Raw genomic sequence first — 140974 nt, forward strand, 5'->3', positions numbered from 1 at the left:
TACCAATAGGTTCCCTTCTTTGAGAGGCATTGGAAAACCTCCCTGGTTGTTGTGGTTGAATCTATGTTTGAAATCCAGTGCTCAACTGAAGGACCTTACATATAATTGTATGTGTGGAGTACAGAGATGAGGTAGTCATTCAGAATCATGTTAAACACTATTAATGCATACAGAGTGCGTCCATGCAACTTATTATGTGACTTGTTACGCAACTTATTATGTGACTTGTTAAGCAAATTTTTACTCCTGAACTTATTTAGGCTTGCCATAACAAAGGTGTTGAACAGTTATTGACTCAAGACATCTCAGCTTTTCATTTTTAATTAATTTGTAAAAACGTCAAAAAACATAATTCCACCTTGACTTTAAGGTGTGTTGTGTGTAGGCCCGTAAGGCAAAATCTCAAATTCAAGCTGTACCACAAAATAATTTGAAAAAGGTCAAGGTGTGTGAATACTTTCTGAAGGCACTGTACTGTATGTGTGTGTTTTTGCTGAAAATGACACTGCATGTATATCATTTAACAGTGCCTTCCAGGGGATCTCATTCTCCTGATGCAGTAGTTTATACTGCTTGAAACAACAACATTATTGAAATATTAAAATGGCATGGCAAGAAGAAAAAACWAATTGATACAATTTAAGGCCAAGTGGCAAACAATAATTCAGGCACTAGGGATKGGGGTGTGAGCATGCAGTTCTGGGCAGATGATATGCAGTCATTGTTTGTCTGCGTCTGTAAGTTGTTGTTCATATGTRTACGTTTGTATATGGAGTGAATTATTATTATTTATCGAGAACAGAGGGAATGCTGCCGCCACAGAAGGAGAACACTGCCGTAACGCTGGCGTTACCATGGAGAGTGTGCGGTTGCCAAGGCACTTGGAGACGGAACAGGGAGGGTAATAATTTATTCCTGTCAGCGGCACCGCGGGTGGTGAGGGGTGTAAGGAGGGGGAGGTCGGCGGCATTAAGGTCCTGAGGGGCAGAGAGGAGAGGGACAATTTTATTTGTCAAAAAGGGGCACCTCTGGCTAGTTCACCCCATGCTGCTACTGTACTGCACTGGCCTCAGGGGGAGAGAGACAGAGAGCCAGCAACCTTAGTGTTGTTTATCGAAGGCGTTGCTTTGCTAGAGCTGACGTCCAGAGGAGGCCCCCGCCTCCCTCTCCTTTGTTGGGTCTGACTGATCACCTACCCAGAGGCTAAAGACTAGTCACTCTCACACAAATGTAGGAAAACATGTATACACAGCTTTGTTTTCGTGAATTTTCAGGACTTTTTGGGGAGATACAGTGGCTTGCGAAAGTTGGCATTTTTCCTATTTTGTTGTCTTACAAAACTGAACTTGAGTGTGCATAACTATTCACCCCCCCCACCAAACTCAATACTTTGTAGAGCCACCTTTTGCAGCAATTACAGCTGCAAGTCTCTTGGGGTATGTCTCTATAAGCTTGGCATATCTAGCCACAGGGATTTTTGCACATTCTTCAGGGTAAAACTCCTCCAGCTCCTTCAAGTTGGATGAGTTCCGCTGGTGTACAGCAATCTTTACGTCATAYCACAGATATTCAATTAGATTGAGGTCTGGGCTTTGACTCGGCCATTCTAAGACATTTAAATGTTTCCCCTAAACCACTCAAGTGTTGCTTTAGCAGTATGGTTAGGGTCATTGTCCTGCTGGAARRTGAACCTCCGTCCCAGTCTCAAATCTCTGGAAGACTGAAACAGGTTTCCCTCAAGAACTTCCCTGTATTTAGCACCATCCTTCATTTCTGACCAGTTTCCCAGTCCCTGCCGATGAAAAAACATCCTCACAGCATGATGCTGCCACTGCCATGCTTCACTGTGGGGATGGTGTTCTCGGGCTGATGAGAGGTGTTGGGTTTGCACCAGACATAGCGTTTTCCTTGATGGCCAAAAAACTCAATTTTAGTCTCATCTGACCAGAGTACCTTCTTCCATATGTTTGGGGAGTCTCCCACATGCCTTTTGGTGAACAACAAATGTGTTGGCTTCTTTTTTTCTTTAAGCAATTACTTTTTTTCTGACCACTCTTCCGTAAAGCCCAGCTCTGTGGAGTGTACGGCTTAAAGTGGTCCTATGGACAGATACTCCAATCTCCGCTGTTGAGCTTTGTAGCTCCTTCAGGGTTATCTTTGGTCTCTTTGTTGCCTCTCTTGATTAATGCTCTCCTTGCCTGGTCCGTGAGATTTGGTGGGCAGCCCTCTCTTGGCAGGAGGTTTGTTGTGGTGCCATATTCTTTCCATTTTTGATAATGGATTGAATGGTGCTCAGTGGGATGTTCAAAGTTTCTGATATTTTTTTACAACCCAACCCGGATCTGTACTTCTCTACAACTTTGTCCCTGACCTGTTTGGAGAGCTCCTTGATCTTCATGGTGCCGCTTGCTTGGTGATGCCGCTTGCTTGGTGGTGCCCCTTGCTTAGTAGTGTTGCAGACTCTGGGGCTTTTCAGAACAGGTGTATATATACTGAGATCATGTGACAGATCATGTGACACTTAGATTGCACACAGGTGGACNTTTCAGAACAGGTGTATATATACTGAGATCATGTGACAGATCATGTGACACTTAGATTGCACACAGGTGGACTTTATTTAACTAATTATGTGACTTCTGAAGGTAATTGGTTGCACCAGATYTTATTTAGGGGCTTCGTAGCGAAGGGGTGAATACATATGCACCTACCACTTTTCCGTATTTTTTGTTTTGGAATTTTTGGAAACAAGTWATTTTTTAAATTTCACTTCACCAATTTGGACWATTTTGTGTATGTCCATTGCATGAAATCCAAATAAAAATCCATTTAAATTACAGGTTGTAATGCAACAAAATAAGAAAAACACCAAGGGGGATGAATACATTTGCAAGACACTAAAATGTATTCCCATTCAAAATCCTATTTATCTCAACTCTAACYGTTTAATACATTTTAGGACATGGGAAAAAAGTACTGACTTTTCAAAAGTGTTTTCCTATATTGTCAGGACATTCTGGTGACTTGTCAGGACATTGTGGTCCTGATAATGTAGGAAAATACGTGTTCACACACACACTACTCAGCGCTGCTGTCATCTGCTATTGTTTATTTACATGCACCCACTTTATTCTGTCCTTACAATTAATCCCACGCTAATAATGGGGTAAATATGTTAATTGCTGTTTTGAACACTTCGTAAATTCCTGATTGATTGCTGCATCGGACAATTTTGTTGCTAATTTCTTTCTCTCTGTCCTTCTCCCTATTTTCTCTCTCTTTTTATTGCCTTGTCTTTCTTTCCCTCTTCCCGCTTTTTTCTCTCTCCCTCTCTCTTTCCCCATCTGTCTGTGTCTGTTGCCTCGTTTAGTAACTCTTTCATCCACACAGGCAATTACAGCCCTCATATTCACTGTGAGCTCTTCCCGTCAGAGAGCTTGGAAAGGTTAGCTATTAAATTCACATTAGTCTCAGTCTGTCTACCTCTCTACCTCTGCTCTCTTTGCATGAGTAAGGGACTGATTCCTTCTTTACTGTGTTCTGTTCAGCAGCAGACTGGGATGGATGGATGGAGAGAGAGCCTCTCTCCACCGCTCTCTACCTTGCTGATACGTCGGCCCCACGTTCCATCAGGTTACTCAGGACATAAAATATTCATGCTTCTTCTCTCCTCTTTCTTTTTTCCACTATTTTCCATTTATTTCATTACTTGTCGGGGGAAGGGTTGAGGGATGCTTTAGAGTCTCTTTTGAAGGCCAAGAGATTGAGTAAGAGATAGAGAGGGTTAGATCTGAACATCCATTAGCCTGCGTTTTCCACTCAGTGTAAATGTATCTCTAGTGTACCTAGCTACCTATCTATTCCCGCTACATTACAGTCTAATGCTCTCTTCTCTGCTCTCCTCTGTYTCCCCTGGCGCACCTGACCTTGCTACAAGGCCTAGGCTCACACCCAAGGCCTCCATCTCTCTCTTGCTCACTCTCTCCCCGTCTCTCTCTCTCCCCCACCCTCTCTCTCTCTCACACACACCCTCCCTCGCTCTCCCTCACCCCTCTCTCCCCCTCGCTCTGATCTTGTGTAATCGTAGTCCTTTGTGGCCCAGGCTGAAAGTCAACATTGGGGGCCAGTCATAACTGGTGAGAGTTGGTCAAGACCTACCATAGATAGATGGCTTTCTCCTCTCCTCTGCTTATCCTGCTGTTAACCGGTGCCCGCCAACCCCTGTCACCACCAATGCCAGTGTCACGGTAGCCTTTGGTCCCCTCAGACTTTTGGCTTCAGATAACATTCTATCATTAGTGTGATTATCAAGACAAAATTACTTTTAAAAGTCCTTTTTCAAAAACAAAAAAACAAGAGGACTTGACTACTCAAACCCACCACTGTGCTTGAGTAATATCTGGAACCTTCTCTCAAAGCAGGGTAACCACCCACCTGAGAAAACATTACTACTAGTGATAAAGTTTCTCTCTCTCTCTCTCTCTCTCTCTCTCTCTCTCTCTCTCTCGGCGCAAGTCGTCCTCTGCTCTCTTACGCGACCTCTGCGCTGTGCCGTGGCGGCTAATCTTATTTTGATATGCCGTGGCACGGACCTGGCTCCTCACAGAAGGAATGGGAATCTTCAGCATACCAGGGCTGTGTGTTTTGGTCTGCTCCAGAGAGATACTTTCTCTGCACACCCACGTCCTTTTCACAGCCTCTCTTTACGTTGAAAAACTCTGGTCCTCAGAAGGGAAATCTGGAAGCGGCTCAGTGAAAGTGTGATATATTTTTCTCTGCCGCAGCAGCACGGCTCAGGAGGGCGATTTGGGCGTCTTTCAAGATTGTGACTGATGCAGGAAGACCGGTGGGACTTCGCTATGCCAAAATGTACAGTTCTCACACAGTTGATTGTTTTGTATGGTGAGATCTTTGGCCTTTCTTCAAGGTATTCCACAAGGAATGCTATATGGAATGATATTGAGCTCTCCTTCATGGAATACCTTGAAGAATTCTATATGGAACCATGGAATGATATCAGGKTTTTCCCTCATCAAGCTACTCTAGTCAGAAATCAATAACTCATTAAATGCAGTCCATGTCAGAGAACTACTGTTTTGTAAAGTGTCAGGCTTTGGTGGGCCCACACAGAGCACTCTGCRCTCTCTCCCTGTACGGTAATAAACCTTTGATAATGCCCTCCCTTTAAGAAGACCTTTTTGATTGCGTTAGGTAATCAATTTTTGATTAGATCCAAGGTCTTAATGAATCCTTATGGGTAGAATGGTGGTCATTAATGAATGGTTGAGATTGAGAGGGTGGTGGTCTGTCTTGCTCTCRTGTGGGGTGTGTGTGGTTGGATAACAGAAGAGGAAAAAAAACTCATTACTTAATAATACAGTTGTCTCATTTCTCAAGTAGTTCTCCTTGATGAGAGTGGTTCTGTGTGTGTTTTATGGGGAATAGGAGGCTAGTGGCCATTGCTTCATTTTACATGTAGTCACAGAGCCCTGCCTGGACAGACTGCCTCAACTGCTCGCCTCTAGGCTTTGTTCTCTCTCTGTCTGTGTCTGTGAGGGCCAAGGGTAGAGCTCTGATGGCATGTGTGTAGGTGAAGGCAAGAACTACTTTTAAAATTACCTTTCAGAGGAGCTGGCACCGGCACTGTAGCCTACACCTCTCCCACACAAGTAAACAAACCCCCMAAAAATGGCTGTGAGTTACGTAGAGGCAATATTCTCTCTGTGGATTTTTGATGTTCTATTTCTTTCTTGCGTTTCTTTCCAGGTCATCACTAGATATCGTCCAGGAGGATGCTGCTATTGGGATGACCTTTGTGACCTCACCTTTGCCCTCCCCTGGAAAGATCAACCACCAATCAAGAACCCTGAACAACGGCCTACATGGACGTGGTTGGCTGGTTCCAGTGATGGACAGGTGACCAGCCAGCCCTCTAGCCGCCCTCTTCTACTTTGACTCCCCTCCCCCTCCCTCCCAGACGTGCAGCGTGCACCCCCGGTCGGAGACCCCCCACATCTCTGCCATGGTGACATAATCAGCAGCACAACATGTGGGAGATCCAACATCATGAGACCGTTTCATTCCTATCTCCAGTAGCTGCTGCTGAAGCTGCTGCTGCTTCTCTAGCCTGTGGATTACCGACTAGACCACTTGAAATAACAAGACGGACTTTGGATTGATTTACTTTTACTCTCCACCAAGTAGCCCTCGAGAGACTGTTTTCTGGGTGTTGCGGTTGGTCGGTCAGTGAGGTCAGTCGGTCGGGCGTTGTGCGTGACGATGCTGGGATGCGTGTCCCGCCTGCGTCGGCTGGTCCGTCTCGTCCACCACCTCCCCCTCCAGACCTCCCTGCTCCTCCTCTTCCTCTTCTGCACCGTCAGCGTCTTCGTCTCCGCCTACTTCCTGTACGGCGTCAAACGGGAGCTCGAGCCCTCAGGAGGGGGCGTGGCTGGCAGCGAGGGGGCGTCGGCCATCTACGATGACCTGCGGGCGAGCCCGTCGCGGCTGCTCCCGGTGCGGGCGGTGTCGGGGGGGCTTGCTGGGGGCGAGGGGGGCAGAGGAGGGGTGAGGACAAACCCCCTGGTGCTGGTGTTTGTAGAGAGCCAGTACTCTCAGCTGGGCCAGGAGATAGTCGCCATCCTGGAGTCTGGACGTTTCCACTACCGGACAGAGATCTCTCCAGGTAAAGGGGACATGCCCACATTAACAGATAAGGAGCGGGGGCGCTTCACGCTAGTCATCTATGAGAACATTCTGAAATATGTAAACCTGGATGCCTGGAACCGAGAGCTGCTGGACAAGTACTGTGTGGAGTATGGAGTGGGCATCATCGGCTTCTTTAAGGTTAGAAACACCCTATTGGCTATCTTTCACTCTATCTCCAGCTCTCCAGCTCTCCAGCTGTCCATCTCTCTTTATCTTTCTGTCGTCCCTAAGGAAATAGATCTCACTGTGCTGGAGAGAATGTGAAAGCAGAGGTGAGGTGAGGAGTGGTACATGTACAGTACCAGTCAAAAGTTTGGACACACCTACWCATTCAAGGGTTTTTCTTWWTTTTTTTACTATTTTCTACATWGKAGAATAATAGTGAYGAMGTCAAAACTATGAAATAACACATATGGAATTGTGTAGTAACCAAAAAAGTGTTAAACAAATCAAAATATATTTTATATTTGAGATTCTTCAAAGTAGCCACCCTTTGCCTTGATGATAGCTTTTCACACTCTTGGCTTTCTCTCAACCATTTTCATTTGGTAGTCACATGGAATGCTATCGGGGAGAGAATGAGAGTTCATCTCAATGAAATCTCATCTGAAGAGATTAGTCAGCTCCATCATCAATGTTGAACAGGAATGTGTGTTAATACCTCAGCAAGCATTAAGCGAAAGTTGCTGTAATAAAACATTTTTTTGTGAGCACATGTGTGTGGGTGAGTGTTAACTTAATTGTTTTTTTTTGTGTGTGTTTTTTAATTTAACCTTTATTTAACTAGACAATATAATAACATTGCGTTTTCTCAGATGCCCACATGAGGAAGGGGGAGAGAGAGCTAACAAGATTCTATGCCACATGATTGGAGGTTTTGCCTATTCAGTGCAATACAACAGATTTCTATCTGCAACTTTCTGAATAGAATTGACTGGAATGGAACTGAAGTTGTAACGCTGTCCCCTCTTGATGTTGTCATTGATTTCCCTCCTGTAGGCCAATGAGAACAGCCTGMTGAGTGCCCAGCTCAAAGGATTCCCCCTCTTCCTCCATTCCAACCTGGGCCTGAAGGACTGCACGGTCAATCCCAAGTCCCCCCTCCTCTTCATCACACGCTCCGGCCAGCCCCTCCCCGGCCCCCTGCCYGGGGACGACTGGACCGTCTTCCAGTCCAACCACTCCACCTACGAGCCCGTGCTCCTGACCAAGACCCAGTCCGCCGAGAGTGTCCCCTCGCTGGGTACGACRGCCACGCTGCTCCCCTCCGTTGTGCAGGACCTGGGTCTCCACGACGGCATCCAGAGGGTTCTGTTTGGGAACAACCTCAACTTCTGGCTGCACAAGCTGGTGTTTGTGGACGCGGTGGGCTTCCTGTCGGGGAAGAGGCTGTCTCTCTCCCTGGAGCGACACCTACTGGTCGATATAGATGACATATTTGTGGGGAAGGAGGGGACCAGGATGAAGGTGAAGGATGTCAAGGTGATACATACTTGGAAAATAGAAAATGTCAATTTCCAATGCTTTGGTCTCTGAGACCTTGTAATCATGTTGCATAATATGTTTGTAATGAAGCATTATTAGCTAGGCAGGTGGGCTGGTACAGGACATGAAAGGCATCGTKCCATTCCTAGTATTATATTAAACTTCTCAGTATGCTGACTCAGATGACATAATTGGTTAAAATAAACAGATAATGGCATGATTGATGGAATTGTGTTGTAAGATTTCAGTGCAGCCTTTGATGTTATTTATCCAATAGAACCCAGAGAGTGTTCTTCAATGGAAGCTTTTCTAACATCAGATACAGGKCATTGWCCCTCAGGGCAGTTGCCTTCGGTCGTTACTCTTCTCTATTTTAACAAGYGATTTGCCACAGGTCTTACACAAAGCTAGAATGACTATGTATGCTGATGATTCCACACTCTACWCGTCAGCACCCAAAGCCAKTGAGCTCATTGGAATTGTAAATAAGGAGTTACAGTCAGTATCAAAATACACAAATGGCACAAATCAACTGTACTAGTTGTTCAGGCTCTRGTCTTCTTGATTACTGTCCGGTAATATGGTCAAGTGCAGCAAAGAAAGACCTAGCGAAGCTGCAGCTGGCTCAAAACAGAGCAGCACGCCTTGMCCTTAACTGCACATACAGARCTAACATCAACAACATGCATGYCAGTCTTYCCTGGTTGAGGATTGGTGAGAGATGAACTGTTTCTCTTCTAGTTTTTATGAGAAGCATKACATGCTGACCAGACCACTCGCGCATGTTGATTTTGTCCCCTCACACAAGACGCGATCAAGAAACGCAGGTCGAACTATCAAAACGAACTCTGAGCCAACTATATTAAATTGGGGACAGGTCGATAAGCAAACATTTATAGCAATTTAGGTAGCTAGCTTGCTGTTGCTAGCTAATTTGTACCAGGATATAAACATTGGGTTGTTATTTTACCTGAAATGTACAAGGTCCTCTAATCTGACAATTAATCCACAGAAAAAAGGGTAAACCAAGTTTGTTTCTAGTAATCTCTCCTCCTTCAGGATTCTTCCTTCTTCTTTTGACTTTATATGGCGGGTGGCAACCAACTTTAAGGTGCATTACCACCACCAACTGGACTGGAGTGTGGACCTCAATTCATCTTTCAATCACCCACGTGGGTATAGGCTCCTAAAAACGAATGAGGAGATGGGAGAGGCGGGATTTGCAGCGCGTGAAGCGTCACAAATAGAACCAGACGCAGACTCGATTGAGCAGTGTGGGTGCAATAATTGAATATGTTACATTTATTTTGCAACACTCGGGCACGCGACGTGAGCGGTGTGGTCAGCATGAAAATTCCAGATTGTCTGCATAATCAAATAACATTCAGCTCCGACACTCATACATACTGCACAAGACATGCCACCAGGGGTCTCTTCACAGTCCCCATGTCCAAAACAAATTCACGGCAACGCACAGTATTATACAGAGCCATGATCGTATGGAACTCCCTTCCATCTTCAATTACTCAAGCAAACTTTCAATTTACCTTTAAAAAAAATGATTAAACAACATCTCATGGTACGGCGGGGACTGTGAGGCAACACAAACACATGCACACACACTAAGGGCGTCGGCATGCTTCAGTTCGGCTGGCGGCTAGCCACACTTTGCGAGCCAACCGGAATGAGTGTGCTCGCATACTCCCTTAAAAGACCTTCACTTGGAAAAACTAGAAAAAAGCAGCAATAGTACTGTTTGTCCATTTTGAAATGCTGTAGTTAGTATAAACTTCCTCAAAATAGTCCGAATGAATATKAATCTAAGATAACTCTGCAGAGCAGATCTTAGTCGCGCAATTTGACATCTAACTAAGCTGTTTGGTGTAGTACACTACATGACCAAAAGTATGTGGACACCTGCTCGTCGAACATCTCATTCCAAAATCATGCATTCGGGCAGGAAGCATTCTCTTAGCATCCGCCAAACCCAGATTCGTCCGTCGGACTGCCAGATGGTGAAGCGAGATTCATCATTCCAGAGAACGCGTTTACACTGCTCCAGAGTCCAATGGCGGTGAGCTTTACACCACTCCAGCCGACACTTGGCATTGAGCATGGTGATCTTAGGATTGAGGCGGGACGCTCGGCCATGGAAATGAAGCTCCAGACGAACARTTCTTGTGCTGACGTTGCTTCCAGAGGCAGTTTGGAACTCGGTAGTGATTGTTGTAACYGAGGACAGATGATTTCTATCCGCTACGCTCTTCAGCACTCAGCGGCCTCGTTCTGTGATCTTGTGTGGCCTACCACTTCGCGGCTGAGCTGTTGTTGCTCCTAGAMGTTTCCACTTCACAATAACAGCWCTTAYWGTTRACWGGGGCAGCTSTAGCAGGKCAGAAATTTGATGAACTGACTTATTGGAAAGGTGGCAACCTATGACGGTGTCACATTGAAAGTCACTGRGYTCTTCAGGCCATTCTACTGCCAATGTTTGTCTATKGAGATTGCATGGCTGTGTGCTCGATTTTATAAACCTGTTAGCAACGTGTGTGGCTGAAATAGCCGAATCCACTAATTWGAAGGGGTGTCCACATACTTTTGTATATATAGTGTATTTCTCAGTGRRRRARAAAATTGCAYGAAAATGAGTCGTCTCCCGTTGATTGACAACAAAGACTTTATTGATTAATCTGTACTGTTGACCAATCACCGACGAWGCAGCATAGACTTYGGCTCTGAACTTTGACTTGCCTCCAGAAAAGATGTGTGCCCGAACAGCTGAAAAATTGTCACCAAAGCCCAAAACGAAAGAAAAACGTCACACAATGTTGTCATAATATACAGACCAGTCAAAAGTTTGGACAAAGCCTACTCATTCAAGGGTTTTTTGTCATTTCTACATTGTAGAATAATAGTGAAGAGATCAAACCTATAAAATAACACATATGGAATCATGTAGTAACCAAAAAAGTGTTACACAAATCAGATGTATTTATATTTTAGATTCTTCAAAGTAGCCACCTTTGCCTTGATGACAGCTTTTCAGACTCTTGGCATTCTCTCAACCAGTTTCACCTGGAATGCTTTTCCAACAGTTTTGAAGGAGTTTCCACATATGCTGAGCACTTGTTGGCTGCTTTTCCTTCACTCTGCGGTCCAACTCATCCCAAACCATCTCAAATGGATTTAGGTCAGGTGATTGTGGAGGTCAGGTCATCTGATGCAGCACTTCATCACTCTCCTTCTTGGTCAAATAGCCCTTACACAGCCTGGAGGTGTGTTGGGTCGTTGTCCTGTTGAAAAACAAATGATAGTCCCACTAAGCGCAAACCAGATGGGATGGTATATCGCTGCAGAATGCTGTGGTAGCCATGCTGGTTAAGTGTGCCTTGAATTGTAAATAAATCACTGACAGTGTCACCAGCAAAGCACCATCACACCTCCTCCTCCATGCTTCACGGTGGGAACCACACATGYGGGGATCATCCRTTCASCTACTCTGCGTCTCACAAAGACACGGCAGTTGGAACCAAAAATCTCAAATTTGGACTCATCAGACCAAAGGACAGATTTCCACCGGTCTAATGTCCATTGCTCATGTTTCTTGGCCCAAGCAAGTCTCTTCTTTCTTTCTTCTTATTGGTGTCCTTTAGTAGTTGTTTCTTTGCAGCAATTTGACCATGAAGGACTGATTCACGCAGTCTCCTCTGAACAGTTGATGTTGAGTTGTGTCTGTTACTTCAACTCTGTGCAGCATTTATTTGGGCTGCAATTTCTGAGGCTGGTAACTCTAATGAACTTATCCTCTGCAGCAGAGGTAACTCTGGGTCTTCCTTTCCTGTGGCGGTCCTCATGASAGCCAGTTTCATCATAGCTCTTGATGATTTTAGCGACTGCACTTGAAGAAACATTCAAAGTTCTTGGCATTTTCCATTTTGACTCACCTTCATGTCTTAAAGTAATGATGGACTGTCGCTTCTCTTTGCTTATTTGAGCTGTTCTTGCCATAATATGGACTTATGGGGTATCTTCTCTATACCACCCCTACTTTGTCACAACACAACTGATTGGCTCAAATGCATTAAGAAGGAAAGTMATTTCACAAATTAACTATTAACAAGGCACACCTGTTAATTGACACGCATTCCAGGTGACTGACTACCTCAAGAAGCTGGTTGAGAAAATGCCAAGAGTGTGCAAGGCCGTCATCAAGGCAAAGGGTGGTGGCTGAATCTAAAATCTAAAATATATTTTTATTTGTTTAACACTTTTTGGGTTTCTACATGATTCCATATGTGTTATTTCATCGTTTTGAAGTCTTCATTATTTTTCTACAATGTAGAAAATAGTATAAATAAAGAAAAACCCTGGAATGAGTAGGTGTCCAAACTTTTGACTGGTACTGTTTACACAAACTCTTCCCGAACTGTTCCGKCTGGGAAGCATGCGCACGCCTTTACACACATAATTGTTGGGTTTTGTATTATTATTATTTTTATTTTATTTATTATTGTTTGTATATCGTTGTATGTTATATTTGTGTGACTGTCCTCGTCTCTCAGTGTTTTGTTACTTGTCATGTTTTGTGTTTTTTGTGGACCCCAGGAAGAGTAGCTGCTGCTTCTGCAAAAGCTAATGGGGATCCAAATAAACAAATAGAGTTGACAGGCTACAKYGTTACGATCGGGRSACACACACACACACACACTCTTAAGAACCATAGCCATGAATATTTCAATACATACAGAATAGCAGAACCTTTTCAGTTATCTGTATCTTTCTGTGTGTGTCCCATCAGAGTTGAGCTGCTTCCTCACATGAGCTGGGGTAGAGAAGTATATCAAGGCTTCCTTCCTCTCTTGGAATCCGAACAGTGGGGTGTAAAGAATAAATCACACAGTCTCCTGACAAGGCAGGAGAGACAGAGGGAGACTGGGGAGAAAGAGGGAGTTGTGAGTGGATTCATATATAGTACGGAGATCAAATGAAACAAACACTCAGATCAGAGGAGAGAGAGAATGGAGGAGAGAAAAGAGTACAGGAAAAAGGCAGGGTGTGTACAGGGAGTTGCATATTGACAAATTCAGCTGTGTGTGTGACTGTGTGTGTGACTGTGTGTGTGTTTACATGTGGGTGTGTTTTGACCTTCCCTTCCCTCTCCTCTCTGAGTCAGGCCCTGTTGGAGACCCAGAGAGAGCTGCGTGACCATGTACCCAACTTCACCTTCAACCTGGGCTTCTCAGGGAAGTTCTTCCATGCAGGTAAGACCGGAGAACACAGCACCCCACTCATACAGTACCCGATCTGTGTACTGAAGCTTATTACTGATAGCGTCACAGTTTATACTCCAGTACTCCTTGGTTTATCACCAGAAATCCTTGTTTTCTCTTGTCCTCCTCCCTCTGTGATCATCTTCCTCGCCTTCTATCTTACCCTTGTCCATTCCCTGACAACCTCCTTTCTTTGCCCTTTTCATTTTTCATATTCTCTCTGTGCTCCACTGTCCTCCTCCTGTCCTCCCCTTCTTCCACTATTCCTCTTCTCACCTCCTATCCTCCTCTTCTCCCTCCCCCGTCCTCCCTTCGTGTCCAGGGTCAGATGAGGAGGACCTGGGGGATGACCTGCTCCTCTCCTACGTCAATGAGTTCTGGTGGTTCCCCCACATGTGGAGCCACATGCAGCCCCAYCTCTTCCACAACCAGTCAGTGCTAGCCGAACAGATGCTTCTCAACAAGAGGTTCGCTATGGTGAGTCTCTGTCTGTCTGTCTGGAGGCTAGCGGTGGGATGCTAGCAATTAGCCCGCCTCACTATGTTGCTCCTAATTAGAAATGCTAACTTTAGCTTAACACAGCTAGCACCACTGGGATTTTAATTGTTATCCCTGCCTACCTTATATTCCTCCCTYTCTCTCTCTCTAGGAGCACGGTATCCCCACTAACATGGGCTATGCGGTAGCCCCCCACCACTCGGGTGTGTACCCAGTTCACCTGCAGCTSTACGATGCCTGGAAGAAGGTGTGGGGCATCAGGGTGACCAGCACGGAGGAGTACCCCCACCTCAAACCTGCCCGCTTCAGACGGGGATTCACACACAGCGGTATCAGCGTGAGTCACAGAACCCTTTACCGACGGTTGCACTGTCTCTCTCCCTTTTTCTCCTCTTAACTCTTTCTTGCCTCTACCTCTTCTGCGTTTGCAGATCGAAAAGGATTGAATAGATGGTAACAATATGGTGATTGGTTTATCCTCCTTTTCTACCTTTCTTCTGCCTCCGCATCTCTCCTCCACTTCTCTCTGTTCCTACCTCCATCAACATCTTTCTATCTCTTCCCCCACTTGTCTCTGTCCTCCCATGAGTGGTTGATATAACAACGGTAGGATTTTATTTATATCACCGTGGCAACAGTGGCCTTGGAATGGACAGTCTCGTTATGCCTTCCCGTTGGTCAGTCAGTGTGTTTTTGAGGATCCCTCTACAGCAGGTGGTGATACTGGACTGTAGCCACGCCAACCACTCTGACTGGCCCCCCAAACACTACCTCCTGGATACACCTTTAACAATATAACAACACCAACCACGACAATGACAGTAACACTGGCTTAATAGCACAACAACAGCAACCCGGTTACCCACCTCCATAACGTAAACACGAACCATACATCACCAAAACGCAACTTAATCTTCTTCAAAATACATTCCCCCAAAAAATCCAGTAGTCTAGTGTCTACAGTATGTGCTGTTGCCAGTAGTTTTCCTCCCCTGCGCTCTGTATCTCTCTATTTTTGTCTGTCCTTGAGATGCAGCTCTGAGTGGTCCAGTCTTCTCTGCTCTGCTCATACAATACATTAGATGATTGATATKCAGATCCCCAGACACTCTCTCTCGCTCCGTGTGTATTTGAATGAATTTCCATATAGACTCAGAGTGAATGAGGTTTGCTTTCCCCAAACGAGAAGTATAATATGAAGATTATTGAACACAAAAGTGGTGATATTGCCTGATATGTTTTGCATTGACTAGACCAGTGGGGCTGGCGTGCGTGTGTGTGCTTGTGTGTGTCATTGACTTAGAAGCGTGTGTGTGTGTGTGTGTGTGTGTTTGCAGGTCTTGCCCAGACAGACTTGTGGTCTGTTCACACACACCATATTCTATAAGGAGTACCCAGGCGGACCCAACGAGCTGGACAAACTCATCAACGGAGGAGAGCTGTTCCTCACTGTCCTACTCAACCCGGTGAGTTAACACGCACACACACGAACGCATGCACACACACACACACACACACACTCTCTTTCTTTCTCTCTATACATTCAATCGCTACTCAGACTATCAGAGTGAATTTGAGTGAACCTTTCTGTCTTTCTCTCTCCATTTTCCTTCATCCATCTCTCCTCCTCCTCCTCCTCCAGATCAGTATCTTCATGACCCACCTGTCTAACTACGGTAAYGACCGGCTGGGCCTTTACACCTTCAAAAGCCTGGTGGCCTTCGTGCAGACGTGGACCAATCTGCGGCTACAGACCCTGCCTCCCGTCCAGCTGGCCCACAGATACTATAACCTCTTCCCTAACGAAAAAGACCCACTCTGGCAGGTCAGAGAGAGAGAGAGAGAGAGGAGAGAGAGAGAGAGAAACTGGATGTGTGCATTAACTAATACTGGGATGTTGAAGGGGTGTTCCACTCAAAATACAACCTAACATGTTAACAGAGCTACATCCAAGGTAAGTAGGAATATCATGTTAGGTTGTATTTTGCATGGATCCTCCCTTGATTAATTTATTCAGGTTAGTCTCATTTAGATAGAATTTATTTAACAAGAGTCCTGGTTGGACCCTTGTCCTGTACAGCACAATCTGTTGCCAAGAATTGTGTTTGTGTTCAAAGGGCATCTCCRTTGATAGTTCCAATATGTAGCCGCATGTCCTCAGGATGTTGTATGGATGGATTTGTTCAGGGTTCATTAAGCAACTGGATACATGTAAGAATTTCTAATGATCTTCATCAACCCTGGTCCTACAGGATCCCTGCGAGGACAAAAGGCACAAGGACATCTGGTCAAAGGAGAAAACGTGTGACCGCTTCCCCAAGCTGCTTGTCATTGGGCCTCAGAAGACAGGTGAGAGAGACGGAACACAAGCACCCCCCAGTGGGCATCACCAGCAATGACTCTCGGTGCACAATCTTACTTTGCTTTATTTCACCTCGTTTCTGATTCATTTCCCTACCTCATGTAATTATTTACAATAGTTAGAGTTGAGACGTCTTTGGTCTGGTCTGTAGGAGGGAGGTTTTCGAGACTTTGGGCTGAAGAGGTGTCGTTCTTTCAGTGTTACACACTCTCAGTACAGAACAGAACAGACTAACAGGAGCTGGCCTGTCACAGATGACCGACTGACTCTCTCTCCTCCACAGTGAAAGCTGTGAAAGGAAGTTTATGAGGAACACACTCACCGACACTAATGGGAATGGGACACTAACGAGACAATTTATTAGATTATTAATTGTTATGGCTGCAGCAAGGTGCTTCAAAGTCAATTTGTCAATGCCTCAAAATAGATTCTCCCTCTCGCTTCTCTCTCTCTCTCTCTCCTTCCTCCCCTCCCCCTCTGTCTTTCTCTTTCTCTCTCCCCTTCCTCCCCCTTCTCTCTTTCTCTCTCCTTCCTCCCCACCCTCTCTCTATCTCTCTCCCTCCCTCCTCCCCACAGGTTCTACAGCCCTCTATCTGTTCCTGGGCATGCACCCTGACCTGACCAGTAACTACCCCAACAAGGAGACCTTTGAGGAGATCCAGTTCTTCAATGGACACAACTACCACAGAGGCATCGACTGGTATGACTGCCACAGAGAAAGAGCTCTGGGCCCGTGTTCATAAAGCATCTCAGAGTAGGAGTGATAATCTAAGATCAGGTCCCCACAGTCCATGTAGTGGTATTCATTATGATCTAATAGGCAAAACTGATCCTAGATCAGCACTCCTACTCTGMGACGTGTTATGCATATGGGCCGTGTTCTGTTCTAGCTGCACAGACAGAATTACAATAAGCAGGATTATTGCGAAGTGAATGACAACTTAAGAGGCGTTTACGCAGACCCAGACAATGTCTACAGACTTTCCATTGAACATGCTTTCTCGTCCAGGAGTTGGCTTAATATGTGCTTCCGTCAGTGTACAATTTAGTTGGTGTATCTGTTTTGTCTTTTGGTGAACACACAGGTACATGGAGTACTTCCCCCTGCCCTCCAACACCAGCTCAGACTACTACTTTGAGAAAAGTGCCAGCTACTTTGACTCCGAGGTGGCAGCGGAGCGGGCGGCCACCCTCCTGCCCAAGGCCAAGATCATCACCATCCTCATCAACCCAGCCGACCGCGCTTACTCCTGGTACCAGGTTGGTTATGACTCTTTAGAATGTATGAGACATAACCATTCTTCCTTATTAACATGTAATATGAGTAGTTAGGCCTATGTCATGCTCTTATTACTGAGTTATAACCACTCTTGTTACTAGGTCAGTTATACCTCATCAGGCACCATATTACTGAGGACCATATTAACACAACACCATTTCTTCTCTCTGCTTCCCCTTACAGCACCAGCGTGCCCATGATGACCCAGTGGCTCTGAAGTACTCCTTCCATGATGTCATCACGGCTACCCATGATTCCCCGGTAAAGCTGCGTGTGCTCCAGAACCGCTGTCTGGTACCAGGCTGGTACGCCATCCACATGGAGCGCTGGCTCAACCACTACCACTCCAGCCAGGTCCTGGTTCTGGACGGGCAGCAGCTGAAGACTGAGCCGGCCTCAGTCATGGACAGGATCCAGAAGTTTCTGGGCCTGGTCAACACCGTCAACTACCACAATATCCTAGCGTGAGTTTTCAAGTTCTCTCCAGCAACACATAGCAGCTAACCTACCTAACCCTTTATAAAGTTYATTCAGTAACTGATTCCAAGAGTCTCAGATGTACATTTAGGTACGTTTACRAAATGTTCTGATTTTCTTCAGGTTTGACCCCAAGAAAGGCTTCTGGTGTCAGCTGCTGGAGGGAGGGAAGACCAAGTGTCTGGGGAAGAGCAAGGGGCGTAAGTACCCTGACATGGACCCGGAGGTAAGAGTTCTCATTTGCCAATACACGTAGTTCACTGATATTTGCTTAATTAAGATACAGACTACCTCTAGGATTATTCTGCGTGTAACTGATAAGGGGTGTTCATTGATTGAATCTTGGCTGTGGGGGTAATTATCATATTATCTCTCTCTAAATCACTCCTGTTGCTCTCTCTCTTTCTCTTTCCTCCAGTCCCAGTCGTTCCTCAGGGAGCACTACAGGGATCACAACATAGAGCTGTCTAAGCTGCTGTACAGAATGGGCCAGCCCCTGCCCAGCTGGCTCCGAGAGCAACTGATCCATACCAGGTAGAAGTCCCGGGGGGGGGGGGGGGGGCAGCTCAGCGGACAGTACCACAGCTCAACCATCCCCCTGACAGAATACCATATGGAGGAGTATGATTCTATCCCCTTAGAGGATTATTTTAATCCCTTAAAGAATCCATAAGGGGTAAGGACTCACCCGTGACAAGGTTCAGAAGGGGTGTGTTTTCTGATCACCTGTCAAAGTGAAGATTAGGATACACGAGCCTCCTTCTCAGGGTGCCCTTCGTAAGAGGGAAGGACATGGAGGAAGGGAGAGCAGGGATAGTGATTTACGAGTTGGCAGTGAGTCTACAATGGCCTGCCGCCTAAGTGCTCTCCCCTCACTCCCCAAGTTGCACCTCCCCATGATGAACCACCACCCTCACTTGGTACGGTCTAGGAACAGAGACCCCCAACAGGACTGTACCACCTCTTACGGGGGTTTACCTGTGATACAAACAGGATGGGATAGAGACGGGGGTGGTCAACCCTTATCCGCTCTTCCTTTGACTATCCCTGCCTTACATGGACTCAGACCTTACTCTTGGGAGGAAGAGGAGGATGAAGAGGAAGAGTGAGACTTGGCTAGCCTGTACAGTACCAGTCGTTTAAGGCTGGGCGGAAATGAGTGTCAGCTGGTGTCAGTCAACACTCTACTCCCATATACTGAAAGACACAACCAACTGCCGTCCTAGAAATTGGAAGATGAATGAATAAAGTAGATGATGAAACAACAGGGCAGATATTACAAAAGAGTAGAGATCAATTAGCACTTGAATTAATAAAAAATGAATGGCATTAGTTGGAAATGCCTGTGGCCTCTGTCTAAAAACTAAGGGGGGTATGTTGTGTATTGACTAGTAGTCTTATTCACTAGGCCTTTGTAGACACTAGACATTAACGCATTTACCAGTGCCAGGACAGAATCAGCACCACTACATTGCATGGCCTATTGACAGTTCTTATTTTTTTAAGATTGTGACAATACATTTTTTTTTTTACCTTTTTTTTTTTTTTTAACTTTGGAGACACGTTATTGTAGAATTGACCAGAAAGACGTTTTGCTTACTCTCCGTTTCGGATGGAGTTGATTGCACAGGACAGGGGGTGCCAGGCTGCACATGTTAAAAGCACAATATGCAAAGTGGTACATCTCTTAAATAGACTCTTTTTACAAATTCACACAGGTTCTCATGAACCCCTATGAGCAAAACACGTTGAAGATAAGTATTTCTGGTGGAAAAGACGTTGAAATGACGCATTTTTTAACGTCTTGTGCTCACTGGGACAGGTTGTCTTTGTGTGAAGTTGGACATAAGCTATGTTGAAATGCACTCATGGAGACAGAAAATGAGAAAACAAAACAATATTTTTATTGAGGATGTCGTCAAAGCTGTGTATAGTTTTGTCCCTTTGTTCTATTTCATTTGTTATTAGCAGGTGTTCATAGTATTTCTACGTTGCATCAGGGAGGATATAAAAGATGCACATCCAACATAGTCAATATGAGCCTATACAGTTGAAGTCGGATGTTTACATACACCTCAGCCAAATACATTTAAACTCAGTTTTTCCTAATTCCTGACATTTAATCCGAGTAAAAATTCCCTGTCTAGGGTCAGTTTGGATCACCACTTTATTTTAAGAATGTGAAATGTCAGAATAACAGTAGAGAGAATTATTTATTTCAGCTTTTATTTCTTTCATCACATTCCCAGTGGGTCAGAAGTTTACATACACTCAATTAGTATTTGGTGGCGTTGCCTTTAAATTGTTTCACTTGGGTCGAGTGTTTCGGGTAGCCTTCCACAAGCTTCCCACAATAAGTTGGGTGAATTTCGGCCCATTTTTCCTGACAGAGCTGTTGCTGTCTCTTATACACATCTAGATGTGTATAAGAGACAGGTTCTATAGGATTGAGGTCAGGGCTTTGTGATGGCCACTCCAAAACCTTGACTTTGTTGTGCTTAAGCCATTTTGCCACAACTTTGGAAGTATGCTTGGGGTATTTGGAAGACCCATTTGCGACCAAGCTTTAACATCCTGATTGATGTCTTAAAATGTTGCTTCAATACATCCACATAATTTTCCTACCTCATAGTTTCCATCTATTTTGTGAAGTGCACCAGTCCCTCCTGCAGCAAAGCACCCCCACAACATGATGCTGCCACCCCCGTGCTTCACGGTTGGGATGGTGCTCTTTGGCTTGCAAGCCTCCCCCTTTTTCATCCAAACATAACGATGGTCATTATGGCCAAACAGTTATATATTTTTTCATCAGACCAGAGGACATTTCTCCAAAAAGTACAATCTTTGTCCCCATGTGCAGTTGCAAACTGTAGTCTGGCTATTTTATGGCGGTTTTGGAGCAGTGGCTTCTTCCTTGCTGTGCTGCCTTTCAGGTTATGTCGATATAGGACTTGTTTTATTGTGGATATAGATAGTTTTGCACCTGTTTCCTCCAGCATCTTCACAARGTCCTTTGCTGTTRTTCTGGGATTGATTTGSACATTTCGCACCAAAGTATGTTCATCTCTAGGAGACAGAACGCGTCTCCTTCCTGAGCGGTATGACGGCTGCGTGGTCCCATGGCGTTTATACTTGCGTACTATTGTTTGTACAGATGAACGTGGCACCTTCAGGCGTTTGGAAATTGCTCCCAAGGATGAACCAGACTTGAAGAGGTAAACATTTTTTTTTCTGAGGTCTTGGCTGATTTCTTTTGATTTTCCCATGATGTCAAGCAAAGAGACACTGAGTTTGAAGGTAGGCCTTGAAATAGATCCACAGGTACACCTCTAATTGACTCAAATGATGTCAATTAGCCTATCAGAAGCTTCTAAAGCCATGACATCATTTGCTGGAATTTTCCAAGCYGTTTAAAGGCACAGTCAATTTAGTGTATGTAAACTTCTGTTGTGATACAGTGAATTATAAGTTAAATAATCTGTCTGTAAACAATTGTTGGAAAAATTACTTGTGTCATGCACAAAGTAGATGTCTTAACCGACTTGCCAAAACTATAGTTTGTTTAACAAGAAATTTGTGGAGTGGTTGAAAAACGAGTTTTAATGACTAAGTGTATGTAAACTTCAGACTTCAACTGTAGGTACAGTATAGTTCCTAATTTGTTGGTCACCTGGTTTTACCACTGCAACCATAGATATCAAAAAGCTGCTCTTACTGTCTGCAATTGTTGTCAGTCGATATAACAATGCACATGCATTTCCTGACTATGTAATGTCATGTTATAGACATAAGTTATTGCATGTGATTGAGGTGACATTCTTTCAGCCCCCTCTCACAATGCAATGAGAGAGAGGTATTTAGTGGGAGAGAATCAGCCAGGTAGTATTGAAATGTCACTACAATGGGTCATATAATACAGTGCCATCTGCTGAAGTCCAAACAGATCTTATTTTTTTCTGTCTGTTCATACAATCCCCTCTCATCTATCCTCACGCAGCCAACTGTTGTACAAGCCAACTGTTGTACAGAGGTCCTTGATTTCTTTATATAAAGTATTATTGACATGATAATAACGCATAATAACTGCAATGATGGTACTAATCTCCCTGGACTGTACGATAAAGGACTTGTAATTGTCGTCGATAATTTTTACAGTGTAACTAATATTGTTGGTGCTTTTTAATTTGCAAATAAACAGCACTGTATTTTTGTCTCATTGGTCAATTTGCTCTTCTTTCCCTTCTGAGTTTTCAGACAAAGCACTCTATAATTTGGAAAGGAGAAACGGGGGAAGTACCGCTCAAAGAAAGTATGTTTTAGTATTAGAGAAGACCGAGATTAGAACAGTCTCACGAGGGCAAGTATGAGGAAATTAACAATGAGGAAACTCACTATTAGTGTCTGTTGTGTTCGCATTGTTTCATCATCTTCTAATGGTTTCAGTTTGAMGCTGTGTATAAGATCAGTACAGATATCCGTCTCCAGACTGACTGAGTCTAAACTGACTATGAGTGAATGTTTACTGTATTGAGACTTTTTTATGTCCTCGCACAATGATGTGATTTATCTTGACAGCATCGTCTTCTCATCACCGCTTCCTTAAAACGAAAATCCCCAACGTTCACTGTAGAATAAGGGGAAATCCTGATCAAGAACTAGGGAGTGACCGATGATCCGTTTACAGAAGTAGATAATAGCCTTCAAGACATCCAATGAGAATAGAACTTTATAATATGACAATGTTGTCTCTGGGGAGAAAGGTTTCAAACATCTTGCGTCCTTATCAACTTTAATATCATACTAACCTTTCCTATGACCATACTGCAGCTTCAAAAGGAGCTGCATCCCATTTCAGAATAGAAATAAGGACAAAAGCCAAATGATCTTTTTTTCTATCTATATATTATTACCTCCTGAAAATAAGAGAAGCAAAATATTGCACTGGTTCAAACCTCTATCCATAAGTATACTTTCTATTCATGATTTGATCAAATAAATCTCATATAATTACTGGGACAGTGCAGGTACAGGGCTAGATAAACACTGGGGTATCCGTTTTAAATGTTGCACCCATTCCAGAATAAATTATGATCTGTAGAGTAAAAGCGTTTCCTCGTAAACCAATCAAATGGGATGTTCATTTTAAATTTWAAATCTGAGGGTTTTTCTAACAACTATTAATGCTATGTAGAGTTKAACTACTTTCTTTTCATCAGTTCAGATTTGTCTGCCTCCATCAACAAGTGATGCAGGGCAGGTTGACCAATGACAGCTTAGAATAAACTCCTCGACAATGTAGTGGAACCTGCCCATCACTTTATTGACTCGGGACTTTCCATTTAATTCCAGGCTAGACCATCGTTCTATTCATTTCAACCGGATACTTTCTCCCGAATAGATCCCTTCCTCATTTACTACACTGTTAAATCGTTGCGTTTCKTCGGACCCAGACTAGTTTTGATTTGAGAGAACTTGGACGCGGAGAGAATGGAGGAGCAACATGATGATGCGCTCCTGGAGCGCACAGGGAGCCAGGACGTGATCCTACCAATGACAGCTACAAGAGGGTGAGACACAATTACTGCAAAATCTATAAAACATATTTAATTTGTTTAGTATTATAAATTAAAGATAGATGTTGCAGTTAAATCGGTAAACATTCATTTTGCCTATAGGGTCAGTGTTTCTTTATCTTCCAAATGAAGGTTCAAGTATGTATAAACTCAAATTATTGTATTATAATATCAAAAATGATATATAAAATAATATTAGGAAAGTCCTTAAAAAGGTGTMATATTTTATGCTAAAGGTTACAACTGGTAGGCTATGCTATTCTGAATTTACAATTTACATTATTGAAAGTATGCACAAATGATATTGAACATGCAATCACGACATTTTGATTTCATTTATTTTTCTGAATTATATTCCCAACGTGTTGATTATAGTCATTGTTGAGGGAATATTTAAAAAAAAATTGGGAGTCATTTGATTAGGGTGGGCTTCCCCATACTTTCGCTCTTTCCTAGTCAAAGCCTCTGCCTAGCAACTAGTGATGTCTCAYAAACCTGCATTAATCATTGGCTCAGGAATGAGGAACAGAAAACGGTTTAATATTTTCATTCTAAAAAGGGGGGTGGGTACTTCTTTGTTGCATAAGAACTGGTTTAGGATTAGCTTTTGACTCTGGACCAGGGCTTTGATTAGTTCGTTTTTTGGGGGGAGGTGCACTGATCTCACATAACATACCAGGGCAAACCCAAAAATGTCAGAAATGCAATTATGGACATCCTCATACCGCTTTGAAAATGACATTAAAAATGTTTGATCCAGTCCCCATGAGTCAAGGTGTAATCTCTCTATATCTCTCTTTCCCTCCCTCCTTTAGGGCTTCTAACAGCCGTCCGTTGAAGATAGCAGGGTTCACAGTGTTGGCCTGTCTTCTCTTGGCCGGCCAGGCCTTCACTGCCTACTTGGTCTTCAACCAGAGGGGCCAGATCCACGACATGGAGAAGAGCAATGACAACATGCGCAAGCAGCTGAGAAACAGACCTCCAGGTAGGGGAGGAAGGAAAGGGGAAGGAAAGGGGAGGGAGGGAGGAGATGGAGGAACAAGGAGGGAAGGAGTGGTGTTGATATAGGTAGTGTTGGTGGTCAAAGGAGAGGGAAGTGAGATATACTTATTTAGGAAGAGAGACTGGGGGGACTTGATAGAAAAGAAGAATACAGGAACTGGGTTTATTCCTCTGAAGTTCGTAGTTCTGGAGGAGCTAGCGTTCTCCCAATTTGAAGTGTGCACTCATTGGTCTCTGTCACCCCCGTTTTGCTCAAGCAGTAGCCCCTGTCCAGATGCACATGCCCATGCTCAGCATGCCGCGGCTGATAGACTTCACTGATGAGGACGTAAAGACTCCCATGACGGTATGACTCCTGTTTCCCCATTGCTTCTTCTTAAAGGCTTCTATAAACTGAGGAAAAGCGGTCACTAGGTGGCAGCAACAAGCTCCCTTCCAAYTGTCAACTTGTGTTTAACTCCAGTGAAATTGCATTGTACATCTACCCCCTTAGGACTAAGCTCCCTCTTCCTGCTCTTTTGAAATAAAAATATGAGTGTGGTGAGTATTTATTTTCAGTTTGTCTCTCCACTCTCCCATCAGAAATTGGAGGCCACTGCCATTGTTAGCCTAGAGAAGCAGGTGAAGGATCTGCTGCAGGTAAATTAATAAATAAATATTCATTTAGCCACTCTTTGCATTGAAGTCACCTCTACAAAAGACAGAAAGGTCAAATATTGACAATCGATTGATTGATCAATCATTTGATTGTCTGTTTTTATTAGAACCCCCAGCTACCTCAGTTCAACGAGACGTTCCTGGCCAACCTGCAGAGCCTGAAGAGACAGATGGAGGAGGCCGAGTGGAAGGTGAGACTGAATCTGCGTGTCCCAAATAGCACCCTATTCTCTCTTTAGTGCATTCCAGGGCCATAAGGCTCCTGTTTACCATTTGGGACTCACCCTGAGAACATACACAAACATATTTCAACGATTTCACTTATATAATCAAAACCAATAAATGATAGCAAGTTTTTTTTGCCTCATTCAGTAGTTTGACCTAATTAAGTAGATTCATGTTGAAAAATAATGTGAAAATAATAATTTATATTCCTAAAGCATAAGTTGAAAATGATACTGTTGCTGCTTCCTGTTGTCATGGATTTTACATTTATAGCCCAGTGTCAAAACATTGGTTTTAGATGTCCAAATTCATAATCAATATGCTGAAATAAGTTGTGATATGTTGAAGACAATACCGAAAAATTACTCCCTACAGACACACTATTCACACTTGTGTTCAGATAACTTGTATTCTGGTAAATTAGTACCTTTTAAACTTCTCAGGCACCAATATTTACCAGTCGGTCACTCTAGACTGGAATTGATTAGTACAAACCAAAGATAATTATCTGGTACAAGCAATTGAATTTCAAAATAAACTTTCATACTAACACAACCAATCTGAGGTAAAAAAGGATGTGTATTTCCTGTAATTCTTGTGTGGTGAAAACATTAGTTTGTTTAATGTACTAAGACGTTTTGTCTACCATAGGGAATTTAGGGTAATATAAAATATTTCGATTTAAGATGATCGTTAATGAAGGACACAGTTTTTGACATGCATGTCTTACTACTTTAACCATAGAGAGAGTTTAACCACAATTTTTAACCACAATTTAATCAGGCACTCTAGACTAGAGCTTACATAGTGACTGTGCAGCAGGCTGAATGTTTGGTCTCCTTATAATATCCCATGAATATACAGTGTATGACCCACACTTAGGCCTATCTTATTTGAACTTTAACCCCTGACTGTGTTTTCTGCAGGGTTTTGAGACTTGGGCACGTAATTGGCTGCTCTTCCAGATGGCCCAGGAGAAGCCCCCTGCACCCACCACCACACCTCAGCCTGGTGAGTTTACCACAAACCCCCGCCATCACCACCCCCCACCAACCTTCACACCACCTTACGAATGCACAACTTCCTCTGTCTTGTCTCTTTGTCTCTTAATTTCATCCACGACATGAACCAAGTATTGAATAAAAACTCACCTTTTCTCTCCTCTTTTCTTTCGTCTTTCCCTATCTTCTGTCTGTTCCTCAGCCGCCGGCCTGCAGACCAAGTGTAACCTGGAGAAGTCGTCCCAGAGCCGTAAGCTTGGTGCCTACCTCCCTCAGTGTGACGAGCAGGGCAACTACCTGCCCATGCAGTGCTGGCACGCCACTGGTTTCTGCTGGTGTGTGGACAAGAACGGCAAAGTCATCGAGGGCACCAGCATACGCGGCAGAGCCACCTGTGACAGAGGTAGGAACTAGGCAGACAGTTATACAGCGTTACTGACCTCTGCGTCCATTCAATTGCTTTTTAGTGCATTCTGCAGTCTATAACAAAGCTCATTTGCTCACTATTACACATGCCATGGTATATCTACGCAGTTGTATGTACATATAGATAGCGATGTGACTATTTTTGTCTCATGCTACTGTTTGTTCCCCGCAGTCCCCAGTCGGATGGCGGCTTTCCCCAGGATGATGCAGCTGAAGGAGTACAAGGGTGAGTGTTTCACAGACAAAACCGAAATGGAGAGAAATAAACTCAATAACAAACAGACAGAGAGAGGGATACAAATAATTAGACAACACTTTTGATTACATGTAAGTGTTGTCTGACTGTTTTGTTTTCACACTGTGTACTGTTCATCTGAATAGATTGCATGATGGTTTCGTACATGTGGTTGATTCTATTCTCTATATTTTGCAGATGAGTAAAACCACCAGGGCACCAGCTGGCCTGCTCTCTCCTCGTCTCACTGTCAGATGGGAAAATGTTTTTTCCTTCTAATGACTATTTCACTCTTCCCTCTATCATGATAAAGGTCAATTATCTGGAATACGAAACAATGAAATACTTTCTTTTGATTTATGGATACTATTTTTCTTTGGACAGTATAAATGCTGTGAACATTATTAACAGCTTTTTTCTGCTTCTGAACTCAACACAGCTATGTAAAGCGTTTAAGATATAAATATAAGATGTGTGTTACATTTTATACCATGCACAACACCCAGACTTTTCCATCCCCCAAACCCTGACCCCACTCCTGTCAACTTTGACCCCTAGTCCCCTAACCTGGCCCTCCAATCATATCCATCTGATGGGGGCTAGCCCCACCCCATTTCCCTATTCTGTCTCTCCACATAGACTGCCATAGGGGCTTATTTGATCAGCTTTTCTCTAGAGTTTCTAACATAGATGTCGTGTTTTAAACCTCTATAACCATGTCTTTGAAGCATGCTTTGACTATTATGAATGTAGGGATAGGTGAACCAATAAAAATTAATAAAGTGCTATTTCCTACTAAAATTTGTTTTTTTCTAACTCTTATTGTACATTAATCAATTTAGGACAGACTACTTAAACATACATGGTACCATCTGACTAGAGACCTTAGTTCTGGGATAACATAGATTAATTTAACATAGAATCTACCCACCACAAAATAACAACTAGTGTAAAATGAATGACCATAACAAGACTTCAGATGAAGGGTTATGATATTGGTTAGGAGTAGGCTACAGTAGGATGAAATTAACTGTTGACACATCATCGGTTTTACTTTTCTTTCCATAAATGTTAAAGTTAGGATTGGGGGAGGGTAAGCTGATCCTAGATCTGTGTGCAGAACATCTATACTAAGATGTTGGTTACTGAAGAACATTACTTTTTAAAGCACAACATTTTGGTGTAGGGTGGCATGCCTCTATGTATGATGATGGTAATACAACGTTCTCCTTGGCAGAGGGAGTATAATTCTTGGTAAATTACATACGCTACATGACCAAAAGTATGTGGACATTGCTCGTCGAACATCTCATTTCAAAATCATGGGCATTAATATGGAGTTGGTCCCTCCTTTGCTGCTGTAACAACCTCCACTCTTCTGGGAAGACTTTCCACTAGATGTTGGAACTTGCTTCCATTCAGCCAAGAGCATTAGTGAGGTTGGGCACTGATGTTGGGTGATTAGGCCTGACTCACAGTCAGCGTTCCAATTCATCCCAAAGGTGTTCGATGGGGTTGAGGTCAGGGGTCTGTGCAGGCCAGTCAAGTTCTTCCATACCAATATCGACAAACCATTTCTGTATGCACCTCGCTTTGTGCACGGGGGCATTGTCATGCTGAAACAGGAAAGGGCCATCCCCAATTTGTGGCCACAAAGTTGGATGCACAGAATCGTCTAGAATGTCATTGTATGCTGTAGTGTTAAGATTTCCCTTCAATGGAACTAAGGGGCCTAGCCCAAACCATGAAAAACAGCCCCAGACCATTATTCCTCCTCCACCAAACTTTACAGTTGGCACTATGCATTCAGGCAGGTAGCGTTCTCTGTGCATCCACTAAACCCAGATTCGTCCATCAGACTGCCAGATGGTGAAGCGTGATTCATCACTAGAGAACGCGTTTTCAATGCTCCAGAGTCACATGGCGGCAAGTTTTACACCACTCCAGCTGACGCTTGGCATTGTGCATGGTAATCTTAGGCTTGTGTGCGGCTGCTCAGCCATGGAAACCCATTTCATGAAGCTCTCGACGAACAGTTCTTGTGCTGATGTTGCTTCCAGAGGCAGTTGGAACTCTGTAGTGTTGCAACCGAGGACAGATGATTTTAACTCGCTTCAGCACTCGGCGGTCCCTGTCGGTGATCTAATTTGCATAATTGGCCATGTGCATGTAATTGTGATGGACGTGTAGGAGAGAGGAATAATGTCGTGGGAAGACAAAAAGTGAGTAAAAAACACCCTAAATATGTTTAGAACTACAAATTAAGTTTCTTCTGTCGATTCTTGTTTTTTTTATGTCACAATTCCAACCCTCCTTTATCCGGGCTTGGGACCGGCAAAGTGACCCGAAAAATACACTGGCGGAGTTACTTAGTTTTTTATTTTATTTGTTTTTTTTGTTTAGTTTTCTTAATTAGTTTGGTTTTTAACCTTATGGTACTTAGGAGCTACAACAAGTCACAGTAAACATGAAGTTTTCAACCATAACATTTTTTGTATACAATCAAATTTATTTATATAGCCCTTCTTACATCAGCTGTTATCTCAAAGTGCTGTACAGAAACCCAGCCTAAAACCCAAACAGCAAGCAATGCAGGTGTAGAGCACGGTGGCTAGGAAAACTCCCTAGAAAGGCCAAAACCTAGAAGAAACTAGAGAGGAACCAGGCTATGAGGGGTGGCCAGTCCTCTTCTGGCTGTGCCGGGTGGAGATATAACAGAACATGGTCAAGATGTTCAAATGTTCATAATGACCAGCATGGTCAAATAATAATAACCACAGTGTTGTCGAGCGTGCAGCAAGTCAGCACTCAGGAGTAAAGTCAGTTGGCTTTTCATAGCCAATCATTAAGAGTATCTCTACCGCTCCTGCTGTCTCTAGAGAGTTGAACAGCAGGTCTGGGACAGGTAGCACGTCCGGTGAACAGGTCAGGGTTCCATAGCCGCAGGCAGAACAGTTGAAACTGGAGCAGCAGCACGGACAGGTGGACTGGGACAGCAAGGAGTCATCATGCCAGGTAGTCCTGAGGCATGGTCATAGGGCTCAGGTCCTCCGAGAGAGAGAAAGAAAGAGAGATAGAGAGAAAATACTTAAATTCACACAGGACACTGGATAAGCACGGAGAGAAGTACTCCAGAATAACAAACTGACACTAGTCCCCGACACATAAACTAATGCAGCATAATACTGGAGGCTGAGACAGGAGGGGTCAGGAGACACTGTGCCCATCCGATGATCCCCGGACAGTGCCAAACAGGAAGGATATAACCCACCCACTTTGCCAAAGCACAGCCCCCACACCACTAGAGAGATTTCTTCAACCACCAACTTACCATCCTGAGACAAGGCCGAGTATAGCCACAAAGATCTCGCCACGGCACAACCAAGGGGGGCCAACCCAGACAGGAAGATCACGTCAGTGACTCAACCCATCAAGTGACGCACCCCTCCTAGGGACGGCATGAAAGAGCACCAGTAAGCCAGTGACTCAGCCCCTGTAATGTGTTAGAGGCAGAGAATCCCAGTGGAGAGAGGCGAACCGGCCAGGCAGAGACAGCAAGGGCGGTTCGTTGCTCCAGAGCCTTTCCGTTCACCTTCACAATCCTTGGCCAGACCACACTCAATCATATGACCACTGAAGAGATGAGTCTTCAGTAAAGACTTAAAAGTTGAGACCGAGTCTGCGTCTCACATGGGTAGGCAGCCCATTCCATAAAAATGGAGCTCTTATGGAGAAAAGCCCTGCCTCCAGCTGTTTGCTTAGAAATTCTAGGGACAATTAGGAGGCCTGCGTCTTGTGACCGTAGCGTACGTGTAGGTATGTACGGCAGGACCAATCGGAAAGATGGTAGGAGCAAGCCATGTAATGCTTGTAGGTTAGCAGAAAAACCTTGAAATCAGCCTTGCCTTAACAGGAAGCCAGTGTAGAGAGGCTAGCACTGGAGTAATATGATCAAATGTTTTGGGTTCTGTCAGGATTTTAGCAGCCGTATTTAGCACTAACGGAACTTTATTTAGTGCTTTATCCGGGTAGCCGAAAAAGTAGAGCATTGCAGTGGTCTAACCTAGAGTAACAAAGCATGGATTAATTTTTCTGCATCATTTTTGGACAGAAAGTTTCTGATTTTTGCAATGTTACGTAGATGGAAAAAAGCTATCCTTGAAACAGTCTTGATATGTTCGTCAAAAGAGAGATCAGGGTCCAGGGATCAGCCGGCGGTGGCTTCCCGCATGCGCGATTAATTTGCAGTCTGGATGCGGAGGGGTGAACATTTCCTGCTCTGACTGCAGCTGGGAGGGACTGCTGCGAGAGGACTGGGCCGCGTCCTTTTGGAYGGGTGTGGGGCCCACGTCAGCACCCGCTGCTCGTTGAGAAGAGTAAGAACGATACGTGCTTTCACGTCAGAGTCTCCAAAAATCTCCAATAACAACAGAAAAAGTTGCTAGATTTGTCGCTAGTCGCTTTTTGAAAATGTGTCGCTAGAGGAGTCTGAATACTCGCTAAATATGTTGGCAACACTGACACATCCTTCATATCTTATCTGCACCACTATTATCTCTGTCATTCACATATTTGATTAGTTCCCATAAATTAAAAAGAGGACATTTTCCTGCATACCTTTGACATTTGTAGATTTCAGGTGAAAGCGGACCTTTAGTAAAAATGGAAGTTTAACTATCCCTTTTTACTAAAGCAGAATATGGAATGTTAAAGAGTGGGGTTGACTTTTCAAGATATTAAAATATGTTTCAGGACTTACTGCAGACATGCAACTACAACAATCAAGAGGGTGAGTAAAGAATTTCAAAATGTTGCCTTAAATTGGTCACTTATTTCTCTCACTTCAACATAAGGGATTCATTAACTAGTGACACAGTGACAGTAATGAAGTTCAATAGCCAACTATCACCTAATACCCCCATTTTATTATTATACCCATCTGCAATACACTGTTTTTTTCAGTGATTACAGTCATAATAAAATAGATCTAAACATTCAATTCAGACTGCTGTGAGTTGGTCTTTTTCCAGAGACAACCATACTAGGCTAGAGAACAAACAACTTCTTTATTGGAAATGTCTATCTGAAGGTAACCTCTGTTTTGAACTCATATCCGCATCCTGAGTAACTGTACACCCCWTGACCAGTGAAAATGGAGTCTGGGACATAAATATTTCAGGCCAGTGTAATCAAACCCAAATGAACTCGCAACACTCTTGTTGGTTTGGCTTCAGACTGGTTTCTCTGAGGACATGAACACACCTGTAAGTACCTCGCTACTTACTGTCCAATGTATGTGTGTCATGAGACTTGTTATAAAGGGTCAATTCGTGTTATTGATCAATCTCTTTCATGATGTTGTGGTTAATGGGACGATGGTGTCCAAAGGTAACTGAGCATGAGATCCGGGACAGTATTCAGGAGATTCGAACAAAAATTATGTCACAAGGGGACCATCGAGAGGAGGATGACCATAGGCTGGCAGAACTAACCCAGAATCTAAAGGTGAGATACAGTCTCTTTCCTGTAGAGAATAGCATATCTAGCTGTATCTGAAACAACAAATAAACTATGCCTCAATCTCTGCAATGAGTATTTAGAGTTGTGTTGATTTGGCAGGGACTGCATTCCCCAAAGACCCTAACACATATTGATAACAGTGACCATAACCCTGACCACAACACGGACCACAGTGTGACCATAGAGAGAAGGAAAGACCTGCAGGACCAGCTGAGACAGGAGGTGGACGAACACATCCAAGGTAGTGTGTATGCAATGTGAGGACTGTAATAAGTACACAAGCGTGCTGTAGGGAGCTGTAGTTGTAAATATACTAGGGTGAGCTGTAGTTCTAAATATGACCACCAAAATACACTAGATGAAACCTGCATGATTAGTGTGCGAAATCCCGTTTTCCCTTGAAGTCGCTGTGATAGGATAACCACTACGCTAGTCTCAGTGGAGGCTGGTGGGAGGAGCTATAGGAGGGCGGGCTCATCGTAATGGCTGGAATGAAATGAATGGAACGGAGTCAAACGTGGTTTCCATATGTTTGATGTGTTTGATACCGTTCCATTAATTCCATTCCAACCATTACAATGAGCCTGTCCTCCTATAACTCCTCCCATCGGTCTCCACTGGCTAGTCTACATCATTCACCATCCATCTGGGGTCAAAGCACAAAAGGACCAATAAACAACCAGTTTGCCTTTATAGAAAGTAATGAAATAATAACAATTAAAACAATAAGAGTGTGGGGTAGGTTCAGGGGTGTGTTGGGTATATAGGGGTAAGGTATCAAGGGCTCTTTTTTGTGTTAAATTTAGGAGAGGTGTATGGTGGGATTGGGTAATAAGGGGTGTGGTTTAGGGGTCTTTTTTTGTTGGGGGGAGGGGGGGGGGGGGGTGGGGAAGGGGGGGGGGGGGGGGGGTTCCTCACTCTGTCCAGTGTCTGTGTAATTTTCCCCATCTTAATCTTTTCTTTTTATTGGCCAGTCTGAGATATGGCTTTTTCTTTGCCACTCTGCCTAGTAGGCCAGCATCCCGGAGTCGAATCTTCGGGATGTTTTGCGGGTACTATTTAATGAAGCTGCCAGTTGAGGACTTGTGAGGCATCTGTTTCTCAAACTAGACACTCTAATGTACTTGTCATCTTGCTCAGTTGTGCACCGGGGCCTCCAACTCCTATGTMTTTTCTGGTTATAGCCAGTTTGCACTGTTCTGTGAAGGGAGTAGTACACAGCATTGTACGAGATCTTCAGTTTCTTGGCAATTTCTCACATGGAATACCCTTCATTTCTCAGAACAAGAATAGACTGATGAGTTTCAAAAGAAAGTCTATTTCTGGCCATTTTGAGCCTGTAATCGAACCCACAAATGCTGATGCTCCAGATACTCGGGCCGACTCTTTTTCTCTGTAAATATCAATGATGTCGCTCTTGCTGCTGGTGATTTTCTGATCCACCTCTACGCAGACGACACCATTCTGTATACATCTGGCCCTTCTTTGGACACTGTGTTAACAAACCTCCAAACGAGCTTCAATGCCATACAACACTCCTTCCATGGCCTCCAACTGCTTTTAAATGCTAGTAAAACTAAATGCCTGCCCCTAACCGATTGCTGCCCGCACCCGCCCACCCGACTAGCATCACTACTCTAGACGGTTCTGACTTAGAATATGTGAACAACTACAAATACCTAGGTGTCTGGTTAGACTGTAAACTCTCCTTCCAGACTCACATTAAGCATCTCCAATCCAAAATGAAATCTAGAATCGGCTTCCTATTTCGCAACAAAGCCTCTTTCACTCATTCTGCCAAACATACCCTCGTAAAACTGACTTAGCTACCGATCCTTGACTTTGGCKATGTCATTTACAAAATAGATGTAGTCTATCACAGTGCCATCCGTTTTGTCGCCAAAGCCCCATATACTACCCACCACTGCGACCTGTATGCTCTGGTTGGCTGGCCCTCGCTACATATTCGTCGCCAAACCCACTGGCCCACTCGCCAAACCCATCTATAAGTCTTTGCTAGGTAAAGCCCCGCCTTATCTCAGCTCACTGGTCACCATAACAACACCTACCCGTAGCACGCGCTCCAGCAGGTATATTTCACTGGTCATCCCCAAAGCCAACACTTCCTTTGGCCGCCTTTCCTTCCAGTTCTCTGCTGCGAAATTCGTTTTTCAATTTAAATGGTTATACAAAATTCTTGCAATCAATAGAATGTTATATATATATATGGGGGATATAAACATCCCAGCTCTGCATATTTTACTGTGAAGAGACAGAATAATTAGATCAGGAATGGCTGACAAATTGCAACATTTACTTGGAACTCTGTAAATAGCACTGCTGGGTGATTTGAAAAGTCATAGTCAATCGATCAATAATATAATAATACTCTTAGAAAATGTGTTTCTTTTCATTTACAATCTCTAGAAACTATGACAATAGAAAGCTTCAGAACTTTTGTGAAACATCACAGTACATTAGAAAAATACTGTATATGTCAGCTATAAATCAAAACTAGATGGTCTTCAGAGATAGATGGGAGGGGTTGAGGGTAGCTGAAGGCTAGTGTTGGTTCCGTTTTTCTGTGCTCCGTTTTATTACTTAACAAAGAAGGAACACTCAACATGTGCACTTATAAATCATAACAATTTTAATCAAAATACAGCTGTAGACAGAAGTCAAAGATCAAACATCACACATACAACTGATGTCTCTCCTGAGTTCTGCCCCATAGGAAAAGTCCAAGTTGTTTTTATCATGCTTGTAGTCAACCCCCTGTGATGTCATTACCTGCTACTCCTCAGACCAAGCCCATGCAAACACAGCTATACAAACTTGCAAGAAATACAATAGTTCCAGTGTTTTCTAAGGTCTCAGCAGTAAAAGCCCACTCCCCCAAGTTGATTTATAGAGGTATGTCTGACTAGTCTCTTATCTCTTCTACTCCCCTACAGGGCTCTTTGTTTATATTTGAAATGCTTTCTCACAGACCCCCCCCCCCATATCCCATTTCTTTATAAGAGGCACAGACTTAAAGACTGTGGAACAATTCTAAATCCCTACAATGAATATATATATATATTGTTAATCTGTAGTCTAGGACCCTATAAATGTAGAGGAGGGGTCCCATAGCCCCTCCCCTTCTATCAATGCAACATTACATCAAACATTTGGTGCAGCCCCTATCGTGACCCCAATTTGACTCCATCACTAGGACTAAAAACAAACAAAAGATTACTAATATAAAATATACTGTCCTTCAAATGTATGTAATATAATAAAGGAAAATATAAGTAATAAATCTAAATGTATTTTAGATTCTTCAAAGTAGCCACCCGTTGCCTTAATTACAGCTTTGCACGCTCTTGGCATTCTCTCATAATGAACAGCCTTTGAACCTACACTATTCCAGCTTTGCTCAGGATATCTACCTGATTCATCTAATCTTCTCAGTTGATGATTGTGATCCGTTATATCGGGTGTTAGGCTTACAGAATAGAATAGTGTAGAGATCAGAGGCCTATGTCGCTATGAACAGTGAATCCCAAGAACTGTGTGTCTTTCGTTTTTCACAGAGGGGAGAGTAAGTGTGGAGAGGATGCAGGAGAGAGTGGGTACGATCCAGCAGCTAAAGGAAGCCCTGAGAGAGGAGAAACAGGAGAGCAGTGAGAAATCTGAACACTCAGAACAGGTACCAGGAATACTCTACTGTTCTGTGAGGTTGAGAAGAACAAAGTGATCTGTCCCTAATGTAAAATATCTTCCTCCTTTGACAACTTGAGGACTGGTACCAGGCAGAGTACAACAGAGCACAGGAGCGGAGGAGGAAGATCAAAGAGGATCATGGGAGAGTGATACAGGAGGAGGTGGAGAAGATGGAAAGAGAGCTGGGGCAGGASCAGGTGAGTAACACTTGAGATTGATTTAATCATGATATTCCTCACATCTTAGACACTCAAACTGTCAAATGTCCTGCCTCCATAAATCTAACCCTATGGGCAGACTGAGGGCCCCCAGAGGGAGCTGTTGGTCCTGGGCAGAGAGAGACAGGTCCTGATTCTACAGATGGAGGCCCTGCACACTGAGGCCTCGGAGGCCGAGAGAGACCTGGAGACACAGTACCACAGACACCAGCATGAGCTGCACTCTCTTAGGGAGGAGAGTCTGCAGGTAGGGCCCTTACCTGCACTGCCATTATTTGAACCAACGCTGCCTATCTTGCCCATTTGTGCCAGTGTCACACCTTTCACCACCATACTAAGCTCTGTCTCCCCACCCTCAATTCCTTATCAGGTGTTCCGGGTCTTCCGCCAGGTGAGTGAGGAGCAGAGGAGGGTGTCAGAGGGCAGGTACAGGACTCTCCTGCTGGAGGCCATACAGGATGCAGTCTACCTGTCCTCTCAGAACCAACAGCTACAGGCAGACAACAAACAGCTCCGCAAAGGTGAGTTACACACCTGGATAACACTTGTATAACATTAACTATAACATATTTTTGTCTCAGTACAGGCAGAGTAGATACTACTTTGAGAAAAACTGATTTTTAAATCACTTRCATACCTTGATTTATTGGTTTTAAACGTAGTTCATCAATAAATTAGATTCTCTCTTTCTCTTCTTCCTCCATAGCATTGGCAGAGCTAAAGGACATTCTGTGTGTGCAGGGTGACCTCAAGGGACAAAGAGTATCCCAGTAACAGTGAGAGGATGGGGAAATGTTTCTCATGGATTTATGGCATGTTATTTCTGATAGAAAATACCAAAGAAATAAAACAACCATTTGAAATATTCATCTTTAATATATAGTATTGCATAAACACTTTCTGTACTATACGTCTTGACATTGGCAGAGGTAATGATAAATGCTAATATAATGATCATACTGACAATTATAGCACCACTTAAGAAGTGTTGGGGGACAATGTAGAAATAATGGAGACGTATTACTCAAATCCACCTACCCATGATACATTGAAGAAAAGGCTTGAATGAATATGGAGGAATTTGATTGACCTGGAAATCAAAGGCAAGTGAAAAGTAGGCAGTACATTATGCATAACAGATCGTCACAGTGACGGTGTGACGAAGGGCTCTGTAAGTCTCAGCTAAAGTGCAGCTTCTATTACATAATCAACAATCAAATTAGAAACTTCAAATAACTCAAACTAAATGGACCATTTGGGACATGRGATGAAAAATACTGGATCTGAATCACTAAAATAAAAATGCATTTCAAACGGGAAAAGAACACTCCAACCAAAAAAACATTCCGACCTTAATGTCAACGTATCATCTGGTAAAAAAGTGCTGCCAGAGATTGTGGTGGGGTGGTGGAATGGGAGTCAGTTAGCAGAGTTCTGCTAACTGTAGTACAGATAGGCTGCAAGGCCAATCATAGAGGTGGGTAACAGGAAGAAGGGGGTGAGCTGCAGGCCCAGTAGGGCCCAGGAGAGCAGAGCATTGACCAGCATAGAGCAAGAGATGACAAACAGCCTGGTGATGCCGCTGCCATGCTTCAGCACTACTGACATCAGCAGCCCATTTGCTGCCTGCCCAGCCACAATGGCCCACACCACCTCTGAGTAACCCTCCAGGAAACCCTGTTCTCCCCCCATGCTTAAGAGGTGGGAGAYCAAGTTGATGGCCAATCCAAACACGTACAGGTATAGGTTCTGCAGGCTTAGGGGTAGTCGCTGGCTCTTCAGCACCTGCTCTGTGTAGACGGCCGCCAGCCCTGAGATGAAGCAGTAAACCAGCACTAGAACAAGGCCCCAGGCWGTGATGTGAAGCCTGGAACTTGCCTGGTCCTCAGTTTGCCCTGGATACTCCAGATCCAGACTGTAGTAGCTGTGACACACCCCGGCCCCCATGAGGATCCCCAGGGCCAGCCACTGGGCGGACCGCAGCCTCTTCCCCAGGCAGAAGGAGTAAAGCAGGGCCGTGGAGGCGATCTTCAGGTTGCTGAGGACCTGGAAGGAGCTGGGGTCCATGTAGATCTGCATGAGGACCACCAGGTTGTTGTTGAAGGCATAGAGTGTGGCTGGGACTGCGTAGGGGGCCACGATGGCCAGGGACAGGGGGGCATGCAGGGCAGACAGGTCCCCAGTCAGGAGCAGAGTGGCTAGGGACACCAAAAGCTTGGTTAGCTCTATCAGAAGCACACAGGAGGAGGAGCTAAAGGGAACCCGCCCATCCACCTTGGTGAGGGCTATTAGGGGTGCATGGGAGCCATAGATCAGGACCATCAGTCCTAGGAGGACACCCCACTGGACCCTCTTCCTCCACCACCTCCTGTGACGGGATGGGGACCCGGACCGCACGGCATGGATCACAATCATTCTCAATACTGCATGTTATTAACACCCTGCGAATAAAAGTACAAATACAAACACCCTCTAAATGGGCAACAAAAATATWTTTTTAAATCCCCTAAATTAGGCTAAATCTATTCAACCATAACAGAATATTCTCAAGATATGTTCATATTYTAAGCTGATAAGTTATTTGTGATGACAAAACATGAAACCACCACTGTCTTGCTGTTAACGTCCTTGATTCAAAATCAATTAGATGGCTGCTGTACTAGGCAACTTTACTAAGGCARGCAGTCAAATATCCCTGCAATGTAACCTTACACTCAAAGTACAGAACCTCATCACCTTTTACACACTTTATAATCTGAACCACAGTGATCAGCAGAGAATAGCAGATGTTCCCGGGGCACTGAATGTAGATTTACCCTTTAACCTTTAAACAAAACCCAAAACAAACCGAGGCTTTCACACTGGACCCCTCAACGGACACTTCAAAATCCAGTTAAATCCACATTTTCTTTGCGCTGTATACACAATAGAGGTTTGAGCCTCTACAGAAGTGGTGGTTGTGTCCTTAACCTTAGGCAGGTAGAAGATGAAGCCTTGGCCCGGTTCTTCCCATTACTTTGGTCCTTTTCTAAACAAACTCATATAGTCCTTCAGAGTGCTTTCAATGTTGGGCACCTGATAGTTCTGTGCAGCATAGATGCCTGTGAATGTTCCTAGTAGCACTCCTAAGATAGCTGAGGAGCGGAGCTTGGCCACCACGTACCCAGCCAGGAACCCCTTCAAAAAGGGAGATGCCAGCACAGAGCCCCCCTGGGAGAGAACAGGAAACACCAGTCAGGACAAAGTATGCACAACAAATAGAATATATGGCATGCTTTTATGACTCTCGTTTAAAAAGCAATCATTAGTCTATTCTTCTATTACTGTTTCAGGACTGACTTGAGGTTCATGGTTTGTCTGCCGTCCTGTTTCATAAGGTGACATTTCACCTAATTTCTAACATTGGATAACAACATACTGTACCTGTGGAATTCCTGCTGCAAATTCAGTCTCCACACGTTTCTGGATATCTTCCAGTTGATTCTTAAGCTGGTTGAGATCCTTCATCTGCTTGAAAGGATCCTAGAACAAATGCAAGTAAGTTACACTGACTGGCAATCAATGAACTTAGGTAACACTTCCTGAAGCGCCTGTCAATTTCTGTCACTGCCCGTCAGTTAATGCATTCTATTCAGTCCATGCATTCTATTCAGTCTATGCATGCGTATGACAGTGACCAGGGCTGTGTTCATTATTCTGATTATGTTACAAAACGTTTTGTAACAGAAACTGTTTACTACAAATGGAAAACGTTTTACAACTAAAACGAATGCTTCTATTGGACAAATTCAGGTAGGTTCCTCCCCGTTTAGTTAAACTTCTTCTTCGATGGGGTTTAACGACAGGATTTCACCGATAGGATTTCTTGCACGGCCTTGTCTGTGAAATCACGAAGACCCMAAAAACRTTCCGCTGCATTCACAATGAWTCCAATTTTCTTAAGACTTCTTCTCTGCTTGTGCTGTAGTTTATGACCATTGCAATAAATAATACAAAGGCCACCTTAACATGTAGCATTTCACTATCCCTCGATTGATGAGAAACCTTAACTGGTTGTTGTGTCTCTACTACCATAGTTTCTTCACCGCCACTCGTTCCTTCCAATCTTTTCACCGCCTCCAGATAGGAGACACGCTGGACACTCCTTACTGTTGCCACCTCATTCTCCTTCCCCATGACAGGGTCACTCCAGGAATTCGTGCAGACATCTGGCATACGATCCCATCTGCACACACTTGACCAATTATTTACATTTATGACACTGAARGGGCTTGTGCACAAAAGCTCTTACTCTGTATTTATGAAGCTTAACTTTAYATGAGAATGGAGAGACTCTTCATCAAAGAACAGTAGCATGAATGAAGTGCATTTATTTTCTCCATCCACCACAGGTCAGTTGATGTGCACCAACCACTCCATTGAGGTCTTCAGTAATATCCTMTGCCTTGATTCCTTGAGCCACCCCAGAAATAACCCCCCTTGGTAGTAGTGGTGCACGACTCCAGGATTTTGGGAGTCGACTCCGACTCCTCTGGTTGGAGTCGTAGGAGTTGACTCTTGCTCGACTCCGAAAACACGCTGAAACGGACGCCCACACGCCACCTCATCAGTGCAGAGTCCTACTACTGGAGGTTTTTAACTGTAGGCGTGAAGATATTTCGACGTCACGTCTAGACAATAATAGGCTATACTGATAACTSGTGCTTGGCTCGCAAATGTATACATAGGTCTCCCCATAATATTTAAAATTGAGGAAGTGTGATCGTAATCATTATTTCAGCGATCCAGCCATGTTAGACGTCCTTCCTAATAACACCCCCCATTATGATGATAGGAGCTGCTGAACCGTATTTGCAGCTGACTGCGTTTATGGATGAGAAAGTTGAAACTTGCCATTTTCAAAAAGTTTAGCTGSGATGCTGCTTTGCGATCGATTGCCTAAAACAGGACTCTCCAACCATGTTCGTGGAGCGCTACCATCCTGTAGGTTTTCACTCCAACCCTGATCTAGCATATCTGATTCAATAATTAGCTGGTTGATAAACTGAATCAGGTTAGCTACAACTGGGGTTGGAGCAAAAAACCTACAGGAAAGYAGCTCTCCAGGAACAAGGTTGGAGAGCCCTGACCTARGACATCAACAGCCAGCCAGGGTTTCATTAAATACGCTATAGGCAATACTTGGTATTGCACATTTAGGCCTAATTAAACTGATACATTTGGCTTTGTTCAACTTCAATTCACTGGTACTGTGAAGAATAACTTTTCCATTCTGTGGGTGAATTTACGAGGCATTGCTAGATACAGATTACCGGTTCTGWCTGTCTCTCTGCCTGCCCCAATCCTCTTTCTCTTCACTATTTAAAACGCTAGTGTGTGTTTGGTCTTCGGTCTGTTGAGTGTAGAATAGYTCAGCCTACTCATTGATAGCTCCTAATTTAGTGAATTTACGCAAGACATTGCAAGCCACGGAATTGCGAAATACAGCATTGCGATAGCCTATATAGCCTACATTTTTTGATTACCGATGCACAGTTCTGACTGTCTTCCTGGTGGCCGACATGCCTAAGCCTGTCTGTGCTCCTCCAATCTCTTTAAATGTATTTAACGAGGTAAATTGACTTAACACATTATCATTTATAGCAACGACCTTGGGAATAGTTACAGGGAAGAAGAGGGGGGGACGAATGAGCCAATTGGACGCTGGGATGATTAGGGGGCCATAATAGTATGAGGGCMGGATTGGGAATGTAGCCAGCGAACGATGCGAGAGTGTGTTCTAGAAGTAGACTACGCAAAATAGTTTCCTCCCCTGCAAAAATACTGACGTTCTGGAAGATTGACAACCAGAAATGGGAGTTGACGCGCCAAGAGTCTACTCCCCACCACAAACTTGATAGGCGCCCTGCTACGAAAATCCATACAGTAAACGTTCCACCGGTATCTTTGAGTCTTAAAACACGCTTCTTATGCTCCGCAGACACACACAAAATCTAAATAACACTACTTCTTGTGACTCACAACGATTTTCACTTCTTGTGACTGTCACCCAGATTTTCCTCGAGACGTTAAACGGATTTCCAAAGTAAGTTAGCATTGATCCAAAACCCTCACTCCGACCTAAAAACGAGTCAAGTAGTTTACAACACCGTTTTACTTCTCTTGGTTCCMTTTTTCTTTGCCACTGCAACCCATTCATTATCACTTTCTGCACGATTTGTTTCATCCAACTCACTAGCTGCAGTCTCAAACAAAACCAGTTTTTTCCGCCATCTTCTCCTTGCTTCTTAGACCGTTTCCGTAATGAATAACGTTACACGTCCCCAGACAACTTACCAACACACCGTGCCTATGTGGTTTTAAGTTAAAGCTAGTTGGTTTATGAYTGGATCATGCTACTCTTAAATAGCTCGTTTTCTGACAAGACACCTAAAAAAGATTGAAGGCTATAAACAGTACTCACCTTGTCACCCGCCATTTTTGTTTAAGTGAATGCTCTGTGATCTACTCATAKGCTTAGGATGCACCGCCACTCCAGAACGATTACTTTTGCCTGGAACACTATTTGTTTGTGGGCAAAGTTGCACTGATTGCAAGTTAGCTAGTTGTTTTACCTCTCAACCATCGAGGCTGGATATAGTTAGGGGACACTGATTCGAGATCTGTGCCTATGGAAATTTGAACATTTAGTTACTACAGAGGACTGACAGCATGCTTGGATTAAATTCAGATATTGTTCCCGTGCTATCATTTATTTTAGGGCATGTGTCATAAATGATTGTACCCCCATGCACTGTCAGGGATAGGTTGCTGTGTTATCTAGACTAGTGTAAACCGTAGTTTCTTCTATGATGTAATGGCGGTCCGCAAACCAACGTTAAAGGTACATGCCGCCACCGACTGTGCTGAAGTGTGTGGTCAATCACGGTAACAATATTTCTAAATCCTCCTATCTAGCTCAGTACTTCTGAGAAAATAAAAAAGAGCCCTACTAACTTCTAATAGACCCTACCCCATCCCCCAAATCCCTTCCAAACCCCATCCAACCTCAATAACCCCACACTTCAATCTTTCCCTCTCTTCAACATACTTACAACAATATAACAACACATGCTCCACCGTTTCATCGACCATACACTCTAGACACAAACCATTAACATGCTTGCCAACCAGATGTTGTGACGAGTTCAGTGTACAATGTCCTAARTGCAATCGAGCAAACACCACCTCTTCCTTCCTAATCTGACCTTCGACTCTTGGTCCGCCAACCTTTCTTTGGAAGGCATATARATGTCGGCCCTTGGGCTCAGTCCCATCTCTTCTGCCACACATCTATCAAAATGTCTCTGATCTTACAGTTGGCCTCACCTCTACCCAGTGGAACATTAATATCAATTATATCTCATTTCAAAAATATTTTGGCTAACTAGTCTACAATTTCATTCCAGTCCACACCCGGATGTGCTTGGACCCAGCAGAATCTCATTAATACACCCATTCTCTCAATTCTCCATAACAACATTAATACCTTCAATAGTAGGTCACTCCTATTAGATTTACCAGATGATAAACTATTCAATACAGACAGAGAATCTGAGCATACTATAATTCTAACACGTTGTACATACTCCACCTAGTGGAGGGCAACTATTATCGCCAACAGTTCAACTTGTGGCGGCAGGTAGCCTACTGGTGAGAGCGTTGGGCCAGTAACCGAAAGGTTGTTGGATTGAATCCTCGAGCTGACAAGGTTAAAAAATATATGTTGTTCTGTCCCTGAACAAAGCAGTTAACCCACTGTTACCCGGTAGGCTGTCATTGTAAATAAGAATTTGTTCTTAACTGACTTGCCAAGTTTAATGTTAAATAATAAAACTGAGTATACTGAAAGTTCATCTGTTAGTCTTCTACATATCTGCACATCAAATTCAGGAATGTAAACACCTGATCCTGTGTGCCCACTATCTGGGTCCTTGGATCCATCTGTTAAAAGCGGTAAAAAAGTATAAAAACTTCTTCCAAAGTAATTGTCAAYCAGTTTCCCTGTATCACTGACTTCTAACCAATCTTTCCTTTTCTCTACCAACGTTAGTTCAACAACATGATCTGGGAGTAACCATTGAGGAACATCCCCTATCACCAATGAAGAGCCAACTTACAACTCCCTCAAACCACTCTCAGCAAGCAACCAGCAAGCTTTCCAACTGTYCAACCAAAACCACCACCTAGTATATTCCCAATAGTCATCTAAGATAGTAGTAGTGGGATGCTCAACCTTTCCACCTAGCCCAATAAGCTAATGACCATTTTTACGTAGTATATCCCAAGGCATCTCACCTGCCTCCACTAGTAAGGCACATACAGATGTTGATTTAAATCCACTAATACATATCCTTAAAGCTATATACTGGATTCAGTCCAGCTTCTGAAGCCAAGTCTTTGCAGCTGTTMCATAAACTATACACCCGCAATCAATTGTCGTCCTGATCAGAGCTCTATAAATATCCATCAACGATTGTCTGTCAGCAYCCCATTCATAACCAGAGACCGAGCGCATAAGATTCACCACCTTCTTACACTTCRTTTCAACATTTATGATATGATCTTTCCCTGTATATYGCTCATTGAACCATAGACCCAAATATTTGAGTCAACAGTATCMCTTTTCTTATACGCATTAACATGAGCATTTCAAATCTCACACCTGCGCTGCTTAYATACTTCATCCAAAGTAACMCCACTATGTACCCAAGCAAATGTCTTCCCCAACAAGTCAGCTTTGTCTTTATCAGTTAYGGCCATTTTTTGACCCACARCCAAAACTGRAATTCGAGTGGMCTKGCTTCTTCCAGTCATCTTCTTCAACAGACAATACATCCCCCAGCTCAGTACCCCTGCCTATTGTAGAGCAGAACTGTCTCCATGCATTTCTCTTGACAGACTTAATGACCCTACGTACTAAAGCTCTCTTCCTTTGGAAAATCAACTAGATTCTCAGGAGTCATATTCCTCAAAAATCACTCAAAATCATAGAGGTCACAGAGGAAGCACATACATCAACCGGCCTCTCATAAGACAACTGTCCAACAGACTTTAAGCAATGATCACCAAACTTTTCCCAGTCTGCTTTATGAAAGCCTCATCTTCTGAATGGTGCCCTATCTGAAATAGCAACATCAAAATTCAAGGTACACCAAATCTGGAAATGATCACTTCCAACAGTAGAATCATTCATTATAATGATTCATCATTCATTATAAAAGACATTGTGAGGTCCAGGCAGGACGTAACCCCTATAAAAACATCAACTCTTGTACCACATCCATCGTTAAGACATACTAATGCTCTTATTTCCATCATATCTTCCACAATAGTACCATTAGCATCTGTATGTGTGCTCCCCCATAAACTATTACGTGCATTAAAGTCGCCGTACCATATCGCTCTAGATCCCAATTCTCTTGATATTTCATCAAACTACGCTACAGATAGTTGACGACAAGGGTAGTAAAAATTGTGTGACTTAATATTACTACCTGCACTGTAGATTTCCACCATCGCACATACATATTCAGATGGAACCGTTATATTACGATATACAAGACCTTCCCTTAAGAACGTAGCACACCCACCACCCTGTCCAGTTGATCTATCACATCTGATTAATCAATAACTAGGAATATTAAAATCAAGATGTGGTCTAAGCCATGTTTCTTTAACACATATCACATAAGGTGATATACTTCGGAAAGTATTCAGACCCCTTGACTTTTTCCACATTTTGTTACATTACAGCCTTATCCTAAAATGTATTAAATGCAACATTTTCCTCAGCAATCTACACACAATACCCCATAATGTAAAAAAGAAAACGGGTTGTTAGAAATTTTTGCAAATGTATTAAAATTTAAAAAACAGAAATACCGTATTTACATACAGTACACCTACTCATTCAAGGGTTTTTCTTTAMTTTTACTATTTTCAACAATGTAKAATAATAGTGAAGACATCAACATTATGAAATAACAATTATGGAAACATGTAGTAACCMAAAAWGTGTTAAACCTATCAAAATATATTTTTTMTTTTAGATTCTTCAAAGTARCCACCCTTTGCCTTGATGAAAGCTTTTAAAACTCCAGAAMCAGGTTCACCTGGAATGCTTTTCCAACAGTTCTGAAGGAGTTCCCACATATGCTGAGCACTTGTTGGCTGCTTTTCCTTCMCTCTGCAGTCCAACTCATCCCAAACCATCTCAATTGGTCCCTCTAAGCGCAAACCAGATGGGATGACGTATCGCTGCAGAATGCTGTGGTAGCCATGCTGGTTAAGTGTGCMTTGAATTCTAAATAAATCACTGACAGTGTCACCAGCATAGCACCCCCACACCATCACACCTCCTCCTCCATGCTTCACGGTGGGAACCATACATGCGGAGATCATCCGTTCACCTACTCTGCGTCTCACAAAGACACAGTGGTTGGAACCAAAAATAGAACATTTGGACTMATCAGACCAAAGGACAGATTTCCACCYRTCTAATGTCCATWGCTCATGTTTCTTGGCCCAAGCAAATCTCTTCTTCTTTTTGGTTTCTTTTCAGAAATTTGACCATGGAGGCCTGATTCACACAGTCTCCTCTGAACAGTTGATGTTGAGATGAACTCTTGAACTCTGTGAAGCATTTATTTGGGCTGCAATTTCTGAGGCTGGTAACTCTAAAGAACTTATCCTTTGCAACAGAGGTAACTATAGGTCTTCATTTCCTGTGGCGGTGCTCATGAGAGCCAGTTTCATCATAGCCCTTGATGGCTTTTGCGACTGCACTTGAAGAAACTTTCAAAGTTCTTGACATTTTCCGGATTGACTGCTCTTCATGTCTTAGTAATGATGGACTGTCGTTTCACTTTGCTTATTTGAGCTGTTCTTGCCATAATATGGACTTGTTCTTTTACCAAATAGGGCTATCTTCTGAATACCACCCCTACCTTTTCACAACACAACTGATTGGCTCAAACATATTAAGGAAATAAATTCCACAAATGAACTTTTAAGGCACACCTGTTAATTGAAAAGCATTCTATGACTACCTCATGAAGCTGGTTGAGAGAATGCCAAGAGTGTGCAAAGCTGTCATCAAGGCAAARGGTGGCTAGTTTGAAGAATCTCAAATATAAAATATATTTTGATTTGTTTAACACTTTTTTGATTACTACATGATTCCATATGTGTTATTTCATAGTTTTGATRTCTTTACTATTATTCTACAAAGTAGAAAATAGTAAAAAATAAAGAAATGCCCTTGAATGAGTAGGTGTGTCAAAACTTTGGACTGGTACTGTAAGTATTCAGACCCTTTGCTATGAGACTCGAAGTTGAGCTCAGGTGCATTCAGTTTCCATTGATCATCCTTGAGATGTTTCTACAACTTGATTGGTAAATTCAACTGATTGCACATGATTTGGAAAGGCACACATCTGTATATATATAAGGTGCCACATTTGACAGTGCATGTCAGAGCAAAAACCAAGCCACGAGGTCGAAGTAATTGTCCTTGGAGCTCCGAGATATGGAACGCCGTTTGGGTCTTTGCGTGTCAAAAAATATACTTTGACGTGGTTAAGGAAAGGTCTCTATCATGTGTCTCTGGTGTTTTGTCTCATATTTCTGTAGCATGGCAGGACCGCTGGCTGCTGACTGATACACTGATCCAGACAGCCTATTTCCAGCTGAATGTGACCAATAGCATTTGATTTGAAGGTGTGTCTCAACCCCCAGTGTCTGGCCCTACACAGCTTCACCGACCTCCACCCAGGCCTGTTCAACATTGGCAACAGGTTGTTGGTGAGTGTGGATCTATTCTTTAAAATCTGGAGCCAGCTCGGACTGGGCCAGCATCTTAACCAGGCAGTCAGGACAAATCCTGGACYACATCCACAACCACCCTGGTAAGACTCGCTTGGAGCAAATGACAGTTCAGATGGTTTTGAGCTATTACTTTTGTTCATGTTCACCCATCTCTAACTTCATCTATTCTCTCTCTTTTCCTTCTCCTCTCTTCATCCAACCCTCTCTCTCRCTCTTATTTTTACTCATCCTCCATTCCTCTTTCCTCCTCTCACCCCTCCGTCTGCTTTTCTCCCCCCTCTCTCCAACTCCTCCTCCCTCCGTCGATCAGTCAAATCTCTGAGACCCGAGGAGTTGGCCAATGTCCAGGAGCTGCTGGTTAGTGGCTACTGGGCCTTTGAGTGTCTGACGGTGAGGGACTACAATGACATGATCTGTGGTGTGTGTGTGTGGCATCGCCCCCAAGATGGAGATGTACCAGCGGTAATACACACACAACGTGCTGGAGGTCAGGAATGTGGAGGTGAGAGCAGATGGAGACTGGGAGGGCAGGGAGAGACTGCAAAGAGACTTGCATATTTCTGTGTATTTTTGTGTATTTTAGCATGCATTTATTAATATCTTTCAAGCTGTGTCTGTAGGCATTGTGTTGTATTTATGTGGATACCTGTGTGTCTCCCTCTTCCCTCCCTCCTGTAGTTTACGTGGCCAGACTTCGGGGCTCCAGATGAGGTGCATGTGGATGACTTCTGACTGACAATGGAGAGTGAGGCCATTGAGCAGGCAGCGTTCCCCTGCAGCGTCGCCATCACACGGGTTGACGCATCTATCATCGACCCTCCTTCATCCCCCCACTGAGGAGGGGCTCCACCGTCATCAACACAGAGAAGGACAWGGCCCTTCTACTCACACAACACAGGTAAGTAGTCACTACAGCTCTCTGGCTGTTGATTTTTGATTCATTATCATTCAGTGTTTATCCATAAAGTAACTAAAATGTTCATTCACATCAAGTAGAAAAAACACTGTTTCACAATATCAGGACAAAAATAATGCCCACTACATACGGATTACATGTTATGTGGGTTCCGGCTGACCCGTCAGTTGTGGTGCGTCTGATCCACGAGGGCCAGCTCAGACGATACCGGTTGGACGAGCACAGTGCAAAGGAGCTCAAAGCCATACGGGACTGCTGTGGAGAGATGGYTGCAACCAGAGAGCAACAAGGTAGGGACCCTGTGTGGGTGTAAGTGATGTCTCTATGTATGTTTATTTCTGTTTTGATTGTGTTTGTTTGTGTGTGTTTAAGAGATTGATAATTGTCTCTTTTATCTCTGACAGGATGAGTTGCTGGTCTCTCTCATCTCCCTGTATATACGTTTTCAGAACGGTCTCTTCGCGACACCCTCCACACCTCACCGCAGGCGAGCTGTCCAAGATCTGCCTCCATCAGTTAGCCGCATACAACTCACCAGTCAATCCATCCAGTAGAATATCAATCAGTCAATCAGTCATCCACCATAATCCATTCAACTATTGCTCGGTTAATCAACCTGTCAACCATTCAGTCTGTCAGTCTATGAAAAAGGCTAGCTAGCCAGCCATGCCTCAACAACATTTACTAAATCTATTGACATGACAAACAGACAAATTGTATTGGGAGGCCTTCAATGTAAGGTGCAAAAAAGAGATGCTTGAGTGTTTTCAAAGAAGCAGAGGTGTTGCTGCTAAACCAGACTCATAGTCTGTAACTTATTTTCTCGTTAGTCCAGCAGAGAATTGGCTGGCTTGAAATGAATCTAAATAAGGGCAATTTGGGTTTTTTTTGCGAGAGAAGAGGACCCTATGAAGAGTCTAAACTTGAACGTTACTAGTTACCGCTCTCTGCTTTAATTTGACTGAAGGACTGTTCACATAGTTTTAGAATAGAGCATATTGTTCATGTTGACTAACTTCAATATGGGAGTGCTTAATGTTCTGTCTAGACRTCTGTTATGATTTAATAACTGTGTGTATTTAATGACCTCTCGTGCTTTCTCATTATCAGTGAGACTGTTTTAATGTTTTATCCTCTGTTTTGAACGGACTTTTTTTCAAAGATTCAAGTTGACAACATTGAACATGAAAGGACTACAGGAGACTGTGCCTAAACTYCAGTTGGAGGAGTGGCTCCAAATGTCAGGACTGTTCTATCTCAGCTGCTCGAACGGAATTTCAAGAGAACAATCAGTGGATTTTATTAATGCCCCGCAATGAGTAGGATTCTGTGTTTTCACATGCGAAAGGCATTACTTTTGATTAAAAAAACGCTTTATCTGCCTTCACAATGAAAAATAGTTTTATCACTCAAACATATTTTATGGAAAAGAGATGTATGTTTCTGAACGATGCCCCATGCTGCATCGTTGACAATATGAGCGTGTGGCACGGACCTCCATTTAATTTGAGCAGGGCACGCCTCCCTCACTGACCTCGCCCGGTCACTTGACGTGCCATTGCCCGGTTCAACCCGGGGCAGCTTAAATKATTACATTTCCTGAGTGGTTTTGCTCAAGACTTTCTAAATAAAGTGAAAAGTATTTATTTATGTTGAATCAAGTTTCTGTGGTTTTGTTTTTTCGGTGATTCTTACTTCCTATTTAGGTGGTCTGGTATTGCTCAACCCCCCATGACAACATGGAATGAAACTTCAGAAGAATGCAGAGAAGAGAAGACATTATTGTATCCAAAATGGGGACTGAGTTTAAAAATCACAGAAATGTAGCATTTTGTTCCCTGTTGTGGTCCTAGTTGTTCTTTCTTAAGATGTACAATAGAGTATCTAGGCAGAAGTATTTCGTTTTTGAAGTCGAGGGTAAATGKAAAATTACATATTTCCAGGGAAAGCCAGAAAAATATATTTATTCAAGTTTCAGAGTTTTCGACACATTGTCTGTGAAAGTAGTTACTGTCCTTGCAGAAACCATATTGTGATTTGGTTAGCAAAAACTAAAAGGTTAACCCACAAAGGATGTGTCCTTTGCCTTCAAGCAGTAAAATAACATTTACATTACACTGAATATACCAAACATTAGGAGCACCTTCCTAACACTGAGTTGCATCCCCACCTCTACAAGGTGTCGAAAGCGTTCCACAGGKATGCTGGCCCATGTTGACTCCAATGCTTCCTACAGTTGTGTCAAGTTGGCTGGATGTCCTTTGGGTGGTGGACCATTCTTGATACACACGGGAAACTGTTGAGTGTGAAACTCGGCAGCATTGCAATTATTGACACAAACCGGTGCACCTGGCACCTACTAACATACCCCGTTCAAAGGCACTAACATTTTTGTCTTGCACATTCACCCTCTGAATGGCACACATACACAATCCATGTTTCAATTGTCTCAATAGTTAAAAATCCTTCTTTAACYTTCCTCCCCATTCATCTATACTGATTTGAATTGGATTTAACAAGTGACATCAATAAGGGATCATAGCTTTCACCTGTTCAGTTTGTCATTGGAAAGAGCAGGTGTTCTYACTGTTTTGTTACTCAGTGTATATCATACATACAGTTAAAGGGACATTTCAAAATGTTTCYACTTCATATGCATCATCTCCAGCACCACCACAACATCACCATATGTGAAAATTGTGTGTTTCTATATTTTGTAGTAAAAAAKATAGTGGAAGATAAGGCTGGAGTTACACAAAGCAACTTTCACAACATTTTCGCTACAGTTGCAGGTTGCAAGTGACATCTCAAGCAACTTTGCTGTTACATGAAGCTACTCAAACGTGATTAAAATTGCATGCAACAGCCAATCAAATTGAAGCTGCTTGTTTGAGAATTCTAAACTCTCCCCATGTCTTCTGCTGCATTACATTGTGGTTTCACAAATGAGTTGTTTATCCAACCATTTGGTTATTGTGACAGCAAGGATATAGAAGATATGCATTATGTACAATTTAGCTTGTTAGCTAGCCAAAATGACATTGCAAACACCAACACAGCTAGCTAGCTAGCACAGTTCACGGTGGACATTCTTTGTTCGAAATATAATTTATTGACTGCTAAACCATGTACAATCATTTGTATACATCTCCTGTTGTGCTARTCTCCGTTCTGTCAACCTTGACCACTGATGGTGCTGCACAGCACTGACAGCTGTGTTGACATGACAACTGGGTCAGAATTCCTAACCTTCGAATGGATAATGTGACAAAAGTGTTTGTTTTGATTGGCTGTTGCTTGCAACCAAGTTGCAGAYGAGTTGCTTATTATTTCACGAAGCAATGAAGAAGCAACTAAAATTGCGTGCAAGTTGCATCGTGTAACGGCAGCCTGTGTTTGCAATGACATCATCAAGCAATTAGAAGACAATGCCTACTCAGAAATGCTTAAAATCACATTATGCACACCAATGATGTCATTGGAAATACTTATCTTTATCTTTTTTACAACAAAAAAACATAGAAATGAGCCATTTTCACATGTTGATGTTGGGGTGGTGCTGGAGGTGATGTGCTTCTACACCTGCATTGCTTGCTGTTTGGGGTTTTAGGCTGGGTTTCTGTACAGCACTTCGAGATATTAGCTGATGTACGAAGGGCTATATAAAATAAACTTGATTTGATTTGATTTGATGAAAATGCAATTGATTTTTTTTTTTACATTTCCCTTTAACAAAAAGCTCATACTTTTCTCTCCTTTCAGCTCAGTATTCAGAATAGCTGCTGACAATCTGAGTAAATGTCTTACAACAATTCTGATTTACAGCTGACATATGGCTTTTCACTCTTTTCACTCTGACAGTAGGCAGTATTAGCTGAATTCTACATTCAAGACAAYGAATCAACATTTTTACAGCATAATTGACCCCCCAAAAATGATGAACTGACGAATGAATGAACATCAGAAATATTGAGTGTTACAGAAATAAAGAATCGATTGAATCAGTCAAAAACAAAGCCTTTGTGTTGTCCATACTGTGGTCCACAGATTTCCTTATACAGTTGTATCTGCCTTYCATTCCCTACTGTAGCATATAGGCTATATGTCGATGTGACAATCRCATGTTGCCATCGACTGGCTGAGTCTGAAGTCTGAAGTAATATTGCTTAACGCACAACTAAAATCTTGCGTCTTTTAGTCAGCTGCGTGATTCTGTCCACGGGCGAGTAACTCAGAAGATATTGTGACTGTCATACGAAACAACTACGGCTAGAGATGAAAAAAAAACAATACACATGCTTTCATTGATGTAAATAGCGTCTCAAAATCCATTTCAATGCTTCATGCAGCATGTTTAGGCTGAAGGACAATACATGGAATGTGGTCCCCAGTTAGATTGTATCTCATGTTATTACGTCCAGCATCAAACTAAGCCATCATACAAATATAGAACATGCTCAAATATGCTGTCGCAGAAATTAGTTTGCTACTGTCTTGCTGCTGCATAGCATGTTGAAAAAAGGTAGTCCCTACAATGTGAAAGTGAACCCGCTGACAAATGTYAATTCAAACACCACCAGCATTCGTTCCCATTTCCCACAAATAATAGATAAACCCTCACCATAGTGGCTACAGAAGAACATAATGTACATTWAAAGGACAAATAGCCTGCAAAAAGCTGTGAGCAACACAATCTGTTCTGTCAGGGTAGATGCATCTTTGGTGCATGGATTGAAAATATCCTCTCCAAAACATACAACAAAGAAGAGTAATTCATGTAAAATAAGGCATTATATATCTTAATTACACAACTAAGGCACTATCTGTGATTAGATTCATTCTCACCTTTGTTTTTTCAAAACTTGTCATGGGATATAACAAGTCACATGACATGACTCTCTCAGCTTCCTGTCTGTATGCAGTGTAAAACAGGGCGTAAAAATTGCTTTTCATTGCTTGAACAAAATATCACAATTCCATTTCTCTGGCTCTGTGCTCCCAGAATGATTCTACAGTGAGCAGGAGAAGATAGAAAGTGGAYGAATTTCAGATCAGAATGTGGATAGTTTGATGATGTCGGAGGTGTCAGACATAGAAATAGAATTATGCTTTCAGCAGAACTGATAGTTATTGGTCTTCACCAGTGGTTGCTCCTCCTCKTCGTGCTCACACGGCTGGTCACAGGAGCCRTCACAACACTTAGGCTCATCATTATCATCACACAGCTCCAACTCCTCAACCATCATGTCCTGCTGCTGCTGGAACAGGAGAGTAGAACACTGAAAATAACAGGTTTCAAAACAAATACTCATTCATGAGTTACAGTAYTGCTGTCTTCAAACGATGCTTAAGTCTGGTCAATCCAGTCTGACRATGAAATATGTTTTATGTTGTCCATAGGGTAGATGCTGTTTCATTCTGATAAGAGATATACAGCTTATCTACCATGGTAAACATCCATCGCCCTGTCTGTGTTACCTGGTCTGGACGTTCTGGCTGCTCACCCAGTAATCTCTCAATCAGCTGGCTGATCTTGCTGAAGGTCGGTCGCTCTGTTGGCGCTAGATTCCAGCACATTTTCATGATTGTATACCTAGTGGGACATAAATACATTATTACTTTATTCTTCTTTATTCTTACTCTAATTATKATMCATCCTGATGCCTAGTCACTTTACCYTACATAAGTAAATATCTACCTCAAATACCCTTGCACATTGATCTGGTACTGCTACTCTCTGTATATACAGTAGCTTGATTCTTGTGTATGTTATTCCTCTTGTGTTATTTTTTACTCTGCATCGTTGGGAAGGGCTCGTAAGAAAGCATGTCATGGTAAAGTCTACAACTGTTGTATTCAGCGCATGTGACAAATATAATTTGATTTGTTTTGAAGTATCATGTATTAAAAATACAATATTTTGTATCATTCCTCATCGTTCTACAAGGCCCTCAAGCATCATGGAGAAGATTGTCTCAATGTAGAGCTCTGTGGTCTTTCGAACCCCGCCATGTCCATATCAAATTAACTGGACAGTATACTTTTCAGTTGCAATACTTCTGCCTTGTGTTACTTAGAACCCTTTTTGGACAATCTTTGGGGATGATAAGCATGGTTGATTGTGACGCATAGAGATGCACCCCTCCTAAACGCCACTACAGTCCCTCTAGTCTTCTCCTTGCCTGRTCTGTGAAATGGCACTGTTCCGGGCTCCAGACTGCTGATCATGTGGCTAACACGCAGAACCATGCCTGACCAAGGACTGACTCATCCTACACACAAAGGGGCCCAGATGAATAATTCCTGACTCAGTCTCAGTCCCCCTCTGTCGCTCTGTCTCCGGACCCACAATACAGTTATTCCGGGTAGTGTGGCAACCACAGCGAATCGACACACACAGATGTATGGGGATATTGGAAAATACACTCTTTATTTCTCGTTTCTGTGGGGTGTTTGATTGTGGAGGAGAGCTTTGTTACTTTTTCAATGTAGGGCTCAGAACTACAGCCAAGTAATCTGGTATCAGCCATGCTTAATGCTTTCATGGCACAATAAATGTGCTTTTATTACAAATGCTGAAAAGGGGGTGTGACTGGAACATAGGGGGTCTTTGTTCAGTCTTGCAGAATAGTATAAAAGGATATTGTAATATACATGAATGTGTATCCCAATGAAGCCCAATTGGCCTGGGGACACGGTTATTTAATTAAACATTAAAAGCCCTGAATCTGTAACTTACATCTCTGGAGGTGCGAAGTCTGGTCGAGACATCTGATAACCACACTTTATCATGTTGTAGAATTTAGTATCCACCAGGACACTGGGGTAGGGGCTCCTTCCTAAAGAAATTGAACAAAGACACACRAATTAAACAACTAAACAAGAACGACTGAATGATTTCACCAGAGATATCAAAATCTATTATGTTGAGAAATCTATGTTTATGCCAGCTCACCGAGAGAGAAGATCTCCCATAGCAGGATCCCATAGGACCAGACGTCACTCTGGACAGTGTAGAGACAGTCAAAGATACTCTCTGGAGCCATCCACTTCACTGGCAGACGCGCCTATAGACACATGGTGCGAGGAAGCGCATATCGAACTCACGTGAATGTTTTTTTTATTGACATGGAACATGTTACTGAGGTTGTTGTTGTTTGCTCACATTGCCCTTCACCACATAGTTGGAGTCATTCATGATGTCACGTGCCAGGCCGAAGTCACAGATCTTAGCCACACGGCGGTCTGTCAGGAGAACGTTCCGGGCTGCAACGTCCCGGTGAATACACTGAAACRAAGAGACAGACAGAGAGAGAGAGAGAATCAGTTACAGTAGCTTACGACAACATCACAAAGTGCATCTCTAATTTCTATCAGGTGATATTTTTTTTTTTTTACTATAGTATGCTGAATTTTCACCAAACATAATCTCAAACTGTGAAATATAGTTATGCAAGCCTTGTTTCGCAACCTTTGTTGTGMAACTCTGTGTTGATGTGACTCACGTTCCTGGCTGCAAGGAAGTCCAGGCCCTGAGCCACCTGGTAGGAGAATCTCAGCAGGTCCTCCATGTCCAACGGCCACGAGTCCGGCCCACCATCCTCCCACACAGAGTCTGCTAGAATAGAATTTTATGTTCATAGAAATGTCCAACCGAGACAAACAACAATAAACTGGTGAACCAAAACAATGAATGGTGCTAGATAAAAGAAAAGAGAGTTAGACGGATCAATTACCCAGAGAAGAGTTGACAGGCTGGGGACCAGGCCTCATTTCCAGGTAGCTGTCAGAACACACACTGGATATCCCACTATCACTGGTAGAAGGAGTGGAGAAAGGGATGAGGGGAGGAGAGCAGGGTGAGGGTCGGGAGGAGGTAAATCACACAAAGTAGTTACTTCACAAGACTGCTACTGTGTATGCTGAATAAAGGTGAGTCAGAGTACACCTTCTTTTTCATGAGCTTGGTGCATGCCAACATTATTCATACCTTCTGATGAACTGTTTCCCCTCACAGAGGTTCTTGTAGTCACTGGTCTCTTCTGGTACCTCTGGTATGTTCATGACAAAGTTCAGGAAGGTCTCCTGCTTGTGTCGCAGGAAGTTCAGAAGGTCGCCATGACTACAGTACTCAGTGATCACCAGTACAGGTCCTGAGATAAGAAACATTTATATGTTCAATAAATGGAGAAAACTTTCAAACTTCCACATGACATTTGACTCAAATACATTTACAAAAAAAATACAGATACTGTAATTCTCTGAATGTCTCTGCACTTCTTCAGATAGGAAGCTGTGTTTTATAGTGTTCAGTCTCACCCGCCTGAGTGCAGGCTCCCAGGAGGTTGACAATGTTCTTGTGCYGTCCCAGGTGACTCAGAATCTTCAGTTCTGACATCAAAGCCTCTCTCTCATCTGAGTGGGCCCTGGCTGCAGAAAAAGACAGATAGATCGACAGACAGATAGATAGATAAATAAACAGAGAGAAAGAGAAACCCAATCATATGACACTTCCGTACCGCTGTGATCACAGACGGTTTCTCAGACTTTGATCAATTCTACTCCTGACCTTAAAAAGCTTGTTCTATTCAATGGATTCTGACCTTTGAGCATYTTTACAGCCACTCGCATCGCGTTGTCGTCCTCCCCCAGACCATAGGCTGTGGCCTCYACCACCTTCCCAAAGGCCCCGGCTCCTAGGATCTTTCCTGCAAGTCACACATCCAACACATCACTTTCTAGTCTGTCTGTATGTCAATACCCATTCTTTCTGTAAATAAATACACTTTACATTTACATTTACAGTTGTACATGTAATTGAGATTCTACTCATTCACCATACAGTATGGAATATCTAACCCAGGGATGGGCAACTGGCAAATTCACCAAAAATTTAAATAGTAATTCAGGCGAGGTCTCAAATTACTGTTGACAGTTAGAATAATAGAATACACAAGGTGCGATGTCGAAATTTGGTTGTGCATCAGCAGTCAATTAGCCCATGTCAGCAATGTCTTTTTTAGCGTGGTAAGTTAGTCTAGCGGCCAGCTATCTAAACTTGTAGTAAGCATGGTCGAATTACCAACGGGATGGGGCCCATTGATCATCAGTTATCATATTAAAAACTGCAAACATGTGCTTCCACCTTATGTCAAAATGAGCAGAATTGCATGAAATGATTTGTACAATTTCAAAAACGTCTCTCCGCTCCATGGCATAATGTTTAGAATTGCAGCCAACTTGCTTTAAAACGGCAAAGTTTTSACTACGCCACATGGAAAAACGTGCAGAATTTCAGGAAATTAACTTTAACCCCCTTGTGGGAGTCGTAGTTTTGCTCTACTACCCCGACAAGCTTCTTGGGACTCTTCTGTAGTCGGTACAGCCGATCTGCCAACTTCTGTCTGTAGTGTCCGAACAGTTTGGGTTACACACTAATATGATCCCTCTGTGGAAAGGTAAGTCTCTCACAAACACGTACATGTCCATTGTTTTGCCTTAGGATGCCCACAAGCCTCACAAGACTCCTCTGAAGGTCCCCCATTACCAGTTAAAAAAAATAATGGAAGCACTGTATTCAGTATATGGAGATAGTTTGTGCCAAAAATAAGTGGTCAAATACATGTCAGAAAAATATTTCTTATATCTCTCAGATATAGAACAGACACTTCAGAACAAACTTCCTTTTTGGAGGACCATCTGTTGTTCCATGTAGTGAATCTGTTATTCAATGTGTTTGTATGGCTGAACAGTARTAAGGCCAAATTACATTTTTCATCAAACTTCCAAGAACCAAACCACTGCAGTAGCCTATCTAAGAAAAGGCCACACACCTAGCTTGAGCTTGTCCCTGGGAAACTCCCACTTCTCATTGTACGGCATCTGAGTTGGGTCGATAAAGGTGTAGTTGTTTCCTTCACTGGCCTGGATGATCTTCCACCGGATCTCATATCTCGGTTTCTTCAGAGGGAAGGAAATGGTCATTAGTCAACCATTTGAATAACTAAGGGTTCTCCATGGTTTCTTTGACTAAAGGTAACAGTGATTTCAAACGACATATATTTTTAATACWCTATTCATGAATATATCCGTTTCTTACCTAGTTTATTTTAGRTGAGATCGCATACTGGTCTATTAGTATATGTTCTATATTGCAGAGGGTGTTTTGTGTCCTACCTGTTTGTACTTGTAGAGCAGGACCATGAGTAGCAGGAGGAGAAAGGCCAGAACACCAGCTGCTCCCAACAGAGTGGAGGTGAACATTATATCTATCCAATCAGAGAGAAGAGTCAGGGTGTCTGGTGATGACACAMTTAGAACCTTCTGTGTGTGATGGCTTTGTTATGGGTTTATGTGGAACCAAGGAAGAGTAGCTGCAGCTAAAGTAACGGCTATTGTGAATCTGAATAAATAAAAGAACAGACAGTTCATGTACCGTTCATGTACTTGACTATGATGACACAGGAAAAAGGAGTATGAACTAAGGATAAGACAGTAAGCCTGAGGATAACCATGGATGACCGTGCTCTGGCTCTTACTGGAAACTTCCATGGCGAAGGTGTCTTTACCGACTCCGACCAGGTTGAAGGCGACACACTCCACGGTCATCCTATGGCTGGACGGTTCCACTGTCAGGACGCTCTGGACCTCGACCACTCCATACTCCTCCCTCTGGACCTCGACTGTTTGGGCCAAGAGAGGAGCAGGCATCTGGAGACCTGTTGCGTTCTCATTGCACCTGTTCCATAGGAAGACACAGATAGGATAGAGTTCCCCATTTAGTTATGATACCTAATACGTCATTATCATTAAAGAATATATACATACTACACTTATTAAGTCTATCTTTTACAATGGCAATATCATGCTACTGTGCCCTCTCTAACACCTACGTGGTTCGRATTCCAGAGCACTGGTACCAGAGGATTATGGGAGCAGGGTAACCGAACGACGTGCACGTGAGGGTGGTGATGTTCTCCCATCTCACCACGGCAACCGGCCTCTCTGCCAATCAAGAGAGAGCAGAGGAAGTCAGTGGCATGGTMAAATAATAAATCTCACACACACTCAAAATAGAGACAAATATGTTCAATAGATGCTGTGCTGAAAAAAACTGTATTCTTCAGAGAGTATGGTTGTTGTATGAACTGACACTGTGTATTAGTATGTCTGTACTCATACTTTACTTACGATAAGTTTGGATTTGGAATGTAATGGATGCGTTGGCCATGGAACTCTTGGCATAGAAGGTGTACTGGCCCTGCTCCTGTGCAATCATCCTCTTGAGCAGCAGGGTAGCGGAATAYCTGAGTGAAAAACAGACCGGATCTACAGTCGTGGCCAAAAGTTTTGAGAATGACACAAATAGTAATTTTCACAAAGTCTGCTGCCTCAGTTCGTATGATGGCAATTTGCATATATCTCTCTCAAATGTTTATCGCAAAGTGGATCTAGAGATTAGTCTACACCATTACCATGTATAATAGTTACCACATGTTTGGACCATGGAACATACATGAATAAGACACTTGATAGTGCCTCCGCTACATGGTCCCATTACTTTCGGATAAGGAGCATTTCAGCCCTGCCACAAAAGGACCAGCTGACATCATGTCAGTGATTCTCTCGTTAACACAGGTGTGAATGTTGACGAGGACAAGGCTGGAGATCACTCTGTCATGCTGATTGAGTTCGAATAACGGACTGGAAGCTTCAAAAGGAGGGTGGTGCTTGGAATCATTGTTCTTCCTCTGTCAACCATGGTTACTGGAAGGAAACACGTGCCATCATCATTGCTTTGCACAAAAAGGGCTTCACAAAAAGGGCTTCACTGCCAGTAAGATTGCACCAAAGTCAACCATTTATCAGATCATCAAGAACTTCAAGGAGAGCGGTTCAATTGTTGTGAAGAAGGCTTCAGGACGCCCAAGAAAGTCCAGCAAGCGCCAGGACGTCTCCTAAAGTTGATTCAGCTGCGGATCGGGTCATCACCAGTACAGAGCTTGCTCAGAATGGCAGCAGCAGGTGTGAGTGCATCTGCACGCACAATGAGGCAAAGAACTTTGGCCACGATGGCCTGGTGTCAAGAAGGGCAGCAAAGAAGCCACTTCTCTCTAGGAAAAACATCAGGGACAGACTGATATTCTGCAAAAGGTACGGGGATTGGACTGCTGAGGACTGGGGTAAAGTCAGYTTCTCAAATGAATCCCCTTTCCGTTTGTTTGGGGYATCCGGAAAAAAGCTTGTCCGGAGAAGACAAGGTGAGCGCTACCATCAGTCCTGTGTCATGCCAACAGTAAAGCATCCTGAGACCATTCATGTGTGAGGTTGCTTCTCAGCCAAGGGAGTGGGCTCACTCACAATTATGCCTAAGAACACAGCCATGAAAAAATAATGGTACCAACACATCCTCCGAGAGCAAMTTCTCCCAACCATCCAGGAACAGTTTGGTGACGAACAATGCCTTTTTTCCAGCATTATGGAGCACCTTGCCATAAGGCAAAAGTGATAACTAAGTGGCTCGGGSAACAAAACATCGATATTTTGGGTCCATGGCCAGGAAACTCCCCAGACCTTAATCCCATTGAGAACTTGTGGTCAATCCTCAAGAGGCTTGATATTATACTTCAGTATTCCATAGTAACATCTGACAAAAATATCTAAAGACACTGAAGTAGCAAACTTTGTGAAAATTAATTCTCAAAACTTTTGGCCACGACTGTACACTCTTAGAAAAAAAGGTACTATTTAGAACCTAAAAGGGTTCTTCGGCTGTCCCCATAAGAGAACCCTATGAAGAACCCTTTTTGGTTCCAGGAAGAATTAGTTTGGTTCCATGTGGAATAATTTTGGGTTCCACAGAGAGATCTACATGGAACACAAAAGGGTTCTACCTGGAACCAAAAAGGGTTCTCCTATGGGGAGAGCTGAATAACCCTTTTGGAACCCTTTTTTCTAAGAGTGTATTGTAGAATCACTGGAAATGTTTAACTGGGACAAAAGTGGAATGAATGCAGATGGTGTTGTGTGGTTTGGTGACTAATACATGCTAGTTCTCCCTAGACAGTTACTGCTATGTGTCATAGCGGAGGTAAAACTTTAGCTTCTTCCTTCCCTTAACTCTAGTTTCATAGTACAGAACTCTTCGGACCGGTGGTGGTGACCTCTGAGTTTGTGCCAGACAAACAAATAAATGGAAACATCAGCTAATTTCAAATCTTCTGCAGTTTCCCCRTTCTGAATTTCAGTACGTTCAGAAGGTTTTCCACAATTTKTTACGGTACAGCCTTATTCAACAATGTATTAAATAACAAATGTACTCATCAATTTACACACAATACCCCATAATGACAAAGCAGAAACAGGAAAAAAWAGTTTTTGCAAATGYATTAAAAATAAAAAACTGAAAAACCTTATTTACATAAGTATTCAGACCCTTTGCTATGGGACTYGAAATTGAGCTCAGGTGCATCCAGTTTCCATTGATCATTCTTCAYATGTTTCTACAACTTGATTGGACTCCACCTGTGGTAAATTTAATTGATTGGACATAATATGGAAAGGCAAACACCTGTCTATATAAGGTGCCACAGTTGACAGTGCACGCCAGAGCAAAAACCAAGCCATGAGGTTGAAGGCATTGTCCGGTAGAGCTCCGAGAAAGGATTGTGTCGAGGCACAGATCTGGGAAAGGGTACCAAAGCATTTCTGCAGAATTGAAGGTCCCGAAGAACACAGTGAATTCTATCATTCTTAAATGGAAGAAATTTGKAACCACCAAGACTSTTCCAAGAGCTGGCCGCCCAGCCAAACTGAGCAATCCGGGGAGAAGGGCCTTTGTCAGGGAGGTGRCCAAGAACCCAATGGTCACTCTGACAGAGCTCCAGAGCTCCTCTGTGGAGATGGCAGAACCTTCCAGAAGGACAACCATCTCTGCAGCACTCCACCAATCAGGCCTTTATGGTAGAGTGGCAAGACAGAAGCCACTCGTCAGTAAAAGGCATATGACAGCCAGCTTGGAGGACTCTCAGACCATGAGAAACAAGATCCTCTGGTCTGATGAAACCAAGATTGAACTCTTTGGCCTGAATGCCATGCGTCACGTTTGGAGGAAACCTGGCACTATCCCTACCGTAAAGCATGGTGGTGGCAGCATCATGCTGTGGGGATGTTTTTTAGTGGCAGGGACTGGGAGACTAGTCTGGATCGAGGGAAAGATGAACGGAGCTAAGTACAGAGAGATTTTTATGAAATTCTGCTCCAGAGCTCTCAGGCCTCAGACTGGGGCGAAGGTTCACCTTGCAACAGGACAATGACTCTAAGCACACAGCCAAGACAACGCAGGAGTGGCTTCGGAACAAGTCTCTCGGACTTGAACCCGATCGAACATCTCTGGAGGGACCTGAAAAAAGCTGTGCGGCTACTCATCTAACCTGACAGAGTTTCAGAGGATCTGCAGAGAAGAATGGGAGAAACTCCCCAAATACAGRTGTGCCAAGCTTGTAACGTCATACCCAAGAAGACTCGAGGCTATAATTGCTGCCAAAGGTGCTTCAACAAAGTACTGAGTAAAGGGTCTGAATATGTACTATGTACATGATTATTATAATATATATTTTTTGCAAACATTTCTAGAAACCTGTTTTTTGCTTTGTCATTATCGGGTATTGGGGGAAAAAAAATATTTAATTAATATAAGAATAAGGCTGTAACGTAACAAAATGTGGAAAAAGTAAAGGGTCTGAATACTTTCCGAATGCACTGCATAATTATGATCAAGTGAGCCTTTGATCCGGGAACATTTTAAAATACAGTTTTCTGTTGCTGCCCTTTAGTCCCAAAGCCCCAAACACCTTCCCAAAACAGCTAGAGGAGGATCMCTCCTCACTCAGTCAGTTCTCTTCATCTTGTTGTTGTATGAGTACCACCCACCTGTTGTTATAGCGTGTAAAGGTTTGTTCCTGCGTGGAGGAGGCTGCAGGGGTGTCCCAGTGCTGGCCTATGATCTGAGGGTATGCCTCGATCAGGACACTGAGTTTCAGGTCTTCCCCCTCGTTCACGTCAATGGACAGGCCCTGGTGAGCCAGCTTGGAGGACAGCTGGGGAGAAAGACGGATGTAGGCCTTCTCTGGACAGAGACACAGAGAGACATGGGAGTGGTTATCTTCAAGGTCAGMCAGAAGTGTTTTCATAAGGCACTGAAACAGAGAGGGACTTCCTAAACTTGTCCACCCCAAAAAAGCTTCTGTTGCAAAACGTTTTGATACAGTCTGCGTTGATTCTAACGATCCAGTTCTGTGACTGGAATATGTTCTAATATCCCCATGTTATCCAATAACTTACCTACAACCATCAGGGAGGTGGTAGATTTGTTGACTCCAGCCTCGTTGGTGCCGATGCAGGTAATGTTGCCTGTGTCTGACTGGTCCACTACAGGGATGGTCAGGATGCTTTCAATGTCCAGACGGTTACTGTCAACTGATTGGACTTTCTGCTCTATTGTAAATCTCTGTAAGAAGAGACAGGAAAATAACATAATGTCATTGCCAAGACATATTGTCATGCATTTTATTTTGGCCAACAGTGGAACAAATAGGTTGTTTCAGATACTCTGAAAGTGCTTGCCTTTTTGGAGCTGTAATTCCACGTGACATTATAGTTGAAGTTGGGGTTGTGTGTGGTGCAGCGGATGCTCAGCTTCTCGCCCACGATATGAACATACTCATCCTTTTCCAGGAATACATAAGGTGGGAAACGCAGCCCTGGACACAGAGGGAACCAGGAACACAGCATGTATAAGAAAAGCACAAGCTCCTTTGCCAATTCGAATACTTGTTCGTGAATTTGAATATATAGCAATTTTACAGGACAATATGGTACATGGGCCTGATCAAGCATGTGACTTTAAGTAAAGTATCCCTCCACAACACTCAACCTTACTTACTTTGGATGATGTTGAGGTTGAAMGTCTTGGAAGTCCTCTCCACCCCGTGGAGTTTGGCGCTGCACACATAGTCAGCATTGTAGCTGGGGTGGAGGTTGCGGATGAGAATGCCTCTGCGGGGGTCTGCTGTGTAGTTCATCCCTGGGGGCACGGAGGTACAGTTGTCCATGCGGAGCCCCAAGTCTGTGGCCTCTGGGTCGGTCAGCAGGCAGGGGAGCAGGTGGTCCTCCCCCTCCTTCCTCACCACACGCAGGGASGTGCTGCTGGTCCAAAACAGGCTTTCTGGGTCTGGTGGAGAAGGGGGGATGTGTTAKAATGAGGGATACTGGCCAACACACCGTCTCTACAGGTATGGTAAACAAACAGTAACTCACTCCTCTTCTGAGCTTACCTTTAACATATACGTGCACCGTAGAGAACAAGTCCCGGCCCTTGACGTTCACACTGGTATATTCACACTTATATGTCCCAGTGTGTTCTGCAGAGGGACGGTCCACCCTGAAGGTTCTGACTCTCCCGTTGCCCTTGGAGATTAAGCTCTTGTGTTTGGACAACCGGGTCAGCCAGTTGACTGGCCCATCCCCCTCACACCTCAAGACCAATGGGGTGCCAGGGTTCAGTACTACTTCAGGCCCAACCACGACCTCTGAGTTTAGCTTGATCACAGGACGCCGCCATTCTGCTGAGGTTAACATAGAGATGAGATCATAAATCGACGCGTTCAAAACARCTGGGAACTCGGAAATCTCYRACTTCAGTGCGTTCAAGACTAATGGGAACTCAGAAAAAGCTTCAACTTGGAAAATTTGTTTTGAACAGACATCAAACTCGGCATTCCGAACCGGAAACTCTGGCATCTTTATAGACGTCTGACCAGAATATCACTGATGTCATGATTTGACAAAGTTTTTTTCAGATTACCCAGTTTTCTTGAAAGCACCATATTGGTTAGGATGGAGTTCTTCACATAGGGGGTGCTTATAGTTGTCCTGTTTCACACAGGTACAAGTGTCAGGTGTAAAATGGAAATGTGTTTTTTGCATATCCTCCTCCCACTGAGAATGGGGTCACAGCCAGGGTTCAGCCATTATTGACAGTGACCCTGGACAAACACGTTTTTCACCTAGTCGACTCAGGGATTCGAACTACTGYAGCAACCTTTCAGCCCACTGCTCTTAACAACTTTGCTACCTGCCACCCTGTGCATGACCAGGAAACTCTGATTCCTAAACATGSTTATATAATTGGTTTTATTTCAGTCAACTCTGTCAAGACAAGATTTAAACCTCAAATCACTTTTTTTTATTTTTTTTTATCTCTTCTTGGTCACTCTGTGTTTAGGATTAAGAGTCATCTTGGACACCACACATTCAGGAAACAAATTACAGAACTGTCCAGTCTGGCTCTAAAGGAGAGATCCTATTCTCTCTCTCACTTCCGCTTTTCTTCTCTATATCGATGTCATGCTACCGAGGACGGGAGTGAATGGAGACACATAGTCCCTTACTAGTCCCTCAGGAACCCACAGACATTTCATAATATAGTTGTAGCCCTGAACTAGTTCAGCTGATTTACCTAGTCAAGGGTTGCGTTCCCCTGCTCAGATGTTGCATGCATCAACTAATGGTTGTATGTTGCGTCATCGACAGTACGGTCGGGCACCAGATTGCTATAATATATTATATGGTTAGCTGATACATAAAATACATATCCAGGCATGTRAGATCTGGCATGCGGCAGAAACACCTGGGCAGAGGAACACGCCGAAGGGCTTGATGATTAGTTGACAAGTTGAGTCAGGTGTGCTAGTTCTGGAATATATCAAATACATGTTAAATACAGTTAAATAAGGGTTAAAYAAAAATACATGGAACRGCTGGGGGTCCCTGAAGAGCTGTTTGAGAACCACCCTCCTAGACTGTGGTAATGCCCTGGCCCTTTTACACCCACAAACACCAACACAAAAACAAACAAAGAAATCTTTGAATTCCTTATTTTCTTCCGAAACAGAAGGGTCAGAGGTAGACAGAGGGAGCTGTATGGGGTGGTAAAACCATGTATATGTCCTTTGGGTGTGACAAAGCTAACTGCTGGTGATGCGCTGATACAGGGACAAACAATGCCTTCTTTGAGACACTCCAGCAAATCACAGGGGCCAAGGGAGTTTGAAGAACTTTAACATAAATCTACAGTAGGATATGGCTTCAAATAACATGCTTTTCTTACCCTCCTTTAACTCTCTAACACCTTATTTGGTAAAAAGTTAATTTGGGCTCTATTGGGCTCTCTTGTTGTGGATTTATTTCAGCATTCACTATCCTGTATCTGGTAAAGCATGGATCAGAAAACAACATCTGAAAATCACAATAGRTTTTGTCTCAATTCATTCTTACATGTAAAGTATGTCTTGTTTTTGATTTATCTCAAAGCAGAACTGAGTTTTGWTGTTCAGCAGATTTTCTTACTTACCACAGTCCACAGCTCAACCTCAGAGGGTCAAAGTGCTCATGGTTTTGGGCTATTCAGTATTGATTGGGTCTAGACTTCCTGATAACATTACACACCACCTTCCTATGGACTCCAAGTATACTAGCTGCCTATCAAATGGCTGTCGAGCAATGGAACAAGAACAGCAGCAGATGTACAGGACAATACGGTCCTACCAATGTAGGCTCATAAAAATGTAAATAATGAAACATAAAAAACGCTATAATTTTCAGATAAAATTATACTAAATATATTCACGTCACCAAATCATTGATTAAAACACACTGTTTTGCAATGAAGGTCTACAGTGGCCTCAAGAGCACTCGGTAGGGTAGCACCATGGTGTAGCCGGAGGAAAGCTAGTTTCCGTCCTCCTCTGGGTACATTGAGTTCAATACAAAACCTAGGAGGATCATGGTTCTCAACCCCTTCCATAGACTTACACAGTAATTATGACAAATTCCGGAGGACGTCCTCCAACCTATCAGAGCTCTTACAGCATGAACTGACATTTTGTCCACCCAATCCAATAATCAGATAATTAATCTAGTACTGAAAGCATAAGCTACAGCTAGCTTGCACTGCAGTGCATAAATGTGATTGGTAGCTGACTCAAAGAAAGAGAAAGACAATAGTTTAACAGCTTTGAACAAATACCTTTCTTCAAAAATGAAGAAGAAGCAAGAGAGAGGGAGAGAGAGCTAGCTAAATTTCATTTTTCAYTTTCACTTTCCTACTCTAACCAGTGGCGACCCATCATTCAGGGCTGGTGAGGCAGAGCCCACCTGTTTAGCCCTGTATGCATGTTATTTTGGCATTAAAACATGTCACATATCAGTTTGCAAACATTGTTTAAAAAAAWTCATTGAGTTGATAAAGCCGCATACATTTTTTGCTTTCTTGAATAAGGCAGCTCCAAAATGCAGGTGTTTCAGCCTAGCTCAGTGCTTTCTGTGGTGGTGGGGAAGCCAGCGGAAAATAYGGAGCRTARGGGTTGGTAATGTTCTCTAGCTGCGCYGTGATTGGCTCAGTGTTCTGTCACTCATGGGGACACYACGTCRCCGCAAAATYTACGGGGAGATTTTGAAAATTCAAGCCCCTTGAGTGCTGCCATAGATTTACATTAGAAGTGCCCATCTGAGAGGACTCAAGGTCATTGGCCACAGATAAAATTATGTAAAATCATGTTATATCTACCATAGCTTTGATTGGACKGATCATGTTAACATAGCAAGCTGAACAAGCAGTCATCATCATGAATCAAGTCAAAAGTCTACTGGCAAATCCTTTTCAATCCTTGTCATATGAAGAGAAATTATAGATAAAACGTATCGGTGCTCATCGGCCATTGGACATAAACATTACACTAGTAGTGGAAAAAGTACCCAATTGTCATATTTGAGTAAAAGTAAAAATATCTTAATAGAAAATGACTCAAGTTAAAGTGAAAGTCACCCAGTAAAAAACTGTTTGAGTAAAAGTCTGAAAGTATTTGGTTTTACATATACTTAAGTATCAGGTATTTGGGAAGCAGGTAGCCTAGTGGTTAGAGCATTGGGCCAGTAACCGAAAGGTTGCTCGGATCGAATCTCTGAGCTGACAAGGTACAACTCTATTGTTTTGCCCCTGAACAAGGCAGTGTTCCCTGGTAGGCTGTCATTGTAAATAAGAATTTGTTCTTAACTGACTTGCCTCGATATTTTTTGACAACTTCTACTTTTACTCCACTACATTCCTAAATAATATACTTTTTACTTCATACATTTTCCTTSACACCCAAAAGTACTAGTTACATTTCGAATGCTTAGCAGGACAGAAAGATTGCCATATTCACACACKTTTTAAGAGAACATCACTGGTCATCTCTGCCTCTGATCCGGCAGACTCACTAATAACAAATGCTTAGTTTGTAAATTATGTCTGAGTGTTGGAGTGTGCCTGTGGCTATCCGTAAAATAATAAAACAAGAAAATCGTGCTGTCTGGTTTGAAATGATTTATACTTTTACTTTTGATACTTAAGTATATCTGAGCAATTACATTTACTTTTGATAATTAAGTATATTTAAAACGAAAATACTTTTAGACTTTTACTCAAGTAGTATTTTACTGGGTGACTTTCACTTTTACGTGAGTCATTTTCTATGAAGSTATATTTATTTTACTGAAGTMTGACAGTTGGGTACTTTTTCCACCGCTGCATATAAATTGCATTTTAGTCTGGTAATATATATGTAAAAGTATGGWGGACAGAAGAGCTGCAGTGAATACAATGTCAACAACACAACACATGAATCCCAATACGATGCAGTATAGTTGAAAACGGGTGTTGAGTCGTACCTTGAGCTGCAGCGGGCAGGATCCCCAGCAGAAAGGTCAGGTACAGCTCCATCCTGGATCTGCTCCAGATCTGTGTGTGTCTGTATGTCTAGGAGTGTTGTTACTGTGTCTTGGTCAAGGAGAAAAATGTGGAATCATTACGCTGGATCTCTGCTGTCACTCACTCACTGTCATACACTTCTTCTTTTCTAAAGAGGATATTTGGAAATCAAACTTTCAGGATTTGCAACCTTGAAATCAAGGCAATATAAGCCAGACCTTACTGAAAGCCTTTTCAAATGWCATTCACATGCTATTAATAAAAGTGACTGTGTAACATCGCTAAGATTGGAAACAATAAACTCTACTGAACCTGTAGATGTCTTCAGCTCAGTGGTATGCCTCTGATCCCACAGAGCTCTGTGGATTCACCATTCAGGAGCGAGTAAAGTCCCTCCAACCCTGTCTCTCTTCTRTCTCTATCTCCCTTAGTCTGACCAGAAGCCAGTAAAAGAGAGAGAGGCATAAACAGACAGATAGAGGTGTCACGCTCCCCACTAATGACCATGTGTCTCTCTGTTTAGCTAGAAAACAGGCCGGCCCTCCCAGTCCTAATGCCATGGTGCTGAGACTAATCTGCTGTGATGATGGGTCACACTGCTGCTCTGCTGCCTAGCCCCAGCCCAAGCCTGCTWAGCCTCATYCCCATTCCCAGCCTGCCKAGCCTCAGCCCCAGGCCTCAATGTTCCTCAGCTCCAAACAGAGTAGAGGGCTGGGGCTTCTGGGAGGACAGTARAATWCCTAATTGATGGYCCTCGGATTCAGGGCATGGAGTGGGGGGAAGGAGGGGATGGTGAGAGGGCGCAAGGGAGTATGTTGGGTGAGAGGGGTCGGTAGGGGGGTGTAGAGAGAGAACCCATGATGGACACGGTAGATGATCAGCTTTGTTTTGAGTTTGTTTGTGCTGAGGGCTGAAAAGAGAGGCTTTGATTGAACTAAATCTAGCTGRGCTTGGGAAAGTTCATTTGGATTTTTTGGGGMTATCTCTCTTATGGTCAATTAATCTCGGGACATTTATTATCTCTTCGACATTGAATGGATAAAGCCGAGGCATTAAAATAAAAGACAGTGTAGAAACAGATGTTGGTGTTGAAAATTAGAGAGCTTWAAAACATAATTTATTATTTTCCGTTATGGGAAAATAGTAGAACGCTGCAAGTCATTGAACTAATATAAAATGCAGAACACATTTCTTGTGTTATATTTTCATTATAAACTTTTATTTTCACCTAATCACTTTCAATTAACATACAAAATACTGCATATAAAAATACATTTGTAAACATACAGAAAAGCTTTGGTACCATTACGTGTGTGTGGTGAATATTCTAYATGATGTAGTGTGTGTGTTCTGCATTCCTGCGTGTTCTGCATTCGGTGTTCCTACATCATGTGACAAATGTATACAAATAAGCATATTTATATTTCACTGGTAGTGTATCTAACCATAGGTCAACCTCTGTGAGTGAACTCTAAGCAWGTTACAAGAAAATAAGTAACTTCTCTCAGGTATCATTTCATTGTTTCAATAATATAGATTAAAATCTCGATACCCACATTTCTAAAAAGATCTCCTACCAAACAAAAGCTTATTTTAACATTAGGCCTACTATTTGTATTTTTCATAGAACKTCATACAATACAAAAGCACTTCAAAGATATTAGATCAGTCATGGTCACAGTACACAACAACGTACTAATCTTGTACCAGGTGTGCTAAGGCAGTGATATGCTCAGATCACTTCTCATTCAGTCAGTACCTCCGTGTAAAAACATACAATTTCTTCATACCTCTCAGACATCATTCAATCTCTTATGTACTGAACCTAAATCCCTTTCTTGGAAATGTTCATGTTTTCCTAAACATTGTAAAGTGCAAAATGTATACAGAATTGTTTAAACAAAATGCTATATAAAATGTAAAAAGAAATCTCTATAAAACTTAAAACAACATTTGACACATAACCTTTACTGAATGTACAATATTCTGCTTAATTAAGGCCAAATGTATGAATMTTTTCTCTAAGTTGATTATATTCCCCCGAAATAACTTGACATAGAAAGTACACATTTGTAAAAACAAAGAACATATACCTCAGTGCAACTAGAATGTCATATCCCATTGATATTGAGAAGTATAGATGCCATAAAATGATGTGTTTCTGATTGTTTTTACTAACTAAAGTAGCCTACCCGTCTAAAAAGGTGAACTTTTTCACACAAGCAAAATGTAACAGTACATGCTCCACTTTTAGTGATAAAAAAACTGAAAGGGTTTTAGAAGCCTAATGTTTTCATCTTTATAATATAAAAATACAACACATGTAAAAGGAAAWATGACAAGACAAATCCCCATAGAAACACTGCAATAGTGACCATACTACAAGTGTATTTTAAGATCATGAATTTCCTGATGTACATTTTTATTCTTATGTGATACTGGTATTTTGTCATCTTCATTATTAAGTGAAGACTTTGAAAAGGATCCCTCTCTTCAATATGGAGTATTTTGCATTGATTAGATGAATTAAAATCATCATCAATCAACAATCATYATTGATTAAATATATGTCACTCTCTCATTGTAATTATTGATTTTCAATTGATTTTCAGCACAGAATTATTTTGAAAGTACCAGTTGTGAAATATTTGCTTAAGCAGTGGGAATTGTTTATGTTGTTCGGGTTAGCTTCTCACTGAAATCGCAACATGTTRTCTTAATCCACTAAAGCAGGGATGGCCAACTGGCGGAAGGAAATTCACTAGTGCCGGCTCTGGCTGCATTTGTAGGTAGGGATGTGTGTACGCAGACCCGCGAGCCACTGCGGACCCTCATGATAAGTTTAAAAAAATATGTGGCCCCAACCCCCATCAAAGTTCCCCATCCCCGCACTGAAGCTATTCAGGAATGTTGCTATACATTCACCAAGTTTCTTAAAGGTCTAYAGGAAGCTGTCTTCCACTTCCGGTGTTCCAGAAGATTCCAGTGGAATCAGAGCCTGGTTGGCATGGAGATCCTCSTCTTCTGGAATGGTGTCTGCCTCTGCTGTCTCCTGGGAGATGGAATCAGCCTCGTCATCCTCCAGAGCCAGAGAGCTACAGGGAATAACAACACACATGTTCCTTTACAAACCAACRTGGGATTTTACGATTTTACGTCCCATTTCAGGTGAAAACTATACAGCATTGCGCCACAAATCAAAACAATGTAAAACCTAAACTATCATATTTCTGCCAGCTTSGCTTGTCTAAGGTTTCAGTTTAAATGTCTTACAAAATCCTCAAAATGTAACACTGAGTGTACCAAGCATTATGAGCACCTGCTCTTTCCATGACAGACTGACCAGGTGAATCCAGGTGAAAGCTATGATCCCTTATTGATGTCGCCTGTTAAATCTACTTCAATCAGTGTAGATGAAGGGGAGGAGACAGGTTAAAGAAGGATTTTGAAGCCTTGAGCCATTAAGAGGGTGAATGGGCAAGACAGTGTCTTTGAATGGAGTATGGTAGTAGGTGCCAGGCGCACCGGTTTGTGTCAAGAACTGCAACRCTGCTGGATTTTTCACCCTCAACAGTTTCCTGTGTGTATCAAGAATGGTCCACCACCCAAAGGACATCCAGCCAACTTGACACAACTGTAGGAAGYAATGGAGTCAACATGGGCCAGCATCCATGTGGGATGCTTTCGACACCTTGTASAGTTCATGCCYCGACGAATTGAGGCTGTTCTAAGGAAAAATAGGGGGGTGCATKGTGCATCTCAATATTAGGAAGGTGWTCTTAATGTTTAGTACACTCAGTGTATACATGGTAAGATAAGACCGATTTTATCAAAATCCCACATATGGCTCTGTGTGTTGGTGTTGTAACTATACAAGSTCCTCTAGAGTAAATATGCCTTATCTTTCCTGCATGCTCAGCATTTGGCATACATTTGCAGTCAGTCAGTCAGTGTTTGTAGTCAGGAAGTATGTTAGACAGCCATACCTCGCGGGGCTTTCCATTGGCATGCYGTTGGCCTCGGAGAAGACTTCCTCCTGAGGCTTGGGGTCTGGAATGGGAATGATGTAGTCATTGTAGGAGGTCGTCACTTCCTCTCTATCTGCCTCCGATCTAAAGTCTCCAGTTAGAGGGCAGGGGTTGAGGTCCTGGAGGGTGTCAGGGGTGGTGGAGGGGGTGATGGCTGGGGTGGGGAAGGGGGAGGAGAGCCTGGGTTTGGTTCGGACCACGGCCGGGTGGTCACTCTTGAAGAACTCGTCGTTGACTTGGCAGTATCTCTGTACCAAAAATTATAGTCAATTAGATACATCTCAGTGATCAATGTCAGATCTGTCCATAGTCAATACACACTTAAAGGAAAACTTCACCCAAAAACTATATTTTGGTATTTGTTTCATTAGTCCATTCTTGACATAGTCCCAAAATGTTTTACTTGTCAGCAATCAGGTTTTTAAGATATGTTAACTTAAAAAATACAGAAATCATCCCTGTATGATGCATTTTGCATTTAGCAAAAAATTTGATCGTTTTCAGAGATGGATGTGGAAATACTGTTCCTACTGGTCCTCAGATGCATTGTGTAAAGGGAAAAACCCCTATATTAATAGGATACCTTTTTATAGCTGTCAGTGAGCATGTTCCCCATGGTGTGCACCAGAAAGGAGAACTCTGGCCTCTTCTCATGCTTCTCATCCCAGCACTTCTGCATGACTTCATAACTGGAGGACAGAATTACTTCCTTAGTTGAACATTTTAATTGAACATGTCACAAAAAAAAAGAAAACTGACAGAAGACATGATTAGAGAGAGGTGTTTGAGAGTGATGGTAGAGACTTACACTTCGTCTGTGGCGTGGTTAGGTTTGGCCATGCGATAGCCTCTCTTTAAGGCACTGTAGAACAGCTCATTCATAGGAAGGTCAGGGTAAGGGGTTCCTCCTGTTAAAAGATCAACCATTCAAGTATTTAAAGGCTGATCTGTTTAAGTCATGCTGAATCAGGAGTGGCCAAAAGTTCTCAAATCTCGAATGAAACAAGAATCATGCCGGATTTTGGTTTCCCACGAAAAAYATTGTTCACGCTGTTTCACGCTAAATGAACCACTTCTCAATAGGTACTCTTCTGATCACAGCAGTTCCAAAAGCATTTGTAAAAATCCCTAAATGAATTGATAATAAACCCAGACTGTAGCTAATAACAACAAAACCTCATCTGACCCTAAATAGACGCAGGATTAGACAAGCTGATCGTCTTGTCCTCTTAAGACAACTTTATTGCCTGTCTGTTTAAACACGGTATTGACAGCCTTTTGAAACCTCTATACTAACATACATTAAATAAACAAGGTCATCAAACCGCTCATGCTACTACTGATCTTTCTGAACGAATTCCAGTTAATGGGTTGTTTCGATTTAATCAAACAGTAATCTCTTCGATCTATCAGTTAATAATGAATGTTTTCCACTTCCCGTCCACGTACCAAGGGTGAAGATCTCCCAGAGCAAGATGCCGTAGGACCACACGTCACTCAGGGTGGTGTACAGGTTATGGAAGATACTCTCTGGGGCCATCCACTTCAGGGGCAGAAATGTCTGAGAGGGCCAGAATTAGAGAGAACGTTAGAATCAGCCAGGTACTTAGAGGTAGGTTACAGCAGCAGTTATGGCTTACAATTTAAGTCGGTTGAAAGTTGTAATTTATGTTGTTTAAATGGTGTTTTACTGTTATCTTTCAAACTTTGTCTTATTTTATGTGTATGTGTATGTGTATGAGTGACYCTTAGTGAGCCTGCCACTCACGCTGCCTTTGGAGATGTAGTTGGAATCGTGCATGATGTCTCTGGCTAGGCCAAAGTCACAGATCTTCACCAGTTTCCCCTCACAGATCAACACGTTCCTGGCGGCCAGGTCACGATGGACACACTGGGGAGGAGAAGGTTTTAAATCTGCAGTTGCTACATTTATTTTTGGATTTATAAATGTCTGATATATATTATGTACCCGTTGATTCTTGAAGCGTAGGACGTATATATGCCTCATGAGCTTTACTGTAATACCCAACAACAACATTGATGAAATGCTTACCACAATAACGGACAGTATCAAGTTCTGTACACACCGTGTGATCCCCATGAGAACCACCAGGTTATTTCCGAATGACAAACCATGGATTAATGGCGAGATCAAAAACGCATTACGGATGAAGATTGCGTTCTCCCATCGGGATATGCAGTCCCAGCGCCAACTGAACAGCTCCCTCAAACATGCCATCCAACGAGCCACACTAAGGTACAAGGACAAGGTGGAGGTGGAAAACAGCAACATGATTGCTAAGCAGGTCTTTCAAAAAGTCAGGAAGTTGGCAGTCTACTCTGACAAACCATCTCCACCGGCCCATGATGACCCACTCGCCTTGTCCAACAACCTCAACAACTTCTTCTCATGTAGAAAAAAGAGGAGGATGGGAAGTGCTGCTAAGGTACACAATAGTAGATTTTGGTAGACAGAAGGTGCTCTTTGGTAAAAGGGGTAAATTGGTCATCAAAAAGCAAGGASRACCAAGGCACTCTTCATATAATTAATTAAAATGCCTTGATTTGTATGGCATGTTCAATAGAAACAAAGTTTCGGCTGCATGGCCTTCGTCAGGGAGTACAAAGAAACTTCTTCTCATGTTTTGATACCCACGTTTTGATACCCACTATGATTCAGAAGCTGTGAGAACCTGCTARATGCCCTCCACTTTACTGATTCCCATGCCCCACTCTTCAGTGAGGTGGAGGTGRCGGTATACCAGCGGAAAGCTACAGTAAGTGCAAGGCCGGGCGGGATAAAGTGTTGAGTCCTAAAAGCCGGAGCTGCTGAGCTCAGCGCCATCCATAGCCTTTCACCTATCGCTATCCACTGGCACAATCCCCACCCKWTGGAAAACATCTACCATCGTGCCCATTCCTAAAAAGTCTACCTCGACTGAGTTCAACCGGCATGTTGCTCTCAAGTCACTGATCATGAAATTCTTGGAAAGACTGGTTCTTAACATCCTACTGCTACCCACCGTTCACTCCTCCCTTGATCCCTACCAGTTTGTTWCAAAGCAGGGAGAGGAAYGGATGACACGGTGGTCTGCAGCCTTCACAGGCTCCTGGAACACCTGGAGGGTATGGGGAATTACACACACATCCTGTTYGTGGGTTTCAGCTACGCCTTCAACACCATCCAACGACACACTATGATCCAGAAGCTCAGTAACCTAGACATGTCTCCCACCATCATTCGCTGGATCCACAACTGTTTCAGTGGCAGACCTCAGGCCGTCAGAATAGATAACACCCAGTCCTCTGTAAGCATCAMCAACACTGTTGTTTGTTTCTTCTGTGTTGTCATATTCGTTTTAGGTATTCCTGTGTGAGCTGTGCCAAGATTTTCCTATTGTAGGACAATAAATGGGATTCTGATTCTGATTCCGTCAGTGGTATAAATTACTTTAAAAGTACTACTTAAGTACTTTTTGGGAGTATCTGTAMTTTACTATTTATATTTTTGACWACTTTTACTTTTACTTCATTACATTCCTMAAGAAAATAATGTACTTTTTACTCCATACATTTTCCCTGACACCCAAAAGTACTAGTTACATTTTGAATGCTTAGCAGGACAGGAAAATGGTCCAATTCACACACTTATCAAGAGAACATACCTGCCATCTCTACTGGTTCTGATCTGAAGGACTCACTAAACACAAATGCTTAGTTTGTAAATTATGTCTGAGTGTTTCAAATATTTTACTGAGGCACAGTTCATATAARTAAATCAATAAAATAAAATAAATAAATTAGGCCCTAATCTATGGATTTCACATGACTGGGAAAACAGATATGCATCTGTTGGTCACAGATACCTTAAAAAAGGTAGGGGCATGGATTAGAAAACCATTCAGTATATGGTGTGACCACCACTCAACTCCTTCGCATATAGTTGATCAAGCTGTTGATTGTGGCCTGTGGAATGTTGTCCCACTCCTCTTCAATGGCTGTGCTTAGTTGCTGGATATTGGCGGGAAATGTAACATGCTACACGTCGATCCAGGGCATCCCAAACATGCTCAATGGGTGACATGTCTGATGAGTATGCAGGCCATGGAAGAACTGGGACCTTTTCCGTTTCCAGGAATTGTGTACAGATCCTTGCGACATGGGGCCGTGCATAATCATGCTAAAACACAATGCCATACACGTGGTATGCGGTTCTGAGGCCGGTTCGATGTACTGCCAATTTCTCTAAAATGAAGTTGGAGGCGACTTATGGTAGAGAAATTAACATTCAATTCTCTGGCAACAGCTTTGTTGGACATTCCTGCAGTCAGCATGCCTATTGCACGCTCCCTCAAGACTTGAGACATCTGTGGCATTGTGTTTTGTGACAAAACTGCACATTTTAAAGTGGCCTTTTATTGTCCCAGTACAATTTGCACCTGTGGAATGATCACGCTATTTCATCAGCTTCTTGATATGCAACACCTGCCAGGTGGATGGATTATCTTGGAAAAGGTGAAATGCTCACTAACAGGGATGTAAACAAATTTGTGCATMAAATTTGAGAGAAATTCGCTTTTTGTGCGTATGGAACATTTCTAGGATCTCATATTTCAGCTCATGAATTCACAGGACCAACACTTTTCATGTTGTGTTTATATTTTTGTTTAGTGTACATATCAAACTATAATTGGATATGTCATTTTGGATCAGCTGTTGCATCCATAGCTCTGTCTATTTGAGAGTGGTTACATTTCTCCAGCCCCATCTATCAGCTTTTAACCAAAACATTGGCGGGGAAGATGCTTTGTCATTGTTTCAACTGCTGATTGCCCATGTAAACAACAGGGTTACAGGAAGCCAAGGTCAGACTGGACATTAACTATTGCTGGTGAAGTACATTCTATATCCATATCTACAGCTCTGTAATTACTGTGCCTGGCTCAATAAAGGGTAAATGATAAATAAACATATATCAMTAAAGTTTAGATTCCATGTAATAAATAAAGGCTGAGTAAATAAAACAGTACATACGTTCTTGGAGGCGAGGAACTCCATGCCTTTGGCCACCTGGTAGCTGAAGCCGATGAGGTCAGTATAGCTGAGGGTGGTAGAGTCACTGATGAACGGGGCAGGGTCCATTGTGGTCTGGTCTGGAGGGAGAGCAGAGACATGGATGGCAGGGATCATTAATGAGGTATAAAAGAGAGACAATGTAAAGGTGAATAGATGTTCAGGTGATACTCATGGAGAGTATACACTGAGTGTACAAATAAAATAAAATAAAACTTTATTTGTCACATGCGCCGAATACAACAAGTGTAGACCTTACCGTGAAATGCTTACGTACAAGCCCTTTACAACAGTGCAGTTTAAGAAGAGTTATGAAAATATTTACCAAATAAACTAAAATAATAAAAGGTAACACAATAACATAACAATAACGAGGCTATATACAGGGACTACCGGTACCGAGTCAGTGTGCGGGGGTACAGGTTAGATAATTATAATTAATAATTTGTACATGTATAATTTGTACATTTACTCCTGAGGTGCTGACTTGCTGCACCCTCGACAACTACTGTGATTATTATTATTTGACCATGCTGGTMATTTATGAACATTTGAACATCTTGGCCATGTTCTGTTATAATCTCCACCCGGCACAGCCAGAAGAGGACTGGCCACCCCTCATAGCCTGGTTCCTCTCTAGGTTTCTTCCTAGGTTTTGGCCTTTCTAGGGAGTTTTTCCTAGCCACCGTGCTTCTACACCTGCATTGATTGCTGTTTGGGGTTTTAGGCTGGGTTTCTGTACAGCACTTTGAGATATCAGCTGATGTAAGAAGGGCTATATAAATACATTTGATTTGATTTGATGTAGGTAGGTGTGAAGTGACTATGCATAGATAATAAACAGCGAGTAGCAGCAGTGTACAAAACAAATGAAGGGGGGGTCAATGTAATAGTCCAGTGGCCATTTGATTCATTGTTCAGCAGTCTTATAGCTTGGGGGTAGAAGCTGTTAAGGAGCCTTTTGGTCCTAGACTTGGTGCTTGCCGTGCGGTAGCAGAAAAAACAGTCCATGACTTGGGTGACTGGAGTCTCTGACAATTTTATGGGTTTTTCTCTGACACCGCCTATTATATAGGTCCTGGGTTGCAGGAAGCTTGGGCCCAGTGATGTACTGGGCCGTACGTACTACCCTCTGTAGCGCCTTATGGCCAGATGCCGAGCATTGCCATACCAAGCCGTGATGAAACCGGTCACGATGCTCTCGATGGTGCAGCTGTAGAAGCTTTTGAGGATCTGGGCACCCATGCCAAATCTTTTCAGTCTCCTGAGGGGGAAAAGGTTTTGTTGTGCCCTCTTCATGACAGTCTTGGTGTGTTGTCGTCCACAAACAGCTCTTTTGTCTTGCTCACATTGAGGGAGAGGTTGTTGTCCTGGCACCACACTACCAGTTCTCTGACCTCCTCCCTATAGGCTGTCTCATCGTTGTCGGTGATCAGGCTTACCACTGTTGTGTCATCAGCAAACTTAATGATGGTTTTGGTCGTTTTTTGGCCACGCAGTCGTGGGTGAACAGGGAGTACAGGAGGGGACTAAGTACACACCCTGAGGGGCCCCACTGTTGAGGATTAGCGTTGCAGACTTGTTGCTGCCTACCCTTACCAGCTGGGGGCGGCCTGTCAGGAAGTCCAGGATCCAGTTGCAGAGGGAGGTGTTTAGTCCCAGGGTCCTTAGCTTAGTGATGAGCTCTGTGGGCACTATGGTGTTGAACGCTGAGCTGTAGTCATTAAACAGCATTCTCACATAGGTGTTCCTTTGGTCCAGCTGGGAAAGGGCAGTGTGGAGTGYGATTGAGATTGCGTCATCTGTGGATCTGTTGCGGTGGTATGCGAATTGGAGTGGGTYTAGGGTATCCGGGAGGATGCTGTTGATGTGAGCCATGACCAGCCTTTCAAAGCACTTCATGGCTACCGATGTGAGTGCTACGGGCGGTAATTATTTAGGCAGGTTACCTTCACTTCCTTGGGCACAAGGAAGTGCTTGAAACATGTAGGTATTACAGACTCAGTCAGTGAGAGGTTGAAAATGTCAGTGAAGACACTTGCCAGTTGGTCCGCGCATGCTTTGAGTACAGGTCCTGATAATCCATCTGGCACCGCGGCTTTGTGAATGTTGACATGTTTAAAGGTCTTGCTCACATCGGCTACCGAGAGCGTTATCACACAGTCATCCAGGACAGCTCGTGCATGCTTCAATGTTGCTTGCCTCGAAGCGAACATTAAAGGCATTTAGCTCGTCTGGTAGGCTCGCATCACTGGGCAGCTCGCGTCTGGGTTTCCCTTTGTAGTCTGTAATAGTTTTCAAGCCCTGCCACATCGGATGAGTGTCAGAGCCGGTGTAGTAGGATTCAATCTTAATCCTGTATTGACACTTTGCTTGTTTGATAGTTCGTCTGAGGGCATWGCGGGATTTCTTATAAGCGTCCGGATTAGTGTCCACTCCTTGAAAGYGGCAGCTCTTGCCTTTAGCTCGATGTGGATGTTGCCTGTAATCCATGGCTTCTGGTTGGAATATGTACGTACGGTCACTGTGGGGACGACGTCGTCGATGCACTTATTGATGACGCCGATGACTGAGGTGGTATACTCCTCAATGCCATTGGATGAATCCCTGTTTTCCGGGAGAGCAGTATATCCTTCTTGTCGGACTCGTTAAAGGAAAAAGATTCTTCCAGTTCGTGGTGAGAAATCCCAGTTCTGATGTCCAGAGGTTATTTTCTTGTCATAAGAGACGGTAGCAGCAACATTATGTACAAAATAAGTTAAAAAAATAAGTTACAAACAACGCAAAGACGAACAAAATAAAATAATTGGTTACGGGCATGTAAAACGTCAGCCATCCTTTTCGGCGYCATTTTAACACCTGCTCTTTCTTTGACGGCTGACCAGGTGAATCCAGGTGAAAGCTATGATCACTTATTGATGTCATACACAATCCATGTTTCAGTTRTCTCAAGGCTTAAAGATCCTTCTTTAACCTGTCTCCTCCCCTTCATCTACACTGATTGAAGTGGATTTAACAAGTGACATCAATAAGGGATCATCATTTTTCACCTGGATTCATCTGGTCAGTCTAGGTCATGGAAGGAGCAGGTGTCCTTAGTGTTTTGTGCACCCAGTGTACATAGAGGCTCTGTAGGTCAAATAAACAATTTAACTGTCCTTAACCCATCCTCCTGCGCTTTCTCTTCTCATGTGCTTCCCATATGTTTGACATATAACAGACCTAAAATATACAAAGTATACAGTACGCTTGAGCTATGTTTATGGCTCTGTATTTCTTGGACTCTATACCTTGTTCCTGGTAATGGTCGTGCTGATAGGGAGACTCATAGGGAGAAGGCTGGATGTCAGCGTATTTGATGGTGTCTTTCAGCTCCTGCATGGGGACGTACACTGTGGGCTCGTCCTTACTCATGTCCATGTAACCACCATCACACTCACTGCCAAATGACACGTAGCTGCCAAGATATTTGGGACACATTAGGGTAAAGTATAATAAAAAATAAAAAACACATGGCCATCTCTATGTCTGTATGGCCTCATTTTGTAATTGAATGTCTACAGATGTAGGATCTACATTTGAGGTAGTTTGCTACAGCAGGAATAACCCTGCAGCAGCAGGAAATGCAAATGATTATGTGGATTATAATGAATGGACATTTTTGTGGTTGATACATTTGTTGTAAGGGAAAAWCAAGTCTGAAATATCRAAGTGGAAATGACAAACTTCAGAAGCCTTTTTAAAGCTCAAATACACAACACGTTTACATTTCCTGCCTTGCAGAAAAGTTMTCCTGCAACAGGGTGATCAAATTAAGATCCTACATATGTACACTACCGTTCAAAAGTTTGGGGTCACTTAGAAATGTCCTTGTTTTTGAAGGAAAAGCACATTTTTTGTCCATTAAAATAACATCAAATTGATCAGAAATACAGTGTAGACATTGTTAATGTTGTAAATGACTATTGTAGCTGGAAACGGCTGATTTTTWATGGAATATCTACATAGGCGTACAGAGGCCCATTATTAGAAACCATCACTCCTATGTTCCAATGGCACGTTGTGTTAGCTAATCCAAGTTYATAATTGTAAAAGGCTAATTGGTCWTTAGAAAACCTTTATGCAATTATGTTAGCACAGCTGAAAACTGTGCGCTGATTAAAGAAGCAATAAAACTTGCCTTCTTTAGAGTATCTGGAGCATCAGCATTTGTGGGTTCAATTACAGGCTCAAAATGGCCAGAAACAAAGAACTTTCTTCTGAAACTCGTCAGCCTATTCTTGTTCTGAGAAATTAAGGCTATTCCATGCGAGAAMATGCCAAGAAACTGAAGATCTCGTACAAAGCTGTGTACTGTCTAGAAGGCCACCATCCCGGAGTCACCTCTTCACTGATGATGTTGAGACTGGTGTTTTGTACTTGTCCTCTTGCTCAGTTGTGCACCGGAGGCTCCCACTCCTCTTTCTATTCTGGTTAGAGCCAGTACAGAGCATTGTACGAGATCTTCAGTTTCTTGGTAATTTCTCTCATGGAATAGCCTTMATTTCTCAGAACAAGAAYAGAAAGAAAGTTCTTTGTTTATGGCCATTTTGAGAATATATTYGAACCCACAAAAGCTAATGCTCCAGATACTYAACTAGTCTAAAGAAGGCCTATGTAGATATTCCATTAAAAATCWGCCGTTTCCAGCTACAATAATAAYTTACAACATTAACAATGTCTACACTGTATTTCTGATCAATTTGATGTTATTTTAATCGGCAAAAAATGTGCTTGTCGTTCAAAACCAAGGATATTTCTAAGTGACTCCAAACTTTTGAATGGTCGTGTATGTCTTTTTCTACCATTCATATGTGGTTGTACTTGATCCACGCACTGGCCAATATAACCTCTTCTTTATCTTCCAAATGAAGACCTGAGTGAACCCCCAGATGAGGAGGTAGCTCTCACCCTTTCCTCTGGCTGAGAGGKGTGCTCCCTCCAGAGATGCGGCAGCCAGAGTCCTCCTGGTTCTTCTCAAGGTAGTACTGCAGGAACGTGTGCTTGTTCTTGTGTAAGTAGTCCACCAGGTCTCCATAGCGACAGTACTCTGTCACCAGGTAGAGAGGGCCTGAGAGATTGGGTGCCACAAAAGACACATTTTTATCTTCATCGGGGAAGAATTTGTGTGAACTATTGTATTACTCATACAATTACATAGTTAGTAAAAAGAAAAGTTTGTAACTATGATGTTATAGTCTCCGTGGGCAGATGGATTGCCTCCCACATTTAACAATGTTCCAGCATACAGTGCCTTGCAAAAGTATTCACCCCCCTTTGTGTTTTTCATATTTTGTTGCATTACAACCTGTAATTTATATAGATTTTTATTTGGATTTCATGTAATGGACATACACAAAATAGTCCAACTTGGTGAAGTGAAATTATTATTAAAAAAATTCTCCCAAAAATTAAACAAGAAAAACACGGAAAAGTGGTGCGTGCATATCTATTCACCCCCTTTGCTATGAAGCCCCTAAATAAGATCTGGTACAACCAATTACCTTCAGAAGTCACATAATTAGTTAAATAAAGTCCACCTGTGTGCAATCTAAGTGTCACATGATCTGTCACACGATCTCGGTATATATACACCTGTTCTGAAAAGCACCAGAGTTTGCAACACCACTCAGCAAGGGGCACCACCAAGCAAGCGGCACCATGAAGACCAAGGAGCTCTCCAAACAGGTCAGGGACAAAGTTGTGGAGAAGTACAGATCAGGGTTGGATTATATAAAAAATATCAGAAACGTTGAACATCCCACGGAGCACCATTAAATCCATTATTAAAAAATGGAAAGAATATGGCACCACAACAAACCTGCCAAGAGATGGCCGCCCACCAAAACTCACGGACCAGGCAAGGAGGGCATTTATTAAAGAGGMAACAAAGAGACCAAAGATAACCCCGGAGCTGCAAAGCTCCACAGTGGAGATTGGAGTATCTGYCCATAGKACCACTTCAAGCCATACACTCCACAGAGCTGGGCTTTATGGAAGAGTGACCAGAAAAAAATAAGCAAACATGTTTGGTGTTCGCCAAAAGGCATGTGGGAGACACCCCAAACATATGGAAGAAGGTACTCTGGTCAGATGAGACTAAAATTGAGCTTTTTGGCCATCAAGGAAAATGCTATATCTGGCGCAAACCCAACACCTCTCATCACCCCGAGAACACCATCCCCACAGTGAAGCATGCTGTGGGGATGTTTTTCATTGGCAGGGACTGGGAAACTGGTCAGAATTGAAGGAATGATGGATGGCACTAAATACAGGGAAATTCTTGAGGGAAACCTGTTTCAGACTTCCAGAGATTTGAGACTGGGATGGATGTTCCCCTTCCAGCAGGACAATGACCCTAAGCATACTGCTAAAGCAACACTCGAGTGGTTTAAGGGGAAACATTTAAATGTCTTGGAATGGCCTAGTCAAAGCCCAGACCTCAATCCAATTGAGAATCTGTGGTATGACTTAAAGATTTTTGTACACCAGCGGAACCCATCCAACTTGAAKGAGCTGGAGCAGTTTTGCCTTGAAGAATGGGCAGAAATTCCAGTGGCTAGATGTGCCAAGCTTATAGAGACATACCCCAAGAGACTTGCAGCTGTAATTGCTTCAAAAGGTGGCTCTACAAAGTATTAACTTTGGRGGGTGAATAGTTATGTACGCTCAAGTTTTCTGCTTTTTCATCTTATTTCTTGTTTGTTTCACCATAAAAAATATTTTGCATCTTCAAAGTGGTAGGCATGTTGTGTAAATCAAATGATACAAACCCCCCCAAATCCATTTTAATTCCAGGTTGTAAGGCAACAAAATAGGAAAAATGCCAAGGGGGTGAATACTTTCGCAAGCCACTGTACATGCTGTTGCCCTAGGTCTGGGATTTCAGAGACTAATGACATTAGGTTGTGAGCTTGTGATTGTTGCTGTGGTGACAGGGGCAGTGCTCACCTTGTTTGGTGCAGGCCCCCAGCAGGTTGACAATGTTGAGGTGAGGCCCCAGGTGGCTCATGATCTTCAGCTCTGACATTAGAGCCTGGGTCTCACTCCTCCTGGCCGTGGCTGCAGGTCAGAGAACTGAAGCATGAAACAAACTGGCATACAAGCTTAAAACTACCTCTATGCTGAAGATGATTGTTCTCACTTACATTTGAGCATTTTCACTGCCACTTTCGTGCTGGACTGGGAATGACCGAGACCATACGCGGTCGCTTCGACCACCCTGCCGAATGCTCCGGACCCAAGAGTACGACCTGGAACACAACACAAACATTGCCCAAATCAGAACAGTCAATATGAACAGTAACTTGTATCTGTCTCTATTAAATACACTATCAAATAAAGATTGGGGGTACCCCCATAGACATCATCGGCACCCCCTTCCCCCATGGTTCCTGGTCCTTACCCAACACCAGGCTGTCTCGAGGCATCTCCCAGGCAAGGTCATAGGGCAGATGGATGGGGTCAACGTAGATGTACTCATGTCCGTCCAGACTCACTGACTCGATCACCTTCCACCTGATCTCATAGCGAGGCTTCTGAGGCAACACACAAGAGTAAGAGTTACTCAATCACTCAGGCACATTGAGATACCATGAGTGAGTTAGTAATTGTACTGCATTTTGCATAGTTGTTTTAACATTGTTCACTGTGTCTTTGTGTAGTCTCACCTTCCTCCACACAGCGATGAGGATGATGATGGAGATGATGACGATGACTACCAGGGCTAGAACCGCAGCCAACACTGCCACCTGGGAGAAGAAAGCTAGAACACAACACAGAACATTAACATCCAACTATACATAGTCGACATATCCACAGAGAACATTTGTTCCTAGTATTAACATTCACACCATTATTTATACATAAACTATTATTTATCAGGTGTGCTAGCGCTGGACTGGAACCAACAACCTGCACAGTACACCCTGCAACTCTCCAGGACTGTCTAGTTACAGTACGTACTTTGATAAATGCAACCCCTTAGGTAGATACACATCGAGATACAAATATCCCCATAGATACAATGTTGCTCTTAGATAATGGTAATWGCATCATTGTTCGGTTCTATCTTTAGATACATACTGCTGGACACCAGTTTGACGTCCCTCCTGCGGAGTCCTCTCTCGTTGCTGGCCTCGCAGCGGACGCTCACCTGCTGGGGCTTGTGGAAGATGACCTGGCTGCGGACCTGGCCCACCTTACGGCTCTCGTTGAAGCTGACGTTGGTCTGGACGCTCAGGGTCTCAGGGTCTGACACTAGGGGCTGCCACACTGTGCTCCGGTTACTGCACCTGGGAGAGATGTTGTAATGATAACTACAGGTGTTTCAATAGTACAGTAGTAAAGGTGAACTACTACTGCTACCTTTACTCAGGTGTGTCTGAGGTAAATGCTGTGAGCTAATGCACTCTGGTATAGAAGCTGTCTGAAAACCCATAGTTGRGCTGATATCAGTTTAAACTGCGATTACTAAAACGAAACAAGCTAAGTCTGCCCTCTAGTGTCCAGAGTGTTACAGAATGCCAGACACTGACAGTGTGATGATGATGATGACATGACCCACTTGAGCATGCTGTCACAGCTGAACCACTGGATGGTGGGGGAAGGTACCCCCTCAGCCACACAGGTCACGGCATGCCTCTTCCCAGGGAGGTGGTGGTCCGACAGGTCTGTGATCTGAGGGGGGACTACACAGAGAGGGGTACAGAATTAGGAATGACATATCCCATGATTCTAGATGATAAGTGTAGGTATATGTTGAGCCAGGGTGGAATTTCAATAGTCTTAAGTTACTTTTTATTATCATCGCCTCTCATTTATTTATACTGATCTCAAAGCATAGGGRGTGTGAAAGTAATTTTGCTACATCCATGGTGGATGCGGTTCTTTCAAATCAGTGCTGATGACAAAAGGTAAAGGAGGAGAAGGAACCACTTAACAGACTACTGATATACACCACATTGGTTTACATTGGTTGCAAAGGCGACTCACCTTTGACCTCTAGATCAAAGGTCAATTTCTTGGCRTCATCTCCGTTGGCGACGTGAACGGTGTAGAGGCCTTTCTGTTCTGTCCTGATCCTCACCAGGGTCAACGTGCTGAAGTACCTGAGATAGAGGGGTAATGGAAAACCACACAGTTATAAATGTTGGTTCACTGATCCTGGAAAAAYGGGTTTATCTTAATAAATCCATCAACATTGCTAAAACCATAAAACCTCCTGAGACATCCCGTCTCTATCAGTCAACAGCAGATAAAGCCTAGACAGCAGGTAACCCCACACCCAGCAGGAACCAGAGGCAGACTAAGACCATCTCTGAGGGGTAAATTACCCAATTAGTCGCTAACGTAATGCATTGCATACCACACAAGTGGGATTGTAAATCTGGTTGCCTGATCTGATTTATACTTTCATGTAACGACAAAGAGAACAAACTCTACTGATCTAATCYGAGAAATTCAACCTCCAGATTGATTAGAATTGATCGTCGTCCAGGTGGTCTCACCTGGTCTCATGCTCCTGCCTGGTGATTACGACGTTGTCCCCGTTGACCGTGGCATCATCTTTGGTCCAGCGGACACGTGGAGGGGGGTAAGCTTCRATCTCCACCCTCAGCTCTACGTTCTGGTGCAGCTGGGCCGAGACRTTACGATCCTGGACGGACCTCAGCTCCACGAAGCCTTGCTCTGACAGAAGAAGGTTGTCATTAGTTAGTAAACACATAATAAGTATAGTACCTCTGTAATACATTCTGCGAGAACATGTAGCCTGCGTTAAGGAATAAATAGCTTGACAAATGGGAGTTGATGAAGCTGAAACAGACAGGCACCCAKGGAAAGGGAAGAGGCCTTTAAATTTGTGATCCATATCTGCAGCCAATGTTTTCTGATGCCCAGTATGCTTGCATATATGCTATGATATCAAAAGTTATTTTATCCCCCTTTATCGTAACTACTATTTCAGAGTATTAAGTGTAATTCACTGTGTTTACAGTATGGCTGCTAAGTATAGTGGGTCCATATTGTATAGACTGAGGTGATGACAAAGCTGTCTATTTAAATGGTTGAACTRTTTAGAGACTGAAATGAGGATCTGTCATTTCCAGTGGGCTGTCCAGAGTATTGGCCCAGAGCCATGTAGAGAGAAAGACTTACAACATGAATGCCCTGGCTGTAGGAAGAAGGCAGTTTAAACATGTTTGACTACCGTGGCYTAAATATAACACAACTCAGTGGGAATAGGGTAAGCATTCACAGAGGAACGGCTGTCTCTTTGGCTACATCCAACCCTCAAAGAGGGTGAAAGAGAAAAATGTTGGGTTTACCCTTCAAACAACTTTCTGCTGACTTTCCTTTTTGCAGCTTGTTAGAGACGCAGTTCAGTCGAATGAATTTCAATTATTTGAAGTGACTTCAAAGGCAAAGGTACAGTGCTGATTCTGATTCGACAGAATCTCTCAGATTGGACACTTTGTACATCATGCTATCAAAAATAATAATTCAATATTATTTGATTTTAATTGACTATCTCACACAAAACACAGATGTTGTGCTTGTATGTTCAGTGACGTTCACTAGCTAAATGATTTAAAAAATATATATATTACATGTGGTTTATTTTAACAGAACTCTCTCTCGTTGCACATGGGGGTTCATATTATGAGCGATGCTCTTTCAGTCTAAAAAAAATTGCCTTAATAATAATCTATCCAGTCATTGTTTGTTTTCAGAGAGTCTCTTCCAGTCTCCTTCTCACCAAGGATGGTGATGTTGATGTTGGCTGTGGCTCTCTGGTCCTGGACACCCTCGTGGACATGACACGCGTACTGGCCCGTGTTGGCCAGCGTCACCTTGGAGACTATGAGGCGTGAGCGCATCTTCTGGGATGATAGGATGTCAGTCAGAGGCTCAATGGAGTCCACCTAACAGACACAGGGCAGGAAAGGGGTGCATACATGTAGTATTCCTTCTGAGAGAAGGCTATAGAAGTACAAACTAAGTCATGTCCGATTCTACAAGTTTAACAGGATGTGTTGATTTTATCCACATGTATATCTATCAGTGAAATCCTATCACAAGGGCCTTCAAACCTCTTAAGGATCTGACACTTACATTTTTATTTTTTTGCCTAAAATGACATACCCAAATCTAACTGCCTGTAGCTCAGGACCTGAAGCAAGGACATGCATATTCTTGAAACCATTTCAAAGGAAACACTTTGAAGTGTGCGGAAATGTGAAATTAATGTTGGAGAATATAACATTAGATCTGGTAAAAGATAATACAAACAAAAAAACATGTTTTCCCCCAAAAAATATTTGAAATGCAAGAGGAAGGCCATAATATAATATTGCAGATTAGGCACAATTTTATATTGTGTGTGCAAAGTTTTAGATTGATCCAGTGAAGCATTGCAATACTGGACAATATTTTGTATCAAGTCTGCCCAAATGTGCCGAATTGGTCAACTGATACATTTTCAAGTACATAACTATAGAGAACTGAAATGAAATGATAATACAAGAATATAATTTTACACACCCCCAGGAATGTCATACATGATGGATCATTAGYGAATACACTAATTTTCACACATCTAGATGGCCAGGTGGGGTTGGTGTGGAGCCAGAGACAGCAGGGGTTCAAACTGTAGAACCCAGTTCCTACATTTTAACATAAAAATGTATTTGATCAAACAAAACTATGCTAAATTTTATCTCTGGGACCCTCAGGATGACAAATCAGAGCAAGATTACTGAATGTAAGTACATTATTTACCTTCAGAGGTGAATGTATCAAACCAGTTGTGCACTTTCCTCAAACAATAGCATGGTCTTTTTTCACTGTAATAGCTACTGTAGTTAGATTAACAAGAATTTAAGCTTTCTGCCCATAAAAGACATATGTCCTGGAAAGTTTGCTGTTACTTACAAAATCATGCTAATCACATTAGTGCACGTTAGCTCAACCGTCCCGGTATAGGGACACCGATCCCGTAGAGGTAAAACACTTCCACCACCAAAAAGATAGTGTATTATGAATGCTGGTATGAAAACCATGTGTCTGTCATGAATGATATTGCCTGGGGACTTAACACATCTAGGTGTGGCTACACAGACATCTTGATGTAATTTACTCTATGCCTGTTCTCCTCTCTTCTCTCCCACTCACGTCTCTATTGGGATAGTCCCAGGAGAAGGAGACCAGGTCCACTCCCTGCACCGTGCAGTTCACTGTCAGAGGCTCGCCCTGCTTCAGCACCGTCTTAGACGCATTGATGTAGGCGTCGATCGTCTCCGGAACTAACACGGGAAATGTGTGGAAAGCGAAGAAAATATAGAAAAAGGGAGGGTGTGAGGGAGAGAGGGATAGAGATAATGAGTTCCTTGTTATTTTTTAGACATTACCGCAAGGTGAAAGAGAACATCTTGCTTACTTAGCAATATCACTGATATACAACAGCTTGAGACCATAGATTGATACCCTTGCAATACTGTCTTTGTTACATCCAGACATGCATATCAACAATGACGTTCATGGCTTGTACAGTACAATGAATGTCATGAAACGCTAGGTCTCTAGCCTTCTCTAGTCTCCTTCATTGTTACATCCCCAGCCCCATCTCTGACCCCCAGCCCCAGCCTCAGCCCAGGTACCCACCAGCAATGCTGAAGACGTAGAAAGCCTGGGACTCTTTCTCCTCCCCGTTCAGCTCTCCTCGGCACACATAGGTCCTGTCCTCCAGGGGTGCCCTGTAGCCCTCACTTGGGATGTAGACCCCCTTCAGGTGCATGTCACTGTCTCTTTCGTAGAGGGTGACGTTGATCTGGGGGTTGGTGACCACACACGGGATGATCCCCTCCTCGCTGGTCTTGGTCACCATGCCGTGGAAACTCTCAATGAACCACACATCAGGGTCTGTGTGAGGAAGGCGAGGGGAGGAAAGACTTAGCATCACTTGAGGGATAAGAGGAATAATTTCACACCATATGAGGAATACAAATATTTACTTTATATCATGATTGAACCAAGATATTGAGGCCTATAAGCTGAGTTCGCTGTTACAATATCCAATATTTGCCTGGGCAGTGGGAACATAACAGTTGTCTAACCTAACCTATCTTTGTAAAAGTACAATAGCTGTGACAGAGTGTAAAGGGGGCGACAGGTAGCCTAGCAGTAAGAGACGAGACAGTAACTGGAGGGTTGCTGGTGTCAAATCCTAGATGCCGCTGTACCCTTGAGCAAGGCACTTAACCCCCACTACAACGGTGCCGAGTGTGGCAGCCCTGCGCACCTCTCCAAAAAAAGCCGTATGTGTGTCTTTTGTAGGGGTTGTGTTAAAAGCGGAAGTACAATTTTGGTTGGACCATGTGTCTAATTGACCAATAAAGTGATCTTAATCTAATTTTAAAGTTATAACAGTGTTCTCACCTGGCACAAAGACTGCCACCTCTATAGTCTTGTCAGTCCAAGCCTCGGCACAGACATATACTCCCGTTTGGCTCCACGTCACATTTTCCAGAATGAGAACACTGGTCGTGTTCTGGTTCTCCACTCCAAAATAGGGAACGTTGTCATCCCGCTTGAACCTCCATTCGACCGTCCCCCAGCCGGAACAGGTAATGGTCATGGAGTCACCCGCTGCCATGACAACTTCACTGTTGCTAGGGGAGATCTCCAGGCAACAGAACTCAGGACAGAAGTGTAAAAGAGCTGCAGTCAACACAAACAAGAAAAGGTCCGGTTTGGGATCAAAGAGCTAGATCTCCAGGTCAAGGGTCAAAGGTTAAGATAGCAATAACAACTCAGATATCCATCCAATTACACAGCGATGACGGATGTGACCAGTCTGGTGGGCTATGGAGGAGGGATGATGATGCACCATTAATGACAGATCCTTTTAAGCTGATCAATGCTCTTTGCCATCCATATTAAAGAACAATCTCTATGGCAAATTAGCTGGATACAAAGTTCAGGAGTTTTTCCCGAGTTTTTCCCGACCATGTAACCTAACTAGGAAAGACTCGGGCTCTAGTCATAGTCAACCTCACATTTTATTTTCATGATATTTCAGTAGATGTGTGGTTGTTTCTCTCACCTGTAAGAATGGTTGTCAGATGGAGAGTGCATACTCTGACACTCCTCATGGTGATACGCTTCAGGAGAGAATTATTCTGCAAACAGATTTAAAAACAAAAACACTGTGAATATTGTAGTCTCCATTATAGTCTCCATCCCCTGTTTTCTTCACGACATTCCTCCCAGCATATTGAGTTTGACCCTTGTGTTAAAGACAAACTCCCTACCCAGAGTTTCTATTTTACACTTGTCCTTCATACAGTAAATGGCTTACGACAGACAAAATGATTGAGAGAGAGACATAGACGACTCCAAGATTAGTGCAAGGGTGTTGTTCCCCCCTACGCTGGTTACTAGTGAGCTCAGGCATTAGGATGGCTCGGGGATTGGGACATGGGACTCAGAGTTGGTCTGAACATTCTGAACTCATAACATCTCATTGATATCTCTTCACATACACTACTGATATGCTCATATCATATTGGATGCCTTTAACCCTTGTAAGACCAACAAGGTTCGGTCGAAACCAAGTTGGGAGCTTACTATATAAATCACATGTCATGACAGCAAAATCTGTTCCTWATCCAAAGATACTGTATGCCACAGAAAGAACACAGACTAAACAGAGTAGATGCAGCTCTTAAAATACAATGGAAGTTTACTGCCCTTTCAATAATGAGATGTGAGTTCTGTACACAACATTCCGGTTCTATGTTCTGAATGGGTTCACATGAGAGGTATGTGACGGCTCGCTGCACAGGGACAGAACAATGTCGGAGCGTTTTTGTTCTTGTTTTGCCAGCGTTCTGTCCAACTAACAAACGGGTCAGTGTGTGCCTCTGCAACACTCTGCTGCTGGGTCTAAAACTATTCCACTGTCGTGTCAAACCCTTAATTGGATTCCAAGTAAACAAAAGGCAACCACAGAACGGCAACAAACCATATTTTGGAGTTTGTTTACTGATTAGCTGCTATGGTGATACAATGTGCAGTTTCGTGTTTTAAAACACAACACTGAGGCAAAATCTCAAATGATGTCCTGTTCCCCAACAATGCTGCTGGGTCTAAAACTACTCCACTGTCGCGTTGAACCCTTAATTGGATTCCAAGTAAACAAAAGTAATTAGGCAATAGTGGCAACCACAGAACGGCAATAGCAAACCATATTTGGGGTTTTGTTTACTGATAAGCTGCTATGGTGATACAATGTGTGTCACGGTCGTTTGTAGAATTAACGGACCAAGGCGCAGCGTGCGTAGAGTTCCACATGTTTAATTAAAGAAACTCACCAAAACAATACAAAACAAAAACGAAACGTGAAGTCAAATGCAGTGCACACTGGCAACAACACACATACAAAACAAGATCCCACAAATACCCAGGGGAAAAAGGCTGTCTAAATATGATCCCCCAATCAGAGACAACGATAAACAGCTGCCTCTGATTGGGAACCATACCAGGCCAACATAGACAAATAATAACCTAGATAACCCACCCTAGTCACACCCCGACCTAACCAACATAGAGAATAAAATTATCTCTATGGTCAGGGCGTGACAATGTGTAGTTTCGTATTTTAAAACTCAACACTGAGGTAAAATGTCAAATGATACCCTATTCCCCTTCAGAAAGTATTATTTACATCCCTTGACATTTTCTTACAAAGTAAGAATAAAATGGATTTAGATTTTGTCTCATCGCTGCAACTCCTCAACGGGGCTAGGGAGAGGCGAAGGTCGAGTCATGCGTCCTCCGAAACATGACTCGCTTAATCCGGAAGCCAGCTGCACCAATGTGTCGGAGGAAACACTGTTCAACTGAYGACCGGGAGTCAGCCTGCAGGTGCCCGGCGCACCACAAGGAGTCGCTAAAGCATGATGAGACAAGTAAAGCCCCCCCGGCCATACCCTCCCCTAACCCGGATGACGCTGGGCCAAATGTATGCCGCCCTATGGGTCTCCCGGTCACGGCAGGTTGTGACACAGCCTGGTAACAAACCCGGGTCTGTAGTGACGCCTCAAGCACTGCGATGCAGTGCTTTAGACTGTTGCGCCACTCGGAAGGCCCATAATTGTAATTTTTTTTTAATGATCTACACAAAATACTATGTAATGTCAAAGTGGAAGAAAAAATCTATCAATTGTAAAAAAAWAWAWATATATAGATAAAAAATATAGCACTAATATATTAATTAAATAATTGATTAAATAAGTATTCAACCCCCTGAGTCAATACATATTAAAACCAGCTTTGGCTGCGATTACAGCTGTGAGTGTTTCTGGGTAAGTCTCTAAAGCCTTGTTCACGTTGGCAGTTTGAAGTGACTCGAATCCAAATTATTTCCATATCCGATTCGAATCTGATATTTTTCCTGCAGTCTGAACACCCAAAAGCCACATGGAATCTGATATATCAATCCACATTTCAAACCACCTTCAGATATGGTTGAAATGAGATACAAATTTGATTCCTGGCCTAGCAAATCGTGTCTGAACTGTCAAATCTGATTTCTTTGCCCTCAAGTGGTTGTTAGACTGTTATTTGGCATGTCTTGTTGCTTGCTAGCTACTCTATTGACAGTTTGACAAGAACAAGGTGTGGTACCTAACTTGTTCATTGTTTACAAACAAATTAGTGTTTGAAATGTGATAGAAAGCTAAACAGCTACCTAGCTAGCTAGTTGACTGCTGTGGCTAAMCAAAAATGACTTATATTGAAAGTTGGATCATCTTATTCTTTGATGCTTTAAAGGTGTTCTTACACTATGATTTAGTACATTCAATGCAACTGGGAAACATCCAATGGTAAGCATTGTTGTGACCTGCTAACTTCTGAGCTATAGGAAGCACGGCCACCAATCAGCCTACACATCTGTCATTATATGACAACTAGCATAGCCATGTCAGCAAGTGACTGCTGTCTGAATACTTGTCGTTTGGACAGTCAGTGTTCCAAAACGGATTTGAAAAACAAAACTGATTTGAGCATTAAGGTCTGCAGTGTGAGCAAGGCATAAGAGCTGTCCGCACCTGGATTGTGCAACATTTTCCCATCATTCTTTTCAAAATTCTTCAAGCTCTGTCAAATTGGTTGTTGATCATTGATTCCTAGACAACCATTTTCAGGTCTTGCCATAGATTTTGAAGCAGATTTAAGTAACTCGGACACTCAGGAACATTCAGTGTCATCTTGGTAAGCAACTCCAGTGTAGATTTGGCCTTATGTCTTAGGTTATTGTCCTGCTGAAAGGTGAATTAATCTCTCAGTGTCTAGTGGAAAGCAGACTAAACCAGATTTTCGCTAGGATTTTCTCTATGTGCTTAGCTTCATTCTGTTTCTTTTTATCCTGAAAAACTTCCCAGTCCTTAATAGTTACAAGCATACCCATAACATGATGCAGACACCACTATGCTTGAAAATATGGAGAGTTGTACTCAGCAATGTGTTGTGTTGGATTTTCCCCAACCCTAACACCTTGTATTCAGGCCAAAAAGTTACATTCTTTGCCAAATGTTTGGCAGTATAACTTTAGTGTCTTGTTGCAAACACAATGCATGTTTTGGAATATTTGTATTCTGTACAGGCTTTTGTTCTTTTTACTCTGTCAAATAGGTTAGTATTGTAGAGTAATTACAATGTTATTGATCCATCCTAAGTTTTCTCCTATCACAGCGTTTAAACTATAACTGTTTTAAAATCACCATTGGACTGATGGTGAAATCTCTGAGTGGTTTCCTTGCTCTGCAGCAACTGAGTTAGGAAGGATGCATGTATCTTTGTAATAACAGGGTGCGATTCAACATCCAAAGTGTAATTAATATCTTCACCATGCTCAAAGGGATATTCAATGTATATTTATTTTTAACTATCTACCAACAGGTGCCCTTCTTTGTGAGGCATTGGAAAATCTCCCTGGTCTTTGTGGTTGAGTCTGTGTTAGATATTCACTGCTCGACTGAGGGACCTTACAGATGATTGTATGTGTGTGGTCCAGAGATGAGGTTGTCATAAAAAATGTATACTATTATTGCACACAGAGTAAGTTCATGCAACTTATTATGTGACTTGTTAAACACATTTCTCCTCCTGCACATATTTAGGCCTGCCATAAGAAAAGGATGGAATACTTATCGACACAAAACATTTCAGCTTTTTATTTGTATTTTGTAAAATGTCAAAAAACATTCCACTTTGACATTATGAGGTATTGTGTGTAGGCCAGTGACCAACAAAAATCTAAATGTAATCAATTTTAAATTCAGGCTGTAACACAACAAAATGTAGTAAAAGTAAAGGGGTGTGAATACTTTCTGAAGCCACTGAGGTTCACTACCAGACCCCCCTTTTTTTGAGACGCAGACTGGTTTTGATGCTTTAAGAGCAATGTCATCACATCAGCTTCAACGTCATGTCAGAGTTCAATGGAGGTTAAAGGTGACATGGCTCACCCATCATTGACTACAGACAGCCAATGAGAGAGCTGGAAAGTATTAGTGAGTAAACACTGCATCATAAGAGGGAAAGAGGACAGAGAGAAATATCTACAACACAGATAATGTGATGGAAGGAGAGAGGGAAAGAGGGGTGGAGGTTCTTGTGGGTGGAAGTGGGGAGGGGGAGCGTTAAGGGGGGCACAAGGAAGGGGTGCAGCAGCAGGCGTCTGGAAACAGTTAAGGATAGATCACAGGCCTGTACGCAGGAGGAGGGTGGGAAATGGAGAGAGGGCGGAAGAAAGAAGCCCTGGGAAGAGAAGGAGGAGAAGCAAGAGGAGGAGGAATCCTTAGTGGAAACATTGAAATTGATCTTTAAAATAATTGTGGGCACTAAAATTGTGTTTTGAACTGGATTACTTAAAGCGTACTATTAAAAGCATGTGTAGTAAAAATGATCCAACTTCTCATCTGATCACGATACAACTGTGGAACTGTTCCATCACCATGAAGATGTTCCTCCTCACAAGACAATATTTCATTCATTGTCATATACAGTTTGAAATACTGTAAATTGATTAAATGTTCTGTTTTTAGAAGAAATCAACAGAATCATAAAACGTGCTGGGAAAAGTATTACTGTTACTTTGATTACTGTAACGCACTTTGTGCTACAAGTRTTCTAGCCTWTGAAAGGTTCTATATAAAAAAAWATATGAATTTGGTAATATTAGAAATCCCCTGACTATCCAGCTAACAGTTACTCAAACTTAGATACAGTATATCTTTAGATCTTTAAGCCTGTGTAAAGAAACTGCCCTTGGCACTTCCGTTCCCCGAACTGAAACTCTTAAACTGTTCCAACAACATGACTCGTACATTTCCTCCCCCGCCTCCATCCTCCTGGTTCTAATAAAGCTGAGGATCCAGAGAGAGAGGGATTGGACGTCATCCTGCACTAGGCTAGCTAGGGCCTTGTGTAATGTTTGATTGATTTCATTATACATTTTTGGGATTCTCTCACACACTCACAGTTACAGAGGAAACAAACGCACGCACGCACACACACACACACACACACATACGGAGGCACACTTATTGTCACTCACACACACATTCACCATGACATGCACAAGCATGCATGCACACACTCCATTCAACCCTCCACACACACTCCCTCCCCTTCCCTCCCCTCTGTGTCACTGSTGTACAGTACAGTTCACATTCCCACAGTGTTCCTATGAAACTTTCCCAGGCCCACTGATACAGTGGGGCTGGTGGCGGAAGCGCCAGGGCCTGGAGGTCACACCGTCCCAGAAGGCCATACGTCAGAACACTCAGAGAGCGATCCGCAACCAGGGAAACAGTACATCAATATTTATGAGCACGAGTCACCTCAGTGTCACATATGACAACTACAGYGCCTTGCAAAAGTATTCATCCCCCTTGCYGTATTTCCTATTTTGTTGCATTAGAACCTGTAATTTAAATCGATTTTTATTTGGATTTCATGTAATGGACATACACAAAATAGTCCAAATTGGTAAAGTGAAATTATAATTTTTTTAAAGTGGTGCGTGCATATGTATTCACCCCCTTTGCTATGAAGCCCCTAAATAAGATCTGGTGCAACCAACTACTTTCAAAAGTCACATAATTAGTTAAATAAAGTCCACCTGTGAGCAATCTAAGTGTCACATGATCTGTCACATGATCYCCGTATATATATACACCTGTTCTGAAAGGCCCCAGAGTCTGCAACATCACTCAGCAAGAGGCATCACCAAGCAAGCGGCACCATGAAGACCAAGGAGCTCTCCAAACAGGTCAGGGGCAAAGATGTAGAGAAGTACAGATCAGGGTTTGGTTATATAAAAATATCATAAACTTTGAACAACCCACGGAGCACCATTAAATCCATTATTAAAAAATGGAAAGAATATGGGACCACAACAAACCTGCCAAGTGATGGCCACCCACCAAAACTCACGGACCAGTCATAGAGGACATTAATCAGAGAGGCAACAAAGAGACCAAGGTAACCCTGAAGGAGCTGCAAAGCTCCACAGCAGAGATTGGAGTAGCTGTCCATAGGACCACTTTAAGCCATACACTCCACAGAGCTGGGCTTTACGGAAGAGTGGCCAGAAGAAAGGCATTGCTTAAAGAAAAAAATAAGCAAACATGTTTGGTGTTCGCCAAAAGGCATGTGGGAGACCCCCCAAACATATGGAAGAAGGTACTCTGGTCATATGAGAAGTAAAATTGAGCTTTTTGGCCATCAAGGAAAATGGCCATCAAGGAAAATGCTATGTCAGGCGCAAACCCATCCCCCTAAGAACACCATCCCACCATCATGCTGTGGGGATGTTTTTCATTGGCAGGGCCTGGGAAACTGGTCAGAATTGAACAAATGATGTGATGGATGGTGCTAAATACAGGGACATTTTTGAGGGAAACCAGTTTGTCTTCCAGAGATTTGAGACTGGGACAGAGGTTCACCTTCCAGCAGGACAATGACCCTAAGCATACTGCTAAAGCAACACTCGAGTGGTTTAAGGGGAAACATTTAAATGTCTTGGAATGGCCAAGTCAAAGCCCAGACCTCAATCCAATTGAGAATCTGTGGTATGACTTAAAGTTTTCTGTACACCAGCGGAACCCATCCAACTTGAAGGAGCTGGAGCAGTTTTGCCTTGAAGAATGGGCAAAAATTGGCTAGATATGCCAAACTTATAGAGACATACCCCAAGAGACTTGCAGCTGTAATTGCTGCAAAAGGTGGCTCTACAATGTATTGACTTTGGGGGGGGTGAATAGTTATGCATGCTCAAGTTTTCTGTATTTTGCATCTTCAAAGTGCATGTTTTGTAAATCAAATGATACAAACTCCCCAAAAATCTATTTTATTTCCAGGTTGTAAGGCAAAAATATAGGAAAAATGCCAAGGAGGTGAATAGTTTCGCAAACCACTGTATACATTCATGAGTGGCGATGAGGAGAGGTCTGGAGAGTGGACATCAGAGTTGACCCTAAGGATAGGAAAACACTCTCACTGCTCATGCCTATGCACATTAAAATGCTTCTGGGAAAGGCAAAGTGCATCAGATACTCTGTGGTATTGTAAAGTGAGGCTGTGGGGGGGTGTAAGAAGATACAAATGTGTGTGTACAGAGTAGATCTATGTCCAGGTCAGGACTCTGTGTGAGGAATGGAACTTTTATTAAGCGTGAAGAGAGTGAACCATGGGMGGATCTGCCAAGAGGGCCTGGCTGTGCTTCAGTAACCCTGAAYGGCCCAGATAATACAAGCTGCTGTTGGTTCCAGTTGATCCCAGAGGAGATGGATAAAAAYACATTGACTTCGACCATAGTGACAAGATGCACGTGAAGCAACACTGGGTGCATTTGTAAATACATTTTGGCTATCTACTCTGATTTCAGAGCACTCTCGTCTGAGTGTGCCAGAGCGCAGAATAACTGATGCATTTATGAATATGTATATGACCAGTGTCAGTAAAAGTCAGCAAAAAACATAATTATATTGTTGTCAGCAGCAGAGATACAGTCACTAACGCTCTAGATAACATGAAAACAGCCTATCCAGCTCTGCTAGGGTGAGCAAAATGGTCAGAGTGAGGTGTTCTCTCATTTGTGTCTGGAAGTAGCTGGCAAACTAGCCAACTTTAGCCAGTTAGCTTGGGTGCTTGACTGCTGTTGTGAGGCCAGAACGCTCAGATCAACCCTACTCCTCAGCTAGAGTGTCCAGTGTGCGCTCTGAATTTACAAACAGACAACAATCTGAATTTACGAATGCCCAGAGCACACTCGAAGCGCACTCTGGCACTTCAGAGTGAATTTACAAACACACCCACAGTATTATTATTATTTACTTTTGTGTACTTTTTACCACTTTTTCTCCACGATTTTGGTAGTTAGAGTCTTGTCCCATCACTGCAACTCCTGTACGGACTCGGTCGAGGCRAAGGTCGAGAGCCATGCGTCCTTCGAAACATGGCCCTGCCAAGATGCACTGCTTCTTGACACGCCGCTGACTTAACCAATGTGTCGGAGGAAACACCGTCCAACTGGCGACCGAAGTTAGCGTGCATGTGCCTGGAGTCACTAGAGAACGATGGGACAAGGACATACCGACTGGCTAAACCCTCCCCTAACCCGGACGATGCTGGGCCAATTGTGTGCTGCCTCATTGGTTACCTAGTCACGGCCAGCTGCGACACAACCTGGGATCGAACCCAGGTCTATCGTGACCCCTCTAGCACTGCGATACAGTGCCTTAGACTGCTGCACCACTCGGGAGGCCCTTAAACTTTTCATATGTGAGTTCCAAATATCTCTAACGGTCACCCGTTATGCACGTGATGTCAGAATGCAATCTCTGTACCAAAATGTGATTGTTACGCAACAGGACAGTTAACACGTGCTGCCTGTTAATTATCTATAGGCTATGTTTCAACTTGTCATTTTCAAATTATTTTCTAACAAGTTGTATTTTCTAACAACAGTTTGAATTTAGGGTTGTTCCACCTCCTCATTAATTCACATAGAAGGCGCCAATTTCAGAGTTACGGACAATTCATGTTTGAGGCTTTTACTGAGCCAGAAAACTTCCCTCTTTGAGGAGAGCCCTTCCCCATTTCTTCCGCACATCAAGTATGCAAACATTTGCGCAGTCTTGCTCGCATTGCCTCCATTGTTGTTTTCCTTACAAATAATAACGTTGGACATGTGTGCTTTCCTATCAAAGTAACTGCCTTATTTTCTGCATATCATGTTGTCGTTTCTACTGTAGCATGAACCATGTATGTATGTATGGAGCATAATGTATTTACAGTTTTATTCACATGTTTTCAAGTTCTGGTGACAAGTAATGCATTCCGATTATTGCATAGATTGTAATGGACACCTATGATGTGTGTAAAATACTTTTTTGAAAGTTGTACTGATTATAATGAGCTAATGCTAAGCTATTTGCCATCTATGTGTGGCGCCATGTTTGTTGACATTATACAATGGATTAAGGGTGTCACGTAAACGTCTGTCAAACCAAAKATGTTATTATGAGGTGAAGAAATGGTTCACTCATCTTTCGGGTAAACTTACGGAAGTGAATGAAGGGAAGTGAATGATCGTAAATTACACCCCCCCTTCAACATGCATACTATAAACAGACCAACTTATCTTGTCTCCTCTTATTATCTTTAGTTGACGCAACAAAAAAAAAAATGGTGGCGTGCACAAACTACCCATCGTCGGATTCCCTCGATTTCTAGAAAGTGTTTTACTCAATTATTTAGATCAATGTTGAGCTCACCCGTGATGTGATGAATTATAAATAGTAATTGCTATTAGATAATTCATATTGCGATTTCTGTCAGCTGAGACTTATGACCGCTAGTGTTATGACCGCTAGGTTTATGATGTCAATATTGCCTCAGTTAGCTCTAGGACTAATGTAGCTTACATTTTCYGGTTTGGWTGATTGTGTATGCTGTTGTTACTTCTGTGAATGTCTGAACATTGCATCCAAAAATAAACTTGTCACATTCAGGACGTAACTTTATRAGGACCGTGTTTGTGCAAAATGTTTCTGTAAAAAAACAGTATGGCTAGCTCAAATGCTGACTGTTGCCTCAATCGAAACTGTATGTTCTAAATAAGCGTTCTAATCAAACTRGTTTGAGCATATACTGCAGGGATCACTGCAGAATGATCACACCCGTTTGTTGGTACGTGTGAAAAGGTTAAACACACCCACATTTGAGTAACCTTTTGGACAATGGTCAAAGTGATGTCACAATCACCACACTAACCACTATTTGTTGCTAGGGGGAGTATGGAGTATGTTTGTGATGTCACAATCATCCTTTGTTGCCATGGTAAGCATTGTTCTGTTCTCCTTTTTGACGCTACAATTGACACAATTGACACTGGTGGTGCCTGTTAGTGTGCTGTCCAGCCATGTTGACAGCCTAGTCTGTGCTGCAATGAATTTGTTCGCGGACAGTCAATGCAGACCCCATGGAATGTGTGTTTGTGACAGACCAACAAAGTTTTGACGCACATATGGATATCAGTGTGCTTGAGACGTTCTTCAGAACCTCAAAGATCAACTGGTGGCAGYAGCCTAGACCAGCTAGACCAGGAGGGCAAATGACAAATGAGTAAGTTGTTTTGCTGTTGGTAGCTAGCTAGCAATATAGCAAAGCTCTCTTTTCACATGAGGCAGTGTTGTTCAGTACAGTATCATTTCCTGGTCGATTTGGCCATAACGGGGCTTGCTACAAGCCAATGCTAGSCAATTTGAGCTAGCTAGCTCTGTTTGCTATACCCAAAMTGTACTGTAGCCTAATGCTATAGCTAACTAGCTATCTAGCTGGCTAACGTTGACCTAGCTAGCCTCAGTGCATCTCATTAGGACTAGGAGCAATACTGGAGAAATGTTGGATGAAGTTAGATCAAGTTAGATGGCGCCACATTTCTCCAGCTAAACTGGAGAAATGATTTGATGACGACGAAGAGTATAGGAACTGACTTTGGCATCCTGACTCATATTACTAGTAGTCTTTGAGTAACTACACCGGTGTTATAGCTAGCTAGCTAACGTGTGTCTGTGAGATGTGTAATATTCTGCATCYTGCTGCTACAGTAGAAATACAGACAGTACACAACAATTGCCCAATTGCCCATGTAATTCTCTTACAGACAATGCTGCTTGGTGGCCTGCAGATTATTTTGGGAGTTTTTTAGAGAAGCTAGGCACAGGACACCGAATCCCCTTGCCTGAGTGTGTTGTTGTGGCCATTCCAGCAATTCAAGAGGAGATGTGAAAGGTCCATAACAACAATCTTCACTTGTATCAAAGTGTCTCCGAATACCACACAGCAACCCCAAACACACCATATGCAAGTATGGTGTATGCAAGTCCCTCTGTAGAACTGTAGTATTTATAGGCGTTAGTTGTATATTTTTCTTCTACTGTATATGGGGCGGCAGGTAGCCTAGTAGTTAGAGTGTTTGGCCAGTAACCGAAAGGTTGCTGGATTGAATCCCCGAGCTGACAAGGTAAAAATTGTTGCTCTGCCCCTGAACAAGGCAGTTTAACCCACTGTTCCCCAGTAGGCCGTCATTGTAACTCCCCTACTTCCGGCGCCGAAAAAGAGATGGCAGCCTCGCTTCGCGTTCCTTGGAAAATATGCAGTATTTTGTTTTTTATGTGTTATTTCTTACATCGGTACCCAGGTAATCTTAGGTTTCATTACATACAGTCGGGAGGACTACTGAATATACGATTAACGTCAACTCATCATCGTTCCTACCAGGAATATGACTTTCCGAAACGGATCCAGTGTTTTGCCTTCCACCAATACAATGGATCTGATCCCAGCCGGCGACCCTGTGCGACGCCGTAAAAGGGGCAAACGAGGCGGTCTCCTGGTCAGGCTTCGGAGACGGGCACATCGCGCTCCACTCCCTAGCATACTACTCGCCAATGTCCAGTCTCTTGCATATAAGGTTGATGAAATCCGAGCACGGGTAGCATTCCAGAGAGACATCAGGGATTGCAACGTGCTCTGCTTCACGGAAACATGGCTAACTCAAGAGACGCTAACGGAGTCGGTGCAGCCAGCTGGTTTCTTCATGCATCGGCCGACAGAACAAACATCTTTCTGGTAAGAAGAGGGGCGGGGGTATGCCTTGATTAACGAGACGTGGTGTGATCATCAATACAACACACAGGAACTCAAGTCATTCTGTTCACCTGATCTAGAACTCCTCACAATCAAATGTCGACCGCATTATCTACCAAGGGAATTCTCTTCGATCATAATCACAGCCGTATATATTCCCCCCAAGCAGACACATCGATGGCCCTGAACGAACTTTATCTGACTCTTTGTAACTGGAAACCACACACCCTGAGGCTGCATTCATCGTAGCTGGGGATTTTAACAAGGCTAATCTAAAAACAAAACTCCCTAAATTCTATCAGCATATCGATTGTGTACCAGGGCTGGAAAAACCTAGATCATTGTTATACTAATTTCCGCGACGCATATAAGGCCTCCCCGCCCCCTTTCGGAAAAGCTGACCACGACTCCATTTTGTTGATTCCAGCCTACAAACAGAAACTAAAACAACAGCTCCCGCGCTCAGGTCTGTTCAACGCTGGTCCGACCAATCTGAATCCACGCTTCAAGACTGCTTCGATCACGCGGATTGGAATATGTTCCGCATTGCGTCAGCAGGGTCTACAGTCAATCACGGATTACAAAAAGAAAACCAGCCCCGTCGCGGACCAGGATGTCTTGCTCCCAGACAGGCTAACAACTTTTTTGCCCGCCTTTGAGGACAATACAGTGCCACTGACACGGCCCCCTACCAAAACCTGCGGGCTCTCCTTCACTGCAGCCGAGGTGAGTAAAACATTTAAACGTGTTAACCCTCGCAAGGCTGCAGGCCAGACGGCATTCCAGCCGCGTCCTCAGAGCATGCGCAGACCAGCTGGCTGGTGTGTTTACGGACATATTCAATCAATCCTTATCCCAGTTGCTGTTCCACATGCTTCAAGAGGGCACCATTGTTCCTGTTCCCAAGAAAGCTAAGGTAATGAGCTAAACGACTACCGCCCCGTAGCACTCACTTCCGTCATCATGAAGTGCTTTGAGAGACTAGTCAAGGACCATATCACCTCCACCCTACCGGACACCCTAGACCCACTCCAATTTGCTTACCGACCCAATATGTCCACAGACGACGCAATCGCAACCACACTGCACACTGCCTAACCCATTCTGGACAAGAGGAATACCCATTGTGAATGCTGTTCATCGATTACAGCTCAGCATTTAACACCATAGTACCCTCCAAACTCGTCATCAAGCTCGAGACCCTGGGTCTCGACCCCGCCCTGTGCAACTGGGTCTGGACTTCCTGACGGGCCGCCCCAGGTGGTGAGGGTAGGTAAACAACATCTCCACCCCGCTGATCCTCAACACTGGGGCCCCCCAAGGGTGCGTTCTGAGCCTCTCCTGTACTCCCTGTTCACCCACGACTGCGTGGCCATGCACGCCTCCAACTCAATCATCAAGTTTGCGGATGACACTACAGTGGTGGCTTGATTACCAACAACGACGAGACGGCCTACAGGGGGGGTGAGGGCCCTTGGAGTGTGGTGTCAGGAAAATAACCTCACACTCAACGTCAACAAAACAAAGGAGATGATTGTGGACTTCAGAAACAGCAGAGGGAGCACCCCCTATCCACATCGACGGGTCAGTAGTGAGAAGGTGGAAAGTTTTAGTTCCTCGGTGTACACATCATGGACAAACTGAATTGGTCCACCCACACAGACAGCGTTGTGAAGAAGGCGCAGCAGCGCCTCTTCAACCTCAGGAGGCTGAAGAAATTCGGCTTGTCACCAAAAGCACTCACAAACTTCTACAGATGCACAATCGAGAGCATCCTGTCGGGCTGTATCACCGCCTGGTAGCGGCAACTGCTCCGCCACAACCGTAAGGCTCTCAGAGGGTAGTGAGGTCTGCAGAACGCATCACCGGGGGCAAACTACCTGCCCTCCAGGACACCTACACCACCCGATGTCACAGGAAGGCCATAAAGATCATCAAGGACAACAACACCCAAGCACTTTCTTACCCCGCTATCATCCAGAAGGCGAGGTCAGTACAGTGCATCAACAGACCGAGAGAGACTGAAAAACAGCTCTCATCTCAAGGCCATCAGACTGTTAAACCAGCCACACTAACATTTAGCGGCCGCTGCCAACATACTGACTCAACTCCAGCCACTTTAAAAATGGATTGATGGAAATTATGTAAAAATGTACACTAGCCACTTTAAACAATGCCACTTAATATAATGTTTACATACCCTACATTACCCATCTCATATGTATATACTGTACTCTAATCATCTACTGCATCTTGCCATCTTTATGTAATACATGTACCACTAGCCACTTTAAACATCACTTTATGTTTACATACCTACAGTACTCATCTCATATGTATATACCGTACTCTATACCATCTACTGCATCTTTGCCTATGCCGTTCTGTACCACCACTCATTCATATATCTTTATGTACATATTCTTTATCCCTTTACACTTGTGTGTGTGTATAAGGTAGTAGTTGTGGAATTGTTAGGTTAGATTACTTGTTGGTTATTACTGCATTGTCGGAACTAGAAGCACAAGCATTTCGCTACACTCGCATTAACATCTGCTAACCATGTGTATGTGACTAATAAAATTTGATTTGATTTGATTTAAATATTTGTTCTTAACTGACTTGCCTGGTTAAGTAAATAAAGGATATATGTCATACATTGCCATAACTGTTCATGCATATTGCTATGTAAACTCTCCTCAGTCTCCAGAGAAAATAAACTTTCTCCTGAATACAAGCCATGTCTACTTATTTGGTACATTGACAGACTAATCTACTGTTTTATTGGAACATGTTTACTTGCCAAGAAATGAAAGTTGAAATGATACACCAACTCCCTACATCATTTGTTTTAGTAGTAAGAATGTAAAAATCCATTATATACATATGTACAAGATCTAGCAATAACTATACCACAATGCAGTTGTGAGCRTTCTCGGCCTTCTATATTATAGTACATCATGAGTCTTGCTGAATATGGATGTTGTGTTGGCTGAATGTTCCAGGCAGGGTCCTGAATGTTCTTCAGCTGGTGAGCCTCATCTTGTGTTAGGTAATGGCAGCTGGTCAGGCAGAACATCATAAGCTCTATGACGTTGGACTCAGACTATACACTTTGGCTCTTGCCAGCCTCGTACAGTCTTTACCTCTTCCGTTTTATTTATTTATTTCACCTTTATTTAACCAGGTAGGCAAGTTGAGAACAAGTTCTCATTTACAATTGCGACCTGGCCAAGATAAAGCAAAGCAGTTCGACACATACAACAACACAGAGTTACACATGGAGTAAAACAAACATACAGTCAATAATACAGTAGACAAATAAGTCTATATACAATGTGAGCAAGGGAGGTGAAGGCAAAAAAAAGGCCATGGTGGCGAAGTAAATACAATATAGCAAGTAAAACACTGGAATGGTTGATTTGCAGTGGAAGAATGTGCAAAGTAGAGATAGACATAATGGGGTACAAAGGAGCAAAATAAATAAATAAATACAGTAGTGTCAGATGATGTTGAGCTTGAGCTTGTTCCCAGCTGATAGCTTTCATCCTGTTCATCCTTTCATCAGCTTTCAAACTGTGCAGCCGTATTCATCAACCTGGCCAAGGCTTTCGACTCTGTCAATCACTGTATTCTTATTGGCAGACTCAACAGCCTTGGTTTCTCTAATGACTGCCTCGCCTGCTTCACTAACTACTTCTCAGATAGAGTTCCAGTGTGGTCAAATCGCGAGGGCCTGTTGTCCGGACCTCTGGCAGTCTCGTGGGGGTACCACAGGGTTCAATTCTCGGGCGACTCTTTCTCTATATATATCTCATGATTTCACTCTTGGTTGAGGGTGATTCCCTGATCCACCTCTACGCAGCGACACCATTCTGTATACCTCTGGCCCTTCTTTGGACACTGTGTTAACAAACTCCAAACGAGCTTCAATGCCATACAACTCTCCTTCCGTGGCCTCCAACTGCTCTTAAATGCAAGTAAAAACTAAATGCATGCTCTTCAACCGATCGCTGCCCGCACCTGCCGCCCGACTAAGCATCACTACTCTGGACGGTTCTGACTTAGAATATGTAGACAACTACAAATACCTAGGTGTCTGGCTAGACTGTAAACTCTCGTCCAGACTCATATTAAGCATCTCCAATCCAAAATTAAATCTAGAATCGGCTTCCTATTTCGCAACAAAGCCTCCTTCACTCACGCCGCCAAACATACACCCGTAAAACTGATTATCCTACCGATCCTCGAATTCGGCAAAAATTACAAAATAGCCTCCAACACTCACTCAGCAAACTGGATGCAGTCTATCACAGTGCCATCGTTTTGTCACCAAAGCCCCATATACTACCCACCACTGCGACCTGTATGCTCTCATCGGCTGGCCCTCGCTACATATTCATCGCCAGACCCACTGGCTCCAGGTCATCTATAAGTCTTTGTTAGGTAAAGCTCCGCCTTATCTCAGCTCACTGGTCACCATAACAACACCCACCTATTAGCACGTGCTCCAGCAGGTATATCTCACTGGTCATCCCCAAAGCCAACACCCACTTTAGCCAACCTATCCTTCCAGTTCTCTGCTGCCAATGACTGGAACGAATTGCAAAAATCGCTGAAGTTGGAGTCTTATATCTCCCTCACTAACTTTAAGCATCAGCTATCTGAGCAGCTTACCGATCGCTGCAGCAGTACATAGCCCATCTTTAAATAGCACACCCAACTACCTAYCTCATCCCCATATTGTTTTTATTTACTTTTTTTGCTCTTTTGTACACCAGTATTTCTACTTGCACATCATCATCTGCACATCTATCACTTCAGTGTTAATTTGCTAAAGCGTAATTACTTTGCTACTATGGCCTATTTATTGCCTTACTTCTGACTCACTGGGAATGTGATGAAAGAAAAAAAGCTGGAATAAATCATTCTCGCCACTATTATTCTAACATTTCACATTCTTAAAATAAAGTGGTGATAATAACTGACCTAAGACAGGGAATTTTAACTCGGATTAAATGTCAGGAATTGTGAAAAACTGAGTTTAAATACATTTGGCTAAGGTGTATGTAAACTTACGACTTCAACCGTATATAGATTTTTCTACTGTGTTATTGACTGTACTTTTGTTTATTCTATGTGTAACTCTGTGTTGTTTTTTGTCGCACTGCTTTGCTTTATCTTGGCCAGGTCACAGTTGTAAATGAGAACTTGTTCTCAACTGGCCTACCTGGTTAAATAAAGGTGAAATAAAAATATAAATAAAAATCCAATGGGTCTACAGGATCTGTACTACTAAAGCTGGTGTCAAGGTCGTCATCATCATCAGCAGCAGGATTAGTCAGTAGGACATACACAAGTCAGTGATTAGCCAACATTTTACTACTTTGTCCCCATAAATACACAATTAAACAAGGTACTATATCCACCCATCCCCCTGGTGTCAATAGATCACGCTGACTAACCATCCAACAAAATATYCATCCCCAAYAGACACCAGTCAGTCACCCACACCATCCCCTCCTTACTAATAACTTAGCTTTTTTCCAATTTAGAAATTAAGCTTTGCATTAACTATCAACTAAGCCTCCATAATACRGATAACTACAGTAGAAGTTGTACCCTACTTACAAACACAACAACTGTGACAACAAGACACAGACCAWGTKTATGCCTAGCTCCAGTATATTTATTTGATCATCATGGAGTCATGGAAAGATTTAGCAAAGGTGACTTTGCTAAGAATAAGCAAACACTAGTTCCTGGTGCTGAGTTTGATGTTGATGTTGCTGCAGATGTTGATGGGATCAGACTCTGTAAATCGAACATACAGGCCAGTCACGTTAGCCTAYGCGGTAGTTAGCTAGCWAACGGTTAGATACGGTCCGGTACGCTGTAGCTAACGTAATCTGACATAGCTAGCTTGCAAAGTTACAAATCACATCACCAGATAGCAGCTGGCTAATTACAATGATTTGCTTTGGAACATCTAGCCAGAATATTATGAAAGCTAGCTAGCTCGACTTTGGTTCAGATAAACAAATGTAGTTTGCTAGCTAGTTAGATWCCTGTTGACTCCCATTCTCAAACGGATCCACCTTGACAGGGGCGGCAATTCGTCCTGAAATTGTGAATTCTGTATATTGTGGTTTGCTTACAACCAGTAAATGTAGATGGCCCGTTTTCTACCGGTAAGATGCAGAAATGCTTGCATTTGCATGTAGTGAGGAAATTATTAATTTGACACATATTATATATTAATAATATATTAATGGACATATACAGTTAAGGAGCAGTGGTGAAATGTCCTTTCAAATCACATTAACGGCAGTTAAGGCTGTGGCAAAAACAGAGAGTTTTCTTTTAAAAATTAAAGTGCGTACTTGCTGCTGTAGTTCCTGAAATGAAGGAATATTTTTCTGAAATGATGGAATATTTTTCAAATCCMAAATTATACTTTTGTTACGTTGTTTTCTAGCTCTCAGTCTCATTGACCACCAAATGCTAGCTAGCTAGCCACTTAATATAACGTGTTTTCTCAAAATGTATGTYAGCYAGCTAAGTTAGCAATGGTATGAATACTACTCCAATCTGCCGATTTGAGAGCACTATTTAGCTACAAAAGTGGTTATAACTTTGACTGCATGACAGTGAATTCAGAGCCATTCAGTGGCTARCTACACTACAAACATCATTTGACCAGGTTTTCGTGAAGCAATTGTAATGACAGTCCACCACAAGAGTTTCCCCGATTAGCAAGGGGTAGTATGTGTTTATTTTCATTTTGTTTTAGAAACAGTGAGGGGATTTTGCCAGTGGTTGAATGGGGATTTGGGCTTTCCGKAAAAATGTTGTTGAGGTTGCAACAGTAACCAAGGGGGGTTGGGYTTAGGGAAGGGTCAGTTGAAGGGGCGTTATCATATTTGAGTGGTCCATAGAAAAAGTGGTCTTTCCCCCATTGGCCATGGTCGACGTAAAGATAGGTGTTTACATTAGAGATGTCATGGTAATCACCATGCTGTTAAAAGTGTGTTCTCAGAGCGTGAGTTTTCCCAGGGATAATGGGAATCTCATGTCTGATTGACCCTTCCCAGCATTCACTACCAGCCCCACCACACTCAGTGTCACCCCCCCCCCCCTTACCCCCCGGACGTGCAGGCAGCCCGGCCCCCTCACAGGCGCAGGATACAGCTAGTKTGTAAACTGACTTTCCTCAGCAGCCTTCATGCTCAATCTCTGGGTATTATCCATACTGGTCCGTGTTTGAGTTGGACATCTGGCAATGATGTTGCAGTCAGCACATGATGAGGTGGGAACCACTTTCTCAATCACATTTGCAACCAAGCATTTGCCTTACTGMGTGTGTCCCGAGGGGAAGCGGGGAGACAGTGTTTGAAATAATAAAAAAATACATTTAATAACAAAAGACAGACACTTGGTCCAAAAAGCTTATTTGAGCGCAGCTGGAAAGTCTTCACTTCCTGTATGGGGAAACATACGGCCATGTGTGGGTGTGAGGGAGTGATTCAACCGTGATGCTGCAGACCACCAAGACCACTGGCCAGACACATTGTAAAGCACAACACAACGTAACCAGATACAGAGTACAGTGCAACACAACACATCCAGACACGCAACACAATGGCACAAAAAATGGCACATCACAATCAGAGACAGAAGAGCACAACACAGTGCAACACAGACAAAACACAGGATCAAACAGACAAATGAACATAGACCAGACAACTGTACACAGGAAAAAACACAAGACAAAGCATAAATCATGACAAAATAAGGGACAGAGCAAGATCAAACACACTGTGGAATAGAAGAATGAGAGATACCACAACAACGGATAGAGCACAACCTCAGATGATACAAATAAAAAAGAGAAGGGACGCACTGATGGGCAGAACACAGTTTATGACACAACACCACAACAAAGTGAGCAGTACAACAAAGAGATTATGAGAAGAGACACAAAGCTTACTCAACACAGAGGGTATTGCCTATTCTTAATACGTGTGCAGGACATGGTCCTGAACAAAACAAACCTCTCCAACTTTGTGGTCTACTCTTCCATTACGAAACCATTTGCAAATAAAAATACTTCACCATCGCGGAAATGCCAGAAATGTTTTCCCACTACTGAAACTTGTCTGACACTGTGTCACAGTCTCTTCGGAAAATGAACTGGAACTGTGTTTATAGAACCAACCAAGTCTACATCCTTTTCGAACAACACCACGCTACCTTGGCTAATAGATCTTAGCTTTCCTGCAATTAAACTACTGACCCTTCAGTAAGGATCACACAGAGGCCATCCTCCATAGACTAACTGTTAACTTCCTTGTTTGTACAGTAAGTATACTGCAGCTTCCGCCAAGAGGTCTGGACCTTCATGGCACAGGTGGTAAYGGGGAAGTGTATGCCAGGGATGCTGATTCACACACCACTCCAGCAGTTCCCMCTAAATCGCTATACTATCGTCACAGAACAAGATGTTAATTGAATGAGACAGAGGAAACTACAGTGAAATTGATATAACAGCAAATGTCCATTGCTGTATTTTGTCCGCTTCTTGAAATGCATCGCAGTGGTGTTGGATTATCATGGGTAAACAGTGACTGGTGTCTGAAGGGCCCTACCTCAACAGAGCTGTGTCAGACTTCTTATTTGGGAAGCTGTGGGTTCTGGCTAGCTCCTATTGAAATGAAACTGTGAATGATACTGAGAAGGCTAAGGGGAGGAGCGGAACTGAGGGTCTGGACCTGGTAAAAACCAGTGGTAAAAAGTGTGGTAGTTGTTGGATGTGGCTGACGTTTGATATCAGTTTAATGATCTCGTTTGCAACTCATTTGGAAAACTAAACGAGGGAAAGGGCTTAAAAAGCATTAAAGAGGGGGAAAAACACTTAACAAAGTAGCTTTCAGTCAATGTCTCATTGAGTGTTTGTCACAATAAAAACTATTGTCCTGTAATCAAATGTTTGTCCTTTACTATCAAGGCCCCAAAAAATCTAGACCAGTGTCTATAACGTAGAGTAAAAAGCACATCCAGTATTATAACCAGGCAATGATAATATGTTATAAAAAGACGAAGGGCAGAGTTCCAGTAAAATGACAACTGAAAACGCTTGTTGATCTCTTCCCACTCCTAGGGAAGATACCGGATGTAGAGGGTTAGACACTGACAACTAGCCCCAGTCCCCTACCCTCTCCCCCTACACCCCCCAACCCACTCCACTAAACCCTCCCCATCTGGCAAGTAAAACACCCATGTCCCCCAACCCTCATCCCCACCTCTCAGCTCAAACACTCGAGGGAATAGCAGACCCCCCCGCCCCACCACCACAGACCCTCGCCTTCCCCGTGAGAAATAGAGGACGCCTACACTCCTCGAAAAAAGGAAAAGAAAAAGAAAACAGCTGAATACAATTACAGCTCTGACTGGCTTTAAATCCCTCTCCTTTTCCATGGCGGCTTCCAACAACACRGCCGAGAGGGAGAGAAAAAAGGAAGGAAAAGGAGATTTGAAAAAAGTTTGTAAAGTTTGTTAGTTTGAGCATTAAAGCAACTTTACAGTGGGGTCAGGACTATGGGGGTCAACTGATCCTGCGTTGAGGAATTTCAGTTGATTCTTTTCATGCTTATTGATAAGTGTTTCAATGAGAGCTACTTATATAGTGGTGATTTTCTATTTCCATCCCTGAGACTCATGGGTAGTTTCAGTTATGATTTTAAGGAGGGAAAATGTAATTACACATAAGCTAGTCTTGTTCACTGTAGTATCATCAGCTTAGCTTTTATCTTTCAAATTCACACACACAGTCAGAGTAGCAAGCCAGATAAATTCACTCTAGCCAAGGACTATTTTTTCTCTGTTTTCCTTCGTGTGAAAGGTCTTATCACTTCTGAGAGCTACAGCATGTTTTCCTTTGCCCTCCTGCCCAGTTTGTATCACCAGAACAAATCCCTGACATGTTTTAGTTGGACCGAGGACAGCGCCAGATGAAACAGCATTGTTTTCAATGGACCCACTACAGCCTGAATAGTCAAACTGACTCTATTCACCATTCACTTTCATTGTGATACTGTTATGACGAATCCTCGCTGTCAATACATATGACCTCCTGGGATGTGTTTCACTTTCTTATGAAGCCTTATTACTCTGTTACGAAGCTTTTACGGAACCCTTCTATTTCTATTGTCCTCCAAAGAGAGTGGCTGGCTGAATAGCGGTCACAYCCTCTCTCAGATATGATGCAGCTGCTTCTTGTAGTGTTGTTGAGTGGGAGGTGGGAGGGAGAGGAGTGGTGCAGGCCAGACCAGGACAGGATGTATTAGCTCAGCACTCCTCACAACTCAGTAAGTGTTCTATGTTCTAATGACTCTGTCAGTGGAATGGTTTGTACCAAGGTGGAGGAGGAGGGAGAGGTGGAGGAGGATGAGAAAGAGGGAGGCTTTGAGTAGCAGGCTGTTTCAGCCACGACTGGCCTTACTACAGTAGCTATTTCTTGGTCCAGAATTATAAGGATGATACATAATGGATTATTGACCACTGGTAAATTATTCATATAATGTTGTGTTCTGAGAATAGCACGAAGATGTGGCTTTTCAGTGTTGATCTCTATATAGACTAGAGCTGTAGTACAAGTTAGAATAGCAACACTTCAAGAAGGAGAGCTACGTGCCACGTCTAAACCCTTTATTATTTGTATTTTTTTAATTTAAACTATATTTAACTAGGCAATTCAGTTAAGAACAAATTCTTATTTTACAATGACCGCCTACCCCGGACAATTCTGTAATCATTGTATGATCTCTAAAGCAGGTATACTAAATGATCTATTCATGAAGGCCACTTAAATACAATTATTTGAGAGAATTCGGATTTATTAGTACCAAATCTAAACAGCATTAGTGCCTGTGCTTGATTCGAAACACTTATGACTTTGGATTGAAGAGATCAATCAAAGGCCTTATTCAATGTGCTGCAAAGCTCGTAGCTTATAAGTTACCACACTGGTACTTCAGACCATATGGGTTAGTGCCTGTGAGCCGCTTGTTTAATCAGATGCACTGCATGTCTTCTGCATGGTCATAATGTGAATCACATTTCTCACTTTGGCTGGCATGCAGGGAGCTCTGAGAGCCAGGACACAGCTGATGACAGCTAAGGGATTAGTTTTACTGCCAGACAGAGAAGACAAGAGGGGAAGGGAGAGGACAGGAGAGGAGAGGAGAGGAGAGGACTGTAGCACTACAACAGCACAGGGAGAACTCTCTTTCTATCCAACATACCGGCCCCCTGACACACTGTAGGAAAATCCCCACAATGTTCCAAACTTGCCGAACGTCTTAGAATGTGAGATAGAATGGCAATTATAAAACAATACATAAAACACTCGTTATAAAACAATGGTATGAACATAATTTTTATATACATCCAAACAGCTCGTGACAATATGGTTACACATGATAAAAAACTGCACTTCAGAGGAGAAGAGACAGATATGAGGAGTCAACAGTAAACCACATGTCATGCTAACATCTGTTGTATCAAACAGATCCATCTGCATTACAGTGCTAGAGTATTGTCTGTTTGTGGCTCTACAACCTAAAAAGCCCCATGCCAGAGCATTGGTATACCAAAGGCTTCTAGCATCTGACCATAGTCATAAAACAGCAGTCTCAGGTGCACAACATCTGTTGGATGAAAGATCAACATACCACACATGTCTTTGTTATGAGATTAAATGACTACTATAACCATACGGTATGTAATATGTATGCCAGCTYAATAACTGAAACATCCACAGTGATTAAGTCTGTCTGTGGGGATGTCAGAGAGTAGAGTATGTTTGTATAAATGTCTGCCTCTCTCTCTTTTCTGCTCAGCTGACACAGATACAACTCATTGGTTTACAAAMGACACATGCTCACCAATGACAAAGCAACAATTCTATGGGCAAGTTTCCCGGGCACAGATGAAGCCTAGAACTAAGAAGCCTTTTCAATGGAGAATYTCCATTCACATCCTGTTTCAGTCTAGGACTAGGCTTAATCTGAGTYCGGGAAACCGGGCCCAAATGTATTACACTTACAGATGTACAGTAGGATCTTAATTTGATCACTCTTTTGTTCCTGGGAATTTTCCTGCRCCACAGGAAATGTAGATGAKCTTTTTGATTTACATACRTTCACTGAAAACCCACTCTAACACACGGTTATATTAACAGTATTGCACTTTTCATGTGGCCTACTTTTGGCCAGCTAATAGCCTAACCACCCATCAAGCAACATTATGGAYTTAACATTTAAATCCGTTTGCTGCAGGATTATTTTGCTGTGACAATAGTCAAATTAAGATCCTACATCTGTTTGYGTTTATGTATGTGGTTAAAACAAAACACAGAGTTGTATGCTCAACTGAAGACTCCTATGACGTGAATAATGCTATGCTATGATAATGGCTCCATGGCTGTCAGTGGCTCCCCTGTGTAGCTATGCGTAGAAGATTGATTCTGTAAAGGTCATTCACCAGAGCTGCAGGGCATCAATGGTTCACTGGTGAGGACCAGTGGTTCACCAAGGGTGAGTTGAGAAAGCTGTACAAATAGCCCCTTTAGCACCAAAGCACAAAGTGTGTGTGTGTGTGTGTGTGTGTGTGTGTGTGTGTGTGTGTGTGTGTGTGTGTGTGTGTGTGTGTGTGGGTGTGTGTGTGTGTTGTGTGTGTGTGTGTGTGTGTGTGTGTGTGTGTGTGTGTGTAAGAGTTGCAACAAAGCGCCTTTTGCCCTCAGAACATCCCTGTCGGTGCATGGACTCTACAAGGTGTCAAAGTGTTCCACAGGAATGCTGGCCCAAGTGGACTCCAATGCTTCCCACAGTTGTGTCAAGTTGGCTGGATGTCCTTTGGGTGGTGGACCATTCTCGATACACACAGAAAATTGTTGAGCATGAAAAATCCAGCAGKGTTGCAGTTCTTGACACAAACCAGTGYGCCTGGCACCTACTAACATACCCAGTTCAAAGGCACTTACATTTTTTGTCTTGCCCATTCACCCTCTGAGTGGCACACATACACAATTCATGTCTCAATCGTCTGAAGGTTTAAAAATCCTCCGTTAACCTATCTCCTCCCCTTCATCCACACTGATTAGTGGATTTAACAAGTGACACCAATGAGGGGTCATAGCTTTCACTTGGATTCACCTGGTCAGTCTATGTCATGGAAAGAGGRGGTGTTCTTRATRTTTTCTATAATYAGTGTATTCACTTGTCAACACACATGAAGGTCTACAGTAGCCTCAACAGCACTCTCTGRGGTAGCACCATGGTGTAGCCAGAGGACTGTTATTTTCCGTYCTCCTYTGGGTAAATTGACTTCAATGCTAAATCTAGGAGGCTCATGGTTCTCACCCCCTTCCATAGACTTACACAGTAATATGACAACATCCGGAGAATATCCTACAACCTATCAGAGCTCTTRCAGCATGAACWGACATGTTGTTCACACAATCAAAGAATCAGAGAATTAATCTAGTAATGAAAGCATAAACTACAGCTAGCTAGCACTGCAGTGCCGTGCATAAAATGTGGTGAGTAGTTGACTCAAAGAGAGACAAARACAATAGTTGAACAGTTTTGAACAAATTCATTTCYTCAAAAATTAAGGAGAARCAKCCGCGATAGAGAGAAATAGCTATATTTTCATTTGTTTCACTTACTTASCTAACTAATGCAGCTAGCTAATTTAGCTTACCAAACACCCGGCTCAAACAGAGAGGAATGCTATTTATGTTAGCTAGCTGGCTAATGCTATCCAACACTGGAACTCTTCCAAGTCAGAGTAAGCTTTTGGTTTTATTAATTTATTGCCACCTCGTCCCACCTGTGTAACTCCTAAACTGCTTTCTGTATGTACACTGTACTGTGTGATTGTAGTTGGTTTACTAACGTGTTAGTTCTAGAAGCTATGTTGACTATGACGTTAGCTAATATGGTGACAACGATTTATGGTATGAAAGTTTGGTTTGGAATTATTATTTTTGCCTGGTCAGGCAGCTTTTAGTGTTGTGCATTGAAGTCCACAAGCAAAGGGAAAAGGTGAGAGGAGGAAAGTGTGTAGATAAAAGAAGGACTTACACAATGAGCAAAGTGATGATGCTTTTTGTATGTGGCTGCTATGAAAGTGAACTGTGTTTGCGGATGATCAGGGGTGTATCTTTTTAGACAGATTCTGTTGAAAAACAAATCTTAAATGGAAGCAAACGAAATGGGGATAAATYTACCTGAATTTGTCTAGAAACTCTTGTTTGCAACTGTTAGGACTAATGATTGCGCCATAGATCAGCTAGATGCAGGMAAGAGTGTGCAAGACGGTATTGAATGTGTCACTTTCTATCACCTTGATTAATCCAATTGGTCTCTCRAACTGTCATCCAATATGAAGTAGTAGAAATAAGGCCATGCTCATMAAATAAAAACWTCCTCCCCAATCTTAAACAGCACAAACCACCAACACACACACAAAACACACAATAGTGTAAGTCTGGCAAGCCATTCCATGACATTAAATACACACAAAGTGAACTAAATGAATCAATTCCCAATTAACAGAAAATGTGTTTTAAGAAAATGGCATTATCCAGTTGTGGACAGCTACATGTGATAGACAGCCATGTAATTTAATTATTCGGAGTGGGATTTCAGTCCCAACTAATTGAATTTATACATCCTTCATGTCCAATAGTAAATCATAGGCTCTATTAAAGCTGCCAAAAATGTATTAGTCAGAAAAACTGTAAATGTGAAATAAAACGAAAAAGCCAAGCTGAAACAAAACCCTCTTACCTTCAGTGAACCAGTTCTGGCTGTGTCTTGGCTCCTAAAACATGATCACGTCTCAGTCTCTGTGAGTGTGTCTGGTTCTCTATCTCTCGCTCTCTCTCTCTCTCTCTCTCTCTCTTTCGAAGAAGTGCTCTATCCAGCGGTTGGTTGCCTTCAGAGTAACAGTCTCTAGTAACAGTCTCCAGCCAATTGTGTTTTTAAGGGTTGGACTAGATCCCTCTGAAGTGCAGGACTGTAGGGTTTAGGGTTAATCTCCAATGTCCTGGGAGTCCGCCGGAGGAGGTACAGCTCTGAGCTTTCTGTTTATGTAGTCAAATCACAGCACAGGGGGTCTCCTTTCTTCTGGCCTGCTCTCCTCTGCTCTCTTCTCACACACACTGATAAAGCCAGCCCACTGCTCTGCCGAATAGCGAACAGAAACAAATACGGTCTCTCTCACCCAGAAGAGACTGCCAGTGCTCCTGATCCACCACTGCTGAGGCTTTGACACATGGAGCGAGGGAGAGAGAGAGAGAGAGAGAGAGAGAGAGAGAGAGAGAGAGAGAGAGAGATGCAATTGTTAATTTCACTTTGGTTTATTATTTACTTCACTTTCTTTGGCAATGTTAACATATGTTTCCCATGCCAATTCATCCCTTAAATTGAAAATGAAATTGAATTGAGAGAGAGATCGAGAGCGAGGAGGGGTAGACAGAGGGGGAAGATGGCGAGTCAAACACATGGATCAGGGTGTGTTTGTTGTTCGAAGGTTCACCACCGATGTGATATGTTTGAGGTGTAACTGAACTGAAGCGGTTCYGACAGTCGCTACTAGCAACAGGACTGGACTGCATCTGCATCTAAGACTCAAAACGAGCGCAACAAAGTGAGAGAACGGGACAATTCCAGGAGAAAACATGTTTTGGCAAGCCTGTGCTAGGCTATAGAAAATRAACRAAAAACAAGTCTCTCTTTCACTTAACATAACTCAGCTTCACTTTCAGTATTAATCACCTCATCTACACAAAGTGTGAAAGAGTGAGAGAAAACAGCAGGTTTGTACTGTGCAAAGGAGCTCTGCTTTCAGTTTGAAAGAATATCTCGCTCTCTGTGTTTTCAATGTCTGTGCCCAAGTCTGTTTTCAATCTTGGCCAGATTCCTAATTTCTCCTTTCCCAGGATATGAGTGGATGGCCTGAAAATTCACAATGCCAGCCAGCAGCTGACTCAGGCCTTTCTTTCTATTAGAGAGGGCCTCCTGAGAGGGAACGGGCGGGACAGAGAGTTAGAGATGAGGGGGCAAATTGGACCATACTCTCCTTTAATTGTTTGAGTCAATGTGAAGGCCYAGCAGCAGCAGTTAGAGGGATGTAGAGTGCCCAGTAGTTAGATAGGAGGGCAGTTACAACACAACACATGGAGTTCAGAGGGGAAAACACCATAGTCTTCAGAACAGGAGCTGCCAGTCGGAGCATAGTGTGCCCCACCTCACAGTTTTATACTAATGCAATAGTAATCTACTGTAGTACTTTAGAATATATATTATCATGTTCTCTACAAGACCGAAGTGAGCTCTTAGTGCAGTATAGATCGCTGCAGTATAGATCGCTGCACTGCTGCCACTACCACAACATCAATTACTTCAACTTCTATCACTGGAACATTAGCCCTCTGCTACAGCTGTTGCTTCTCCATCTACTGTACCAGATGTAGAAAACATCCTCATTTTGAAATACCAGTAATAGTAACACCATGGCTGCTATACAGTACTCATCACTTCCCCACATACTCTTATCTACGAGGAATGACGGGAGCAGAGACAAACAGTCTAAACATCCTCCAATTAAAAACAGGCCAGCTATTCTTTTGGGACAGACCATCACGGTAGAAATATGTCAGTCTAAGCCCTGTGACTGGCTAGGCCAAGAATGCCAATGGACTGACTGGCTGGGACACGCATGTGTTGCTGGGAGGCCTGGTGAATTATCCACAGTCATATTTACATGGCCTCACTTAAGGGGGCGGTGGCTTTTACAATGGCACAACAGTTGGAGTAGTCTAGGGAGTGGTCAAGAGAGGATATGTTTTGTAGTTAAAGGGAAAATGTCAAACCCTATATATAATCAGGTATGAAGGTAAGACCCAGATGCAGACCGCGTCAAATAAACAATAGTTTAATATTCCAACAGTGGCAGGCAATAGATAGGTCAAGCCAGGCAGGGGTCAGTAAACCAGAGGTGAGGCAACGGTACCGGGCGGCAGGCAGGCTCAGGGTCCGGGTAAGGCAGAGGTCGGTAATCCAGGGGGGGGGGGCAAAGGTACAGGTCGTCAGGCAGGCTCAGTGGCAGGCAGAGTGGTAAGGCAGGTGGGCTTGGAGTCAGGACAGGCAAGGGTCAAAAACAGCAGGGCGAGAAAAGAGAGACTGGAAAAAGCAGGAGCTGAAACACAAAACACTGGTTGACTTGAACAAACAAGACAAACTGGCAACAGACAAACAGAGAACACAGGTATAAATACAAAGGGGATACTGGGGAAGATGGGCGACACCTGGAGGGGGGTGGAGACAATCACAAAGACAGGTGAAACAGATCAGGGTGTAACAATATAGAAAGCTTAGTAGGGTAATAAATCACTAATTCGAGCTAGGATAAGGTGCCATGCAGTTCTGCCTACTGTATATTTGTTTATGTGTGGAGAGTCTCAAATTGGGCAATCCTCATCAGTAGTTACAGTAAGAGAGAATTATGTTGTATAAGAATGAATACTGGCCACAATTAAACACTTAAAGATAATTGTTATGACGTTATCAATGGCTTGCTTGTTTGAGGTTTGTAAACGATCTGTGGGATAAACTTCCGGCAACCACATTTAGTATTGCATAATAAAGTATTACATAACACAGTACGAATAGATAACACAGCATTTAGCGAGGCGCAGTAGGCCAGAGGCATCATGCCCATAGGGGGCAACACAGGGGCATGTGCCCCTGCAGATTTGTACTTTCTCCACTTCTGTAATACTACTAGCCACCTAGCAATTTTATGAAGTTGGCCTTGGCTAGCCCAGATAGGTTCCCAATCTCCCAACCTCATAACTAGCTACCAAGATGCCATTTCAGGCTATCAATCAAGTTAGAGTAGCTAGCTTGTCTAACTATCTTAGCTGGCATGCCTGCTGGCAAGGTTTGTAGACTTTTGAAGAGCAAGCAATAACTAAGTGTACAGAATAAGACTCACATTCCGACCAATCTTTGACCCAGATATTAGCAGAGCTGCAGAGAAACATATTTTGTTTCATTAAAAAGGACCGCCACTCAGGAGGATACAGACAGCTCAAGAGGAATGCTTAGATATGCAGAAAAATAGACATATTTTGGACATAGAATTAAGCGTAATGATTATGGCTCTAGATAGGTTTCAGGTGTTTGAAAAATGCAAAATCTTCCAATTTACCGGTGTCCACCCAGTAGCGATTCTCACGTACTTTGTGCCCCCTCAGATTTTTGGGGATCGTGACGCCCCTGTTGTAGGCCACAGGTTGCCTCAGGCTGTGACTTAAGTCCACAGTATCTTTCCCTCCAGGAGGAGGCTGGTGAACATCAAAGCATTGGGTCTGCCTGGGGACCCATAACAACTCATAACCGCCCAGAGGCAGGGCTCCTGACACGTGTAAGCGTCTCACAAGTGGCCCAAAGAGGCTAGAAATCTATGATTACTTCCCCAGTTACACTTTACGTGTCTACAAGACATACAGTGGTGAAATGCTATACTGTTTATGTAGGACTACTACACTTAACCACAGAGACAATTCAATCTACCTCTGAATTAGAAAAAGTCTGATTCTTATTTCTCTAACTCAGTTGTCTATATGCAGTATGTTCTATTTAAAGCGTTTTGTGGTTTTAAACTTTTCGGCAGATGTTGGAGACTTTTTTCAAGGAGCTATAATAGAGTTTTAGACTTACATAAAGCTCAGACAGTTGGCTTTGCTCAAAGCTTATGTCTGGAATCTGTGTTGTGTAATGGACAGACTTGCCTGTTGAGCTGAAGTGTGCATGCTTCGTGCGTGCGTGTGGGTGCCTAGCATTCCTGTCTGTCTGTCTGTCTGTCTGTCTGTCTGTCTGTCTGTCTGTCTGTCTGTCTGTCTGTCTGTCTGTCTGTCTGTCTGTCTGTCTTGTTTGCAGCAACAACGAACAAGATATGTGTGGCCCTACACAGTCCAACAAGATACCAGTGCTGAAAACACACTCTCCACAAAAAGCTCTACTTTATAAGCTATTCTTTACATTACAAGTGGTAGAGAAAGCGGGATTTACAGTACAGTATGAGCTATATTCTGTCTGGGTGCCAGATCACCGTACATTTTCCGACACATTCTGATGGACATCAGGTTTATAGGGCGCCGGCAGGTGAACTTGGCTGGATGCTTTAAGAGTATTATAACAGTTTCTCATCCTTTAGTGTTCACTTAGCCGGTGCTAATGGTGGATTGTCGCTAGTGGACGTCTAGACTAGATATTGACTTCAATCTTTAATAAATGCCATCCCTTCCGAAATTCTAATGGATGGTGTCTTTGCACCAGCTGAGTAGGCTGTCACTGTAGATGATCAACAATGTGACATTTTTATTCATAAAGTAAGTAGAAGGGTCTGTACAGCATTAATTGCCTCAGGTGAAAGTAAAAGTCGTTTTTGAGGTGGCAGCCTACTTCAAACCCAAGAAACGTCATTACTTTTCACAAACAGTAGAGGACAGCAGATCACACACATGAAATGTACTTTACCCCAGCACGTTGTTGTCCCTCATTTCAGGTTGTAGGCCTGCATGTCATGTCTGGTAATATGATGCCCCACTAGGATCCCTGTAAAGTCATGCAGTGTATCAGACTTTAAGGAGGGAATATATCCCCCAACCCCAACCCCACCTCGTACAGACATAAACACAGTGAATGACTTTGATTGAAGGAATCRTCTTGTACACGAAATAACCACAATGTCCTCCCCTCAATGGCCTCAGCTGATCCTAACTTTTTCATTAACACAATTTCTGAAAAATACCCGATATAATCTKGATGTGAGGGGCTGAGCTAACTAGGTAGTCCCTCCAGGTTGTAAAGTTGACGTCATGGAGATACCTTCGAACTGTCAACTTGTCCAGGAAACAACACTATATAAAAGGTGTGGTGAGGTGTAGATACAGAACAGGTGCGTAGGTTACAGGAGGTCGAGTCACGTAGATAGATTTCTAGGAATTTCTAGAGAATTGGTTGAAATCATTTTGTGGATTACCATGCGCAGAGGARCTAATTCATTGAGATGTACGTGAGTTACCTGATGGATAAAAACACCGGAATGTACTCAAATTCCGTGGGACACCCGACTCAACCTCTGAACAGTCAGAACTTCATGCAGTATACGGATTTCACCGGTTATCATCACGTCACAGGCGTCAGTGACCCGCATGCCCAGACGACAGGTGTGTGGAACCCTGCTTACTTAGCAGGTCCGCGGGAGCAGTGGTCACCGTATGGCCAGAGCGCGGACTTCCACGGTTTGAGCCCAGGTACAGAACAGATCAATTTCAGTTCCCCGGATCTGACATCCATCCTGCCTACGGGGCCGGGAACTCTTCCTTCACTCAACTCACCTGCCGGGCAGTACTCTCCAGACTCAGAGAGAAGAAACTCATACGACTGGATCAGACACAATGTACATTCATCCAGTACAGGTAAACTCCCCGAATCCCAATCCCCTCGAGCSTGTCTCATATCTATGAATTGGCTTAGTTTATTTCCTCAATAAAATGTATTTATTTTGTACAGTAGGCTACTTATCGTTGGACGAAACAGTTTGTTGATTTATGAACTTTSCGGAGAGTACTACACCTATTAGAAAAATAGCACACGTTATGGATTTGTCGCTCCAATGTCAGTGCTCAATGGCAGACGTCAGGTTTAACATTTTGAGTGGGTGTAGGCTTACAAGATACAAAACAAGCATTGTTGACACACTGGAAACAGAATACATATTCATATACACACGTTCCAGAACCATTGCACAACGTCACACACATTCATCAAACAGAACCTTTTCACCTATCCTTTCCGCTGGTTAAAATATCTTAGTGAAAAGCTAACATCCGAGGCGAGGGATTCTGTAGCCAGTGGTTCCCCACCCTCTCTGTCCACTGTGGGGGTGACAGGTTAAGCAGATAAGGCTGACAGCCAGGGGTTTGGTTTGGGCTGGGTGTCTCAGACAGGACAGGATCAACCCTCCTCTACTGGAAACTCTCCTGGCCTTATCTCACTTTGTGTTCCCCTCCTCGCCCTACTGCGATCAATGTTCGGTCACGCCGTGCCGTCAAGACCTCTCCTGTGGATCAATACCATCTCCCTGACTCACCCGTCCCTGGCGCTGGGTGTGTGTGTGTGTGTGAGAATGTGTGTTGTGTGTGTGTATAGTAATTGTGTGTGTACGCACGCACGCAAGTGGGACTGGGAGGCTATCTATGTAAACTCCTATGTAAACAGCTCTCACAGTGATAAGAACCACCACAGTAATGTCTTACATAGTCTCTTACACRGTGCTTATGATTAACATGACTAATAGGGTAGATGAGGCTTCACAGGCGCCAGAGAGCTTTCAACCACCCCCACGTGTGAGACTCAACTCTAACACGGCTCCAGACATATCTCCATCAGCAAATGTAGCAGTCTGCGGTGACACTACTGTTCATACATTGTACAGCCTGAGTCATGGCGATATCTTCACACTGCTTACACTTGAATCTACGTATGCCAATCCCTCTTTTTGTATTTATCATATCACCTGACATACCAATTTAACCAATTTAGAACATCGACATCAAAATCCTTGACAAATACTCAGTGCTGGACCAKTCCTTTAATAGTTGATAGACACATTTATTATTATACTTGTTGCATTGTCATACTTGTGTTTGGTTCCAGGAGGGAAGACGCGGACCAAGGACAAGTACAGGGTGGTGTACACAGACGAGCAGCGCCTAGAGCTAGAGAAGGAGTTCCAGTACAGCCGGTACATCACCATCAGGAGGAAGACGGAGCTGGCACTGGGCCTCAGCCTCTCAGAGAGACAGGTGGGTCTGAGAGACAAAACAGACAGGCGTCAGAAAGACAGCCGTGTCATAGAGACGGGTGTGTGTTACAGAGACAGTTGGAGAGCTGTAGAAAGAGTTCCAGTGCAGAGCTGGCCCGGGGCCTCTCAGAGAGACAGGTAGATGGCAGAGAGCAGACATGTCGATGAGAGGGACGGGTGGGTCAGAGAGACAGGTGAGCGCTACAGGTGGGTCTCAGAGAGCTACAGGTGAGTCTCAGAGAGCAATGTAGGTCTCATCATTCTCTGATATCACCACAGGTAAAGATCTGGTTCCAGAACAGGAGAGCCAAGGAGAGGAAAATTACCAAGAAGAAGATCCAGCAGTCCCAGCAGGCCTCTAAGACTACAACTACCCTGACCTTTACTCCATCCTGCCTGGCTGACCCCAGCAACGGCTCCATGGCAACCAGCTCCAGCTTGTTGTCAGAGAAAATATCAATGACTATCAAAGAGGAGTACTGAGGATAACAATATTAAACTGCTGTTCCCATGACAATCACTACAGAAGATGTAATTGACCTCAGTGATATGATGAAAACCCTATTACATGCGTCTTGCACACCTGTAGTAGAATGCTACGGTCTGTGTTGTGATAAGAAGAAAGAGAGAGAAGAACAGGTTACACTATGCAAATATGTATAAAAGACATAAGTGCCTTATTTGCAACTGCTTTTGTGTTTATATTTTSTTGACGCAAATGAATTTGTAACTAAAAAAAATAACGTAAATGTTTTGATCTGATCTCATGTTTTTTTTTTTTTATATATTTTTATCTTCAATATTTTGCTTGAAAGGTTTGATTCGTTTTGAGGCACTGTGAAGGGAAATTCAATTGAAGAGATGTTGAGATAMGAAGTAAGCAGGGGTATTTCTCTTCACATCCTGATAGTTGATCTACAGCTGGCCTCAGTTTCTCAATCATATGATTCATCCAGACAAATAAATGTCTTGGAACGTCTTATTGGTACAAACATTTCTGTGTTGCGAACGACTTTACAAGTGTATCGTTGACACYTAGGCTACATATAGATGTTGTTTGTCCCGTTTTCTGCCAAAATGGACACCTGAAAACAAGTTTGAAAACCTGCTGTATACCCTGTACAGTATGTGCCAAGTCATCCATGATCACCAAGGAGAGAAACCACCCGTTTTAGCCGTTTACAGTCTCGCCACAAGTGATGAGTTTGCTATTTTAATGCCATAGTCAAATGAAAAGTTTCATGATTGCGCTATCAAACTGATAAAAGCCTTATCTAAGTCACATGATGATGGGTATTGAACTCATTGCATTGCTGTAAAACTTATGGACACTTACAYCCCCAGTTTACAGTACCCATATGACAGTATTTGGCCTTAACTCTTATGAATTTCAAATTAATCTGTGCAGTCTGCTGATTTTGAAATTGCATACCCTTTTCTCCCTGCTTATTGTCTAATAGGGGACATGACAAGAAGATGTCAGAAGAACATGTTAGTTATATGAATTACAGCAGCATACCTGGGCATCTGTGTCACCTGTCTTATAGATCAGTAACCATAGAGAGGTAATGATCCTGGGGTTGTGGAGAATTCAACTATGATTGGCCATAAAGACTGTGTTTATTACTCCTCAGATGGGATGAATGATAGCCCAATGCTCTTAACCTTGACCTCTGACCTCTATACTGTACTATTAGAGAAGACAGGWACAACTTTTGCTTGTTTTTAAAACACAGGATTTTATTATCAAATTGCAGTTTCCAATCACACAGTGGCATCAACAATGAGCACGACAAGTGATTCCTCTGCATATTACATTGTTATCCACACTTTGTTAGACACATTATCTTTATTTATCAACAGCCTCTTCACAATTTGTTCTTTTAGCTTAACTTATTGAGTGAGAATGAGATACCATATGGCAAAATCATATATGCTTTATTTTTAGTTAACGAGGGGATTCTCAACTGGAAATAATGCGACTCAAACAGGAAATGCATCACCAACTTTAACCCCCAAAACCAGAGATGTGGAAAGGTTCAAGGGAAGAAAAAAAAGATTTTGATGGTGTGAAAAGATATGACCATGTATCTGAACAACTATTTTACAACTTATTAGCTTATTATTGCATTAGCTCAAAAATAAATAACAATTTCTAAAAATTRTACATKATCTTATTTGCTGTACAGGTACTGTGCTGTATAAAGATCATCATGTAACTACTATCTTAGATATTACCATAAATGTATGCATGTGTGTGGATGCCAGGATGATTTTCCTCATAGACAAATAAGAGTATATTTGATTTTTAGCAATATCTCAAGATGTGTCAACTAGGGAGATGGACTGCAAGCTTTAAAGTATTGACTTAAGGTATTGGAAATTGGTCATTCMATTTCTGTTATGCAATTATCAAAATCAAAAATTCTTTAAAACATTACTTGAAATAACTATTTTAATACTTCTATCATGCAGCAAACACATGTAAGAATTTGTGACATGTCACACAACTGAAACAAGAACACACGTAAATAGGTTAAACACTTTTTCCAAAGAAACAAAYGTGGTAAAGAAAAACAGAAGTGATGTATCCACTTCTTGTAAACAGACAGTATCCACTTCTTGGAAACAGACAGTGTCCACTTCTTGGAAACAGACAGTATGTGCTCTAAAATGTGAACATACATTTACAGTAACAGCTGTGTTTTGTAACTAAGACGACAGGATTTAACATGGCTGTCGTCTGTATCCCAATAATCTCTTTCTTCCTGAAATTTGCGCTCGTTCACTATTTCCCACACATTTAAAAGCATTGGATTGGTGTTGSCATGGGCAACAGGGATATTCCATATTCCATTCATTTCCTTCCAAATCCAAGAAGGGAAGTGAACAAGAAAAGGAGAGATCATTGGGACGCARCCAGTGATTCATCTCAGACTCTCAGTGATTCAACTCTCAGTGTCCTTCTATTCATTCATGTTCTATCTAGACAGTACCTTACTCCCTGGCCTTTCTGTACCCTGGCGTACACACAGTCCTCCTCCTCAGGTGTGTCTACCTTCCCCCGGGGACCCTGTAATATTTTAAACTGTCCATACACCACCTCCATTGGCTGCTGGGGAACCCCCACCACTTTCATCTGTCTGTACTCCACCTCCATCGACGCCTCCATCTCCTTCTGTCTCTTCTGCTTCTTCAGTATCCTGACATCAGCGTATTCCACATCCTGGCTGTCATCATTAGCTAGCGAGAGAGAGAGTGAGAGCGAGCGAGCGAGAGGGACAGGTGGGGAGACATTACATCTAGTATTTCACTGGCAAGACTGGTAAAAGCTGTAAATTGTAGTACTTAAGAAAAAATGAAAAGGTACTGATAAATTTCCTCTAACCTGGCGTCTTTGAAGGTTTATTTTTCTTCTGGACACAGTAAACTGCCAACACCATCACTAGGACAATAACCATTGCTGCCAGAGACCCTGCTGCCATCCAGATGATCACTGGGTAAAAGAGAGGAAACAAAACAACATATGGAAGTGTGGAAGGTTGTTCCATTGTAAAACCAGCCACCAATGTTACTACAGATATAGGATTTTAATTTCAGMCCGTTTGTTACAGCAGGAAAATCCTCCTGCACTAACAGGAAATGCTAATTGTCTTTGTGGAATGATACTTCTTGACCTTCAAAAGGCCTTTGATACAGTCAACCATTGTCTCCTAATCTCCAAACTGGAGGCACTGGAGTTAAACAGTATCCCTCTAGGCTGGTTAAAGTCCTACTTGTCAAGTAGGGAGCTAGTGGTAGAGGTTAAATGGTTCACTGTTTCAGGCAAATCCAATAAGTTGTAGTGTTCTGCAGGGGAGCCTGCTTGGACAACTACTGTTTTTACTGTATATAAACGATACGAAAGAGGCTTGTTCTCAGTCTTTTCCTTTATGCGGATGACTCTACACTTCTGGTGTCTCATTCAAGTAAAACTATGTTGGAGAGCATACTTAGCACAGAGCTTACTAACATTAGCAAATGTCTTGGAGAAGCTCTCTCTGCATTGTTTGAAGTCTTCTGTTCCATTATGAATGTCCCCTACGATATATAACTGCAATGATGCGATAGATGTTCTTCTTCGTTTTTATACTGTATTATCTCGCTGCCATACTGTGTTCAACCGTGTTTGATCTTGCATGGCCATCTTGTCTCAAGAGGACCACCATGGAAATAAGTCCCAGACTTTATTGTGTGTTATCCTCCATGATTTTACTCATGTGCAAGTATGGCTTTTTCAAGTTTTATGTGTGCTTGCTATTTAAAATGGTTAAAATAAAAAAAAACTAGACTAAACTGTATAATAATAATGACACCAATAAAACATCAGGGTGAGCATTATCACTGAAATTCCACAGGGTCTGATGGGCTTTTGTCACTGATATTTTGGGTGGCATTTGTGTGATTGCTGGGTCTGGAGGTCACAAAGGTGTCAAGTACCTTACCAGTGGTTGTTTTCCTGGTGGAGGCTTCAGTCACAGTCGTGGGTGCCACTGGTGTAGGCTTAGCACACAGGGTATTACCAGCTGCAATCACCCACTCTGCTGTCTTTGTCTTGTTGGGTTTGGTGCAGTTCATATATATGAGTGCTGTAGGCAATACATACAGGAATCAAATATGTATCTGAATTAAACACTGGCAAATGGAYTGTGCAGTTTCTCAACAGGTCAATTTCCATTGATAAGGATTGATCATTATCATAATTTTTATCATTAATCATTCATATTATTTCATAATACGTCTGTTTAACAATATAAATTAAACAGCAGATAACCTGGACAGTGCGAGATTCTCTCGCTGGTGGTAACACTGTTGATGTTGTTTTTGACGGTACAGGTGAGATCTCCAGACAGGCCTTTCTTCAGCGTGATGGTGTCTGTCTTGTCACCAGGAGAGGCCTCAGTGTCTCTCAGTGGGTGTCCATCCAGAGTCCAGCTGTACTGGGGACCGTCCCCCTCAGAGGAGCAGGACACCCTMACCTCTCCATTAGACAGACACTCAGAGGACAGCTTTGCATGGGACACAGGGGCTATGGGGGAAGATGAACAATGGTATTTATGTTGAGGTTATAATGTTGTTACTGCTTGCTGTCTAGTTTATCACAATTACAGCTCTATGGACACATTTACATACTTTAAATAGTTACACATTATTAAATGCATTTTTAGTTACTTTGATTTATAAGTCATTGATGGCATCATACTTGTTGATGAAATGTCCTAAATTAATATCTAGGAAGCGAATGGTGAAATGAATGTATCAAATAATCAAATAATATAGTCATGAGTTAGAGAGTTAGGCATTTACCTTCAATTAACAGTTGTAGTCTTCTGGTGCCCAATGATGTTCCATTTTTATCAAAGGTTACAATTACGTATTCAGCTAAATCAGTCCTTTCTGTGTTATTTATCATAAATGTCCCATTGCTGATGAAGAAGTGTGACCTAGCTGTAATGGAGTCATGGATTATCACCTTGTTGTCTTTCATTCGGAATATTCGTATAGAATTACCATTGGAGCCTTTTTTAAACGTGATTTCAGATGCTCTGGCATTAGTCACCAGCTGGAGATAGACAGTTCCTCCCAGAGCTGCATAACAYGACCTGTTCTGTCCAGCATCACAGGAGGTCACCATACCTGAAAATCAAGAAGAAAGTCAGTGACTATTACTGTCCCCGTTTTGAGTTCAATTTTACAGATGATGATACAAGCACGCAACAGTWTATGGAAGTATATATATGAGACTGTTCAGTGCAAAAAATGTAATACATATACAGTACCAGTCAAAAGTTGACACCTACTCATTCTACATTTTTTACATTGTAGAATAATAGTGAAGAAATCAAAATTATGAAATAACATATGGAATCATGTAACCAAAAAAGTGTTATATCAAAACATTTTAGATTCTTCAAATTAGCCACCCTTTGCCTTGATGACTGCTATGCACACTCTTGGCATTATCTCAACCAGCTTCATGAGGTAGTCACCTGTAATGCATTTCAATTAACAGGTGTGCCTTGTTAAAAGTTAATTTGTGGAATTTCGTTCCATCTTAATGCATTTTAATGCACTTAATGCAGCTAACACAACGTGCCACTGGAACACAGGAGTGATGGTTGCTGGTAATGGGCCTCTGTACGCCTATGTAGATATTCCATAAATAAATTAGCAGTTTCCAGCGACAATAGTCATTTACAACATTGACAAAGTCTACACTGTATTTCTGATCAATTTGATGTTATTTTAATGGACAATTTTTTTTGCTTTTCTTTCAAAACAAGGACATTTCTAAGTGATCCCAAACTTTTGAATGGTAGTGTATATACACGTTTCCTGATATTTCTTATATCTCTCAGATATAGGAAATACACTTCAGAACAAATATCCTTTAGATTCTTTCATGGGACGATCTGTTATTCAATGCATTTGTATGGGCTAATAGCAATAAGGCTAAACTTAATCATTTCAAGGGGTCTTATTCAAAATCAAATAGCAAAATGATCCTTGGTATGACCTTCTTAAAACAATTCTATATAGCTTAGTAGCCCCCCCCCCCCCCCCCCCTAGAATCTTATGGGTTAATTGGCAACATACTGTAACAGCACCTCAGTTTATGAGAGGTATTAATTTGACAAAAGTGATTCTGAGTAACCTACAGTATACTGTATCACAAAGAGCTGTGAACAAGCGATGCTCTTACTGCTTTATATACTGTACAAAACTCCTTATATTATGCATAAAAAGAGGGACACCGACACATAAAGAAACTTCTTACCATGAGACACTCCTACTAAGATCCCCAGCAGTCCAAACACAGCCTCCATGTCTCTTCACAACACAGGGCTCTACTTAACAAATCAACCTCCTGTACTTTAACAAAGTCATCTATTTTTCATCCAGTGGGGAATTTTCATAACCTGTCAGTGTTTTACGGCATAAACAAAACCTATGCAAAGGTGGTAGGAAAGATACTCCAGCTGCCCCTGCCGTTCAGTAAAATTCACTCAGTTTGTGACAAAAGAAACACTAGTCATAGGTTCTTACTTAGACGAAAGAGGAAGAGCCTTGTTGCCCTGCCTCACAATTACAGTACCAATCAAAAGTTTGAACACACCTACTCATTCAAGGGTTTTTCTTTATTTTACTATTTTCTACATTGTGGGAATAATAGTGAAGACATCAAAACTATGAATTAACACAAATGGAATCATGTAGTAACCAAAAAMGTGTTAAACAAATMAAAATATATTTTATATTTGAGATTCTTCAAAGTAGCCACCCTTTGCCTTGATGACAGCTTTAAACACTCTTGGCACTCTCAACCAGCTTCACCTGGAATGCGTTTCCAACAGTCTTGAAGGAGTTCCYACATATGCTGAGCACTTGTTGGCTGCTTTTCCTTCACTCTGCGGTCCAACTCATCCCTAACCATCTCAATTGGGTTGAGGTCAGGTGACTGTGGAGGCCAGGTTATCTGATGCAGCACTCCATCGGCTCTCCTTCTTGGTCAAATAGCCTTTACACAGCCTGGAGGTGTGTTGGGTCATTGGTCCTGTTGAAAAACAAATGAGAGTCCCACAAAGCGCAAACCAGATGGGATGGCGTATCACTGCAGAATGCTGTGGTAGCCATGCTGGTTAAGTGTGCCTTGAATTCTAAATAAATCACTGACAGTGTCACCAGCAAAGCACCCCCACACCATCACACATCCTCCTCCATGCTTCACGTGGGATCTACATATCCTTACACCTACTCTGCGTCTCACAAAGACACGGCAGTTGGAACCAAAAATCTCCAATTTGGACTCATCAGACCAAAGGACAGATTTCCACCGGTCTAACGTCCATTGCTCATGTTTCTTGGCTAAGCACAGTCTCTTCTTATTGATTGTCCTTTAGTAGTGGTTTCTTTGCAGCAATTCGACCATGAAGGCCTGATTCTCGCAGTCTCCTCTGAACAGTTGATGTTGAGATGTGTATGTTAATTGATTTCTGGTGAAGCATTTATTTGGTTGCAATTTCTGAGGCTTGTAACTCAAATAAATGTATCTTTCTACAGCAGATGAGGTAACTCTGGTCTTCTTTTCCTGTGGTGGTCCTCATGAGAGACAGTTTTTGTCATAGCGTTTGATGGTTTTTGCGTTCAAAGTTCTTGACATTTTCCAGATTGACTGACCTTCATGTCTTAAAACCTGTTCGGGACAGGGGGCAGCATATTCACTTTGGACGAATTGCGTGCCCAAACTGAAATTTCCTCCTACTCTGTCCCAGAAGGTAATACTCTGTCCCAGAAGGTAATCCCAGGTTTTTGTCTGCCATATGAGTTCTGTTATACTTACAGACATAATTCAAACAGTTTGATTCAGGTAGTCAAACTCATATCCAGTATGTTCTATACAATAGTAATAATAGGCATAGCATATTATTACTATTGTATAGAAAACACTCTGAAGTTCTAAAACTGTTTGAATTATGTCTGTAAGTATAACAGAACTCATATGGCAGACAAAAACCTGAGAAGAAATCCAAACAGGAATGAGAACTCGATTTTCAAAACAGTGCCAAATGATATCCCTTTTAGTTATGGATGAGCAAACACTTCCTAGGGCTTCCACTAGATGTCACCGTCTTTAGATTCTGGTTATATGATTCTACTATAAAGGAGGGGCTCATAGGAGCTATTTTACTGAGTGGTCTGCAGAGAGCCTCGGTCTCATTATGTGCGCTCACGAGAGAGAGTGTCTCTCGTTCTAATGCTCTTTCTTCAGACAATGAAATTCTCCGGTTGGATCCTTATTGATGATTAATGTTAAAAACATCCTAAGTATGGATTGCATACATCATTTGACTTGTTCTACGACCTGTAACGAACTTTTTGAGTTTTGTCTGGAGGGATTGCTCGTGCCGTCATGAAAATGGATTACTGGGCTGAACATGCTAAGTGGCTAAATGATGGGCTTTATGGAACAAAATCAGTCATTTATTGTCGAACTGGAATCCTGGGAGTCCTTCTGATGAAGTTATTTGAAGGTAAGTGCATATTTATAGTGTTTTTGTAGCTTCTGTTGACGCCAAAATGGCGGCTATTTCTTTGGCTGGATTGTGATCTGAGCGCCGTCTCAGATTATTCTTTTTCCGTAAAGTTTTTTTTAAATCTGACACAGCGGTTGCATAGAGGCATAAGTTTATCTTTAATTCTGTGAATAACACTTGCATCTTTTATCAATGTTTATTATAAGTATTTCTGCAAAATCACCGGATGTTTTGGAATCAAAACATTACTGCACGTAACGCGCCAATGTAAACTGAGATTTGTTTTACTATATATATGCACATTATCGAACAAAACACACAATACATGTATAACATGATGTCCTATGACTGTCATCTGATGAAGATAATCAAAGGTTAGTGATTCATTTTAACTATATTTCTGCTTTTTCTAACTCCTATTGTTGGCTGAAAAAATGGCTGTGTGTGTTTGTGACTTGGCTCTGACCTAACATAATCATATGTTGTGCTTTCACTGTAAATCATTTTTGAAATCGGACACCATGGGTAGAATAACAAGATGTTTATCTTTCATTTGCTGTATTGGACTTGTTAATGTGTGAAAGTTAAATATTTCAACAACAAACAAAAAAATTGAATTTCGCGCGCTGCCTTTTCAGTGGAATGTTGTGGGTGTTTCGCTAGCGGAACCCCTGAGCTAGAAAGGTTAAACTAATGATGGACTGTCGTTTCTCTTTGCTTATTTGAGCTGTTCTTGCCATAATATGGACTTGGTCTTATACCAAATAGGGCTATCTTCTGTATACCACCCCTACCTTGTCAAAACACAACTGATCGGCTCAAATGCATTAAGAAGGAAAGAAATTCCACAAATGTACTTTTAACAAGGCACACCTGTTAATTGAAATGCATTCCATTTCATGAAGCTGGTTGAGAGAATGCCAATAGTGTGAATAGCTGTCTACAAGGCAGAGGGTGGCTACTTTGAAGGATCTCAAATATATTTTGATTTGTTTAATACTTTCTTGGTTACTACATGATTCCATATGTGTTATTTCATAGTTATGTCTTCACTATTATTCTACAATGTAAAAAAATGTAAAAATAAAGAAAAACCTGGAATGAGTAAGTGTAAACTTTTGACTGGTACTGTATATACACACTGAACCAAAATATAAAGCTAACATGTAAAGTCTTGGTCCCATGTTTCATGAGATGAATAAAATATCCAAGAAATGTTCTATTTGCACCAAAAATATTATTTCTCTCAAATTCTGGCCAAATTTCTTAACTTCCCTGTTAGTGAGCATTTCTCCTTTGCCAAGATATTCCATCCACCTGACAGGTGTGGCATATCAAGTACTGATTTAACGGCATGATCATTACACAGGTGCACCTTGTGCTGGGGAAAATAAAAAGCCTCTAAAATATGCAGTTGTGTCTCACAACACAATGCTACATATGTCTCAAGCTGAGGCAGCAGTGCAATTGGCATGCTGACTGCTGGAATGTCCACCAGAGCGGTTGCCAGATATTTTCTCTACCATAAGCCCCCTCCAACGTTATTTTAGATTATTTGGCGATATGTCCAACTGACCTCACAACCACAGACCACGTGTAACGCCAGCCGAGGCCCTCCACATCCGGCTTCTTCACCTGCGGTATCGTCTGAGACCAGCCACCTGAACAGCTGATGAAACTGAGTATTTATGTCCGTAATAAAGCCCTTTTGTGGGGAGAAACTCATTCTGATTGGCTGGGCCAGCTCCCCAGTGGGTGGGCTTATGCCCTCCCAGGCCCAACTATGGCTGCGAACTGTGACTCAGTAAAATTGTTGAAATTGTTGCATTCATATTTTTGTTCTGTATAATATGAATTGTAATTTGTAAAACATATCTGAAATGGGTGATGGACAGCCACAAATGAATACATAACATACGAAACGTAACATATTATACCAAATGGAGTGTATCGGATTTACATACAGAATAATACAAAATGTTCTGAGACCAGGTTGTAGCAAGGGTGCATGGTGAAATGGCCCAGGGCCCGGTTTCCTGATAGCAATGGAACTGAGGCTTAAGAGTGTTTTAACAATGCATCTTTCCTACAACGGCAGAAGATGTAACATGTGTTTCCCAAAACATCACTCAGAGAGAACTGTCGCTAAGTGCGTCGTTGGAGTATGTGTCGATACTGATAGAATCAAAAGAAAGGGATCGGATCAGCTTTCTCCATTCAAATCTTTCCTTAGCATGATATAATTATTTCACAATGCTGACAACAGATCAGCTCCTAGAGAGATCGTAACACCTACGGCTACAAATATTGAGGCGGCTTATTCTATGCTTACCCAATAAAAAATCACTAAATCCCATATTTGACACATCATTGCACACATGTTAGGCTACTCATCATAAAATATATTGAGGCAAATTACAGACAGTGATCTACAAGTAGCAAAATAGTACTCGATTGAACATAAAATGTATTTCAATGATTAAAATTGGCCTGTAGCACGCTTTTTTTTTTTGTTATGTGTTCATCGCGGTTTATTTGAAGCATATTTTTATATGTCGCTTGTTTGTAACAAATGCAAAGACATTGTCAACTTCGTATTTGTAGTCAACTTTTTTTCTGAAGTTATCAGATGTCTCTCTCTCTCTCTCTCTCTCTCTCTCTCTCTACACAGTTAATGTTGACAGTCAGGATGTGGAATACGCGGATGTCAGGATACTGAAAAATCTGATGAGACTGCAGGAAAGAAATGTGGAGTACGGACAGGTGAAAGTGGTGGGGGGTCCCCAGCAGACGATGGAGGTGGAGTATGGACAGAATAAAACATTACAGGGTTCCCGGTGGAAGGTAGACACCTGAGGAGGAGGACTGTGTATGCCAGGGTACAGAAAGGCCAGGGAGTAAGGTACTGTCTAGATTCAATATGATAGGAGGCTGATTTATAGGAAAGTACAATGCAGTTTCCATATGCCTATGGGCATATCATCCCTAACTGGCATTGCATATCTTACAGATTTCATCTCATTATCCCATTAGATTCAGGTTTTCAAAGGTGTTCCTTACTGAATTTGCAATAGGTACACCAAGCCTTAAAGAACAACCAAGTTAAATCATTCGATGAACTAAGTTCAGAATAACCCTAACCCTAACCCTAATTCTTTAAGAAGCCCTCCTGTTCTCCACTCATTATCTGTATTAACTGCACCTGTTTGAACTCGTTACCTGTATAAAAGACACCTGTCCACACACTCAATCAAACAGACTCCAACCCCTCCACAATGGCCAAGACCAGAGAGCTGTGTAAGGACATCAGGGATAAAATTGTAGACCTGCACAAGGCTGGGATGGGCTACAGGACAATAGGCAAGCAGCTTGGTGAGAAGGCAACAACAAAACGACGAAAATCACATTGTATGATTTAAGTAATTAATTGGCATTTTATTGCATACATAGTATTGATACATCAGAAAAGGCATAATAATATTTGGTACAGAACCTTTGGTTTGCAATTACAGAAGGATCTACGTTCCTGTAGTTCTTGACCAGGTGTGGCCACCACACTCAAGCAGGGATTTTTGGCCCACCCTCCATACAGACCTTCTCCAATCTTTCAGGTTTCGGCTGTCGCTGTCGGCAATACGGACTTCAGCTCCCTCCAAAGGATTTTCTTGGGTTTCAGGTCTGGAGACTGGCTAAAGGCCAACTCCACGGACCTATGAGATGCTGCTCGGACCACGCCTAGTTGCCCTGGCTGTGGTTCGGTCGTGTCATCTGGGGAGGAAGACCCAGCCCACGACCCATCTTCATCTCTTACTGAGGGAAGGAGGTTGTTGCCAAGATTCTCGCGAATACATGGCCCATCCATCCTCCCCTCAATACGTGCAGTCGTCTGTCCCTGTTGCAGAAAAAGCTCCCCCAAAGAATGAGTTTCCACCTCCATGCTTTCACGGTTGGGGATGGTGTCTTGGGGTTGTACTCATCCTCTTCTTCCTCCAAACATGGCGAAGTGGAGTTTAGACCAAAAAAGCTCATTTTTGTCTTTCATCAGACCACATTGACCTTCTCCCATTCCTCCTCTGATCATCCAAGATGGTCATGCAAACTTTCAGATGCCTGGACATGTTCTGGCTTGAGCAGGGGACCTTGCGGCGTGCAGATTTTTAATCCATACGCAAGCGCTGTGTTACTAATGGTTTTCTTTGAGACTGTGGTCCCAGCTCTCTTCAGTATTACCAGGTGCCTGGCCGCTGTAGTTTTGGGGCTGATCCCTCACCTTCCTCATGACATGATAACCCAACCGAAAGAGATAGGTCTATAACATGAGCACCCAGACCGAGGAAAGATATAGATATGATACATAC

The 140974-nt window shown here is 42.7% G+C and overlaps 7 protein-coding genes and 1 long non-coding RNA gene across 21 annotated transcripts in view; 3 read left to right on the plus strand and 5 right to left on the minus strand.

The window, feature by feature from the left end:
* Nucleotides 1-22287, plus strand: part of LOC111965397 (bifunctional heparan sulfate N-deacetylase/N-sulfotransferase 1) — an 89685-nt gene extending 67398 nt beyond the window's left edge. The window contains exons 2-14 of one of the 2 annotated variants that reach the window (XM_023989574.2): nt 5767-6843; nt 7705-8187; nt 13364-13451; nt 13783-13937; nt 14110-14295; nt 15296-15424; nt 15601-15783; nt 16211-16307; nt 16897-17020; nt 17406-17580; nt 17783-18063; nt 18200-18302; nt 18495-22287. In XM_023989574.2, coding sequence (XP_023845342.1) covers nt 6280-6843; nt 7705-8187; nt 13364-13451; nt 13783-13937; nt 14110-14295; nt 15296-15424; nt 15601-15783; nt 16211-16307; nt 16897-17020; nt 17406-17580; nt 17783-18063; nt 18200-18302; nt 18495-18614 — 2688 coding nt within the window. In that variant the 5' untranslated portion in view covers nt 5767-6279 and the 3' untranslated portion in view covers nt 18615-22287. The remainder of the gene's footprint in view (nt 1-5766; nt 6844-7704; nt 8188-13363; nt 13452-13782; nt 13938-14109; nt 14296-15295; nt 15425-15600; nt 15784-16210; nt 16308-16896; nt 17021-17405; nt 17581-17782; nt 18064-18199; nt 18303-18494) is intronic. The other variant, XM_023989575.2, reaches the window with a different exon arrangement.
* Nucleotides 22288-23092: 805 nt separating this feature from the next.
* Nucleotides 23093-27996, plus strand: LOC111965398 (H-2 class II histocompatibility antigen gamma chain). Of its 2 annotated transcripts, none has more exons than XM_023989576.2 (9): nt 23093-23643; nt 24465-24634; nt 24909-24997; nt 25234-25290; nt 25416-25499; nt 26460-26544; nt 26737-26937; nt 27133-27186; nt 27394-27996. In XM_023989576.2, exons 1-9 carry the CDS (start codon nt 23564-23566, stop codon nt 27399-27401), a joined length of 828 nt encoding a protein of 275 aa, XP_023845344.1. In that variant the 5' UTR covers nt 23093-23563; the 3' UTR covers nt 27402-27996. The 2 variants fall into 2 exon arrangements, with proteins under 2 accessions (XP_023845344.1, XP_023845345.1); XM_023989577.2 differs by having other exon boundaries at nt 24912-24997.
* A 9498-nt stretch (nt 27997-37494) lies between these two features.
* Nucleotides 37495-39067, minus strand: LOC111965399 (probable UDP-sugar transporter protein SLC35A4). The gene has a single exon (XM_070444110.1). The coding sequence runs from the start codon at nt 39051-39053 to the stop codon at nt 38076-38078; it is 978 nt and encodes a 325-aa protein (XP_070300211.1). The 5' UTR covers nt 39054-39067; the 3' UTR covers nt 37495-38075.
* Nucleotides 39068-39370: 303 nt separating this feature from the next.
* LOC111964776 (SLC35A4 upstream open reading frame protein-like) lies at nt 39371-43837 on the minus strand. Of its 3 annotated transcripts, none has more exons than XM_070444112.1 (3): nt 43733-43837; nt 40062-40160; nt 39371-39848 (listed from the first exon to the last, which is right to left on the minus strand). In XM_070444112.1, exons 1-3 carry the CDS (start codon nt 43763-43765, stop codon nt 39651-39653), a joined length of 330 nt encoding a protein of 109 aa, XP_070300213.1. In that variant the 5' UTR covers nt 43766-43837; the 3' UTR covers nt 39371-39650. The 3 variants fall into 3 exon arrangements, with proteins under 3 accessions (XP_070300213.1, XP_070300214.1, XP_070300212.1); XM_070444113.1 differs by lacking the exon at nt 43733-43837 and adding an exon at nt 43102-43207; XM_070444111.1 differs by lacking the exon at nt 43733-43837 and adding an exon at nt 40710-40868.
* A 7529-nt stretch (nt 43838-51366) lies between these two features.
* On the minus strand, nt 51367-70713 carry LOC111965400 (macrophage colony-stimulating factor 1 receptor 1-like). Of its 8 annotated transcripts, none has more exons than XM_023989588.2 (22): nt 70544-70713; nt 70192-70300; nt 65757-66047; nt 65366-65653; nt 65047-65183; nt 64765-64930; nt 64354-64549; nt 60613-60728; nt 60315-60426; nt 59961-60160; nt 59599-59690; nt 59256-59382; nt 58026-58130; nt 57742-57852; nt 57413-57575; nt 57159-57238; nt 56928-57040; nt 56588-56710; nt 56378-56489; nt 56162-56261; nt 54927-55015; nt 51367-54701 (listed from the first exon to the last, which is right to left on the minus strand). In XM_023989588.2, exons 2-22 carry the CDS (start codon nt 70241-70243, stop codon nt 54658-54660), a joined length of 2817 nt encoding a protein of 938 aa, XP_023845356.1. In that variant the 5' UTR covers nt 70244-70300; nt 70544-70713; the 3' UTR covers nt 51367-54657. The 8 variants fall into 8 exon arrangements, with proteins under 8 accessions (XP_023845356.1, XP_023845352.1, XP_023845353.1 ...); XM_023989584.2 differs by having other exon boundaries at nt 54901-55015; nt 56928-57037; nt 70544-70708; XM_023989585.2 differs by having other exon boundaries at nt 54901-55015; nt 56928-57037; nt 65757-66044; nt 70544-70706.
* Nucleotides 70714-71425: 712 nt separating this feature from the next.
* LOC111965401 (platelet-derived growth factor receptor beta) lies at nt 71426-120896 on the minus strand. Of its 3 annotated transcripts, none has more exons than XM_023989591.1 (23): nt 120453-120896; nt 93476-93551; nt 92809-93090; nt 92035-92292; nt 91546-91676; nt 90131-90296; nt 88881-89061; nt 88366-88481; nt 87938-88061; nt 87457-87665; nt 87042-87136; nt 86777-86906; nt 86520-86624; nt 86323-86433; nt 84283-84442; nt 82623-82789; nt 79294-79412; nt 76028-76150; nt 75709-75820; nt 75068-75167; nt 74843-74948; nt 74218-74507; nt 71426-73326 (listed from the first exon to the last, which is right to left on the minus strand). In XM_023989591.1, the coding sequence occupies exons 2-23, from the start codon at nt 93522-93524 to the stop codon at nt 73173-73175; spliced, it is 3288 nt and encodes a 1095-aa protein (XP_023845359.1). In that variant the 5' UTR covers nt 93525-93551; nt 120453-120896; the 3' UTR covers nt 71426-73172. The 3 variants fall into 3 exon arrangements, with proteins under 3 accessions (XP_023845359.1, XP_023845358.1, XP_023845360.1); XM_023989590.1 differs by having other exon boundaries at nt 86777-86909; nt 120453-120895; XM_023989592.2 differs by lacking the exon at nt 120453-120896 and having other exon boundaries at nt 86777-86909; nt 92809-93067; nt 93476-93547.
* Nucleotides 120897-125606: 4710 nt separating this feature from the next.
* Nucleotides 125607-128229, plus strand: LOC111965403 (homeobox protein CDX-1). Its single transcript, XM_023989593.2, has 3 exons — nt 125607-126154; nt 127395-127543; nt 127822-128229. Exons 1-3 carry the CDS (start codon nt 125743-125745, stop codon nt 128023-128025), a joined length of 765 nt encoding a protein of 254 aa, XP_023845361.1. The 5' UTR covers nt 125607-125742; the 3' UTR covers nt 128026-128229.
* A 1763-nt stretch (nt 128230-129992) lies between these two features.
* On the minus strand, nt 129993-132605 carry LOC139027910 (uncharacterized). The gene is made up of 3 exons (XR_011480067.1): nt 132356-132605; nt 132027-132170; nt 129993-131038 (listed from the first exon to the last, which is right to left on the minus strand). It is a non-coding gene; the product is annotated as an uncharacterized lncRNA (long non-coding RNA).
* Between the last annotated feature and the right edge of the window lie 8369 nt (nt 132606-140974).

This window comes from Salvelinus sp. IW2-2015, linkage group LG6.1 (genome assembly GCF_002910315.2).
Source record: "Salvelinus sp. IW2-2015 linkage group LG6.1, ASM291031v2, whole genome shotgun sequence".
NCBI classification, from domain to species: domain Eukaryota; kingdom Metazoa; phylum Chordata; class Actinopteri; order Salmoniformes; family Salmonidae; genus Salvelinus; species Salvelinus sp. IW2-2015.

Bases quoted from the DNA above. Each gene is read 5' to 3' on its own strand.
- LOC111965398 (XM_023989576.2), top strand. From the start codon at position 23,564: ATGGAGGAGCAACATGATGATGCGCTCCTGGAGCGCACAGGGAGCCAG. The intron at 25,500-26,459 runs GTGAGACTGAAT...TGTTTTCTGCAG, and splicing joins TGGAGGAGGCCGAGTGGAAG to GGTTTTGAGACTTGGGCACG. The intron at 26,938-27,132 runs GTAGGAACTAGG...TGTTCCCCGCAG, and splicing joins CAGAGCCACCTGTGACAGAG to TCCCCAGTCGGATGGCGGCT.
- LOC111964776 (XM_070444111.1), bottom strand. From the start codon at position 40,853: ATGCCAGATGTCTGCACGAATTCCTGGAGTGACCCTGTCATGGGGAAG. The intron at 40,161-40,709 runs GTAGTAGAGACA...CATTTGTTCTAG, and splicing joins GTGGCGGTGAAGAAACTATG to GATCCTTTCAAGCAGATGAA. The intron at 39,849-40,061 runs GTACAGTATGTT...GTTCTCTCCCAG, and splicing joins TTGCAGCAGGAATTCCACAG to GGGGGCTCTGTGCTGGCATC.
- LOC111965403 (XM_023989593.2), top strand. From the start codon at position 125,743: ATGTACGTGAGTTACCTGATGGATAAAAACACCGGAATGTACTCAAAT. The intron at 126,155-127,394 runs GTAAACTCCCCG...GTTTGGTTCCAG, and splicing joins TGTACATTCATCCAGTACAG to GAGGGAAGACGCGGACCAAG. The intron at 127,544-127,821 runs GTGGGTCTGAGA...ATATCACCACAG, and splicing joins TCAGCCTCTCAGAGAGACAG to GTAAAGATCTGGTTCCAGAA.